Source organism: Rhipicephalus microplus, chromosome 6 (genome assembly GCF_043290135.1).
Source record: "Rhipicephalus microplus isolate Deutch F79 chromosome 6, USDA_Rmic, whole genome shotgun sequence".
Lineage (NCBI taxonomy): Eukaryota > Metazoa > Arthropoda > Arachnida > Ixodida > Ixodidae > Rhipicephalus > Rhipicephalus microplus.
In genome coordinates, this window is record NC_134705.1 from 49,516,086 (window position 1) to 49,660,264 (window position 144,179).

Here is a 144,179-nt window from a genome sequence, read left to right on the forward strand (position 1 = left end):
ATATCAATGATGCAAATGTATGAAGTACTGCTGATGCAGTACTAGACCATCTCATAAGTATACTGCGGTGACTCTATTATGCCATCTTATTAATAAGTATACGATGGTGACCGGAAACTCATAACGTTCGAAGTAGACGAATGTTTGCTGGGATCAATGATGTAAATGTATCTAGTGCTGCTGATGCCAACGACGATGATAAAAATGAACGCACGGTTAACAAGTCAGTCACTTTGACAGCTGTCCAATAAATCGCAGGGAGTGTTCGAAGAGCTAGCATAACAGCCATTATTTCCGCTTCAGATATGGGTGTAAATCCTGGAGGCGTAATGAAAGGGACCAGGATAATGTGAGAGAAGTTACACCCACACCTGCTTCCTCGTCTTTCATATATGCATGCGTTGTAATTACAATATTAGAAACTATTTGAGACAGTTGTTCTTCTAATGAGCCAAACAAATACTTAGAGAGCAAACGTTTAGCATTATTGGGAAGATATCATCAAGTTCTATTCGTACATAGCCTATTGGTTTTTCTGATGGTATGGTCTGAAATATGTTAACATTTAAAGCTTCTAGAAGTGTTTGAACAAACAGCACTCCAGGTTTACATACACAGGTCAAATTCTCATTGAAAAAAATACCAGGCATGGCAAAGAATACGAGCTCCTGCCTTCGTCAGAGGGATTAAGAAATTTTAAATGTATTTTCAGTGTTAAAATACGGAACCTGCAAGCAAGATAGGGTATTCAAAATTCTTCATACAGAACAATGTTAGCTGTGAATTTAGGCACACATAAGCAACTTCGAAGAGCTTTCCGCTCTAAGAGAATCAATGGGTTCGTTTTGTATGCTGGTCAACCAAAGATTGGAACTCATCCAATTTCAAGAATTGGGCGAAAATACGTGCCGTATATTATGATCAGCGTATCTCTGAAAAGACGGAATGGAGCTAGCTAAGTCTACCTATCATACCAACAGCGCGTGTAGCCTTAATCCTATTATATAGGTTATTACACCAACTCAGTTTTTTGTTCAAACACAGATATTTATAACACTAAACTTGTGCAATATTTCTTGATGGTACTGAAAAAAAATATTACTGGAAGTTTAATGAAAAAAAACTATCAAAACACTTTCATAACATTCAAATTAATATGAATATTCTAAAAGAAATTTTCCAATGATGTCATGTATAACTGTAAAGTTGAGTGTTGTGAATGAATTTTGTAGTCAGATGCAAAAAACGCAGTGTCGTGTGCATATTCGTATACTTGTACCTTATGGCAGAGTGGTATTTAACTTCAAAAAATGTTAAAAAAAACTGGCGATAGAACATAGCCCTGTTTCTAATGCGTATTTCAAACAGTAAGAGCGGGAAACCTTTTCAAACTTGCTATGCACCCACCTTACGTGGGCTTAAGGAAATAGGCGCAGTAGCGTGTGTGCCTTTTGTAGTGAAGTAGCAGTTTGCAACCACGGAGCTAATATGAAAATCACATATTCTTACGCCTTTTGGCAATGGACGCCTAAGCACGCACCATTACTGCAATGTTTCATGTTCCAGTGCGAAAAATGTATACAGGATGCATATGTTTTTGAAGATTTAAAGCTGCTTTCACTTCAATTCCAAGCAGAGGAAGTTTTAAAGACAATAGTATTTCTTGGGGACCTTCGACGGAAAAATTTTGGTCTGTCTGTCTGTCTGTACATTTGTCCGTTTGTTTGCCATAATGATACCTCAAACGCCACTAATTAGCCAACCCCATTCGCAGCGCTCAGCAATATTGCTCAAGCTTTAGCGTTCATAGTTGTGCGATTGTCAATTATTAAGCAATCATTGCGCATATCAGAGGCGCCATAACAACACTTCGAAGTTTTGTATGTATGCCTTTATACTAGAAGAGGCACACAGGTAACTCGAAGGAATGTAGCGTTCATCGCACTGCGCTGACAGTGCAACGCGATGCTTACAAAGGTGTCTCCAACTATTTGCTACGACGTCATGGAGGTGGCACCTGCCCGTCGCTTTGCGTTCTACATCTTATCACCTTCGAGACTGGCGCGCATCTTTATCCGCGGGCTGCGCGCCTTCGGTTTTGAAGATAACTGCCAGATGGCGCTGGTGTCTAATGTGCCTCGATGCGCTCGTTCGCCTCCGCTACACGCTCGAGGCACTCTCTTTTTCCCTTATTTCACAAGCAGACGCGTGGCCGTGTGGTAGAACGTCCAGTTTTGATGCAAACAAAGTTGAATTGATCCCCACTGGCACCAAATAAACCTTGTTTCAATGCCCCACTCATCTCTAGGATTGATTATCAATTATTTATTTTATTTGCATTCTGGTGAATTTTTTGGGCACACATGCGATGATTTCTCGCTCAAAACCAAGTATGCTAGCACCGACACCGGAATTTTGGTGAAACAACCTCTTTACGCTATTGTGTTAAAATTGGATAGCCATCACTGCATTCCCAACTGGCGCTTCCCGAACATTATGGTCTATTTGAAAAGCATACGTGATACATGAGTGGCTTTGTGGTGAATGCTTAGTCAACACGCAGAATGCTGGCCTTCGACTCCTGCAACAACTTTTTTTTTACGTTAGCCTGGTCAGCTAAGTTGATTTCAGCTTTTCCTTAACACTCACGCATTAAAATTACGCATTTGTGTTTTCGCCGTTCCTGGGTAGTTGAAGTGTCAATCACCTATGGCGCATCCCCGCTTACCATTGGCACACACCATCCAGCGGGTTTGTGCCAGTGCATGGCGGAAAGTGTTTGACGAGGCACGCGACCGGAATGTGACAATCGGGAGGTTTGGAATAGCGCACAGCACGCGCTTGTGGTAAGTTCTTCAGGTGTGGTTGCTGCTACTGCGCATGCGTCGTAACGCGAGCCACCGTTCACGTTCGCGGCCCGCCCGCAAAAATTTAGAAATAGCGCGTGGCGATCGCAGCCTGAGAGCCCCCGAGGCCTGCTAAGTGGTGTGTGTAGCTTCGTCCATTTGGATTTGCGATCGGGGCAAATGTCCCTTGACTTTTTCCAAGGGGGAGCAAACGGTATTCCAAGACTCATATGGTTCCCGCAACTAAAGCAACGCGCGCAACGCCTGCGAACGCAATTCTCAACCTCCCTATTATATGTAACATGACCAGCGAGTCGTCCTTGTAAAACCATCCTTGCCTCCCATACTATTTTGGTTTACCCCAAGTTAAGGGGATGATAAGGAGAGCACCCAGACGTAGCATAGATACGTAGATAGATACTAGAACGCAGAACTTAGTCTGTGTGCCTACGTGTGTCTGGGTCTGTCTTTCTGATTCGGTCACCTGACCCGATATATTATATGGCGAAAGTGTGATAAGATTAGTTTGCCGTTCCGGCGCCCGGGGGCGTCGATGTTGCAAGGAAATAAATACGGCGCACATGACGAGCCAGTTAGTGTGGAACTCGCCAACGTACGTGTGTGTTATTCGGTCCAGCGACCGGCATGGCCCAGGACTATCCGGTTATCACAAGTGGCGACGAGGGTGGCACTGACAAACCGGACGGTCACAGCACAATCACACGTCGTCATGCCTGTCGTCGGGAAGCTGGATGCGTTCGACCCCAGTACATAGGAGTGGGCGGAATACCGTGAGCGGGCCGAGCTTTACTTCATCGCGAACGACATCCCGAGCGACAAGCCGACAGCCGTATTTTTGACATGCTGCGGTCCAGAGACTTATTCTCTGCTACGAGGCCTCCTAGCACCAAGCAGGCCTGCCCAAGCAGGACTGACCAAAATTTTTACCACACTTGGCAAGCACTACGCCCCTCGCGTATCAGAAGTAGTGGCAAATTTCAAGTTTTTCTCAAGACATTGAAAAGAGGGGGATACCGTAAGTGACTACATTGCCTCGTTGAAGAAATTAGCTGAAGACTGTAATTTCGCAACATTTCGAGAGCACATGTTGCACGACCAGATAGTCAGCGGAATCAATGACGTAACCATGCAAACACGGCTGCTGGAAACGACGTGTTTAACCTTCGAAACTGCAAAGGACACCGTCGTAGCTATGGAGGCTGCGCGAAAAGATTCACGCACATTGAGCTGTCAGCAAGCACAGCTACTATTTCACGAAGCTCCGGAGCAAGTGAACGTTGTCACCTCGGGGAAAAATGATAGCTCTTGCTTCCGTTGCGGGGGAGGTCATTCTGCGCGTCGGTGTAAGCACGGCAGCACGATCTGTCACAACTGCCGCCAAAAAGCGCACCTTGCAAGAGTTTGCAGAGTTCAGCCGGGAAGTAGAAATTTCGACCGGAGCCAGTCTAGTCGCGTGAAAAACCTGGGCGACCTGCCTGTCTCTGCTGAAGAGCCCGAAGTTTTCGACTTGTGGACGCTTCACACAGCTAGTTCGGAGCCAATGCGCATAGCAGTTGAAGTTAATGGCATAATGCTTGATATTGCCACATGGTTTGCTTGGGTGAGATCGAAGAGTGAGAGAAGACAAAGACGATCTCTCTGAGCCGCTGCTTGAGTAGTCGACTAAACGAGCCCATTTTTATCACGTTTGTCGAGAGTAACGTGACAAGACTGGTGGAGTCGCTGGGTACAACGTCTCGCAATTCACCCGATGCGCAAGACCCCGTCCAGCAGCCGGAACACAAGCCCTGCATCCGTGGACACTCCTGTTCATAGAGTAAGCCGCCGCCAACGAGGCCTACCGCCTGAGACACCAACCACTGACGCAGCGACTATGACTTCGACACAAGATCCCATGCAAGCTCCGACACCTTGCACGCCGATCTACTGCACCGTCCAGAACCCGCTCATGCCTAGCCCCTTTCACGGAGAGCAGCATGAAGATGTTGACGACTGGCTGGGTGAGTTCGAACGTGTCGCAGCGATCAATTACTGGGATGATGCCGCGAAGCTCCGGAACGTGTACACGTGCCTAAAAGACGGTGCCAAGACGTGGTTTTTGAACAGGGATGATGTTCTGACATCTTGGCGCGAGTTCCAGCGTCGCCTCCTGAAGACCTACAGGAGTCCCGACCGCCGCGAACGGGCGGAGCGTGCACTGCAATCACGCATCCAGATCCCCAACGAGACCGTCTCGATGTACGTCGAGGACATGACACGACTTTTCAAGCGAGCGGATCCTGCTATGGCAGAAGAAAAAAAGTTGCGCCACCTCATGCGTGGTGTGAAGGAACAACTTTTTGCTGGTTTGGTGCGTAGTCCCCCCAAAAGTGTTGCTGAGTTCCTTACTGAAGCGGCAACAATGGAGCGAGTACTGCACCAACGGTCTGCCCAGTTTGACCGTCAAGTGAATGCTGCCTCAACTCCCGAAATTTTCGCCACCCCTGGGAGCAAGAGCCCCGAATGGATTCGCGAGATCATTCGATCTGTCGTCCGGGAAGAAATGGAAAAGATGTACGGTACAAGGCAAATCGATGTTGGTTCTATCACCAGTGTCATCCGCGACGAGGTCCTGCAGGTGCTGCACGCCCATCGTTTTCCGCCCTCGTCGGTTGATCCGGAAACGGCTCCTGTGTCTACTGACAGGCGCCGTCGTACGTACGCAGAAGCCTTGCGATCTGCCACTCCTCTTTCGGGTCAAGGAGTCCCGATCCAGCCAGTGCCGCACGTCCCGATCCAGACAATGCCATACGTCCCGATCCAGACAATGATGCCGTCAGTCGCGATTCAGTCAGCGCACGCTGATTTGGACATCGATAGTCGCCGTACATCGACGCGCAAGTCTGATCTCTGGCGTACGCCAGACAGACGACCCTTCTGCTATCATTGCGGTGAGGCTGGTCACATTTACCGCGAATGCCCGTACCGGCAACTTGGACTGCGCGGATTTTCCGTCAATTCCCCTCGTCCCCGAATTGGTCAAAGGCCAAAAGATATCGAAGAGTATCTCGCGCAACAGCGTGCACCCTTTACATGACGGCAATCGCGATCACCATCTCCGAGGAGACCCGCAGCCACTGGGCCACGTTTCGGGGTGACGGCACGGGAACGCTCCCCGAGCCCTCGTCGGGAAAACTGAAGGCAGCGGCCTTCGGGGGCAAGGTCGCTGGGACTCAAAGTGCGGAAGACCTCCCATCGATGCTTGCACGCAACGCCGAAGGCATTTCGTCAGAGAATAATCGCAGTGCCGAAGAAACGCCGACATCCGCATCTCAACCTAGTGACCGCGTGTCACTCGACATACCTGTGCTGGTTGACGGTCTTCAGGTCAGTGCATTGGTAGACACTGGTGCAGACTATTCGATCATCAGCGGGAGGCTAGCGAAAGATCTCAGGAAAGTGATCACGCCGTGGAATGGAACGCGAGTTCAAACAGCTGGAGGACACGTTGTAACACCACTGGGTCGCTGTACCGCAAGAGTGAAAATTCGTGCGTCAACGTTTGTGCTCAGCTGCCTCGTTCTTCCCGACTGTTCGCGTCAGCTGATTATCGGCATGGACGTCCTTCGGGAATACGGTGCCATCATAAATCTCCGTGAGCGCATCGTGACCTTCTCGACTCAAGGCGCAACAGATCGAGACGCTGACAACTGCCGTAGACTTGCGCTGCGTGTTGCTGACGACAGTGTGACGCTGCCACCTCGAGCAACTGTTCCCATCGAAGTCACTTGTGAAGACTTCCAAGACGGCGACGTGGTGGCTGAAAGCAACTTATCACTTCTGCTGCTCCAAGGTGTATGCGCCGCCCGAAGTGTTGTGCGCGTCCGTGACGGACAGTCAACGATACTAGCTACGAACTTCAATTACGAGCACCGGCATCTTTTCCGTGGAACCACCCAGCTTATGGAGAACCTGTTGCCGACGTCACGGAGTGCTTCGCGTCCGAGGAAACGCATGAGGATGAGGAATTTCTAGACCACATCGACATTAATTCGACGCTGTCAGACGAGAGAAAGGCTGCACTTCACGACCTTTTAAGGGAGTTTAGATCTTGCTTCGCCTCTTCTTCTAAAGTCCGTCAAACACACCTCCCGAAGCATCGAATTATTACCAACGATGACGTCCGCCCCATCCGGCAGCAGCCTTATCGCGTTTCTGCCAAAGAACGCGAGGCTATTCAGACACAAGTAAAAGAGATGCTCGATGACGGGATTATTCAACCATCCAGTAGCGCTTGGTCCTCGCCAGTCGTTCTAGTAAAGAAAAAAGACGGAACGCTGCGATTCTGTATTGACTACAGGAAGCTTAATAGCGTCACAAAAAAGGACGTCTACCCGCTTCCACGGGTCGACGACTCCCTCGACAGGTTACGACGTGCGAAGTATTTTTCGTCGATCGATCTAAAGAGTGGCTATTGGCAAATCGAAGTGGATGAACGAGACCGAGAAAAAACCGCGTTTGTGACTCCAGACGGACTTTACGAATTCCGAGTTCTTCCCTTCGGCCTCTGTTCTGCACCAGCCACTTTTCAGAGGATGATGGACACAGTTCTCGCTGGCTTGAAGTGGCAAAGCTGCCTTGTCTACCTCGATGATGTGGTCATCTTTTCCGAGAGCTTTGAAGAACATCTGAAGCGTCTGAGAAAGGTTCTGGAAGCCATTCGCACAGCTGAACTCATGCTGAAACCCCAAAAATGCCATTTCGGCTATGAAGAGCTGAAATTTCTGGGACATGTCATTAGTGCAGATGGAGTGCGACCTGATCCAGACAAAACTGCTGCTGTCGCCGCCTTCCCTGTCCCATCAGATAAAAGAGCAGTACGCCGTTTCCTCGGCTTGTGCGCGTATTATCGCCGATTTATCGCCAACTTCTCTAAGATAGCTGAACCTCTTACGCGACTCACCCGAGATGACGTACCCTTTACTTGGGGCGCAGAACAAGATACAGCGTTCACAGAGCTACGACAGAGAATGCAAACAGCCCCTGTTCTTGCCCATTTTGATGAGGACGCTGCTACAGAAATTCATACAGATGCCAGCAACGTCGGACTTGGCGCTGTCCTTGTACAACGACACGGCGGCGTTGAGCATGTGATAGCTTACGCCAGTCGTACTCTTTCTCGAGCTGAGACCAACTATTCTACGTCAGAAAAAGAATGCCTCGCAGTCGTGTGGGCAACGACCAAATTTCGGCCTTACCTCTACGGTCGTCCCTTCAAAGTGGTGACTGACCACCACTCGCTCTGCTGGCTGGCAAATCTCAGAGCTCCATCCGGCCGTCTCGCACGGTGGAGTTTGCGTTTGCAGGAGTTTGATATTACGATTGTGTACAGGTCAGGGCGCAAACACGAAGACGCCGACGCGCTTTCTCGAGCACCTGTGGGGAACGCTGTCAGGGGCTCCGAAGATGAAGATGCCTTTCTCGGAGAAGTTAGTGACTCCGAATTTATGTCAAAGCAGCGGGCAGACGATGAATTACACCCAGTCATTGATTCCCTGGAAAGCCGCAACTCTCAGGTCCCTCAACACATTGCTCGCGAACTGTCCTCTTTTTGTCTAAGAAGAGGCATTCTTTACAAGAAAAACGCCCGTGGTAGCGACAAAGCCTTCCTACTCGTTGTTCCTACCGACATGCGTGATGAAATCCTCCTGGCTTGCCACGACGAACCCACGTCAGGACATTTGGGCTATTCGCGAACTCTCGCCCGAGTACGCCAACAGTATTACTGGCCGCGACTATCAACTAGTGTACATCGATATGTGAAAGGCTGCCGTGAGTGCCAGCGCCGCAAGACTCCGCCTGTGAGACCCGCGGGCCTGCTCCAGCCGATCGCACCACCACGGACACCGTTTGACCTCGTGGGAATGGACCTTCTCGGGCTCTTCCCTTTGTCGTCCTCTGGGAACAAATGGATTATAGTTGCGACAGATTATCTTACGCGTTACGCGGAAACAAAAGCGTTACCCCGTGGCACGGCCTCTGAAGTCGCGCAGTTCTTCGTGCACCAAATCGTCCTACGGCATGGTGCCCCGTCATGCGTGATTACGGACAGAGGGACGTCGTTTACAGCACGAATGATGGAGGACATTTTTAAACTGAGCTGCACAAGTCATCGAAAAACAACGGCTTATCATCCGCAATCCAATGGACTGACAGAGAGGCTTAACAAGACCATAGCGGACATGCTGTCAATGTACGTGGACGTACAACATAAAACCTGGGACGAGATTCTTCCATACATCACGTTTGCTTATAATACGGCAACGCAAGAAACAACGCGATTTCCGCCTTTCGACTTGTTTACGGACGCAACGTGCGAACCATGCTCGATGCTATGCTTCCGTGCGACCAAAGCAATGAACTTGCTCAAGATGCTGAGCAATACACTCAATACGCCGAAGAAGCTCGTCAGCTAGCTCGCATAAACACCAGTCACCAACAAGATGCAGACGCACGACGTTACAACCTCCGCCATCGAAATGTCACCTACCACCCTGGGGACCGAGTGTGGGTGTGGATCCCTGTCCGGCGACCAGGCTTATCCGAAAAACTCCTAAGCCGTTATTTTGGACCGTACAAGGTTCTTAGACGAATCACAGATCTTACCTACGAGGTATTTCCGGACGGCGCAGCGTCTTCTCGTCGACAGCTTCGGCCCGAAACCGTACATGTCGTTCGGCTGAAGCCCTACTTCACACAGTAGCCCTTGTGGTTTCACGTGCTACGACATGCCGTGACATTGCGTTGCTGCTGCTGTTTGTGTTCTCCTGTGTTTTTATGCCTTTTCTTTTTGCACTTGGCGGAAGCGTTGGCGAAACTTCCTCATTTGCGCTGCGAGTAGTGGCACTCTCCCTCTTTTGGTTCTCTATATCTGCGTGTGTATACCCTCATTTTTTTTTATTTACGAGCATCGAGTCGATGCTTTCAAAGGGGGGGGGGACTATTGCCACATGGTTTGCTTGGGTGAGATCGAAGAGTGAGAGAAGACAAAGACGATCTCTCTGAGCCGCTGCTTGAGTAGTCGACTAAACGAGCCCATTTTTATCAAGTTTGTCGAGAGTAACGTGACAATATGGAGTTGGACACCGGCGGTAGTGTGTCGACCATTGATGATGGCAAGTTTGCCGAGCTTTTTCCGTCGGTGCCGTTGGAGCCATCGAGTGTGCAACTGAGAACTTTTTTCGGCGACATGAAACGCGTCCAGGGAAAGCTGGAAGCAATGGTCAAACTTGGCGACAAGGAGCGCCAGCTACCACTATTTGTCGTGAAAGGGGCGTGTCCTACGCTGTTTGGACGAAGCTGGATGAAGGCCTTCAAGCTAGGCATCGCTCAGACGAAGGGAGTCAACGTCGTGAAGTCTACGGAAGACCTGGTCAGCCAATATCACGAAGTTTTTTCGGAGCAGCTTGGCACGTTTCACGGCGTTACAGCGTCTATATCCGTACAAAAGGGTGCGAAGCCACGTTTTGTCAAGGCGCGTCCGATACCATTTGCTTGGCGCGATAGGGTTTCTGAAGAACTACAGAGGATGCAACAAGAAGGCGTTATCAAACCGGTGAAAACTTCTCAGTGGGCCGCGCCCATCGTTCCTGTATTGAAGCGCGACGGCCGGGTTCGGGTCTGCGGCGATTTTAAGACTACCATAAACCCGGTGACATTCGTCGAGTCCTACCCTATTCCTAGGATTGAGGAACTTTTTGCGCGACTTACAGGGGGCAAGAAGTTCACAAAGCTTGACTCGCAAGATGCCTACCAGCAGGTTCCACTCGACGAGGAGTGCCAAGAGCTAGTCACCGTTAACACTCCGAAGGGGTTATTCCAATTCACAAGGCTGCCGTTCATAGTTTCATCAGCTCCGGCTATATTTTAGCGAGAGATGCAAAATCTGTTGCACGACCTTTACCATGTCGTAGTGTACTTTGATGATATTCTGCTCACAGGAACCAGTGACAAAGAACATTGGGAAAATTTGGGCCGAGTGTTGGATCGCCTGAAGACCACAGGACTGCGACTGAAGTTATCCAAATGCGAATTCATGAAACCAGAAGTCCAGTACTTGGGCCATATCATTAGTGCGGCTGGGCTGCGTCCAAACCCGGCTAAGACTGAAGCAGTGCTGGAAGCCCCCGCACCCCGAGCGGTCAAGGAACTTTAGAGTTACCTCGGTTGGTTAATTTTTACAGAAGGTTTTTGCCGAACCTTTCTGCTGTATTACAGCCACTCAATAGTTTGTTGGCGTCGGAGACACCATGGCGCTGAAAAAATGATGAAAAGCAGGCATTTCGGAGAAGCAATGAGCTATTGGCCTCTGCTGCTATATTGGCACACTTTGACCCAGGAAAGCCAACTGTGCTTGTCACAGATGCATCTCCCTTCGGGATTGGAGCAGTACTGGCGCAACGACAGTCATCTAGAGAAGAGCGCCCCATTGGGTTTGCCTCCCGCAGCCAGGCAACCGCGGAGGAAAACTACAGCCAAATAGATAACGCGACATTGAGCCTTGTATTTGGCGTTACAAAGTTCAGGCAGTACTTATGGGGCCGGCAATTGGAAGCCATCACAGATCACAAACCGCTGCTCGGCCTGCTCGCAGCAGACAAACCAGTTCCCGAATCCTCTTCTCCGAGAGTGCTAAGGTGGGCCTTGCTGTTGTCGGGGTACAGTTACGACCTGAAGTATAGGCCGGGTTCACAAATTGCACATGCCGATGGGTTAAGCCGGCTACCTCTGCCAACTGCCGAATTTGTTGTTGACTGCCCTGCCGAAGTGTTAATGCTGGAAGGAGTATACCCAGGGGTGCTGTCGTCAAATGCTGTTGTGGCAGCCACCTCCAGGGACCCAGTGCTGTCACAAGTAAGAGCAGCGTTGTGGTCAGGCTGCCAGATAAACCTAGGTTCAGAAGGAAGAACCTACGAGACGCGCTTTCATGAGATGAGCGTGCAAGGGAACTGTCTATTGTGGGGCAACAAATTCATTGTTCCGAAATCTATGCAAAAGGAAGTCCTCCAGCTGCTGCATGAGAGCCATCCAGGACTGTCCAAAATGAAGGCAGTTGCGCGTAGCCATGTGTGGTGGCCTAGCCTGGATAACAATATAGCGATGACCATTCAAAGGTGCCGTATTTGCCAGGAGCATCAAAGACTGTCACGACCAGTGCCTGTCATGTCCTGGCCGTTCCCGGAGGAACCGTGGTCACGGCTGCATGTGGACTATGCCGGTCCTTACAGGAACACCTATTTTTTTATCGCAGTCGATGCGTTTTCGAAGTGGATTGAAGTGTTCCCGGTCTCTACACCCACGGCTGCAGCAACTATTTCGTGCATGCGCATTATGTTCGCAAACCAAGGCCTTCCAGATGTGGTCTTGTTGGATAATGGGCCACCATTTACCAGTGAGCTTTACTCTACATTCCTCAAGAAAAACGGGGTGAGGCGAATGCTGGTGCCGCCGTATCATCCAGCGTCAAACGGTGCTGCAGAGCGGGCCGTGCAGACTGTCAAAAACAAGTTGCGGAAGGCTGGCCCTGGAGATATTCGCACTCAAATTGCCCGCATGCTCCTGACATACAGGTCACCGCCTCACAAGGTCACGGGTTGCTGCCCGTCGGAGCTGTTGTTGGGGCGGAAGCTGAGGATTGCGTTGGACCTGCTACACCCAGACCTCAGGACCAAGGTGCTACAGAAGCAACTTAAGCAGAAAATCAGATGCGACCAAGGAACAAGCTCCAGGGCTTTGGGCCACCCGGGTGACCAGGTGTTCGCAAGAAACTTCCGTCCAGGACCTGCGTGGCTCCCTGCAGTCATCACCGAAGAACACATTTCGTCGATGGATGTTCTACTGGAAGACGGACGACGGTTAACTCGACATCTGCATCACATCCGCCAGGCCCCTGAGGAACTGAATGCAGACCACCAAAAGTCAGGCGCCCAGTATCTCCAAGCTTGGACGGTCTTGCTCCAAGCTTGGACGTGGGTCAGACGCAGCTAACTGGTCTTGCTCCAGGCTTGGACGTAGGTCAGAGGCAGCTATCTCCGGATCGTCTTCACGACACAGAGTCTAGGCAAGATCCCAGGGAAGACGTGGCGAGGGAACCGGAACTTGCGGTCACAGCACCCAGTACTCCTGTTCTGCGTCGAAGTACCAGAATTCGACGACCAGTATCGCGCTACGCACCTTAAACAATGATTTGCAACCATTAATAAAGGGGGAGGGATGTGATAAGATTAGTTTACCGTTCCGGCGCCCGGGGGCGTCGATGTTGCAAGGAAATAAATACGGCGCACATGACCAGCCAGTCAGTGTGGAACCCGCCAACGTACGTGTGTGAGATTCGGTCCAGCGACCGGCATGGCCCAGGACTATCCGGTTATCACACTTGAACCGCTTCGAAAGTGACCAGCCATTTTAATCTCGTATTTGGTTTCACACATGCTAATATTGTCAATAAAAAACAAATAATACGCATATATCAGCACAGCATCAGTACAGCGTCAATCAGTAGTGTGTGACTTTATTTCTGAAATACATATGCACCTAAATATACATATATATGGGAATATACATATATATGGAACACCCTTCGTCGATCAGTGACAACCTTAAGCAAGTCGCCAGCAAAAACAGAGGGTGACATCACCGCGTACCTAGAGTTGCTAACCAGGCACGTTGCCGAACATATGCGCTACTCTGCTCCCGTAGGAAGCATATACAGTTACTCTGGTGCTGCCACCTACCAGTGACCGTATGTTCTAGTGAAACTTAGTTTTTTCAATCACTACTACTTGCCCCCATATCTCACGCAGCGCCTACTCGATGATTTTCTCGCGCAGATTGTCAAATAAATGTTTTATTCTCTCTCTCAAAAGAAAAAGTATATCATCTTTAGTTGACATACGCCTACAAATTACACAGATAGGCCGCCAATTTTTATGACCGGTTGTGTCACGTTACCTAAAGCAAACTTCGGTTTCGATGTCTTCTGTATCCAATATTACCGAAGAAATTGAACAAGGAACAGTGACTTCGTAATAGTTTCGTTTTTGAAATCAGACAGAATGTTTTGTTTCAATATATCGCAATAGTCTGGGCAACGATTTGTTGGATCCTAAATGCCACGGTGAGTTCTACGAATAGCTGCACAGAAGCTGAAACAAACATTATGATATCATAAGAAGCAATAGTGGCTCAAAGGAATGCCATATTCTAAGAGTTACGACCGGGGAAGTAAAGAAAGCTCTAGACGGGATGCAAAGAGGAAAATCAGCTTATATGAGGAGCGATGGTATCACTACCAAAATTCCTATCGCACAACACGACTGCATGAACAGAGTAATTGACTGCTAATAACATGAAAATCATGAAATGTGTGTAATTTCATGGTCTTAATGTTCTTGCGGTGGTTTTGTTCACTTGACATGTAGCACAACTGGTATGCTATGACATGACTCCATGGCAAAGACAAGCGACAGACCCTAAAGTGGAAATAGTGACATGCATGTTCTGTAAGTTATGATTACATCTACGCTCATGGTGCACTCGTGGTCGTTTCGCTAACTTTAAATTTCGCTAATTTAGTATTGCGGGAGCTGAATGATGACAAACGTATGTGTCTGGTTCAAACACGATAATTACGAGATGCGTGTCATGAAACAACATGACTTCATGCCACACTCATCATGCGGCCACGAACTTTTTGCTAGCTTCCCTTATACCACAGTTGGTGTTATGTGACGTCAATGTACGACTATGGTAAATGACAGGCGCATACATGAGATTCATAAGATGCGTGTCATGCAACAACATTACTACATGCCACTCTCATGATACACTCACGGCCATTTCGCTAGCTTCTCATATACCCAGTCCCGTATTACGTGACACGAATGAACAACGGAGGTAGATGACACGTCCAAACTCGATAATCATGACATGCGTGTCGTGTAACAGGATGACCACATAGCAACTAATGATGCGCTCACTAACTTCAGGCTAGCTTCACATATAACAAATTAATATTACGGAACGTGAATTGACGACGAAAGTAAATGTCAGGTTCAGATATGATAATCATGACGTGCGCGTCATATAACAATATGACTACGTGCCACATTCATGATGCGCTCGCGGTCGTTTAGCTAGCTTGGCAAACTGAAAATTTCGCCTTGCGGGACGTAAATGGATGACAAAGGTATGTGACTATTGCAAGCTTGATAATCGGGAGATGCGTGTCATGTAAGACGTGACTACATGCAACGCTCATAGTGCGCTCGAGGTCGTTTCAGGCGCTTCACACAAACAAATTTTAGTGTTACGTGACGTCAATTGATGACGAAGGCATATGACTAGTGCAAACATGATAGTCATGACGTGCATTTTATGTGAGAACTTGACAACATGCCACGCTGATGATGCGATGCACTCACGGCCGTTTCGCAGCGAATTTCATACCGGTGGTTTTCGGCTATGCTATGAAATCCTATGGTTTAACATTTTTAATGCAATTTGTATTGTGTGATGGAAGTAATACTGATCATTCGCATGATCACGATGACATGCGGAAAGGCAGGGCGGGCCCCGCAGTGAAATTCTCGGCAAACATTAGTTTTTTTTACACACACCGACATCTGTTTAACAAACAAAAGCCGGGGCGGCAGCTAAACTGACATCGAAAAAACAATGAGACTGGTTTCATACCAGATATTTTCTTCCAAGCACATTACACACTGCATACATCAACACTCCTTTGTCGATGTATTTTCTCCTCCCTGAATCAGGGTCAGCCCCAAGTCCGACCTTTGTCCACTTTTTGTGATATAGTCCTCGAGCACAAAACTCCCCTTTTCTCTTACTCTCTGCTTTGAATACCTTCTGTCTCGTCTAAGGCCACCATGTGGGTTCAGTTCTTTACGATGCTCCACCAATGAAGCTAAAGAAAACTTTCTTTTGCCAGTGGTGTGTCTCCATTTTTACGTCCTCACACTTTGCTACCCTCATCCTGCAGGAAATCCACCACAAAAGCAAGCAGTCGTTACGTCAAGGAACAGCTGAGATATACCGCCGCAGATTCCACATACCTGTTCTACACAGCCGGTCGCCTGTCCTGAGTTTGTATGAGGAAAGGCGTCACCACTTCTCCAAAATTACTGTCAAGCACACTTTCTGTCGAGAGAGGGGTCCCGACTGGGACCACTTGATTGTCAGTCAGGCTCTCCGTGAAAACCCTTCCGCCACACAGGCGCTTTTCCGGTACGAAGAGTGGTGAACAAAATCTTGCACGGTTTGGCGACAAAGGCGAGTGCACGGGCCAATCGTTTAATGGCCTGTATCAGAAAGAGCATTTGATAATGTTTCCATTTTGTCAGGCACCGGCTATCGACCAGCCATCGTTCGCCAGCCCCGAGCATAACTACTGCCAAACTTCTACACCTATATTGCGTAACGCCAAGAAGGGTCACACACGCCCACTTATCCGGTTTATTTCAACACGAAAGTCTTTTACGTCGGGGTCCACTACAGCTCCGTTTACTTACTTCCATCATGGACGTGACGGTGCAAAATGTGAAATTATACATCGCGATGAAATAAACCAGAAGAAAAGCATCTGCAAAAAGGATTCTAACCAGCAACCTGCAACTGGAAACTCAAACCAATAACGTGGCGCTAACGACTACGCCACAGAACGTAGGTTGTGTGCGACGCTAACGCTGAGCCATATATACACCATACACCGTTTGGCAGTCCTCAGAGCTTCCTAACTTTAGTGCATTTTTGATATCAGTGACAGGATGGCGTGACAGGTTCAAGTTGCGCATGCTCGCAAGGTCCATGAAGTGCCCCCTCCACTGAGCGTAGTCTTTCCTGCGCGCGCTCTTATCAGACTCAAACTTCGACAGAGGGCGAAGGTCACTTCACACGCTGCGACGGCCGCCTTTAGAAAAGCAGTGTCCTGCTAACACACGACGCTAGAACAATTGCGACAGTTGTTTGCGCTTGTCCTGTGTGCACTTGTGTGCTCATTTCGTGCGTCTTGCTATTTGAACAGCGTGCTTCAGGATACGAGCTGTTTCAGTTGTTGGTCCGGGTTCGTTCTTTGTATGCCAGTTTCTTGCATGCTTTCTGCTTGAGGTGTTTGAAAGTTTCGAGCTGCTTGCCGTTCCTAACGTGACTGTAACTTGTTGCTGTTGCTAAAACAATGCACAATAAACGCTCGACTACCTTTCTAAGGACACGTTTCACTTTCGTGGTATACCGCTTTTTATATACAAAGGGATCACCACGGTTTTTTTTGGTACATAAAGGCGGCTCTTGCAGCCCAGCATGTATCGTGCGCTTGCGCGTTCTCGGCAGATGTCGTTTGCTTCCGATACTAATAGATACTGCCACATCCCACGGTAAGTGTTCGGCCATACTGGTGGGAAAAATAAAGATTGCAAGAATGTCCACGCAATAGAGCACATGAAGAGACAAAAAGTAGGGACAAAGTTTCCAATACACACAGCACGAATTCGTTTACCGGTGTAGCCCGGGGAGAAGAGAAAGGAAATTTTCGTCTGCTGTCAATTTTTTTTCAATTTTACAGGTCTATATTGGACGCACAGATGCATGCGCACGCACAAAGACACATGAAGCATGTTAGAATCAGTCCGAAAAAAAATTGCACCTACGCTATTGAACAAGACCCCCCCCCCCCCGCTTTGCACAGAATAAAACAAGTTCCTCTGAGATCCAATGCTAGTTTTTCAATAAAAGTTTTCCCGATTGTTTGAAGAGTTGTTGCAAGACAAAATCAGCAGTTTTTGACGGGAGGTTGTTGGCAGCTAAAAAAAAAGGCTAGATTCTGCTCTCTGAAGTGCTGGGAGCCGAGCGGGAATGTAGTCCGACAGTAGTGCGGAAACACATTATGTATAATATTGATGTGTACCTCTTTTATATCATAGCACTATTTAGTTGTGAATGTGCTACCAGTTAAGGGCAAATTAATTTTAACTGGGGCGTCTCAAAAGAGCGAAATGCCACAAAAAGGTATTGAATCAGGGAAATTTTCAGCGAAAGAATAATTTATAGAAAAACATAGTATAGAAAATATAGTTTTGTTCAATAAGATACGAGCGTAAAAAGAAAATTAACCTAAATGTTGTTTGGATCAAAGGGACCTAAAAAATGAGCCAAGAATATTTAGGGAAAAATATGAAAACTGACATTTACTCAAAAGAGTTCACTCTGGTTGTCGCTGTCACTCCCAATCAAAATTTAATTTCTAAATTATTGCTTATCCACCCATGTCTCTGCCAATTGCTCCAGTGGGTAGGTGTCTATAATATCACAAGTATCATCATTATCATCATACGTTGTTGCTATTGGGAGGTTACACGGTGTCCCGAAAAATATTATAGAGGGGGCGTTAAGAAAAAGAAATAAAATTGCAACAAAGTACCTCACAACAAGAAAAGCAGCTCATGGAGGTCAAGGAAAATCTCGCAGTGTTTGATTTTTAGGATGTTGTAGAGAACCACAGCTCCAACTTCTCGTGAGATTTACTTGGCACCGTATGGTAAATGGCGAGTGCTCAAGACTCCGCCAGTCGCACAAAGTGAGTTCCAGGTCTTTTGCCTGCAAAAGGTACTATTCACACTTTTTTATGTTTTTCTCGCCTCGCTTCATTTTGCGAGGCGAGAAAAACAAAACTTTGCACATTAAGCAAGTTTTTTTCATTACTGATTTACTTTTGCTAACGTTAGAGCAGCTGGAAAATAGGTAATTTCGTGTACCACGTGTTTTGTATCCATATTTTATGGCACCCAAATAAATTCAGAAGTATTCACGGCTTGTGAATCAAATTTCCGCTAGATCTAGTCCGTCTTAATCAAGAGTATTTTTTTAATTACACGAACAACCTTTCTTTGCGTACGCTGAAAGGGCCTGCAGTATGCAAAGAAATGCTTGGCATTAGATCCTTCTGCGGGACGAGACGTTGAGCTGACATGTAGAAATGCAAATATCATGAAACCACATACTTAGTAAAATATTGATAATAGACACTGGTTTCAGTGTACGAAGCTTGCACATTTTACGCGACAGAGTTCAAGACGGTGAGAAGACTAAACCTGAAAGACGCCATGCTGATGCCATCAAAATATATTTTCAATATGGATCGGCATCTTATGCATCGTATCCTGACTTCCTCTGATTTATGTACCTGTCCTGGAATACTACTCAGAGAGACATAAAAAAAACATGAAGGCAAAACTGAAAGAAACCAGAAAAGGCTACTCACTATCAAGCGCGGAAACGGTAGCAGGAAGCATACGCGAGGTATGTGGGGTCTCAGGAGTGACCTGCCACAAATCTCAGTCCGTTCGTGCTCCTAGCGTTTATATCGGAGGGCGAATGCAGCAGGCAGGCAGCAACGACGCTGGTGTTTGAAATGATACCGGATTCCTGACAAACCAACGTAAATTATGGCATCTGTATTATGGCGGATGTGAGTGGGTTAAAGTTTTCATTGTAATTAGATAGGGTTTATGATCACGTGTCAAGAACGAATGGGCCACGTTTAGTTATTTGCGGCGCTTCTATGCATGTTCTTAGCCCGTTCACTACGCTTAGGAATGCGCAGTTTTCAACAAGCATTTTTTGTTCTAGGAAGGCACTTGGTTGTTTTGTTCTCAGAACGGCGCTAAGATAAATCATTGGATGCACAAAAGAAAATGGTGGTTGTAAGGGGGGAAAAGAGTGATATAGAAACGCCTACGCACAACTACTCAGCTCGTTATTCACATTTTAACGGTGCGAACTGAAAATTCCGGCAAATTCTGCCTATTCTGATAATATACTTCTAGAGAAAATGTCAACCATTACGGGTAGATTTGATGTTTTTGCTATATTTCCTAGTAATACGAGTATCATAGGCTTGCGAGCCATATGGAGTGCAGTCGCTTGTAAAGGGCACCGTTCGACGTAGGGCTGACCCACATTTCATTGTGGTTTAGGCTTATCAAAACAAAATGCAGTCATAAGTTGCATGTCAGATGTATTATTTGTCGGCATATTCGAGCAACGCTTGATTGTAGCCGGAGAAGGCCTTGTTTATTTTGTGTAAAAGCATATCGCGAGCACGGCGACAGTAAAGTAGGGACTTTTTAGAAGTGTTTTCACTCATTTCCCAACTCTGACTCGCGGCAGTATTGTCACCCTCTATTAGGAGGCTATGGAAACGAATACGAGAGAGCCCAAACTTAGCCTGCTGATAGATAGATAGGTAGATAGATAGATAGATAGACAGACAGACAGACAGACAGACAGATAGATAGATAGATAGATAGATAGATAGATAGATAGATAGATAGATAGATAGATAGATAGATAGATAGATAGATAGATAGATAGATAGATAGATAGATAGATAGATAGATTGTGCTCCTAGAAGGACTCGCGATAAATAAAAAAAAAAGGTTTGTCCAACTTAATGCTCGGTTCCTCTGATGCCGTAATTGTCTGTCTTGCGGCTGCTTAAACACGCACAGGCGTGTTTCGCCCTCCTTGCTCCGCGACTGAACCTCGCTTGAAACGTTCATTTTTTTATGTGAACCATTTCTTAGTGAGTTTCGGCGACCTTTAGCATATCTATCCAGCTATTTAGCCGCTTACGTTTGGGTGCTCTCTTGGTCTCCCCCTCAACTTGACCTGAACTAAAATTAGCCTGCGAGGAAAAGAGGGTTTCACGAATATGACGTGCTGACCTTCCAACCGCGTCAGAAAACGCTGCTCAGCCCGTGAAATTGCGATGCGCAGTGACTGATCAGTTGAGTACGAGGGTGTCTGTATTGTTTACTCGAGTAGATTGCAATTGTCCTCCTCATAACAGGTAAATGGTACTGAACGACCTAACGGAGTGTGATGTTAAGGTGAACTGTGTAAGACAGGACACTACAGCGAAGCAATACTGATGATGGAGCCAGAGTATTTGTATCAAAGTTCTAGTGGTAGTGCTAACGCCACGTAGCGCGCAATGAAGAAACAGAATGGCCTGGCTAGAGAGCCGCGAATGACTAACGCTGGGTTGCTTGTTGAGCAGGGTGGTTCCAATGTCGCGCTCTCGCTGCAGAAGGTACTATGGAGAACAGCGAGGGGCTTGGTCGATTCAATGTAAATCCTCCTGCAGGAAAACAAAAGGAGATGAGCCACTGGCCCATGTGCAGCGTCAGGTGAAAGAGGATGGCGCGTCAAAGTGGCTGACGGACAGTTACTCTATCATAGGGAGTAAGTAATTAGACTGGGAACAGCGCTTCCAGTGAGTAGTTGAAAAGTCGTGTGGAAGCAAAGTGTTTGCGCATGACAACTCTCGCGGTGACAACTTCTCAGAAACGAAAAAGGGAAAGCGCGTTAAAAAGTGGCTAGTATTGGGGTTCATCGGTGAAGCAAGTTCTTTCTAAGTTTTGTGTATTTTTCATCCAAAGGAAAAGTCGTCCAAACAGGACCTTCACGTGCGTGATCCAAGTGCGAAGTGGAGCCATAAGCTTTTTGGAGAATCCTGCTACCAGATTTTCTGATGTTATTTTGTTTTGAGTTATTGATCTTAAGTATTCGCAGATTTTTTTTACGTGATCACTGCAACAAGGAGATATTCTAGTAACTAGTTCTGTGAGGTTTTGTTTTGTGTTTAAGAACTGCGTGTTACCGACAGGTGGTTACGTTGTGTCCCCAGTTGCCAGCACCAGATCCCAGCAAATCGTTTTGTTTTGCTATGAACGCATCAAAAACGACAATTGGAGCATGCCTCTCCAAAACGATAGGTGAACATGAATGACTGGTCACCTCTCTCAATAGCAGGCTGAGCCAGTCGCAACGAAGGGCGTCCACGGTTGAATGAAAGCCGAATGCGACACTAAGATTGTTCGTAATAAATGCGCACTAAACAAGCCTGCTGATGCTTCTTCGCGTGTCGAATGATCATCGGGCTGTATGGTTGTAACGATTTAGTAGCAATATCATGTTTTGGCTGTGTCGCAGGTTTTCGTTGTTGTTGTTGTTGTTGTTGTTGTTGTTGTTGTTGTTGTTGTTGTTGTTGTTGTTGTTGTTGTTGTTGTTGTTGTTGTTGTTGTTGTTGTTTTTGAGCCACTGAAGTATTTTCCGTGAAAGGAATGACCGTGCAGGAGTTTGCGTCGCACGTTCTGGTGGGTGCTGTGCGTGATGTTAATTTATTCGAAGAGACTATATTTTCTGCTTGCTGGTAAAAGATTCTCTTTATCGTATCGAGCATTTTTATTGTTGTTTATGTTCTGGAGTTTGCAATACGAACATGTTCCAAAATCATAGCACTATTTTTAGGTGTATCAGATGAGTCTGTAGCTATAGGTTCGTGGATGAAATAATTTGGGTAGCGTATAAAAGTTGGGTTCATTAAAAACATATTCTTGGAGCTTGATGCGATCATTTTAAACTAAGATATACATAGTGCTTGGCCTGTCGCTCCCTTCCAGTGTGTTATGCAAATCCTGCAGGGTGCATGGAGTAGGATTCACGTGTTGTAACAATGATACTGTGGTGTGTTGAGTTTAGGAGAATATGACGCAGGACTGTGCATGGTACGCGTTCTCTGTCTGAGGCTATTGTGAACCTATTAAACCGATTATTTCATACAGAGTTGCTCTTCATTGTTGCGCATTGCGAGATTGTTTTTTTTTTCGGGGGACAATTTTGAGTAATATATACATAAGTTTCTGTGTATATTTTGCAGTAGGACTCCAAAGTTCTCACTTTGATATTGAGGTGAAAATCAGTTAACTAATGTGCGCGCACCGAGAGTGAGCTACTTATTTTGAGTGATTTTTTTTTGTTGCACCGCGTGACTGAACACCGAGTGTCCACTAACACTCCCGAGGGTAAGGAGTTATAAGGTATGCCCACCGGAGGCTTGGCCTTGGACTCAGGCAGACGCCTGCGTGCTGCAATAAGGCGTCTCTATATTGGACTACGGCTCTTCACGCAGCCACCGAGCACTCGAATCACGGAGGGGCACTCCTTCCAAACCTCAAGCACCTCCCCTTCACAGCTAGTGTAGAAGCAGGCCGAGGATAGGAAAAGAAACCGGCATGCACTGAGAACCGAAGCAGGATAGCATTTCAGAGGGCGAGGTGCGCGAGACGCGATTACTCCATCACGATCTGCTCTTGAAGGCCAAGCTCAAGCGTCTTGCGGTGCATTATTTTTTTATATATAGTTTGAAGAACTGACATAGCCCAGTAGCAAAAGCTCTGCTCGCCAGGCTGCCCAACTGAGCTTCGAACTAAAGCACTTTATTTATTTAGATCTTCGTTGATTTTCCACTAGACACAACGCTAACTCTTCGCTTACAACGGCACTGATGCCAAAGGCTGTCAAACAAGATCTTTAAGAACCTCGCCTTGAAGTGAATGCGATACCTAAACAAGGGTAGAGTTGTCGCTAAGTCACAGACTGTGCGTTCTCTGTTTCATGAGCATAACCGTTATGTAAGCATCAAGCTTTCATTTTCTTCCTGGCTCGTGAGCGAACGGCCGGCTTCACAAAGCTTCCGAGGGAAGCTTCTAGTTGATATCACCATCTTTCCCTCCATAAAATCAAAACACACACAGCAGAAAAGCATCAAATAATTCAACCTCTACAGCGGATACTTATGCTAGTTGGAAACTCAGTTTTAGTTTATGCCATAAGAACATTGCTTGCGCAAGCAATAATGCAGCAACACACCTTCATGGCGCTGAACATTTGACGGCTGCGTAAAAAAACACTCACACAATGATATAGGCACATATCAGCAGCTCAAGGCTGTCCTAAAAAGACTGTTTCTTATAAGCAAAAAAATAACAAAGTGCTGCATCTATTTTTCAGTACAGCGACAGATAAAAGGGACATTACCTAAACAGCCCCGTTACGTCGCCTCTCCATGTTTTCTAAGTATACGGTAGGTTGTGTATTATAGCTAGCTGCTTGTATTGCGTCGCGCGCTTTGCATTGCACATTTGCGTTCTAGTCTGCTCTCCAAATGAAGGTGCGCAAGCTAGAAGCTCAGATGTTGTTGCGTCATAGTCACTATACGTCACGCGCACTGAGCGAGTATGTACGTATTAAGGGCTACTGCATGTCTGCACGTACTCGTACGTGAATTGTTCTCGTGCGTCACCATAGTGCCGAGAAGTTGGCACGAATATATCTGGGTGTACGTATTTACCGGTTACTTTATCCCACTCTCGATAGAGGCATTACATATTGCAACAGCATTCATGCCGCTTAACTGCTTTATAAAACTTCGCAACAAATATTTCTTTGCGACGTGACTACATGACTAGGACAGAGCAAAAAGGTAATCTAGAGGCACACATATCAATGCTCCTTACTTTATCATTTGCCTCTGTCCTTCTTTGCATTTGTGCTCATTGCTGTCACGCAAATCCTTGAAATGTTCAAGCACACCCAATACGCCCAAATGTCAGTTCATTCTGAAACGTTTCACATTGCCCTATTTAAAGCAAATGGAGCCAGCTGTTTAATGAGCCGTAGTTACGTTAGGTTAGTCAAAGCTGAGAAGTATTTTATAGAGGAACAATGAGCCAAGGTAGTGCTCACCAAAGCCTGCATGTAGGTATTATGTGCGTAGCAGGGATGGTGTATACCGAGCTGTCGATCACTCGCTGTTGCTTAATGAGCAATTATCTCCACCTTTACACATTCCTCTAGCATTGTGCTTACGTCAATATCTACCACAGCTGAGATAAAACTTGCGGATTTCCAATTACTGTAGTTACTTTACCGCTGAAGTGATCCAAAGTGGCATTTTACAGCACAGGCTGTACTTTGCCATCCAGCGGCGAACTTCGAAAGGCATATTTACAAGGAGCAAACTTTGACGAACGTACAAGTTCCAAACGTTTGTGTCAATCTTTTCAAGGAAACCAGCAAGTGGTCCAGAACAATCGACGCTTCAATGATGCAAAGCCCGATTTCTCGAAATATAGAAAACAGTGTAGTCATACCGAAGGTTTGACTTCGATGCTCTAAATAGCGTTGCATTATTAAAAAAAAGATTTTCTAATGCATGTGGCCCCTGAAACTTTATGCCCCCGTTTCATCTATTTCAGTATGTGTTCTAAAATGGTTGTAAAATAAATTTGATCACACAAATTGTATAACAACCGTTGTATTATTCTTGTGTATCCATACAGGAGGCGCATGTATTTACATAGCCATGTTGCTGAAGTTTGTGAACGCTGTGGGTAAAAGCATTTTCTAAATCATTTGCTTACTGTTAAGTCCACTTTCATTCCGGTGGTTTTCGCAATTACCACTGGTCGGTAAAATATGACTGTTTTACCTACCAGTGGTGTTTATATGCAAAAGCTGTTTTGAACAACAACACAAACTCCGTTTCACAGTATCCTCTTGCCAACCTGATATAGCTTCACCATTCGTCACTGACTGTAATGAGCTTAGAAAATCTGAAAGAGAAACCTTCACGCTTACGACGACGTGTTGACTGGACAGGAGTGAAACTGGCAATAACGTTACTGCCTAAAAAATAAGTAAATGGTGATACTGGAGCGAAGAGACGTTGTCAATTCCATAGTGTCGACGCTGAAGTCACCAACTAGTATAAACGACGCACAGCTGGCAAACACAAGGATGAACGGTTGGACGGGCACATGCACGAATGAACGTAAGGATGGATGGATTGAGGCACAGACACTCGGATGGGCAGATGAACGGACGGACAGATCGACGGATGGTCACACGGATGGACAGATACACGAACGGTGAGACACGTGGTTGAAAGGACAGAGTACAGTGTTTTAATTTATATGCATGCTATATGAGCGCTCCATGTACACTATTTGAAACCGTACATGTAGCGCTTATATCTGAGATATGTAACGCATGTGTTTCAGCCTGACGGGAAGCTACATTGACGCAGCTTCCCGTTTTAGGTGCTTTGTTCCTAAAAAATAGGTTCATTCATCCATCAAAGAAATCTGTAAAACACGAAAGTAAAACATGCTCTAACAAAACTGGTTTTAGTGTTTACCGCACATTGATATAAAAGATCTTCAGCAAATGGCCTATTGGTGGTTTAAGGCTATAACATTGGTTAACGTGGATGCATCCCCGTTGACGCTAAGTCATCCATCTCCATCCCGATGACTCACGTCCATTATTATAGATCCAACATACCTTCGTGGTTATAGTGATAGGCGGCTAGGTGTCTTGGCGTGCGACAGCACTTGACTCCGTCTCCGTACAACGTCAGCGATAATTGCCAATCGCTAATATCTCGAGTGTCCTCAGTATCAGAGAACGCCTTCGTCGAGGTGAGTGCTGTCTACTGACACCGCTTGAGGTTGTGGTGGCATTTTGTTTTCGCTTCCTTTTATTGTTATGCATAAGTACGATGTGAATGGCCTGATAATTTGTGCGGTAGCTTGGCTCAACGCAATTATCGCTGGCACTGATGTGGCTTCAAACGAATTGGTGAGAATTCCCTTTCTTCTCATTGAGGTAACCAGAATCATAAGTTTAGTTTGTGCTCCAGACTGATCTTGTACTATACGGACATTCAATAAATGAACACTGCAGGAAAATGACGTGGCGAGATGCCTGTCAGGACGTTAACTCTTCCGCAAAGCAGGTGTTTGTATGGTGATTAATATGCGATATGAATTCAGAGTGATAAATAACTACAATTATATCACCTTACGTGTATCACAACTGTTCCTCACTGCTCCAGAAGATAATTTGAGGTGGCAAAGAACCGTCTTCAACGAGTCCTACAATAGTGTGCGACGTTGTCATATAGTTATTTTCTTCCAAGCGATGAAACAAAAACCACGTTGTTACTGTTGTATTGCAGCTTTGATGTGCGAATGGCAGTAAGAATGTCAGAGCCTCCCATCTGGTTGACTAAATTATCAAAATGTAATAATGAAGACGAATGAACCTCGATGCTGATCCTAAATTCTAGCACGAGCCTCGCTGGTATAAGCGTCTTCACACTCTGTCCGCCGAAAAGCAATCAAATTTTGCAACTTTTTAAAAACCAATAAAAAGTAGAAAGAAAAAGGAAAAACAAACGGGCAGGCTTATAAACATGGAAATGATTTATATATACCAGCACCTCCCTGTAAACAACTGTAATTTCTTTCACACCTTAGAGTAATAATCTAGCAGCGAAGAATAAACGGTTTCTTCAAAGTCGATAAAAATTAACATAGACAACAGTTTGTGAGCAAGGAAAAGATTCTGTCCTTACCACTGAATTGAAGCTTCGCTCTCAAGCTGACCGTGAATGAAACAAAAAACAAAAAAAATTGAGTAAAAAGTTTTGTTGTGTTCACGGAAGGTATCAGTCTTTGATTAGCGTGGTAAGCAACGAATAAACATGTTTGTGTGTTTTCGCAACCGAAATACTGTGCATAAATTATGTGGCGTGGATCATTTGCGACCCGTAACGCCCTCCGCCCTCTAAAAGCATCATCAATCCTCAACAGATCCAACATCCTCAGCACCTCTGAAAGACTCGGTTTTGTTAGCTGGACGGCATCACTTGATGCGACTTGCAGTGCGTCAGAATGAAAAAGCCGACAGCAACTGCTGCCGTACAGACGTGCCATACAGACGTGTAGCTTCGCACAAACCAGTGGGTTGCGAGACCTGAGACGGCGTCACCCGATATAGGTAATGTGGCGACTCCCATGAAGAAGAAAGGTGTATATTCTCGGTTAATAAAGTATGGTAAACTTTAACAAAAGTGCCAATAGCGATGGCTAGTCAATTTTCACAGTTTATAAGATGCTGTGTAAGCAAGACCAAGGGACAAGTCTCGCTAAGTTACTTTTGGTTGTTAATAAGTGTTAGAACAATAAAAAAGTTACAAAGGAGATGCGCCAAAGAAGCTTCTACATAATTTGATTATCTTCTAATTTATTGTGTCACTTGAAACAACGTGCAACATCTATTGATAAATAGTAGCAAGTTTCAATGACAACTGAACCACAGGAGCTCTTCTGTGTTGAAAGTCGGGAAAGGAAGACAGGTTGAACAGCTATTCCGGGCGCTAACAAAACTCAATTTTAAACTGCGTGCTTGAAAAGGTATCACTGACATCTTATCAAATAATCTGCTCAGTGCATTCGCCAGGGTTTTGTCAATTGACGCAATGCTTTTTTCGAAATAATATGCGAATAATGAAGAACTTATTCAATAAAGAGCTACCTATTATCAAAATGCTCAAGAAGAGAAAAATTGTATTAATTTTTTGCTTTCGGATTTTGCTATTGGACAACATATTGTCGTGCTCAAGCGGTATAAAACTGTATGTGTATTGTTATGTAGTCAAAATGACAAAGGCGCATTTTTCACCAAGACAAACACATCACATTTAACATAAACCACAACACAAAAAAGTGAAAATGACGCCTCAGATCTTGGCCCTAAACAAAGAAGATACGGCATATTTCATTTTAAATTTTTTCCCAGTATATATATATTGCCCCGGGCTAAACAACGCGATGTCACGCGCACAACACATGCTCTCTTTTGTTTCTACAGTGGAGTGTGAACAAGAGGCTTATGAGTGTCCTATTCCACGCTAGGGGCATCTCACGGACCAGAAACGAGAAAGTCGAATGAATATTTTCATTTGCAATATAACAGAATTCCACCATTGCCAGAAGCTGCAAAACATAACGCGGTCCAAAAGGTCGTTTCGTAGAAGCCGCAGTGGCATTTACTGCACAGAAACTATGCTTTATCTCAGGGTCGCATAGGTTTTGTGTCCGTAGCCTCACGTCAAGACTCACTGGAGCATGGCGCATTCACACTATACCTGATGTACTCCAGACGTAGTCCACACTGCAGTGATGCAGGAGTATGGTCCGCCAGAATTCACGCCTTACGAAAGCTGTGATAGAATTATTCCGTTTGAGAGAGGCTATGGCGATGCGCTTACTTGAGCAGTGGTGCTGTGATGGAGAAAAATAACTTGAATGCCTTGAAAAAGACATGTAACATGAGTATGCAAAAAGAAAGCAGTTTCGCGATCCGAAGAAACTAGCTCGGAAACTGGTGGCTGCACTTTTCGTCGCATCATGTGTGGTCGTACTGAGTGGCAGGGAAATTAGCGCAGTGACTGTGCTTCCCTCGCCTGGTTGTCCTATTGACCATTGTCTTTCTTTTCTGATGGCGTTTGTGTTCTAGATGAGCACATATGAATTGAGGTTGTTCATCAGGGTCTTGAATTCATTGTCCATAATGGCAGGCCTCGAGACCATTGACACCATCTTTTAATTCGCTGACAGTATTTTCTTCGGGACAAGTAAAGTCGGCTTCTTCAAACACACACACCGACTACTACACGTCGAGAACTGAACAGCACGTGATAAGAAACGTATGTGCACGTACACGGACAGTTGGTTTCGTTCTCAGTGTTGACAGTGGTTCTTCCTCTTCTTTACTTTCTTTCTTTTCTTTTTTTTCTTTTTTTCTCCCCTCCCATTTTTTTAATTCCCTCTCACTTTCGCAAACATGTTTCAAGGCGAGAGGGACGCGGCAGCAACGAAGTTTGGAAATTCATGTCAGTATAACTCATCCCCTGATGAAGGGAGGACCCCTCCCGAAACTGTTGGGAAATAAATATATTTATCCTTGTTGACAACGCTCCCGTTGTGCCATATCCCATACCTTCACAAAGACTAACTGACCCATTGAGTTATTACTCTCACTATATATATATATATATATATATATATATATATATATATATATATATATATATATATATATATATATATATATATATATATATGTATATATATATATATATATATATATATCACCACATTCCATACCACACATTTTACCTTAAGACCTCACGATGTCCGCCGTCTCCCGTCTGTCCGTAACACCATGTAACCTTCAACTTTAAGCAAGAGAGGGCGTTGGTGGTAACTGTTTTGCATGCAACCTTCAACTTATAAACAACAGAGGGAACTGTGGTTAATTGTACATGTGATGGCGCTGCTGTCAACGCTATATTTATATAACCACGTTCCACACCACAAATTATCTTCTCTCATATGGACGAATACGAACGCCAGAAAGCGCGACGTGTTGAGTACCAGCGTCGCCGTCGACGGGAAGCTACCGCGGAGACAAAAGAGAAGGAAGTGGATACAAAGCGGTGACGGCGACAACAAAGTTCTACACCACAGACTAGGGCTAAGGAAGCAAAGGCTAAGCGGCAGAAACACCAAGCTGACGCGCAGTTGAGACAACTTGAAGCGGATGCAAAGCGGCACTACCGACAAGAAAATTCTACACCAGAGACGATAGCTAATGTAGCTGTGATCATGAAGTCAAAGCGTAACCCGGAACTCGGAACCTCATATCAGCTATAAAGAAGAATCACCGCTATATCACAATCGGTCTCAGCACTATCTCATTGATTAAAAAATATATAAGTATTACAACCACAATCAGTCTTAGTACTATCTCAACTTTAATCGCAATAATCACCTCCGAAAGCTTCGCCCATAATCATCTTGAAGCAGCTTGAAATGCAGTAATTTTTTTTGTCGTAAAGGACCGCTCGGAAAACACTACAGGACGTCGAGCCTGGTCGGTGCACTTTACATGAGCATAAGCGATTTAACTAATCGAAAAATCGTATTTCGTGACCTCCTTTTACGAGCTAACAAGCGAGTGCACTTTGAATAGAGAAATAGTCACAATGGTTGTGGCACAACCTATTAGCCTTCTGCTCGCTTCGCTGACATAGCAGCCGCAAAGCCCCTCATCTCGCCCAAAAAAAACATCTGCTTAACACCAATTTTTCCCACCCAACAGATGAACGCTATTTCGCTTTATGGGAAGCTCTGCGCACAGAGTTCACTACAAAAGTTGGCTTCTTTCTTTTTCTCACGCACACACGTCTTTGAAAGTTCAATGCTTTGGTATTGCAGATTTTACTAAAATAGCTATAACTATTCACTTTTTGTTGTTCTTTTAGTTTTACAAAGTGTATACCTGCAGAGCTGCTGCGGGGTTGATATAAGCTGTAACACAAAGCCCCCCCCAGGCAGATGGAAGAGCCAACATGCGCGTCCTCATTCAGCTTGCTGGGTACATCAGAGGAGTAGAGAGAAAGTGTGTGACAATTTAATAAACAGCAGATAGGTCGGCGTAAGCTTGTGTAATCTAGCCTGCCACCAAGGGTGATGAGGGGGACAGGAAGAGGTGGTTCATATGTACCGCAGCTACTTGGCGCAATACTCTAAGCAGAACAGTAGGTCACGAAATAAGCAACCGGCGGCTAACCAAAAATAGCAGTCATAGAATTGGCTGGGTTTGCATCAATGCAAAGTCATTCTGCCAGTGGGGCACGGTGAAATTCACAGCTTTTAGTGGACGCATTCTCCATAGACCCGATTAAGAATAATATTCACGACAAGATGGAAGTTATCTGAGAGTGCAGCAACAGCGCCTCCACTAACACTTTCGCAAGAGCCCGATATACATCTAGGGCCATGAAAAAAAGCATATTTATAAACTCCCCGCAGGGGCGTCTGCGCAATTAGGCGTTTGGTGCGTAGCGACACCACAGACCCGAGCTAACGGGGGAGTTTTGTCTCCCTCCCACGAGTAGCTGTGCGTGGCTTTGCCTTGTTCGTGAAAAAGGAGATCCTGGGGGTTAAGCCGACGCTGGGTGATTGGACCTTTAAGGCCCCCCGGCAGAAGCAACACACTTCTTTGGCCCAAGCTTGAGGTAGATGGCACCCCTTGGCTGACCCACCCTGGAGAAATTAGCTGTCGCCTTTTCCTATCTCTCTCCCCTAGAACTTCATCTTTATCTCTCACTAGCCTGTCCTGTTTACTTGTCTGTTCTGTTCTTCCGAATTGGCGGCAAGTGTTAACCTTGCGCAAATAGCCAACCTTGGCGTAGGCGCATTGGGTTAAGGCAGTGTTGTACGGCTGACGCCTGCAAGCTTTCAGCACACGCAAACTTGCAGCGTGCCCTTGTTGGGCTCCTTGGTGGGTAGCCGCCAACGCTGCTGAACAAAAAATAAGACTGGCATGCATAGAGCATTCGCCCTACTTACTAATCGTACCGGCTTAATGCTGGTACGCACGGACAACATAAATTTTTTCAACTAGCCAACACAAACATTTTCTCACTTCTATGTCATTCACTGTGAGAAAACAGGAAAACAAGCCAGGACAGTATCTCCTTCGTAGTTGGCAGGTGTCTTACCGAAACTCTCGGGGCTGGATAAAAGGTAACCAAAATGGCTAGCGGAGACCTCCTCCTTGAAATTAGCGACAAAGAACAATTTGAAAAGCTAGACAGCTAATCATGTTTTGGTGACGTACTGATTACCATAACACCACACAGATCAATGAACATAACTCGCGGAGTAGCATCTGACACAGACCTACTTGACCTGACTGAAACTAAACTTTTGGAGGGGTAGAAGACCCAAAATGCGACTAATGTACAGAGAATTATCATCAGAAGAGATAACAAGGAAACGCCTACAAAACACCTAATACTCAAGTTTGCTTCCAGTAAACGGTCGGAGTCCATTCAAACAGGGTACACGAAGACCTCTCTCAGGCCGTACATACCGAAGCCTCATCGTTACTTCCAATGCAAGAGGTATGGCCATGGCTCTAAAAGCTGCCATCGTCGCCAGACATGTGCACAATGTGGAGTACTAGGCCACGTGTCTGAGAACTACAAACAACCGCCACACTGTGTAGACTGCGAAGAAAACCATGCCGCATATTCACGTTCCTGCACATACTGGAAGAAAGAAAAAGAGATAATTACTTTGAAGTTTAAGGAGAACATTTCATTTAGGGAAACAAGGAAGCCCCGCCGTGGTGGCCTAGGGGCTAAGGTACTCGGCTGCTGACCGGCAGGTCGCGGGCTCAAGTTCCGGCTGCGGCGGCTGCGTTTCCGATGGAGGCGGAATTGTTGTAGGCCCGTGTGCTCAGATTTGGGTGCACGTTAAAGAACCCCAGGTGGTCGAAATTTCCGGAGCCCTCCACTACGGCGTCTCTCATAATCATATGGTGGTTTTGGGACGTTAAATCCCACATATCAATCAATCGAAGCAAGCAAAAGGGTCTCACCATTTTATGGTCCAACATATGCTGATGCAGCGCGTCACGGGGCACCACCTTACCAGCCCTCGCCACTCCTTCGGCCCGCGCACACCGAGCCAGCGGTTGTGGCACCTGCCCCCAAGGTGGCTATGGTCCAGACTACATCGCCTACTCCCGAACAGAGATCGGAGACTCCAGGGTCCTCAGGTCTGAAGGCCTCATCTCACCAGGCGAGGCCCAATATTCGAACTACTAGCTCGCACGTGCAGGCATCGAGTGCCTCTGAAGAAGAAATGGATACATCGGTACCCTTGGTGCTGAAAGAGCGGCGTGGCTTCTTGGAGCGCGCCAAGAAAACAAAAAAAACAGGGCCTGGTGACGGCCCTGTTAGATGAACTCAAACTCCCCGCCTAAACAGCCACTCACTTTTCGTACACACAGCATTACATTACTCTCACCATGAACAGTCAAATTATACAATAAAACGTCAGGGGCCTTATCAGAAACCTTGAAGACATCCAAGAGCTTTTACACGAACACTCACCAAAAGCGCTGTGTGTACAAGAAACACACCTTAATTCAAAACACACCAACTTTCTTCGTAAATACGTTATTTTCCGAAAGTACCGTCATGATGGCACGACATCATCCGGAGATGTTGCCATTATAGTGAATCAAGAGATTGCATGCAAACACTTACAACTACAAACATTCCATAAGGCAGTGGCTGTTCAAGCTGTTCTTTTTGATAAACTGATCACAATTTGCACTATTTACATTCCTCCTAGCTATTAGCTGCAAAAACGTAGTTTACACTGTTTAATTGATGAAATTACGGAGCGTTATGCTCTAATTAGAGACTTTATTGCACATAGCAGGCTACGGGGCGATTCTCATTGCCACGCGTGAGGTTGACTGATTGAACAGTTTCTTTTCTCGTCGAGCGCGTGTCTCCAAAATCGAAAAGAACCAACCTATTTTAATCTCGCTAATAATACCTACTCCTCCATAGAACTAAGCATAGTATCGCTGTCTCTTGTGCCTCTACTCGAGTGTAAAGTCGCCAGTAACCTGTACGCAAGTGACCACTTCTCCGTAGTTTTGAGCACAGCTACAGCAACTCAGAGTCCACCTTGTGTTCCCAAATGGCTCATAAACACAGCCGACTGGGAACAGTTTTACACCATCGCTCGTTTAGGTTGGAGTGACATGTATTTTGAGCATTGATGTTGCTGTCAACTACTTCAGAGCGTTTTTGATTGATGCTGCAACAAAATACATCCCGCAAGTAGATGGACACCCTGGAAAACGGCGTGTGCCATTGTGGAACTCTGAATGCCGAAACGCACGCAAACAGCAAAAAAGAGCATGAAGGTTGCTTCGGAACTCACCGACAGCGGAAAATCTTGACACCTTCAAGAAAATAAAGTCTCAAGGCAGGAAAACAGGTCGGCAGGCCAGAAGAAAAAGCTGGCAGAAAATTTCGTCAGGGATCAATTTATACACACAGGAGGCGAAAGTCTGGAACATGGTTGGCAGAGTAGCAGGAAAACAAGTACACACACTTCCACTCGTAAACACACAGGGTGATACCTTGGAAGATAAGGCGAACGTCCTCGGTGCACACTTCGAACGGGTGTCCAGCTTGTCACGCTATATTGACACTTTCAAAAATACAGAACAAAAATAGAAAAGCAGAAACTCGAGCACAAATCCACTAGATACGAGGCATGTAACCAAGCTTTCAGTTTAGCTGAGCTCGAAACATGTCTAAACTCCTGCACACTTCTGCGCCAGGTTCTGACCGTGTGGTGTATGAAATGTTAAAAAAACCTACTAATCAAAACACAAAAACCTTATTTTGTTTGTACAATGTTATCTGGTTTTCTGGCGCTATCCCTATACTTCTTGGAAAAAGGCTATTATTATTCCCATTTTGAAAGAGGACAAGGACCCTTCAGTTTCGAACTATAGGCCTATTGCACTTACAAGCTGCTTGTGCAAAGCCTTCGAAAAATGATAAACCGCCGACTTGTACATTTCCTTAAAACAAACAATTTACTCGACCCATTTCAGTTCGGGTTTCGAGAGGGTAGATTCACCACAGACCACCTTGTTCGTATTGAGGCACAGATCAGAGACGCTTTTGTCTATAAACAATATTTTCTCTCTGTGTTCCTCGGTATAGAAAAGGCTTACGATACCACATTGCGCTTTCGAATATTAGGAGACCTGTCCCATCTTGGCGTGCGTGGAAGAATGTTTAACATAATCAAAAGCTAGTTGTCAAATCGAACATTCGGAGTTTGAGTAGGCAGCATTCTTTCCCAAACATTTGTCCGAGAAACAGGCGTGCCGCAAGGTGGTGTACTTATTTGCACATTTTTATTGTAAAAAGGAATTTTTTACGCTTGTATTTCATTCAAAATATCTTTTACTCCACATATGTCGAAGACGTACAGTTCGGTTTTAAGTCTTGTAATTTGACCATGTGTGAGCGGCAGGTTCAGCTTGGTTTGAACAAAGTCTACAATTAGGCTTACCAAAATGGGTTCCGGCTGAATGCACAGAAGAGCACGTGTGTCTTGTTTTCCAGGAAGAGAGGTATTCATCCCAAACCCGATATTCAACTGCATGGGCAACGCCTTTCCGTTAATACCGAACACAAATTGTTAGGCCTAATCTTGGACACCAAGCTAAATTTCATACCACACATCAAATATTTAAAAAACAATTGCATAAAAACTATGAATGTTCTAAAAGTGTTGTCTCGCACTACGTGGAGAAGCGACGAGAAGTGTTCAATGAATTCGTATAAAAGCCTCGTTCGTACTCGCCTAGACTATGGTGTATTAGTATATCAATCTGCGACAGCTACTGCCCTTAAAATGCTTGATCCTGTTCATCATCTAGACATAGGTCTCTCTACGGGTGCTTTTCGCGCTAGCCCTGTAGAAAGCCTGTACGTGGAATCGAATGAAAGGTCGCTCCATCTACAGAGATGTTACACGTCTTTTAAATATTATCCTAATGTAAACGCAGACAAGAATCATCCATCACATTTCACAAGTAATGACATGTAAAGCCTTGCTGTGTTTGAAAAACGGTTTTCTACGAGACAGCCCTACTCACTCCGTGTGAGGGCCTAGCGAAGGAAACCGGTGTGCCACTCGAACACCACTTGATGGATCCCGCAGTATGCCTGCCACCATGGCAGTGGCAGGCAATAGATTGCAACATGTCTTTCTTGGAGGTTACAAAGCATGCACCAATCACACATATCTAGACATACTTCTTTTAACTACAACATAAATACGTATGTCCTGAGTTCTTTACGGATGCTTCATAGTCTAACACTGCGGTCTCGTACACAGCCGTTGGCCCATCCTTTTCGGAAGCCGACGTTCTGCACTATGATACAAGCATTTTTCACCTGCGAAGTTTATGCCATACTTGCGGTCGTTAAACTCAATAAACAAATAAAACTACAGAAGACAATAATATAAACAGATTCCCTAAGCGTAGTAAAAACTCTGGAAACACCTGAAAAGCACAAAAACCCTGTCCTTGTCTCGCTTTATTCACTCCTACGCACTGTGTACTTATTCAAGCAGCGTGTTGTAGTCTGCTGGGTGCCTGGACCCCACGAAATGCAAGGCAACGTTCTGGTGGACCAGCTAGCTGGATCTGCCAACAAAACGGCTAGCACTAGATTGATACCAGTACCTGCATTCTACTTGAAAGCCTGCACCCGACGAACGCTCAGGGATTATTGGCGGAGCACATGGGACATACACACAGGTAATAAATTGCATATCATCAAGCCGCAACTTGGTCATTGGCCGCCAGTATCAAAATCACGCCACACAGAAGTAATACTCACAAGGTTGAGAACAGGAAATACATAACTCTACACATTCACTTATTTTGTCTGGTGGCGATCCACCTTTGTGTGAAAAATGTGGTGAAGCGCTCACCGTACTTTCTATAATCCTACTGACAGCAGATACCCCTTCACCCTGCAATATTCGTCAGTAGGGAACCACTTTTTACACATAATTCATTGCTAGCGTTTTTAAAAGAGGTTCATACTTTTCATATTATATACCCGGGCATTCCTTAGCATGACGTCTCCCGAAAAGTCTCCGCTGCGGTTGCTACACTCCACAAAACACTTGCCTCACGGCCCTTGGACGCAAGGATGTGAATGATGGAGGCACTTGTGCGAATTCCATACATGTCTATCATCATTTTTATTATCACAAACTTTGGATATCCATTAACGACACACACTTTTCACGGTATGGTCATGTCTTTATTACTTCTATATTTTACCCGCCTTAGAGCGAGGAATTTTATGGCCCATACACAGCCGCTTACCACCATGATTGTCCATATCTCTTGTAACATGAACTGGCACTCTTTGGTCATGAAATGGCTCTTGAGCCACAAAACATCAAACATCATCATCACATTTGTAAACTATCACCACGGCCGTGATATTACCAGTGCTGTTGTTGTTGTTGTTTCTCTTTGCAAATGGATCGTACTCAAAGGATGGGATTGGCCGATTATAAGGTGAATTTGCCCTATACTGTCAGCATTGCGTCATTCCTACAAAACTTTTGTAACCTAATTTTGATTTGAAATGCCAAGTTTGCAGAAAAAAAAATGAAAGAAATAGTGAGACCGCAATTTAGCATGAAAATCGTTTAGTCGCAGTGATGTATTCCTGAACGGCGAATAAAACATCCCTGTGGCTGAAACCCAGTGTAGAGGCTCCAAATGAAAGAAGATCAGGTTGTGATAATTGCAAGCCCAGTATTTGAAGAGATGGTGCTAATATGCTTTGCCTGAATAAATCGAAACGGCGACAATGTAATAAAAAATGACTGATCGTTTCCTCTTGATTACAGTAAATGCACATAGGGGAATTCAATATACCTGATCTGTGCAAGTAACAATTGAGGGAGGTAACGCGGCAACGAAATTTCTTGATGACAACTTCCATCATCTTTGAATTAGACATTTCACTGTGCCAATGAAATAACAAGTGTTTGTGCTCTGGAGAAGCCGTCAGTGCAGGGTCTCATAAATTTTGCCTGATTTTAAGCGTGCGAAATCGCGCCACCGTAATGTATATTGTATGAGGGAAAATAAGAATAATTGGTTTTGAAAGCGCTGCCTTCGCAAAAGAATCAGTTGTTTCGTTTAACAACAAACCTTTGTGTCCTGGTGTCAAAATTAAATGAATACTTCGGAGATGACAGGGAACCAATGATTTGCAAAGTTTCAGTATGGGTGAGCGACCAGATGTGGACAAAGAAGAGCACCCTGATAATGAAGCAGTCATGACTGCTACGACTGGAATGTAAATATTTATCTTTCGCAAAGCTAACATTATTGGCATGAATTCAGCCACAAAGACAGGAAGCAAATCCGGTAAGTGAAGTGAAAATGGCCACTCAAGTACGGGGCAATATATTCCAACGCCTGATTTTTCATGTGATTCAGATGCGTCCGTTGCTATAATGACATTTGTTGGCAGAGTACTTAAATGGTCCTGCAATAAACCTTTTAAAATGCCTTTAGGTAATAGCTTAGCGTCAGTTGGGAAGATATCATGGTAAACGATTTCTGGAGAATTTCGTTGCTCAGTTAAAGGAATTAGATCACGAGCTTGTACATTTAGAGGCTCAAGTAACGATTGAACAAATACTATTTGTGGTTTGTGAAATCTGGACCAATGCACGGAGAAGAATAGGTGGGTATTGGAAATAAAAATACTTTGTTCAGGGTTGAACGGTGCTTCATATAGTCGTAAAAAGGTCTGCACAGTAAGAATGTTAAAGCGACATAATGAGGTTGGTATTCGTGCTTCAAGGTATAACACTGCATTTGCAGTATACTTTGGAAGTCCTAAGCAGAGCTGTAAAGCCTCTCTTTCCAGTAGAATGAGCAGCCAAAGTTTGTAGGCTGGCGCACCAGAAAATAGAAGCAGTGCTATGTGCTGGCCATCGCTGTAGCAGCATTGAATACGACCCCCTGCTACCGACATCTTTGGGCAAAGCTCCTTAGGGCGTAGGCTAGCCACACGCTAGTACTCGGAGTGCTAACTACATGGTGCTGCGGTTCGCTTCTATAAACAGCTCATTCGCATGGTAACAACTTGAGAGTCGCGGTAGCTAGCAGTCAGACTGCTCACATAGCTGTCGCTGCAGCGCTCGCTTTCTTCAAAAGTTCGTTCACGCAGCAGCAACTCGAGAGTGGTGGGCGTGACTTTATGGACAAAGCGCTCAACCGATACCTGGCGTTCATGCGGTGCGTGCCCAACACGGTAAAATACTGGCAAGAACGCCCCAAGGAGCTCTTTGCCATAATTCGCCAGCTGGGGTAACCGCACGAGTTCCTCCCGCTATCTCTCGTGGACATACACTGGAAATTCTTCTTGAATCCATGGGAGTAAGATTCATGGTGTACCGATGTACATCCGGTGCTTCGCTCACTCATCATCATTCATTCTGCAGATGTGCTGTGGTTTTTTACTTCAGGCTTTGTTTCAGTAACATCGAAATAACAAGAAAATGTATCCACTTCATCATTCGTCTTGTGCTTTTAACAGCTCATCGTCATCATTATCATCTGCATAATAACGACAGCGCCCACTGTCGGGAAGGTATTTGAAGTCAACCCGCCTTGCTGTGCTCGATGCGTCCATGTCATACCCACACACGTAATTGCATCTGCCCTCCGATCATTCAATGTTACCTCGCATGTTGGCCGTCCATTAGGAGCCAGTCTGTTAGGATACTCGTAATAACTAGTGGTTCTCTCGATTGCGGGCTACTTCTGCAACTCGTGACCGTTTATTATTTTCCATTAGGCCACTTTTGAAACCCGTTTATTCACACACCCACTTTCTCTTCTTGTTTTTTTCTTGAGATCACAGCTATCATTTTATAGGAAGGGTGTCAAACTCGCCTCCACCGCTGTTGCGTACTTTTATCTCATAAGGGCCGAGACTGGGAAAAAATAGAAGCAATCTTGGGGAGAGGGAGGTGGAATTCTTAAGACGCCTCACAAAAATAAAATTTTGAACCGCTCAGGCATTCAACCTGACCAGTATACTTACGAAGAAACAAAATGAAAAAAAAAACTGGATGGGGAAAGTTATGTGCGGACTCCGGGTTTTAGACCTATGTTTATCGCTAGACAGTGAGCATACTTATTGTTGAACTTACACTTTAATTCCAGAGAGATTGTATGTGCACACATTTCTGCCTGCGAGGTTCACTTCAAATTTAGCAATGCATCATAACTCTTCCTCATCCCTTTCAAGGACACACTGCACGTCCATTGGTACAGCCTCCGCCTCGTCATCAGCTAGCCCGGCATGACTCGGCTGCACCCTGCACTACGTCTTCAATAACACACAACGCCACTGTAGCGTCACCCGTGGCCTGATCACCAGCCATGTCTACAATAGCAGGCTGCCACGCCGTGGTGGTCTAGTGGGTAAGGTACTCGCCTGCTGACCCGCAGGTCGCGGGTTGAAATTCCGGCGGCAGTGGCTGCATTTCTGATGGAGGCGGAAATACTGTAGGCACGTGTGCTCAGATTTGTGTGCACGTTAAAGAACCCCAGGTGGTCGAAATTTCCGGAGCCCTCCACTACGGCGTCTCTCGTAATCATATGGTGGTTTTGGGACGTTAAACCCCACATATACCAAACAACAAGATAATTGTTCCGCTACCTCCAACAATCGAATCCTTGTTGGATGCCTCTGCTAGTTGAATAAATAGTTCTTATGTCTTTCTGCTGGGATTCATCGTTCCGTCGACTTAACAGCTGATACGCATAGAACCCTTATCGCCATTTACAAATTGGCCTTTCTATGCCTAGCTTTTGTCCACTTTTCTAATGTATGACGATATTACAACGGTGAAGCATTAATTTCAACAAAGTGCGTAAGTACTCACACTAGGCAACGACTGGTCAGAAACCAAACGTACTAGCCAAGCTAGTAAAACACGCAATACCCAAAGCAATCACGGGCATCCGTCCTCGATAAGCTGATCCTTGGTGTAACGGGTCGGCTTTATTATATTCTTTATTGTACTTACCGCACTTATTGCTCATGCTTGCGTAAGTTTCATATTTTATACACGGCTTGTAGTGTAGCAAAGGCAATAGACGAGAATCGCCGACCACGTTATACAGTGTTCCAATACACTTAGAAATGACTTCCGTTCACTGGTACACGTCCAAGAGTTTTGCCAGATATTATCAACATCATGCTCACTACGCCAATATAGCACAGGGCAAAGCAAAGCCTTCTTACAGGTACCGCTAATCAAGCTGGTCTCGTGCTTTCTGTTGCCACGTTATACTTGCGAACTTCTCAATCTCACTTGCCCAACTGACATTGCGTCTGCCCCTGAAATGTTTACTTTCTTTTTATTCCAGTCGGTTATACGTATTGGCCAGTCGTTTTCCTGCTCACGCGCCACGTGCAAAGCCAATGTCCACTTTTCTTCTTAATTTTAACTATGATAGCCTTAACCCCGGTTTGGTTCCTGACCCACTGTGCTCTCTTCTTGTCTTATAAGGTTACACCTATCATTTTCCTTTCCATCGCTTGCTGCTTCGCCCTAAATATAACCTGGGTCTTCTTTGTAAGTATTCAGGATTCTGCTACGTAGGTAAGTACAGGTAAGTTGCAGCTGTTATATAGCTACCTTTTCAGACACAGCGGCAGACTGCAATTCATTATTTGAGATTGCTTGCCGAAGGAGGTCCACCCCACCCTTATTCTTCTAGTTATTTCACTTTCATGCTTCAGCTCTATGGTCCCAAGTAGACACATTCCTTCACACTTCCACTGTCTCACCACTTAACGCAAAGCAGGCTCTGTTGAGGCACCTGCAAGTTATAGTTTTGGGCGTACTAGAATAGGTTCAAAAAGAATAGGTTGTAAATTATGCCCGGATTTACTCTTCAGTGCAATGTCACAGGCGAATCACGGGTTGCAAATGCAAAGCACATGTTAGGGAACTTCGGCGACTTTGGGCGTATCTATCTATCTATCTATCTATCTATCTATCTATCTATCTATCTATCTATCTATCTATCTATCTATCTATCTATCTATCTATCTATCTATCCACCTAACAGTATTGATACCAAACTTAGTATGGCGTAACATGACTGTATGAAGAACATATTTGACTAGTCATGACATGAAAATCATGACATGTATGCAATGAATGTCATGATTTGGATTTCATATTACTGGAGTTCTTGTGGTGGTTCCGTTCACATGGCATGTTGCAAAACTGGTATGGTATAGGATAATTCCAAGGTGAACACAAGCAACAAACCCTAACATGAAAATCATGGTATGCGTTTCATGCAACAGCATGATTACATACCACCCTCATGATGCGCTCGCGGCCGTTTTGCTAGCGTCACATATTTTAATTATTTATTTGTACAATACTGCGAACCTTGAGAGGTCCAAGCAGGAGAGGGATGTACACATCCAAAAGACATGCGTACGGATGCAAGATCGACACATGAATGTGAGGGTACATAATCAACAGGTGAGTATACAATCATTATACATTGGATGACAGCAAGGGTGAACACTCTGGCAAAACATTCCAATCGGAAACAGTTCTGGGAAAAAATGAATATTTGTATTGGTCTGTATGGGCAAAGAACGGTGTAATACTTCGGCTATGTTTGTGACGAGACGCTCGACTAGGGTTATTAGCTATGTAATCTTGTGGCTGGATTCCCAATTTATTAAAATATAGCTGGTGTAGAAAGTTTAGACGGGCACTTTTACGTCGGTTAGCCAATGGCTCTAGGTGTGCGAGCTCCAGCATAGCTGAAGGGGAGTTGCGACGTCTAAAACGTTTATTAATAAAGCGAGCTGCCAATCTCTGAATTTTTTCAAGCTTTTCTTAATTAGTGATAGTATGGGGGTCCCATACAATGCTTCCATATTCCAGGGTGGGTATTACAATGGATTTGTATGCAATGAGTCTAAGCGACGAGGGGGCATCACCTAATTTATGCTTCAGAAATCCTAACTTCTTTCTCGCGGAGGAACATATGTTATTTATATGTGTTGACCAGTTAAGTCTGGACGTCAAGGTTAACCCCAGGTACTTATGTTCTTCCACTTGTTTAATCTGATAATTGCCAAGACTATACATGAAGTGAGATTTATCTTTATTGGAGATGCACATGTGAACTGTCTTGTCGAGATTTATAAGCATATCCCATTTATTGCACCATTCCGTTATTGCATGCAAAGCATGGTTAAGAGCGTGCTGGTCAGCGGCAGACACTACGTGGCTAAATATGATGCAATCGTCTGCAAACAGCTTAAGGCGTAGAGGGGGCTTTACAATTTGGCCAAGATCATTAATATAAATGTTAAATAGAACCGGTGCCAAGACCGAACCCTGTGGGACGCCAGAGAAAACTTCAAGAAAACGAGAACAGGCACCGTCAATTTCAACATACTGTTTGCGGCCAGTTAGGTATGAAATGACCCAATTGACGACTTGTGATGGAATGCCTAAGTTTTTCATTTTTGTTATTAGTTTCGAGTGTGGAACTCTATCGAACGCTTTCGAGAAGTCTATTAGAACTGCGTCAATCTGTCCGCCCTCGTCAAGTACCTGTGCCATCTCATGAACGGTAACTACTAATTGAGTTGCAGTTGAAAAACCTCTTCGAAAACCATGCTGTACGTTAGTAAGAAGATTATTGTTGTCAAGAAAATTATTTAGGTGTTTAGCAATTACGTGTTCGAGAACTTTACAAACTGTGCAAGTGAGAGATATGGGTCGGTAATTACAATAATCGGTGACAGAGCCTTTTTAAAAATTGGTTTCACTCGGGCAACCAACCATTCAAGTGGGAGGCAAGAAGTTTCAAGAGACTTAGAATACAACTGTACCAAGAATCTAGCTAGGAGCTCTGCATATCTTTTGAGAAATGCGATGGGAATGTTATCAGGTCCTGCGGATTTTTTAGGGTCTAATCGTAAGAGCAGCTCAGTAACACCTTCGACAGTAATATGGATATATTGGTTGCTATCGTTGACGTAAGGCGTATTACCCAGCGTGGCTGGCCTTGGGAATACGCTCTGGAAATAGGAATTAAACGTTTCAGCAATTTCTTTTTTATCTGTAACAATGCGAGCACCAACAGCTATTTGATCTGCGCTTCTTGAGTCTTTGTTTGATAAAAATTGCCAGAATTTGTGAGGGGATTCGGTAGCAAAGCGCCCAAGAGTGGTTGAATAGAAGCGCTCTTTAGCTTCTCGTAGTTTAGATTTCAACTTAGAACTTAGCTTAAAAAGGAGGGCGGCATCCCTGTTCTTCCTTTTTCGGTACCGTTTTAGTTTACGTTTTAAATGTATAATTTCTCTGGATATCCAAGGATTGCCTTTGTTGATTTTTTTCATTTTATCTGGAATAAACTTATTGACTAAACTTATAAACTAAGTAAAATAAACTTATATACTAAGTTCGGTATTACTGTACGGGAATGAATTACGAAGGTATATGACTGGTGCAAACTTAATAATCATAAGATGCGTGACATGAAATAACGTGACTATATGCCACACTCATAATGAGCTGGCAGCCGTTTCGCTTGTTTCACTTATACCAAATTTGGTATTATGGGACGTGAATGGATGACGAAGGTATGATACTGGTGCAAACATGATAAACATGAGATGCGTGTCATGCAAAAACACGACTACAAGCTACTCTCATGATTCACTCGCGGCAGCTTAGCTAGCTGCACATGTACCAAACTCAATATGATGTGACGCGAATGGACGATATGGGTAAAAGATCATTCCAAACACCTTAATGATGACATGTGTCATGTAACAACATGACTACATGCCACACTGATGATGCGCTCGCGGCCGTTTAGCAAAGTTCACATATGCAAAATTTGTTATTACGTGACCACAATGGATGACGAAGGTATGCGACTGGTGCGAACATGATAACTATGATATGCGATATGCGTGTCACGTGAGAGCATGACACTACTTGCCACAGTCAAGGCGCCAAAACAATTCGACATGACGCGGTGATCGTGCTCGCTGGCGTTGGTTTCGTCGCGTCACGCCGGCGTTGCCACGCCATGCGCCAGTGTTGCCACGTGCTGCGCTGCGTTGCTTTGACGCATGCGCGTTTCAGCGTGCCGGGCATCCCTCCGTCACAAAAAGAGGGAGACGCAGTGTTGTCTGGGTATCGCATGGACGCTAAATGCAGCATATCGCTTTTCGCACCGGTTTCCGTCAAGCCGCTCCGACAGACGCTGATCGCGCCTGGCGTCAGACTATAAATTGCTCGTGTTTTGCTAAGGTAGCGTCGCTGCGCCCAGCATGCACGCACTTCAACGCCACATTGGAGTATATTGGGTCCTTCATGGTGCGCTCGTGGCTGTTTCGCTAACTTTAAATATACCAAATTTGGTGTTACGTGACTTCAGTCGATCAAGAAATATATGACGGGTGCAAACATGATACTCCCGACACGCGTGTCATGTAAGAATATGACAACATACCACGCTAATTGCGTGCTCGCGGCCGTTTCACTAGCTCCACACATACTAACTTTGGTATCACGTGACTTGAATAGATGACGAAGGTAAACGACACATCCAAACATGATAAATATGACACGGAAGTCATGTACGGCATCACTTACCTCCATCTTGTAACGTTGTGCTGATTTTAAAATGACATATTAGCAGTTTTCATTCGTGCTTCACATATCATCGATTCTCACTGTACGTGGAATCTGCCTATTTTTGCTAACTCTTTTCAGCATAAGGCGTGGAAAATCTGCTGTAAACGCACAGTCAATGTCACTGGCGACATCATGTCTCCCTGCCTTACGCACTTGTGTATTGGTATTCTGACGCTTCAGTTATGGAGGACCATGGACACTGACTGCAAAGTTGATTTCTTTCAGTATGTTTAAGCTTCGTCAATGACCCAGTTTGGTAGTGCCAGCATGACTGCTGATATCAAGAAGTTATCGAATGCCTTCCTCCTATTTATGAAGGCTATATAGGTACAGAGTTTGTTGCATTCTGCACATTTCTTTATCGCCTATTTGATAGTAAGATTATGATATTCAGGTGATTGGGCTGCAAGATTTTATAGAGATTTTCCGAATAAAGTCCAATACCATTGAAATGAAAAGTCAGGTTCGTTTTCATGTTTAGGGTAGTGCGTTTAAATACGTGTCGCCTGTCTCCAACCCCCCACCACACAGTTTTATTTGAGGCACGTTGTGACCTATCAAACCTTTATTTTTGACGTTGATGTTTTTTATGACCCACTGTTCTTTTAGCCATCTTGCAACAAATTCTCGAACTAACACGTATGACGCATATTGCCCAGAAAAGCTGTTTGTCTGCTAGTGAATTAAGGCCGACGACATCGTCTTGCCTGTATTAAGTGGATAATTCGAATCAAATACCATCTCCACCTAACTCTTCACTTGGGCATCGTTGAACATACATACATACATACATACATACATACATACATACAAAAAAGCTTTACCGAAAGATCAGAGTGACTTCTTAAACGATGTTGAAGAACCCATGAACCAGTCCGCGGGCCCACTCAGGTCGGCCCCGAAAGGTGAAGACCCGCCACGACTGCTCGGGCCCTCTCGACAGCCAGTAGTCACAGACCCAGGTCCGCAGTCTGTAAGGTCCGCCGCCACGACCTCTTCTCAGAAAAATCCACTTCATTATTTGTGTGGTACTGCTAGATCATATGATGCAGTGAACTCGTGGCTGATCAAATATTCTTTATTGTTATTCAACAAGAAAGATAAATGCTTATTGTTCCACGCATTTTGCTAATTTTGCCAATTTTGGTGTTTAGTAAGTTTTTAAGTTTTAGTTATTCTGGCGAAAATCCTTAGTATATGCGATCATGTTAGGGAAAGAAGATAACTATAAAATCACGAATCTCACTACAAGTTGTTTTTGTCTAAACTATTTATTCTGAGCCTTATACACATATAAGTGGAGTGTCAAGGGTAAGTACAAATATGGTGCCTAAAAAGAAGAAGTCCACGTTTGTGTGCCTTGGGCGGTGTTCTCTCTTTCGTCAAGGCTATCGAACGTCTGAATCAAGCCTCTCTCACGAGGTTGCGAAATAAAAACACGGAGCATATATGTACCTAGGTAAAAACTCAGCAAAAATATTCAGCAGATGGCCATCTGGCAAAAAACAATCTTTTTTTCCCGACTACTGTTTCCAAGAACACGAAAATACAAAAAAAACTGCTTGGTTAGACAATGTTGACCCGCTCATGCCGCAAGGTAATCTACCCCGGCCTACCGTATGCAAACATTTCAACTATGCTTCCTTTATATCTCTTTTTCTTACCGGAGACTTCATGGAAGCCTCCGCTCCCTTACTTTCTTTCGGCAGTCAACCGAAACGAAAATTCGTTTTGTGCCGAGAGGTTCTAATAGTGAGAACATTGTAAGCGAGTAGATTCATGCAAATGATTTAAGTACGTCGACCTTGGTTTTTCATAGCCGGTGCACTGAACTAGATTTCTCTTTACAACCTAGATCTTCGAGGCTAAAAACACTGATGTGATAATTAGTTTTAGTGTTTACGTGAAATATCCACGATATGCTATTGTGGCGCGCTGTAGTTGAGGACAACGGGTAAACCTGCATAACCTTAACGCTCTCGAATTTAAAAACAAATATTTATTACCACGGTTCCTTGGCTGATACAAACTCTAAATTACTTTGGATGCATTGCGCTCAAGTAAAGTTGGGCTTAAAGTGACGTGATGGCTGTATTGTAGGAGTACATATGTAATGTTTAAAAAAATAAGGGGACCCTAACATTTTATTTGTAGGGGTTGAACGTGATAGCGACATTCTCGCTTGTTTGCTTCCTTGATCCTCTCGCGTGGCTCTTACCCACTAAGGGGAAACGGGGAAGAAGCCCGTGGTCAATATAAGTGAACAATTCAGCATTACGCAGACTAAAGAAAGATGTTTACTTCGTTTCAACAAAGGGGATATTTTTTGGCACAAAGTGATAAAGGTGAAAGATGAGAAATAAAAGTATTTCTTGAATAACTGAGGCATAATCATAATACATAAATTTTCAGTAGGTCAAGTCAATGCTGTGTTATTGTGAAGTACTAAGTTTAAGCTTAATTAGTAAAAATTCCAAACTGACCAATGACTCTGCAAGGCAATCTTCTTGTGTCACATAGGAATTCGCGGAGGACGCGGTAAATGTTTCTGTCACTGAATTCTAATAAATCAGCCCCAAAGGACAAAATATCCGGAGTACTAAGTGAATTTTTCAGTTTTATAACATTTTTCATTTTATTTATTTTTTGAAATGGCGTCTTGTTTTAATAAGTTAGTCTGTATTATCACGTTTGTTACATCTAAAGCACAGAGGGCATGGTACCAGACCAGACTTGTGTATGTAGAAATTAAAGGGTGGTAAACGGTAACGTAATTTTGTTACGGAGACTTCCAATTTACCCATGGAATGCTATTTATCATTCCGTTCGAATCGTAGCTCTGAAAATTTGGATTCGGTATCGTAATCTCTGATTTGATCTCAGGAGCGGAAAGTTTTCTGTACCTCGCTGCTGTTACATAGGCTGTAAGAGGAATCACTTGCACCATCGAAAGATCAAGGGGTGCTCGCGCAAGTGAGTCGGCCACCTCATATATATGTATACCACAGTGACCTGCAACACATGTCAATCGCACTCGACGACTGTTTGTTGATATCGATGATGTAAATGTATCTAGTACTGCTGATGCTGTACTAGGCCATCTCATAAATATACTGCGGTGACTCTATTATGCCGTCATATTTGTAAGTATACCATGGTGACTGGAAACTCATAACAATCGCAGTAGACGAATGTTTGCCGGGATCAATGATGTAAATGTATCTAGTGGTGCTGATGCCAACGACGATGATAAAAATGAACGCACAGTTAACAAGTCATTCACTATCACACCTGTTTAATAAGTAGCAGGGAGTGTTCGAAGAGCTAGCATAACAGCCGTTGTTTCCGCTTCAAATATGAGTGTAAATCTGGAAGGCGTAATGAAAAGAACCAGGATAATGAGAAAGAAATTACACCCACACCTGCTTCCTTGTCTTTCATATATGCATGCGTTGTAATTACAATATTAGAAACTATTTGAGACGGTTGTTCTTCTAATGAGCCAAACAAATACTTAGAGAGCAAACGTTTAGCATTCATTGGGAAGATATCATCAAGTTCTATTCGTACATAGCCCATTGGTTTTTCTGATGGTATGATCTGAAATATGTTAACATTTAAAGCATCTAGAAGTGTTTGAACAAACAGCACTTCAGGTTTACATACATGGAAGCAATGCTCATTGAAAAAGATACCAGCCTTGGCAAAAAATACAAGCTCCTGCTTTCATAAAGAAGATTCTTAAAATATAAGTGTGTTTTCAGTGTTAAAATACGGAACCTGAAAGCGAGATAGGGTATCCGAGATTCTTCATACAGAACAATTATAGCTGTGAATTGTGGCACACATAAGCAACTTCGAAGAGGTTTCCGCTCTAAGAAAATCAATAGGTTTCTTTTGTATGCTGGTCCACCAAAGATTAGCACGCATCCGAATTCAAGAATTGGACGAAAATACATGCAGTATATCATAATCAGCGTATCTCTGAAAAGATAGATTAGAGCTGGCCAAGTTTACCTATCATACCAACAGCACGTGCAGCCTTAATTTTAATATATAAGTTATTAGGCCAATTCAGTTTTTGTTCGTACCCAGATATTTATAACAATAATTTTGGGCAAGAATTTCTTGGTAGTACTGAAAAGAAATAGTACTGGCACGTCCAATGAAAAAACTATTAAAGCACTTTTATTAACTATAAGATTCATATGAATATTCTAAAACCAGGTTTTCAATATTGCTAAGTATTACTGTAAAGTTGAATGTTGTAAATGAATATCAAAGTCAGATGCAAAAAAAATGCAGTGTCATCTGCACATTCGTATACCTGTGCCTTATGGCACAGTGGTATTTAACCTCACAAAATGTTAAATTAAACTGGCGAGAGAACAGAGCCCCTGTTCTCAATGCGTGTTTCAAACACTAAGAGCGGGAAACCTTTTAAACTTTGCTATGCACCCACCATACGTGATCTTAAGGAAATAGGCGCAGTAGCGTATGTGCCTTTTATAGTAAAGTAGCGGTTTGCAACCACGGAGCCAATATGAAAATCACATTTTCTGACGCCCATTGGCAATGGTGGCCTTAGCACGCGCCATTACTGCAATGTTTCATGTTCCAGTGTGAAGCATGTATACAGGATGCATATGTTTGTAACGATTGAAAGCTGCTTTCACTGCGAATCCAAGCAGAGGAAGTTTTTTCCACCTATTTCACAAGCAGACGTGTGGCAGTGTGGTAGAACGTCCACTTTCGACGCAAACGAAGTGGGCTCGATCCCCACTAGGACCCAATCAACTCTGGTGCGATTGCCCACTCAGCTTCAGGATTTATTGTTAATCATTTATTTCATTTGCATTCTTGTCAATTTTTTGGGCACACATGCGATGACTTTTCGCTCAAAACCAAGTATGCTGACGCCGACACCGGAATTTCTGCGAAATGAGCTCTTTACGCTATCGCGTTAAAGTTGGATAGCTAACACTGAATTACCAACTGATGCTTCCCGCACAATACGGTATATTTGAAAAGCATACGTGATACCAGGCGTGGCTCTGTGGTGAATACTTAGTCAACATGCAGAGTTCTGGCCTTCGACTCCTACAACAACATTTCTTCGTACATTCGCCGGGTCAGGCGAGGTGATTTCAGCCTTTTCCTTAACACACACGCATTGAAATTACGCATTTGTCTTCTCGCCAATTATGGGTAGTTGTAGTGTATATCCCCTCTGGCGCATCCCCGCATACCAGTGGTGCACACCATACTTGTGGGTACGTGCCTCTGCATGGCGGAAAGTGTTTGTCGACGCACGCGACCGGAATGTGACCATGGGGAGCTTTAGTATAGCGCACAGCGCGCCCTTGTGGCAAGGTCTTGCGGTGCGGTCGCTGCTATTGCGCATGCGTCGTAACGCGAGCCGCCGTTCGCGTTCGTGGCCAGCACTAAGAAATTCTAAAATAGCGTGCGGCGATCGCAGCCGGAGAGGCCCCCGAGGCCTGCAAAGTGCTGTGTGTAGCTTCCGCCCATCTGGGTTTGCGATTGGGGCAAATGTTCTTAGACTTTTCTCTAGGGAAAGCAAATGTTATTCATATAGTACCCGCAACTAAAGCAACGCGCGCAACGCTTGCGAACGTTATTCTAAACCTCCCTATTATACGTGTCATGACCAGTGAGTCGTACTTGTAAAACCTTCCCAGCCTCCCGTACTTTTTTAGTTTGCCCTAAGTTACGGGGGTGATAAGGAGATCATCCAGACGTACCATAGATAGATAGATAGATGCTAGAACGCAGAAGTTAGTCTGTGTGCCTTTATGTATTTGTTTCTATCATTTTGATTTGGCCACCCGACCCCATATCTTCTATGAACCACTTCGAAAGTGACCAGCCACTTTAATCTCGTATTTGGGTTCACATATGCTGATATTGTCAAACAAAAACAAACATTATGCACATTTCAGCACAGCAGCAGTACGGCGTCAATAGATAGTGTGTGACTTTATTTCTAAAATACATATACACCTAATTATACATAGTGTTGCGCACATGCACGACGACAACGAAGCGTATACAGGGAACGCACTTGCAACCCGGAGTGAGAAAGGAAGAAGAGGATCAGGAGGATCTCTAACCAGTCGGCCACTTCTGAGCTGCCCCTGACGACCTGAGAAACGGCCCCTTTCAACCTCTACCGGTCTCTTTCAAACATAACAGAGTGGTGGAGGTGCTGGGTAAGCACTCCACCTACGAAACGATCACTGCCACAGCTTCGATGAAGCCGTCGACTTGCCTGTCTCCCACCATCTGCCGTGAGTGACTTTGACATGCTCGAAGAGGCAGGCGTTCCCAGGTCAGCACCGTCTGGTCCGCTTCCGTGCTACCGAGTTCCACCGCCCTTTGAGATAAAAGCCGAAGAAGATGTCGACGCCTGGCTCACTAAGTACAAACGTGTGGGCAAGTCCAATGGTTGGGATGCAGCTGCTACGCTAGCCAACGTAGTGTTTTCCCTGACGGACACCACACTGGTAGGGTACGAGAACCACGAAGATGCGCTCACGACGTGGGACCTTTTTGTTGAAGAGCTCAGGACGTGTTTCAGCGACACGGTTGCTAGAAAGAAGCGGGCTGAGCAAACACTGTCACAACGGGCACAGCTATCAGGTGAGACATGCACCACTTAGCTAGAAGAAGTGTTGAGGCTGTGCAATCTGGTCTGTGCTACTATGTCGGAAGAGGACAAAGTTCGTTATCTGCTCAAAGGGGTTGCTGAGGACGTGTATAATTTTCTAATTGGAAAAGAAAGCCTCAGTTTTGTGTCCGACGTCATTCAGCATTGCCGAACGTTCGAAACGCTCAAGATGCGTCGAATTGCGCCCATGTTTGGTTGGCTGGCTCACGTTACAACTGTTGCCAGTGTGGACACGAATCCTGGTCTCGACCTATTTTCTCCCATTCAACAAATTGTTCGCGAGGAACTGTCCCACCGAGAAATGTCGTGTTTGACAGCTGACCATCCTGAGTTGTGTCTACCACGTGAGGCTATGGATGTGCCTCCTTTGACCCCATGGCAACCGATGATGATTCCGGCAGTCCGGCAACTCTCACAGCCCGAGAGACAAGCCCCACTGTCAAGGATGACAATCTGATTTCCCCCGTCGCGGCATGACCGACGCTCTTGGCGCATGCCTCCTCGACACCCGACGTCTCGTTACGACGTACGCGACCATTAAATCCGTTACACAAGAACAAATGATGACGCTCGATTCATCGACGAGCGACCAACGTTTCGACCTTGGCCGCTGTGCTATTCATGCGGTGTGCCAGGCCGCATATCGTGGTTTCGCAACCGTCAGGTGACTCCTTGGAAAAACAATTAGTTTTTTCACGGCCCTTCGAACAGTCTCATGGTGTCCGGCAGCCGGCCCACATACTACCTGATGACACCTATTGACCCAGAAGTTTCTGCAACCATTTCCTCGCATTTTATAGGAGTTTAAGGCCCCCACCGCGACCCCGTGCTCATCGTTGTCCTTCACCGCTGCGTCGCAAAGCGTCCTCATCGCCACCGGAAAACTAGCCAGCGCGGCCAATGGAGGTGAGGTCGCTGGAAACGTGCTACTGAAAGAAATACCTCCTGTGTGTATGTTTAAAACAAAGTGCGTGTTTTTGTGGATTATGTGCCTCCTGTGTGTATGTTTGAAAACAAAGTGCGTGTTGTTGTGGATTATGTGCCCGTGATGGCCTTGGTGGACACAGGTGCAATGATTTTCGTGATGAATGTTTTCTTTAGAGACGTGTTAGGGCGGAAGTTGTTTTTACCTGGGATGAAACTCCGACGTTCTGTGGAGTGAGTGTGGAGCCGTTGCTCTCCATTGGTGTGTGTAGGGCTGAAGTATTTTTGGGAAGCCTTATCGTAACGACAGAGTTTGTGATTATTTCTCGGTCGACACATGACGTCATTCTCCGCATGGACCTCTTGCGAGAATGTGGTGCCACTGAAGACTGTCGCACGGGGAAAGTCTTTGTGGGTGGCCAGATGCCGTCAGAACTTCTGGAAACTGCAGTGGACGACCAAACTACGCTGTGTGTCTGTGCCGATACGTTCATATCTTTGTTGGCTACCGTACGTGTTCTTGTTGTTAGTCGCAGCGCAAACTCTGATAGCTTCGGTGCAAGCGTAGAACCAATGCACTAAATTTGCGTGAGGAAGAATGTGTTGGTTCCTCACTGTGTGGTGTCGATCGATGGCGGTCGAACTGGCCTATGGACTGTACACTGTTCCACTAGCCCATGACACTAATCAATGGTTTGAAATTAGCTTCTGTCAGCAAAGAACACGCAACCTTATCAGTGGTCGAGCTCACAGACGTGCCGGAAGAACGTGACAGAACTGGTTGTCACAATTTGGATGGGGCAATTATGACAACAATAAATAAGTGACTTCTCTCGAGTGAGCGCCCGACTCTATTGAATGTACTGTTGAAACACGTTTCGGTATTTGACTTTGCGAAGAAGGACAAAGTAATCTCAATCCCCCTGTCTCGAACGCGCCATACCATCAACACTGGCGAGGAAAGTCCGATTCGCCAAAAACTATATCGTGTTTTTCCGTCAGAAAGACACATTATCAACGACCAAGCGCAGGAAATGATGCAAAAGGGAGTGGTACAAGAGTCAGCCAGTCCGTGGGCAGCAACGATAATCCTTGTTAAGAAGAAAGAAGGATCTTGGAGATTCTGCGTCGACTATCGCCGACTGAATGTCGTGACTAAAAGGGGCGTATGCCCCTTCTCCGTATAGAGGACGCAATCGACTGCTTACATTCGGCCTCTTATTTTGCCTCCGTAGACTTACGATTCGGCTATTAGCAAATTCTGATGCACCCAGAGGACAAGCAAAACACTGCCTTTGTAACACCTAATTGGCTCTTTTAATTCAACGTGATGTCATTTGTATTATGCAATGCACCGGCAATGTTCGAGAGGTTTATGGACACCATTCTGCGTGGCTTGAAATGGAACGTCTGCATGTGCTACCTCGACGACGTCGTTATCTTTGGCCGCACGTTCAGTGAACACAACTCTCGTCTGGATACTGTCTTGAGCTGCATCCGAGACACTGGCGTAGTTTCAAACTCGAAGAAATGCCACTTCGGAGACCGCCAGACGTATGTGCTCGGGCATCTCGTTGACAAGGAAGGCATCCGCCTTGACCCTCAAAAGAGAGCCGCAGTGAGGCATTCAATACGCCGCGTTCCGTCAAGAAGCTTCGTAGTCTCCGGTAGCTTTGCTCGTACTTCCATCGCTTTATTCCGATGTTTGCCGACGTTGCGTATTCTCTCACATGCCTCTTACGAGAGGACAATTTCTTTGAATAGACTCTGGAGTGCGATTCTTCATTCCATCAATTGAAGTTTATGCTGACGTCACGACCCCTCCTTCAGCACTTCAGTCCCTCTGCTTCGACAGTGCTTCATACGGAGGCTAGCGGCATAGATGTTGTACAGCGTTACGGTGACCGCGAAAACGTCATCGTTACGTACAGCGTTACGGTGACCGCGAAAACGTCATCGCATACGCAAGTCGCTCCCCAAGCAGGCCGGAACGAAATCATTCTGTCACTGAACAAGATTGCTGGGCGGTAATATTTGCCATTCAGCGATTTAGGTATTACCTGTACGGACGCCCATTCGAAGTCGTAACTTACAACCACTCGTTGTGTTGGCTTGTCAACCTTCGTGACCCTTGTGGCCTTGCGCGCTGGGCACTCCGGCTACAAGAATACAGTTTCACCATAGCTTACAAAAGTGGTCGTCGACATGCTGACGCGGACTGTCTTTCAGCTATGCCACTCAGCACCACGGAGTGAATTCGAAGACCTTGACCAGCGTGTAGTGTCTGTGTCAACTACATTTCCGGACTACCCCAGTTTCAGAGCAGAACAGCGGAAGGACGCTAAACTAGCACCACTATTCACCGCTGCATCCGCTTGCACTACTGCACGCCGTTTCTGTATGCGTGATGGACTGTTGTTCAAAAGGAACCTCTCCAGCAGTGGCGCGCGTTTCCGTTTAGCGGTCCCGGAGAGCCTGCAATTAGTTAATATGAGTCTCGTGCACGACGACCTTAAAACTGGGCATTTAGGTTTGGCGCGGACGCTCCACCGGCCTAAAGAGCGCCTTTATTGGCCTGGTATTCAGAAGTCCGTTGAGAGTTATGTGGCAAGCTGAATGCGAGGTCAGCGTCACAAAAGTCCATCATCTGGTCCATCTAGTTTTTTACAGCCGATGCCAACTCCAAGCGCACCTTTCGAGAAGTGGGGATTGACTTTCTGGGCCCCTTTCCAAAATGGGCTAAGCGCAACCGATGGATAATTGTTTGCGTCGACTACCACACACGCTACTACGAGACGGCGGCCAGCCCCGCCGCAGTGGTCTAGTGGCTAAGGTACTCGGCTGCTGATCCGCAGGTCGCGGGTTCATATCCTGGCTGCGGCGGCTGCATTTCCGATGGAGGCGGAAATGTCGAGGCCCGTGTGCTCAGATTTGGGTGCACGTTAAAGAACCCCAGGAGGTCAAAATATCCGGAGCCCTCCACTACGGCGTTTCTCATAATCATATGGTGGTTTTGGGACGTTAAACCCCACAAATCAATCAATCAGACGGCGGCCATCCCCTCCGCAACTGCCAGTGACGTCTCGTCGTTTTTGCTACGGTACGTCACCATCCGACACGGCGCACCTTGCTGATTATCAGCGATCGTGGGCAACAATTCACAGCGGATGTCGTGGAGGAGCTACTTTTTTGTAGGAATCCCGCCTGCGTCACTCGACACCATACCACCCCCCCAAACTAATAGGCTGATGGAGCGTAATAACCGCACCATTATCAACATGTCAATGCATGTCTCATACGACCAGAAAAATTGGGATGACGTACTCCCGTTCATTACTAACGCGGTCAACACCGCGAAGCATAAAATTACAGGTTGTTGCCCTTTCTTTTTGCTTTATGCATGTTCGCCCCGGCACACAATCGACACAATCTTACTTTTCTGGGATCACAACAATGTCACTGTCACCGAGACTCTCTGCCTCGCCGAAGAGGCGCATCGCATAGCTCGACTACGCACATTGGCATCGCAAGACAAAGCTAAAGCACGCTATCACATTCACCATCGACCAGTGCTTTATCGCCGTTGCAATCTGGTGTGGTTGTGGACTCCAATGCGCAAGCGCGGTTGATGCCAAAAGTTTTTGGCCACTTCCGATGGACCTTTTGTCATTGTCAACTAACTTACAGGGGTCAACTATGTAATAGCTCGTTTCGCGGCGAGTGGTCGATGACCTGTCAAAACTCAAGTGATTCATGTTGCCCGCCTGAAACCGTACACGCCACGAGAACTTGACTGACTCGCCCGGTGGCGTTCGTCTGCGCGGAGAGGAGTATTGCGCACATGCACGAAAACAACGAAGCGTATACGGTGAACGCACTTGTCACCGGGAGCGAGAAAGGAAGAAGAGGATCAGGAGGATCTCTAACCATTCGCGGATTTTGATCGTGCTAACGATACTTCGATCTTGGATGGCCTTGCTGATGCTTTTTCTCTGTTCGAATCCATGAGCAGCAACTGTGACGTAGATACTCTTGTGTCGTATTTTGAAAACACTGTAAAATCGTGCATTCATCGCTTTGTTTCAATAAAAACTAAAAAAACGAATAACAAACTTCCTTGGTTGAATAGAGATATTTTTCACCTATTTCGTCGTGTACGCAGGCTGAGGCGTAGAATGAACCCTGATATACCTAATAGCACGAATGAGTTCCTGAAAGCTAAAAAACAGCTTGCCGCAATGATGGCTTTTGCAAAGAATTTTTTCTTTGGCACACAATTACACTCTTTACTCAAAAATAATCCTCGCAAATTCTGGACATCAGTTCTGCCAAGTAGCTGCTCTTCCTCCTCATTCTTGATTAACGGTGAAACTATTACTGATGACCAGAAAATCTCCCATGCGTTTAATACTTACTTCCACTCTGTATTTTCTGTCGATAATCATGTTGCCCCTGCCTTTAATTCCCCTTCCGATATAGGCTCAATTACTGATGTAACTATCAGTCATGCTGGTGTGTTGAATCTTATTCTGAATCTAGACGCAAAAAAGGTAGACGGTCCTGATGGTATTCCAAATTCTTTTCAATTTGGTATGCGTTATGGACATCTCGTTACCTTACCATCGTACTTCAGAAGTGTTTATCCCCGGGTGTTTTTCCTAGTGCCTGGAAACTGGCCAAGTTTGGCCGATTTATAAGTCTGGTGATAAGCAGCTTTTGCCAATCTATCGTCCCATCTCGCTGACACCACATTCCGGCAAGCTGTTGGAGCACATCATTTATAAACTTATAATCGACTTTCTTGGGACTAACAACGTCTTATCTAATCTGCAGCATGGCTTTCGTAGGGGATTCAGCACTTTAACCCAATTGACAGAATTTACCCATGACATTTCTGCAAGTCTTGACTGCGGCCACCAGGTCGACGTAATAATATTGATTTCGCAAAAGCTTTCGACACTGTTTCGCATTCTAAGTTGCTCAAAAAACTCGGTGCCATCCTAAAAAATTCCAGTCTAGTAGACCTAATTGCCAATTTTCTGTTTAATTGCTCCCAATACGTTAGCTTTAACTCTGGCAATTCATCTCAAATCAAAGTCACATCAAAAGTACCACAAGGGTCCGTTCTTGGTCCTTTATTATTTTTGATTTTATTAATGACTTACCACAATCTATTACCTGTAAATTACGTCTCTACACCAATGATTGCGTTCTATATAACACCATTAACTCCGTTCAAGATCACTATCTTCTCAATGATTCATATAGTACCTTTTGCTCTTGGTGTTACACATGGCAAATGAATATCAATTCCCGTAAAACTGTCTCTATGTCGTTCACTACCAAAACGCGGACTTCCGTTTTCAACTACTCTTTCAATGACCTAATGCTCCAAAGGGTTTAAGATTATAAATACCTCGGCGTGATTTTCACCACTAACCTCTCCTGGTCTAAACATATCAATTCAGTCTACTCCAAATCTCTTAAAAAACTAGGCTACCTAAGACGTACCCTCAGAACTTCCCCACATGAAACTAAATTAATAATGTACAAAACACTAATTCGTCCAGTTCTTGATTATGCTTCTATTGTTTGGTGTCCGTAAAAAAAACGAAATAAAACAAATCGAATCTGTGCAAAAAAAAAGCAAATCATTTCATTTGTCGACGCTATGACCACCATTTTTCGCCTACATCCGCCATTACTACTTTAAATCTAACCTTACTCTCTACTCGACGCGATATCGAGTCGCTCAAATTCTTGCATGCCATCGTTCACTCAGTTAACCGTCTCTTCGATAACAGCTATCTTACGTATGCTATGCCAACCGTTACCCGAAATAATTATGCCCTAAACCTCGCCCCTTTTCACGCACACACCAATCTATTCAAATTTAGCTTTTTTTCTAGAACGATAGAACAATGAAATTTACTGCCGAGTGAGATTTGGAGTGCATCGATAAATCAATTTCTGCCTTCTCTTGGAAGTCGTATCTAACCAATAGTTCCTTGCTTTGTTCTGTTAATATGTACGCCCCGCAGTGCCCATTCATTGGATGTTTATTTTTGTACTGAATGAAATTGCCATTTATATTGTATTTTGTTCGTGTGTTATATTGTAGTGTGTTCCCGGAAGTGGTACTTTTGTGATTCACTGCTCTGTTCTTTTTCACCCACTCCTGCTATAGCCCTTAATGGGCTGCAGTATGTGAATAAAAAAAACCAGTCGGCCGCCTCTGAGCTACCGCTCACGACCTAATAAACGGCCCCTTTCAACCTCTACCGGTTCGTTTGAAACATAACAATACATGTGAAAATATACATATATATGGGACACGCTTCGTCGATCGGCTACAACCTTAAGCAAGTCGCCAGCAAAAACAGAGGCTAACATCACCGCGTAACTTGGGTTGCTAACCAGGCACGTTGCCGGACATACGTGCTACTCTGCTCCCGTAGGAATCATATATAATTACTCTGGTGCTGCCACCTACCAATGAATTATAATCTAGTAAAACTTAGTTTCTTTAATTACTGCTAGTTCGCACCCACATGTCATGCAGCACCTACTCGCTGATTTGTTCGCGCAGAACGTTAAATAAATGTTTTATTCTCTCTCTCAAGAGAAAAGTCTATCATCTTTAGTTGACATTTGCCTACTAAGTACACAGATACGCCGCCAATTTTTATGACCAATCGTGTGACGTTACCTTAAGCAAACTTCGATTCTGATGTCATATGTATCTAATATTACCGAAGAACTTCAACAAGGAACAGTGAATTCGTTATAATTTCATTTTAGAATCAGACAGAAAGTTCCATTTCAATATATCGCACTAGTCTGGGCAACAAGTTTGTCAGCTCCTAAACACCACGGTGAATTCTACGAAGACGTGTACAGAAGCTGAACAATTTATTATTATATCATATGAAACAAGAGTAACCCAAAAGAATGCCATATTATACAAGTTACTACCGGGGACGTAAAGAAAACCCTAAACGGGATGCAAAGAGTAAAATCAGCTTATATGAGGAGTGATGGTATCACAACCGAAATTCCTATCGCGCAATACGACAGTATGAACAGAATAATTGACTACTAATAACATGAAAATCATGAAATGCGTGTTATGAATGAAATAATCTATATTTATTCGTCTTAATGCTCTTGCGGTGATTTAGTTCACATGACATGTTGAAAAACTGGTATGATATGACTTGGCTCCATGGCAAAGACAAGCGACAGACCCTAGCGTGGAAATCGTGACATGCATGTTCTGTAAGTTATGACTACATCTAAGCTCTTGGTGCGCTCGTGGTGGTTTCGCTAGCTTCAAATATCGCACATTTAGTATTGAGAGACATGATGATGACAAAGGCATGTGACTGGTGCAAACATCATAATCACGAGATGCGTGTCATGAAACAACATGACTTCATGCCACGCTCATCATTCGGCCACGAACGTTTTGGTAGCTTAACATACACCTGATTTGGCGTCAAATGACGCCAATGTACGACGATGGTATATGGCTTGTGCATACATGATAATCATAAGATTCGTGTCATGTAACAACATGACTACATGCCACACTCATAATGCGCTCATGGCCATTTCGCTAGCTTCTCATATACCCGATTCCACATTACGTGACACGAACGGCCAACGGAGGTAAATGACATGTCCAAACTTGATAAACATGACATGCGTATCATCTAGCAGCCTGACCACATGGCAAACTCATGATGCGCTCACGGCCTTTTGGCTAGCTTTACATATAACAAATTGGTATTACGGGACGTGAATGGACAAAGAAAGTAAATGACAGGTTCAAATATGATAAACATGACGTGCGTGTCATATAACAACATGACTACGTGCCAGAATCATGATGCGCTCGCGGTATTTTCGCTATCTTTGCCGGACGTAAATGGATGACAAAGGTATGTGACTGATGCAAACCTGATAATCGTGAGATGAGTGTCATTGAAGAGATGACTACATGCAACGCTCATAGTGCACTCGAAGTCGTTTTACGCCCTTCACACAAACGAATTTTGGTGTTACCTGACGTCAATTGATGACTAAGGTATATAACTGGTGCAAACATGAAAGTCACGTCATGCATTCCATGTAAAACTTTGACAACATACCACGCTGACGGTGCGCTTACAGCCGTTTCGCAGCCAATACGATACCGGTGGTTTTCGGCTATGCTATGAGTTCTTTTGGTATTTTTACAATTTTAAATGCAATTAAGATTGTGTGATGGAAGTGATACTGATCGTTCGGATGATCACGACGACACGCTGAAAGACAGGGTGCCTTGGGCTGTGAAATGTTTGGCAAACAGTTTTTTTTACACACACTGACATCTGTTAACAAACGGAAGTCGGGGCAGCAACTAAACCAATATCGCGATAACAACTAGGCTGGTTTTATAGCAGACATTTTCTTCCAAGCCCATAACACACTGCATGCATCAGCACTCCTTCCCCAATGTATTTTCTCCTTCTTGAATCACGGTCGGCCCCAAGCCCGACTTATGTCCCCTTTTCGGGATATACTCCTCGAAAACCAAACTTCCTATTTTTCTTAGTCTCTCTTTTGAATACCTCCTGCCTCGTCTAAGGCCACCATGTGGGATGAGTTACTTTCGGTGCTCCACCAATAAAGCAAAAACAAAACTTTCTTTTGTCAGAGGCGTGTCTCCACTTTTACGTTCTCACACATTTCTACCCTCATCCTGCTGGAAATCCACCACAGAAGCAAGCAGTTGTTACGTCAAGGAACAGCTGAGATATACCACCGCAGACCCAACATGCCTGTTCTACATAGCCGGTCGCCTGTCCCGAATTTTTATGAAGAAAGGTGTCACCACTTCTCCCAAATTACTGTCAAGCACACTTTCTGTCAAGAGAGGGGTCCCGACTCGGAGAACGTGATTGTCAGTCGGGCTCTCCGTGAAAAGGCTTCCGCCACACATGCGCTTTACCGGTATGAAGAGTGGTGAACAAATTCTTGCAGGGTTTGGCGACAAAGGCGAGTGCACGGGCCAATCGTTTAATGGCCTGTATCAGAGAGAGCTTTTGATAGTGTTTCCATTTCGTCAGGCACCGGCTATCGAACAGCCATCGTTCGCCGCCCCCGAGCATAACTAATTCCAAACTCCTACACCTAAAATGTGTGACACCAAGCAGGGTCACACACGCCATTTTATCCGGTTTATTTTAACACGAAAGTCTTTTACGTCGGGGTCCACTACAGCTCCGCTTACGTACTTCCATCATGGACGTGACGGTGCAAAAATGTGAAATTATACATCGCAAAGAAAGAAACCAGAAGACAAGCGTCTGCAAAACGGACTCGAACCAGCAACCTGCAACTAGACACTCGAACCAATAACGTGGCACTGACGACTACGCGACAGAACGTAGGTTGCGTGCCACGCTAACGATGAGCCATTTATATACACCATACACCGTTTGGCAGTCCTCAGAGTTTCCTAACTTTAGCGCATTTTTGTTATCAGTGGTGGAATGGCGTGACAAGATAAAGGTGGGCATGCTCGCAAGGTCCATGAAGTGCCACCTCCACTGAGCGTAGTCTTTCTTGCGCGCTCTGATCAGACTCAAACTTCGCCAGCAGACGAAAGTCACTTCACACGCTGCGACGGCCGCCTTTCGAAAAGCATTGCGCTGCTAACACACGACGCTAGAACAATTGTGACAGTTCGTGCTCGTCCTGTTCGTACTTGTGCGCTCGTTTCATGCGTCTTGCTATTAAAGACGATAGTTTGTCTTGGGTACCTTCCACGCAAAACCTTTGGTCTGTCTGTCTGTCTGTCTGTCTGTCTGTCTGTCTGTCTGTCTGTCTGTCTGCCTGTCTGTCTGTGTGTCTGCCTGTCTGTCTGTCTGTCTGTCTGTCTGTCTATCTGTCTGTCTGTCTGTCCACCGTTACCGGGATATTGGAACTCGCAACAGCACCGAACGATACCCCGAACGACCAACCCCATCCGCAGCCCCCATCAATGTTGCTCAAGGATCAGCGTTCATACGTGTGCGATTGTCAATTAGAAATCAATTATTGCACATATCTGAGGCACCATTACAACACTTATATATTCTGTATGTTCGTCGTTTACTAAAAAATGCGTACTTAAGTAATTCTAAGGAACGTAGCGCTTATCACGCTGCGCTGACCATGCAACGCTTGCACGAAGAAGCGAGTGTTTCCAACGCTTTGCTAAGACGCGATGGCAGTGGCACCTACCCGTCGCCTTGCGTTCTACACCTTATCATCTCTGAGACAGGCGCGCACGCCCATCTCAGGACCACGCACTTTGTTTACCAAAAAGAACTGCCAGATGGCGCTCATGTCTCACATGTGGCGTGACTTGATGCGCTCGTTCGCCTCCGCTGCATGCTCGAGGCACTCTTACGCAGTGCCTCCAGAATACCATTCACCCATTTTCTCGCGAATAACACCAAATAAAGGTCTTGTTCACTCTCTCCACACGCAAGACTTTCGTCTTTCGACGACATTTGCAGATTACATGCAGATACGGGGCCAATTTTTGAACAGCGCGGTTTAGGGTACGAGCTGTTTCAGTTGTTGGTCCGGGCTCGTCCTTTGTATGCTAATTTTGTGCGTGCTTTTTGCTTGACGTGTGCGCAAATTTCGAGCTGCTTGCCGTTCCTAACGTGACTGTTACTAGTTACTGTTGCTGAAACAGAGCGCAATAAACACTCGGCTATCTTTGTAAAGACACGTTTCACTTTCTCTGGTATACCGATTTTTATATAAAAAGGAATCTGGCACGTTTATTTTTTGCCACATAAAGGAGGCTCTTGCAGACCAGCATGTGTCGTGCGCTTGCGCGTTGTCGGCAGATTTCGTTCGCTCTCGATACTAATAGATGCTACCACATCCCAGGGTAAGTGTCAGGCTATACTGTTGCAAAAAATAAAGATTGCAAGAATGTTCACGCAATAGAATATATGGAGAGATAAAGAGTAGGGAGAGAGTTTCCAATACACACAGCCTAAATGCGTTCACTGGTGTACCTTGGGGAGAAGGGGATAGAAATTTTCGTCCGCTGTCAATTTTTTTTTTAAATTTTCAGGTCTCTATTGCACGATGAGATGCATGCGCACGCACGAACACACAAGAAGCATGTTTGAATCACTCCAATAAAAATATTCACCTACGCAATTGAACAAGACCTCAGAAGAATGGTAAGTTGGGCTAGTTGGTACTGATCCATAAGGTATGTAACTGCGCAAAAAACTGACGGAAACAAGAAGGAGAGAAAAATTAATTCTTTAAAAGGCCACTCCGGCCTTCATCTGGCAGCCCACTGTAAGAAATGCGGCTGCGCTCCGCTGTTCGGTGATACTTCTGTGTTGTTCCGGCATAAGAACCAAAGAGTGCGCGAACTTATTGAGGCTGCGCATATTCACAAGAAATCTGTGTCTTGTGTTAGTGTTCCCTCTGTGGCCATACATGATAAGGAGTTAAGCTATCTTGGTTTTGTATGACGGGTGTGCTATGCTTGATGTGCCTAAGTTTGGTGATTTGGTCCCTCGTGTTTTTTTCTCCTCCCCCTTTGCCCCCTCTTGCTTTTTTCTGCCTATTATATATATTGCCTCGTTCTTGCAATAAAGCGTCAGTTGATAGTCTGCGCTTGTCTGTCCTTTTTCTCTCCTTCTTGTTTCCGTCAGTTTTTTGCGCAGTTACATACCTTATGAACAAGACCCCCAGGCTTTCCACACACACAAAAAAGTTCCGCTGTGATCCGCTGCTAGTTCTTCAATGAAAATTTTCTTGATATTTTGAAGAGTTGTTGCAAGACAAAATCAACAGTTTTTGTCGGGAGGTTGTTTCAAGCAAAAAAAAGCTAGATTCTGCTGCCTGAAATGTTGGGAGCCGAGCGGGAATGTAGTCCGACAGTAGTGCGGAAACACAATATTTATATTATTCATCTGTATCTTTTCTAAATCATGGTATATTGTGTTGTGAAAGTTTTATGAGTTAAGGGGAAAATTATTTTAATTGGGGCGTCTCAAAAGGGCGAAATGCCACAAAAAGGTATTGAATAAGGGCAATTTTCAGCGAAAGAATAATTTTGTTACTCACATAGTATAAAGAATATGTTTTTATTCAATAAAATACGAGCGTAAAAATGAAAATAACCTAAATTTTGTTTGGATCAAAGGAACCTAGAAATCGAGCCAGAATAAATTTAGTGAAAAACATTAAAACTGACATTTACACAAAAGAGTTCACTCTAATTGTCGCTGTCACTTGCAATCAAAATTTAATTTCTAAATTATTGCATATTCACCCATGCTTTTGCCAAACGCTCCAGTGGGTAGGTGTCTATATAATAACGGGAATCAACATCATCATACGTTGTTGCTATTGGGAGGTTGCACGGTGTCCCGAAAAATATTATTGAGGGGGGCGTTAAGCAAAAGAAATATATTGCAACAAAGTACCTCACAACAAGAAAAATAACTCATGGAGGTCAAGGAAAATCTCGCAGTGTTTGATCTATAGGATGTTGTGGAGAACCACAGCTCCAACTTCTCGTGAGATTTACTGGGCACCGTATAGTAAATGGCGCGTGCTCAAGGCTCCGCCAAGGGTCACAAAGTGAGTTCCAGGTCTTTTTCTGGCAAAAAGTACTATTAACACTTTTTCATGTTTTTCTCTCCTCACTTCATTTTGCTACAATCAGCACGTTAGGCTATTTTTTCCATTATTCATTTACTTTTGCTAACATTAAAGCAGCTGAAAAATAGCTTTTCTTGTGTACCACATGCCTTGTATACATATTTAATTGGCGAAGCCTGGTTATCATCACCTGTGGACGATCGCTGCTGCATCGAGGAAACAACGCCCCTTCTCATCTTAGCGTCCACGTGGAATCAACGCCGAGTGACGTCGGTTCCCGTGATCGCTTCGGAGCCTTTAAATCTACGGGCAGTCTCATACCATGGCAGTGGGCTTGTCAGCAGCAGAGAAGGCAACATGCTCAGTAATCCGCTTTGCCTTGCAATACAGGTCTTGGCGATTCTTCTTGGTGAAGGCCCTGCGGTATGCACCGTCTTTCCGGGGCTGGCTCGGGATGATGACGTCACCTCGTCTGGCTGGCCTGGCGAAGCCTGGTTATCATCACCTGTGGACGATCGCTGCTGCATCGAGGAAACAACGCCCCTTCTCATCTTAGCGTCCACGTGGAATCAACGCCGAGTGACGTCGGTTCCCGTGATCGCTTCGGAGCCTTTAAATCTACGGGCAGTCTCATACCATGGCAGTGGGCTTGTCAGCAGCAGAGAAGGCAACATGCTCAGTAATCCGCTTTGCCTTGCAATACAGGTCTTGGCGATTCTTCTTGGTGAAGGCCCTGCGGTATGCACCGTCTTTCCGGGGCTGGCTCGGGATGATGACGTCACCTCGTCTGGCTGGCCTGGCGAAGCCTGGTTATCATCACCTGTGGACGATCGCTGCTGCATCGAGGAAACAACGCCCCTTCTCATCTTAGCGTCCACGTGGAATCAACGCCGAGTGACGTCGGTTCCCGTGATCGCTTCGGAGCCTTTAAATCTACGGGCAGTCTCATACCATGGCAGTGGGCTTGTCAGCAGCAGAGAAGGCAACATGCTCAGTAATCCGCTTTGCCTTGCAATACAGGTCTTGGCGATTCTTCTTGGTGAAGGCCCTGCGGTATGCACCGTCTTTCCGGGGCTGGCTCGGGATGATGACGTCACCTCGTCTGGCTGGCCTGGCGAAGCCTGGTTATCATCACCTGTGGACGATCGCTGCTGCATCGAGGAAACAACGCCCCTTCTCATCTTAGCGTCCACGTGGAATCAACGCCGAGTGACGTCGGTTCCCGTGATCGCTTCGGAGCCTTTAAATCTACGGGCAGTCTCATACCATGGCAGTGGGCTTGTCAGCAGCAGAGAAGGCAACATGCTCAGTAATCCGCTTTGCCTTGCAATACAGGTTAGTAGGTACTTTCCTGCCCCCTGTTATCGAAGTGATAACCGATTCCTGCTGCTGCTGCCTTGCCCACTGTGTCTTAAACTTCTTTTTGCTTGCGTCACACCTATACCTGTTGATCTGTTGGTTTGCGGTGACGTTGAAGCTAATCCTGGTCCCCTTACGGAAAAGGAAATGCTATCTCAGCTTCTCGCTGGCCAAAAAACAATGAAAGCAGCTATTGAGAACGTACAGGCCAACCAGAAAGATTTAGTTGAAAAATTTGGCACGCTAACAGAACGAGTGGATGCCATTGAGCGTCACATGAATAAATTTTCTGCATTGCCTCAACAAGTGAAAGTACTTGAGGATACTATGACTCAAATGCAGCAAAAATTAGCATTCCTTGAAGGTAAAGTTGATGATTTTGAAAATCGGAGCCGTAGAAATAACCTAATCATTTATGGACTAAAGGAATCCCCTAGGGAAACACCTCAGATGCTCCAAGATAATGTCGAGGAAATCCTCGAAAATACATTAGGTATAAAGGCAATTACTGTTGAAAGATGCCACAGGCTTGGACGCATAGTTGAAAACAAAGACAGACCAGTTATTCTAAAGTTTATTGATTATCGTGAGAAGATGTCTGTTTTGAAGGTTAGGCACAAGTTAAAGGGCTCTGTATTGTCCTTTTCTGAAGATTTTTCATACAGGGTTCGTGAGGCACGCAGAAATCTGTGGAAAAGTTCCGAAAAAGAGAGAGAAAACGGTGCTAAAGTTAAGCTACTCTACAATCGACTGAGTGTGGATGGGAACTTGTTCAGTTGGGATGAATCGAAAAATGCACGTGTTAAGCTAAAGAAGAATGAAAAATGACGGGATATGTGCAGTGTACCGTCGCTGAAAATACTAAATTTAAACTGTAGAAGTGTTATTAGCAAAACCACAGAATTAGAAGGAACCCTCCTGGCCTATAGTCCCCATATTGCTATCCTAACCGAAACATGGTTGCACGATAACATACTTGATAGTGAATTTGTTCCGCGGGGCTACCGTGTGTACCGTAAAGATCGTGGGAGTAGAGGTGGTGGAGTGGCGATCCTGTTTAGACAGTCATTGCAAATTACAAAAATGCATGACATACGTAACGTCGAGGGCATATTTTGCAAAGCATATTACGGAAAGACCAGGTACGTTATTGGGGCTATTTATCGCCCACCCAATTCCTCCATGGATGTTCTGGATGAACTACACAACTACCTCGCCGCCCATGTGAAACCTGAGGATCGGATTATTCTAGCTGGAGATTTTAATTTGCCTCATGTTAGTTGGTCATCTTTCTCTTTGCAACAACCTAACTATAAAATTGGTGAAAGAATGATCGATATAGCGTTTTCTTTTGACTTGATGCAAATCGTTGACAAATGCACTCGAATACACGCGAGTTCTTGTTCAATTCTAGACCTTTTTTTCATTAGTGGCTCAATCTCTGCCCAAGCTAGCTGTTCTGTTCTCCCTGGAATATCTGATCATCAGGCTGTGATACTTACGCTTACTAATGTTGTTTTAAAGAAAAATTGCAAGGTGGTCTCGTTCCCAAACTTTTCACGTGCTGATGACACCTCAATATTGGATTTACTAGCATTTGAATTTGATTCTTTTTCGAGTTGCACTGCTGATATTCATTATCTGTGGAAGCGTTTCAAAGACCTTATAAATGAGTGTATTGATAGATTTGTTCCTCGTATTGTAAAAAAATCGAAAGGAAAGAACCCCTGGATTTCTCGGGAAACGTTGCAGTTGCGAAGACGGCTCAAACGTTTAAAAAATCAAAGACGGTGCTCTAAAGACGTAGGTATCCTCCAGCAAAAAATTTCTGAACTCGCTTCTCAAGTGAAAGCAAATGTTGTGTCTGATAAGGAACGCTATTATGGCCAACAACTTCCGAGTCTCATGTCTTCGTCTCCCGAGAGGTTCTGGAGTTTAATTTCGCCTAATACTGTGACTACTGATGTTTTTGTAATTGATGGTGTTGAAACTAGTGATTCATTTGTTATTTCTAACGCTTTCAATGATCATTTTAAATCTGTTTTTACGAGGGATAACGGTGTCCTGGAAACATTTGATGTGGCAAGCCCACCCCTTCCGGATATCATCATAAGTGAAGAGGGAGTTCTTAATCTGCTTTTAAAACTGGATGTTAAGAAATCTTCAGGTCCGGATGGAATACCGAATGAGTTCTTAAAGCGCTACGCACAATGGGTTTCAAAGTACCTAACAATTCTCTTTTCTAAATCTCTGAAAGATGGTCAAGTTCCGGATGACTGGGTAACTGCTAAAGTCAAGCCCTTACATAAGAGTGGAGATCCCCATTCTGTTACTAACTATCGGCCGATCTCATTAATTTCAACTTCCTGTAAACTCATTGAGCATATAATACATAAACACATTTCAGACTTCCTAGATAAGCACAATATTTTGTCAGATTCACAACACGGATTCAGGAAAGGATTTTCTACTTGTACTCAGCTGGTAACAACAGTACATGATTTTGCGCTATCTATAAATTCCGGAAAACAGGTAGATGCAATTTTTATGGATTTTGCTAAAGCTTTCGATACGGTCTCACACAATAAATTACTCTTCAAACTTGATTTAATTCTTAAAAATACCCAGCTTCTAAACTGGATTTCTGGTTATCTTTTGAATCGAAAACAATACGTCTCTTTCAATGAACATTGTTCTCGTACAGTACCGGTTGACTCGGGAGTGCCCCAAGGCTCCGTGCTTGGGCCGCTCTTCTTTTTGTTGTTTATAAATGACATATCACATGATATACCTGTAAAAGTCAAGTTATATGCGGATGACTGCATTCTATACTCGGAAGTTGAAAACCATACCGACCAAATTCATTTAAACGACGCATTTCAAAAGGTCATTCGTTGGTGTGATAAATGGCAGATGTCAGTTAATTTTAAAAAGACTGTTTTCATGAAAATTTCCCACAAACGTACCCCTCTTCATTTTGCATATTCAGCCAATAATGTTTTTTTGCAGGAGGTACAACACTACAAGTACCTTGGTCTTTGGATTTCGAATGACCTAAACTGGACAAGACATATTAATACTGTAATAAGCTCGTGCAATTACAAGCTATTTTATCTTAGACGAGCTCTCAAGCTTTCAACCCCCGCCGTTCGCCTTATTGCTTTTAATACAATTGTTCAACCTTCTTTAGATTATGCTTCCATAATCTGGTACCCTCACACCAGAAAAAACATTAGCGAAATGGAAAAAATTCAAAAGAGAGCTGTTAGATTTATTTATAACAGTTTCGGCCGCACTTCAATAACACGTTTATTATCAAAAGCCAATCTTTCAACACCTACTCAAAGGAATAAAGTATTAAGATTGAAATTTTTCTTTCAGTTAGTTAAAGGTTATTATAAGTTAGACTTATCACACATACTTAATTTCTCCACGGGATATGCCACAAGACAGAGGCATTCCCTTACAATAACCCCATTCTCCACCCGTAATAACACGTTCAAATATTCATTTTTTCCGAGGACAATCATCGAATGGAATAACCTTAGTAATGAAGTTGTTTCCCAGTCTTCCTTGAATCTTTTTGCTGCGCAGCTCCAGCAGTGTGTGTCTGATATGTGATCCTGCTTTTTATTTCTATCACTGTAGCAATTCCCCACTCGTGACCAACTTGAATATAGCGCTGATTTCATTATATGCCCTTATGACTGTTCATTGCAAACCATTGTCTTTTTGTGTACATACCTCACCTGTTTTATATTTACTTGTTTGCCGATTTGTTAATTTAGCAAATGTGTATCCACCCTGCTAAAACCCTATGTTAGGGTTGCAGTATTCATAAATAAATAAAATAAATAAATAATGGCGCCCAAATAAATTCAGAAGTATTCACTGCTTGTGTATCAAATTTCCACAAGATTTAGTCCGTCTTCATTAAAAGTATTTTTTTAATTACACGAACAGCCTTTTTTTGCGTACGCTGAAAGAGCCTGCAGTATGCAAAGAAATCATTCTCATTTAGAGCCTTCTGCGGGACAAGACGTTGAGCTGACATGTAGAAGTGTAAATGTCATGAGACCACATACTTAGTAAAATTTTGATAATATGCACTGGTTCCAGTGGACGAAGCTTGCACATTTTATGCGACAGAGTTCAAGACGGTGAGAAGGCTAAAGCTGAAAGACGGCATGCTGATGCCATCAAAATATCTTTTCAATTTGAATCGGCTTCTTATGCATTGTATCCTGACCTCTGATTCATGTACCTGTCCTGAAATACTACTCAGGGAGACATAAAAAAACATGAAGGCGAAACTGAAAGAAACCAGAAAAGGCTGCTCAGTATAAAGCACGGAAACGGTAGCAGGAAGCATACACGAGATATGTGGGGTCTCGTGAGTGACCTGCCTCAAATCTCAGTTCGTTCGTGCTCCTGGCATTTATATCGGGGGGTGAATGCAGCAGGCAGGCAGCAACAACGCTGGTGTTCGAAATAAGGCCGGATTCCTGACAAACCAACGTAAATTATGGCATCTGTATTATGGCGGATGTGAGTGGGTGAAAGTTTTCATTGTAATTAGATAAGGTTTATGACCACGTGTCAGGAACGAATGGGCCAGGTTTAGTCATTTCTTCTACGCATGTTTGTAGCCCGTTCACTACGCTTCGGAATGTGCAGTTTTCAACAAGAATTTTCGGATCTAGAAAGGCTGATTGATTGATATGTGGCGTTTAACGTCCCAAAATTACCATATGAATATGAGAGACGCCGTAGTGAAAGGCTCCGGAGATTTTGACCACGTGGTGTTCCTTAACGTTCACCGAAATCTGAGCACACGGGCCTACAACATTTCCGCCTCCATCGGCAATTCAGCCGCCGCAGCCGGGATCAGAACCCGCGACCTGCGGGTAAGTAGCCGAGTACCTTAGCCACTAGACCACCGCGGCGGAGCTTCTGGAAAGCCACTTGACCGTTTTGTTTTCAGAACGGCGCTAAGATAAATTATTGGATGTACAAAAGAAAATTATGGTTGTGAGGGGGGAAAAAAGTGATATAGAAACCCCTACACACAACTACTCAGCTCATCATTCACTTTTGAACGGTGTGAACTGAAAATTCCGGCAAATTCTGCCTATTGTGAGGATATCCTTCTAGAGAAAATGTCAACCATTACGAGAAGAATTGATGTTTTTGCTATATTTTCCAGTAATACGCGTATCATAGGCTTGCGAGCCATATGGAGTGCAGTGGCGTGTATAGGGCACCGTTCGACGTAGGGCTGACCCACATTTCAATGTGGTTTAGGCTTATCAAAACAAAATGCAGTCATGCCGTGCATGTCAGTTGTATTATTTGTAGGCATATTCGAGCAACGCTTGATTGTAGCCGGAAAAAGTCTTGTTTATTTTGTGTAAAAGCACATCGCGAGCACGGCGACAGTACAGTAGGGACTTTTTAGAAGTAATTTCACTCATTTCCCAACTCTGACTCGCGGCAGTTGTGTCACCCTCTATTAGCAAGCTATGCAGACGAATACGAGAGAGCCCAAACTTAGCCTGCTGATAGGTAAATAGATAGACAGATAGATAGTTAGAAAGATACATATATAGATAAATAGTTGATATATATATATATATATATATATATATATATATATATATATATATATATATATAGATAGATAGATAGATAGATAGATAGATAGATAGATAGATAGATAGATAGATAGATAGATAGATAGATAGATGGCTTGTGCTGCTAGGATGATTCGCGATAAATGAAAAAAAAACGTTTGTCCAACCTAATCTTCTGTTCATGTGATACCACATTGGACTGTCTTGCTGCTGCTTAAACACGCACAGGCGTGTTTCCTTCTCCTTGCTCCGTGACTGAACCTCGCTTGAAACATTCGTTTTTTTTATGTGAACCATTTCTTAGTGAGTTTCGGCGACTTTTAGCGTTTCTATCTAGCTATCTAGCCGCTTACGTTTGGGTGCTCTCTTGGTCTCTCCTCAACTTGGCGTGAACTAAAATTAGCCTGGGAGGGTAAGAGGGTTTCACGAATAAGACGAGCTGACCTTCCAACCGCTTTAGAAATTGCTGCTCAGCCCGTAAAATTGCGAAGCGCAGTGACTGATCAGTTGAGTACGAATGCGTCTGTATTGGTTACTCGAGTAGATTGCAATTGTTTTCCTCATAACCAGAAAATGGTGCTGAACTACCTAACGGAGTGCGATGCTATGGTGAAGCGTTTAAGACAGGACACTACACCGAAGCAATACGGATTATAGAGCCAAAGTATGTGTATCAAAGTTTCAGTGGTAGCGCTAACGCCACGCAGCGCGCAATGGAGAAACAAAATTGCCTGGCAAGAGAGCCGCGAATGACTAACGCTGCGTTGCTTGTTGAACAGGGCAGTTCCAAAGTCACGCTCTCGCCGCAGAAGGTACTATGGAGGACAGCGAGTGACTTGGTTGATTCAATGTAAATCCTCCTGCAGAAACACAAAAAGGAGATGAGCCACTGGCTAATGTGCAGCGTCAGGTAAAAAAGGATCGCGCTTCAAAGTGGGTGACGGACAGTTACTCTATCATGGGGAGTAATTAGACAGGGAACAGTGCTTCCAGTGACTAGTTGAAAAGTCGCGTGGAAGCAAAGTGTTTCCGCATTACAATTCTTGCGGTGGCAACTTCTCAGGAACGAAAACGAGAAAGCGCTTTAAATAGTCGCTAGCATTGGGGTTCAGCGGTAAAGCAAGTGTTTTCCAAGTCTTGCGTATAATTCATTCAAAATAAAAAGTCGTCAAAATGGGACCATCAAGTGCGTGACCCAAGTGCGAAGTGGAGCCGTAAGCTCTTTGGAGATTCTAGATAAGAGATTTTCTGAGGTTAATTTTGTTTTGAGTTGTTGATCTTATGTGTTCATGGATTTTTTTAACGTGATCGCTTCAACGAGGAGTTATTCTAGTAAATAATTTTGTGAGGTTTTTTTAGTGCCTAATAACTGCATGTTACCGACGATTGGTTACGTTGGGTCCCCGGTTGGCAGCACCGGACACCAGCAAATCGTTTTGTTTTGCTATGAATGCGTTGAAAACGGCAATCGGAGCTTGCCTCTCCAAAATGATAGGTGAACATGAATGACTGGTCACATCCATTAGTAAGAAGCTGAGCCAGTCACAACGAAGGGCGTTCACAGTTGAATGAAAGCCGATTGTGACACTAAGATTGTTCGTAATAAATGGGCGCCGAAAAAGCCTGCTGATGCTCCTTGGCGTGTCTAATGATCATCGGGCTGTATGGTTGTAACTGTTTAGTACCAACAGCATGTTTTGGCTGAAGCATTATTTTATGTACCATAGGTTTGCGTTTTTTGTTGTTGTTGTTGCTGTTGTTGTTGTTGTTGTCGTTGTTGTTGTTGTTGTTGTTATTGTGGTCGTCGTCGTTGTTGTTGTTGTTGTTGTTGTTGTGCAGGAGTTTGCGTCGCACATTCAGATGAGTGTTGTGCATTGTGTCAAGTTATTCGAAGAGACTAATAGTTTCTGCATAATTTGAAAAGGTCCTGTTTATAGTATCGAAAATTTTTGTTTTTGTTGATGTTCTGGTGTTTACAATAGAACCTGTTCCACAGTCATATAACTATTTTAGGTGCATTAAATTGGTCTGTATCAATAGGTTTGAGGTTAAAATAATTAGGGTAACGTTTGTGTGTTGGGTTCATTATAATGATTTTCTTGGAGCTTGATGCGATCTTTTTAAACTAAGATATACATAGCGCTGGATCTGTCGCTCCTTTTCAGTGTGTTTTGCAGAGCCTGAAGGGTGCATGGAGTGGGTTTCAAGTGTTGGGACAATGACGGTGTGGTGTGATGACTTTAAGAGAATATGCCGCAGGACTCAGCACGGTATGCATGCCCTGTCTGAGGCTATTGCGAACCTATTAGCACCGATGATTTAATACAGAGTTCCTGTCTATTGCCGCGCATTGCGAGATTGTTTCCTTTCGGGGGACCATTTTGAGTAATATTGCCACGTTCCATTTCCCAAGTTTTCGTTATCGTCCCAAAACACCACACGATTCTCAGCGCAAACAGCGCCTGCAGTTTTCCAGAAGGTTCCGGACTGTAGTAGATCATTTCCATAAGATCACGCCCACTGTGCGAACGGTACAGATTGTTCTGGAACCTACGCCACCGCCAGCGAGAACGCTAGAACATTCGATGGCAAGAGTATAAATGCCGACGCGCTTCGCTGCTTGTCAGTAGTTGTTGATCGAAGGCCGACGCTGCGTTCGCCGCTATCAGTCCGAGACTGCTATCTGTGCAAGACTGCTGCTGTAATAAGACTTTCCCTTTACCGGGCACAGGTTCGCCCAAATAAACAGTTAAATCCCAACACGAAGTTTCCTGTCTTTGGCCACGTCACGACCCCGTGACATCTGGTGGAGGTGCTGCTTCGTTCATGTACCGGACGCCCCCGTCAATCCGTGAACCCAGCCCCCTTCGCGGAGAAGACACCGACGCCAACCAAGAGCAGCGAACGAGCCGCCGACAGCAAGGTCTCCCACCGGAGTACAGCCTGCTACAAGACAAGGCGCGGAAGACCAAGACCATGACCTCGACTGCAGCGACAATGACAACCGGAACGTCCCAGCCCGCGATCGTCATTCATCAACCCAGGGAACCACCAACGTTCCATGGCTCATCGTTTGAAGACCCGGAAACCTGGCTAGAAACATACGACCGTGTGGCCGCCCTCAACCACTGGGACAACGAAGAAAAGCTCCGTCGTGTGTACTTCTACCTGGAAGACACCGCAAGGACCTGGCTAGAGAATCGGGAGTCCACGCTCCGTACGTGGGATGTCTTCTGCGGCGCATTTCTTCAAACGTTCGCAAGCGTCGCTCGCAAAGAGAGGGCCGCTGCTCTCCTCGAGACCCGGGTTCAGCTACCAAATGAAAAGGTTGGAATTTTCACAGAGGAGATGACCCGCCTTTTCCGTCACGCTGACCCAGACATGCCTGAGGAAAAGAAAGTTCGTTTCCTCATGCGAGGGGTCAAACAGGAGCTCTTCGCGGGACTAATGAGGAATCCACCGAACACCGTCCAAGAATTTGTATCCGAGGCGACCACCATCGAAAAAACGCTGGACATGCGCACCAGACAGTATAATCGTCGCCTGACTCCAGAATGCGCTGCTGCTCAAGCCAGTGACTCCGACGACCTGCGTGAAACGATCCGAGCGATCGTGCGGGAAGAGCTGCGCAAACTGTTGCCTTCGGCGCAGCCTCAAGTGGATTCGATCGCCGACATCGTGCGAGAAGAAGTCCGGCAATCGCTTCGAATTCCCGAAACACCGCCGCCAGAGCCAGAAACTATGAGCTACGCCGCTGCAGTGCGCCACAACGCTCCTCCCCGTCTACGCCAAAACGCCGCCCCGTCACACTTCCGTCGCCAGACGCCACCGCCGCCACCACCCCAACCGACGTCCTACCGTTCCCCAGCGGGCCAGCGCAGTGCACCGAGGAAGACTGACGTCTGGCGCACCCCTGACCATCGCCCGCTCTGCTACCACTGCGGCGAGGCCGGACACACATACCGCCGTTGCCAGTACCGACAGATGGGACTGCGTGGCTTCGCCGTCAATGCACCGCGTCCACAGCCAGGAGAACGACCACGTGACATCGTCGACTACCTGACAGGAACTCGGTGGACACCACGAAGCCCTTCGCGTTCGCCGTCGCCCAGCCGCCGCACGTCACCGCACCACCGGCAGTACTCTGGCCCAACGCGGGGCCGGTCTCCTAGCCCGTATCCGGGAAACTAAGGGCAGCAACCGGTGGAGGTGCGGTTGCTGTGCGACGAACTACCGAAGATCCTCCGACGACGACGACGCCGCGACGGAGCTTTCCGAACACAACGCCAGCCAGGCAAAGCCCTGACGGCGAAAGCTCATTTACCGAAGGTGGACTGACGACGCACCATGGAAGCAGCGAAACAAGCCGACGCAGCCGTGACCCGACGCCACGCCCTAACTGTAATGCGAGACGGCGAACTAGCGACCTCGACGTTCTTATCGACGGCCACAGTGTGACTGCTCTCGTCGATACTGGAGCCGACTATTCTGTCATCAGTGGGTCGTTCGCCGCGAAGTTAAAGAAAGTTAGGACACCTTGGAAAGGCCCTGAAATCCGCACAGCCGGAGGTCATCTCGTAACGCCTGCAGGAATCTGCACAGCGAGAGTCACCATTAACGGCCGTATTTATCCTACAGACTTCGTAGTCCTACAGCGTTGCTCGAGAGATGTCATCCTTGGCATGGACTTCTTATGCCTCCATGGTGCTGTCATCAACCTAAAAACAAGGTCGATAACGTTATCCACAGAAGAAGCACTACCGCCGCGCACGCCGTCAGGACACCATGCCTTGAATGTGCTGGAAGAACAAGTCACCATTCCGCCTCGCTCAAGCGTCATTATTTCAGTCGGCGCTCCTAAATCACCTGACTTGGAAGGCGTCGTTGAAGGCAGTCAGCATCTGTTGGTCACCCGAAATATTTGCGTCGCAAGAGGAATTGCAGAGCTGCGGGGAGGCAAAGCAACGGTTATGCTCACGAATTTCAGCAATGAGTACAAACATGTGAACAAAGGAACAACGGTCGCATACATCGAAGAAATTGTCGAAGCCACCAGTGCTTTCGCCCTCGCCGATTCTGCGGAACCTGCTCAGAGGAACCAAGCCCCTCCCATAGCTTTCGACGTCAATCCCAGACTTCCGAACGATAAGCAGGAACAGCTCAAGGCCCTGCTCCTGCAATACGAAGATTGCTTTTCGTCGTCATCGAAAATTCGGCAGACCCCAATCACGAAACATCGAATCATAACCGAAGAAAATGCCAGACCACTCCGTCAGAGTCCGTACAGGGTTTCGACGCGAGAACGTGAGGCAATGAAGAGACAAGTTGATGAAATGCTGCGAGATGACATTATCCAGCCGTCCAAGAGTCCGTGGGCATCCCCCGTGGTGTTAGTGAAGAAAAAGGATGGGACCCTACGCTTCTGCGTCGATTATCGCCGCCTGAACAAAATCACAAGAAAGGACGTGTATCCTCTCCCACGAATAGACGACGCCCTTGATCGGCTCCATAACGCCAAGTACTTCTCGTCAATGGACCTCAAGACTGGCTATTGGCAAATCGAAGTCGACGAAAGAGACCGAGAGAAGACGGCGTTTATAACACTGGACGGCCTCTTCGAGTTTAAGGTGATGCCCTTCGGTCTTTGCTCAGCGCCTGCAACTTTTCAACGCGTTATGGATACAGTACTGGCAGGATTGAAGTGGCAGACGTGCCTTGTGTACTTGGACGACGTCGTCGTGTTTTCCTCGAGTTTCGACGAGCATCTTCGGCGCCTTGAAGCTGTACTTCAAGCCATCAAGACGTCCGGACTCACACTGAAGCCAGAAAAGTGCAGATTTGCGTATGAGGAGCTCTTGTTTCTGGGGCACGTTATCAGCAAGTCTGGAGTTCGTCCCGATCCACGGAAAACAGCCGCTATCGCCGACTTCCCGCCGCCCACTGACAAGAAAGCCGTGCGCCGATTTCTGGGTCTGTGTGCCTATTATAGGCGGTTCGTGAAAAACTTCGCCCGCATCGCCGATCCTCTCACTAACCTTACCAAGGCCGACGTGGAGTTTAAGTGGGAAACGCCGCAGGAACACGCTTTCCAGGAGCTTAAACATCGCCTCCAGATGCCTCCGTTACTTGCCCATTTCGACGAATTCGCCGAGACAGAAATACATACTGACGCAAGCAGCGTAGGTCTTGGCGCCGTTCTTGTGCAGAGGGCTGACGGACTTGAAAGGGTTATTAGTTACGCCAGCCGATCGCTATCCAAAGCAGAAGCAAATTATTCCACAACAGAAAAGGAGTGCCTCGCCATCATCTGGGCTACGTCGAAATTTCGCCCCTACCTCTACGGCAGGCCCTTCAAAGTTGTGAGCGACCACCACGCCTTGTGTTGGCTAGCCACCTTGAAGGACCCTTCAGGTCGCCTCGCATGATGGAGCCTGAGACTTCAAGAATATGACATTACTGTCATTTACAAGTCCGGCAAAAAAAAACACTCCGACGCTGACTGTCTCTCTCGTGCGCCTGTCGACCAACCGCTACCCGACGACTCGGATGACGACTACTTCTTGGGAACGATAACTACCGACGACTTCGCTGAACGACAGCGGGCCGACCCGGAACTTAAAGCCCTAATAGAATACCTCGAAGGCAGGACCGCCGAAGTCCCGAAGGTATTCAAGCGCGCACTTGCGTCGTTCTTTCTACGAAACGGTCTTCTACAAAAGAAAAACTTTTCACCGCTTCGAGCTAAGTACCTCCTTGTGGTGCCTTCAGCTCTGCGACCAGAACTCTTGCAGGCCCTGCACGACGATCCGACGGCAGGGCACCTCGGTGTTTCCCGCACGCTCGCGAGGATACAAGAAAGGTACTACTGGCCACGTCTTACCACCGACGTCACTCGTTATGTGAGGACATGCCGGGACTGTCAGCGACGCAAGACACCGCCGACAAGGCTAGCGGGACTTCTGCAGCCAATTGATCCACCTTGCCGACCTTTCCAGCAGATTGGTATGGACCTACTGGGGCCGTTCCCGACGTCGGCTTTCGGAAACAAGTGGATCGTGGTAGCTACCGACTACCTCACCCGCTACGCCGAGACAAAAGCCCTGCCAAAAGGCAGTGCATCCGAGGTAGCTAAGTTCTTCGTCGAAAATATCGTCCTACGTCACGGCGCCCCGGAGGTCCTTATCACCGACAGAGGAACGGCATTCACTGCCGACTTAACTCAAGCGATCTTGGCATACAGCCAAACAAACCACCGCCGGACGACAGCGTACCACCCACAGACCAACGGCCTCACCGAGCGGCTTAACAAGACGATCGCCGACATGCTGTCAATGTACGTCGATGTCGAACACAAGACGTGGGACGCCATTCTTCCGTATGTGACCTTCGCATACAACACGGCGGTGCAGGAGACGACGCAGATATCTCCATACAAATTGGTCTACGGAAGGAGCCCGGCAACGACGCTCGATGCCATGTTACCCAACGTCACCGACGAAGAAAGCCTCGATGTGAGCGAGTACCTTCAACGTGCCGAAGAAGCCCGACAACTTGCGCGTCTCCGTATCAAGAATCAACAGACGACAGACAGCCACCGTTACAACCTTTGACGACGTTTCGTGGAATACCAGCCCGGTGAACGTGTTTGGGTGTGGACGCCGATACGCCGACGTGGACTAAGTGAAAAGCTTCTGCGACGCTACTTCGGACCATACAGGGTGGTTCGACGTCTCGGCCCACTTGATTATGAGGTTGTCCCCGATGGCATCACGAACTCTCAACGACGCCGATCGCGACCTGAAGTCGTGCATGTCGCGCGCCTCAAGCCGTTTCATGCGCGTTAACAAACTGAAACAGTGTTTTTTTATTATTGTTTCATCGTAATTTATTCATTGTACTTTCTTGCATTATTATTGTACCTTCATCTTTAGTTAAAGCATCGGGACGATGCCTTTTTTTCAGAGGGGGGCAATGCCACGTTCCATTTCCCAAGTTTTCGTTATCGTCCCAAAACACCACACGATTCTCAGCGCAAACAGCGCCTGCAGTTTTCCAGAAGGTTCCGGACTGTAGTAGATCATTTCGATAAGATCACGCCCACTGTGCGAACGGTACAGATTGTTCTGGAACCTACGCCACCGCCAGCGAGAACGCTAGAACATTCGATGGCAAGAGTATAAATGCCGACGCGCTTCGCCGCTTGTCAGTAGTTGTTGATCGAAGGCCGACGCTGCGTTCGCCGCTATCAGTCCGAGACTGCTATCTGTGCAAGACTGCTGCTGTAATAAGACTTTCCCTTTACCGGGCACAGGTTCGCCCAAATAAACAGTTAAATCCCAACACGAAGTTTCCTGTCTTTGGCCACGTCACGACCCCGTGACAATATATACAAATTTTTCCGTGTATACTTTGCAGTAGGACTCAAAAGTTCTTCCTTTGTTATTGAGCTGAAAATTTGTTAACTAATGTGCGCGCACCGAGAGTGAGTCACTTATTTTGAGTGATGTTTTTGTTGTAACGTGTCACTGAACACCGAGTGTCCAGTAACACTCCTAAGGGTAAGGAGTTATCATAAGGAATGCCTACCGGAGGCTCAGCCTTGGCCTCGGGCAGACGCCTGAGTGCTGCAATAAGGCGTCTCTACTTTGGACTACGGCTCTTACTTCACGCAGCCACCGAGCACTCGAATTATAGAGGGGCACTCGTTTCAAACCTCAAACACCTCCCCTCAATAGCCAGTGTAGAAGCTGGCCAAGGAGAAGGACAAGAAACCGGCATGCACCGAGAACCGAAGCAGGGTAGCATTTCAGAGGGCGAGGCGTGCGACGCCCGGTTACGCTATCACGATCTGCTCTTGAAGGCGAAGGTCAAGGATATTCCGGGTACATTGTTTTTTTTTTTGCGATAGTTTCAAAAACTGACATAGCTCAGTAGCAAAAGCTCTGCCCGCTAGGCTGACCAACTGAGTTTCAAACTAAAGCACTTTATTTATTTGGATGTTCGTTGACTTTCTGCTCAAAACAACGCTAACTCTTCGCTTACAACGGCACTGATGCCAAAGGCTGTCAAACAAAATCTTTAAGAACCTCGCCTTGAAGTGAATGCGATACCTAAACAAGGGTAGAGTTGCCGCTAAGTCACAGACTGTGCGTTCTCTGTTTCATGAACATAACCGTTATGTAAGCATCAAGATTTTATTTTCTTCCTGGCTTGTGAGCGAACGGCCTGCTTCACAAAGCTTCCGAGAAAAGCTTCTAGTTGATATCACCGTCTTTCTCTCCATAGAATCAAAACACACACACCAGAAAAGCAGCAAATAATTCAACCTCTACAGCGGATGCTTATGCTAAATGGAAACTCCGTTTTAGTTTATTTCATAAGAAATTGCTTGTGCATGCAGCAAAGCATCAACCTACCTTTTTGCCGCTGAACGTTTGACGGCCCCGTAAAAAAAAACACACACACAATGATATAGGCATATATAAGGAGCTCATGGCTGTCCCAAACAAGGCTGTTTCTTGGAAGCAAAAAAAAAATAAAATGTGCAGCATCGCCTTTTTTAGGTAACGTTCCCTTAAAATCGAGAAACAAGTAACATAGACAATAGTTTGTGAGCATGGAAAAGATTCTGTCCTTACCACTGAATTAAAACTTCGCTCTCAAGCTAACCCTGAATGAAACAAAAAACTAACAAAAAATTGGATAAAAGTTTTGTTGTGTTTCTTGAAGTTGTCAGTCCTTGATTAGCATGCTAAATAACGAACCAACATGTTCGCGCGCTTTTCCAACCGAAATATAGTGCATAAAATATGTGACGTGGACCACTTGCGACCCAAAACGCCCTCCGCCCTATAAAAGCATCATCAATCCTCAACAGATCCAACATCCTCAGCACCTCTGACAGACTCGTTTTTGTTAGATGGACGGCATCATTTGATGCGACGTGCAGCGCGTCAAAATAGAAAAGCCGACAGCAACTGCTGCCGTACAGACGTGCCATACAGACGTGTAGCTTCGCACAAACCAGTGGGTTGCGAGACACGAGATGGCGTCACCCGATAAAGGTAATGTGGTGACTCCCATGAAAAAAAAAAGTGTATATTCTCGGTTACCAAAGTATGGCAAATTTTAACTAAGGTGCCAATAGTGATGACAAGTCAATTTTTACAGTTTATATGATGCTGTGTAAGCAAGACCAAGGAACAGCTTTAGCTAAGTTACTTTTGGATTTTAATATGTAAGAGAACATTAAAAAACTTATAAAAGAGCTGCGCCAAAGGAGCTTCGACGATTTCGATTATTCTCAAATTTATTATGCCCTTTGATCCAACGTAGAACATTTATTGATAAATAATAGCATGTTTCAATGATAAATGAACCGCAGGAGCTCTTCTGTGTTGAAATTTAGGAAACAAAGAGAGGTTGAACAGCAACTCCGCGCGCTAACGAAACTGAAGTTTAAACTGCGTGCCTTAAAAAAGTTTGACTGACATCTTATCAAATTATCTTCCCAGTGCATTTACCAGGGTCTAGTCATTTGATGCAATTCTTTTTTCCGGTTGATATGTGAATAATGAAGAAATTTTTCAAAAAAAGGCTAACATAATAATGCTTGCAAAGAGAAAAGTTGCATTGGATTTTGGCTTTCGGTTTTCGCTATTGGACAACATATTATCGTGCTCAAGCGGTATAAAACAGCAAGTGTATTGTTATGTGGTCAAAATTAGAAAGGCGCATTTTCCCCAAAGACATACACATCACATTCAACATAAACCACACCACAAAGGAAGGGAAAATGACGCTTGAGATAATAGATAATAGCCCTAAATAAAGAAGATAAGGCATATATTTTTAATTTTTACCCCATTATATATATATATATATATATATATATATATATATATATATATATATATATATATATATAGCCCGGGGCTCGACAAGGCGATGTCACGCGCACAACACACGCTATCTTCTGTTTATACAGTGGATCGTGAATAAGAGGCTTATGAGTGTCCTCTTCTACGCTAGGGGCATCTCATGAACCATAAACGAAAAAGTCGAATGTATAATGTCATTTGCAACATAACAGCTTTCAGCCATTGCCGGAAGCTGCGAATCATCTCGCGGACCAAAAGGTCGTTTTGTAGAAGCCGCAGCGGCATTTACTGCACAGAAACTACGCTTTATCTTGGGGTCGCATAGGTTTTGTGTCCGCAGCCTCATGCCAAGACTTACTGGAGCATGGTACATTCATACTATGCGTGATGCACCCCAGACGTAGTCCACACTGCAGTGATGTAGGAGTATGGTCCGCTAGAATTCACGCCTTCTTAAAGCTCTGATTGAATTATTCTGTTTGAGAGAGACTGCGGCGATGCGCTTTCTTGAGCAGTGGTGTTGTTATGAAGAAAAATAACTTCAATGTCTTGGAAAAGACATTGGTATGCAAAATGAAAGCAAGCTCGCAATCCGAAGAAACTAGCTCGGTGACTGTTGGCTGCTCATTTCGTCACCTCGTGTTTGGTCAGACTGAATAGGAGGGAGATTAGTGCAGTGAGCGTGGTTCGCTCGGTTCTCTTATTGACCATTGTATTTCTTCTCTAACGAAGTTGCAGTCTTCTGGATGAGCGCTTATAAAATGAGGTGGTTCAGCAGAGTCCCCATTTCATTCTCCCTAATGACAGGCCTCGAGACCCTTGACACCATCTTTTTTTCGCAGTCAGTATTTTCTTCGCGACGAGCAAAGTCGACTTCTTTAAACTTACACACCAACTACTGCTGTTGCCTTGTAATACACTGCCGCGCATTTCTTGCGGAAACTTGTTTTCAGCGCATTTACAATGACGACATAATAACATAGCATGCGCGGTTATTAGAACGTTTTTATCGTAAAGGACCACTCTGAAAACACCGGAGGACGTCGAACATGGTGGCGTGCTTTTGTCACAACGATAAACAAGTTGACTAAGCAAAGAATTGTTTTTCGTCATCTACCTTTAGGGTTAACACGCGAGTGTACTTTGAATGGAGGAATAATCCCAACGGGTCTCACAATAGGCGAAACTATTACTACGACCTATAAGTATTCTTTTCACTTTGCTGCCATAGCGGCCGCAAAGCCTCTCACCGCGCGTTATAAAAAAAGAAAAAAACATCTAGCAAACACCAATTTTTTCACGCAATAGCTGAACGCCTTTTCGCTTTACGGGAGGCTCTGCGCTGGGTTCACTAGAAAAGTTGGCTTCGTCCTTTTTCTCATGCGCATGCGTCCTTAGAAAGTGCAGTGCTCTAGTATTGCTGATTTTCTTAAAACAAAGGACTTTAGCTATTTTAATTTATTTGACAAAGTGTTATACCCACAGAGCTGTTGCGTGGTTGGTATAACCTGTAGCACCAAAATCATGGTGAGAAGCCAATTAGCGGCAGATGAAAGAACCAACATGCATTTCCTGACATTCGGGTCGCTGGGCACGTCTGTAGAACCACATAGAGGAAGTTCGTAAAAATTTGAGATGGCAGATAGGTCAACCTGAGTTTGAGTTTGAGTTTGAGTTTATTCAACCGCGTGACAAGTACACGAAAATACAATGTATACGTGGTTTGGTGCGAAGGGAAAAAAGCTGCATTTCACAGCTTGACTGGCCCCTTCACCCAGAAAAAAATCTAAACTACAAATTTACAAAAAATTACAAACATTACAGGCAGCGGAAAGCGACAATACAAAAAGAAACACGCATGTGGCCCATGACAGCAAATAATAGAATCACAACTAAAATACATACAAAAATATTCATAACAAAGCAATGCATGAAAGAATAAAAACTGAATAACCTATACAGAAATCACCCAACATTCATTTACAACACAATCAGCACATCCGATTTATTATTTCAGTTTTAGACAATATACGCAGATTATCAGTTGTTAGTTTCCATTTGTTCATCACACTTGGAAGGCGGTAACGTAGTGTTTCAAATCCTTAGTTTGTGCGAGGACAAGGTACGTGCCAAGTCTGCGTACAGCGAGTAACGCGACTGGCAGGATTTGGTTGCAAGGTGGCGAAGGTGCGTAAAAAGATACTTCCTCTGCGTATTTCTGATATAAAAGCTGACAGAAGCTGGTATTCGTAATAACAGGTAATTCTTAAAATTCTCTATTTTGCAAATATTGAAGCAGTGTGTGTGTTATAGGATACACCTTCAATGCGCCGCAAGGCATTTTTTTGTAACACGACCAGGTTCTTTAGAGATGCTTTAGAGCCTGTAGACCAGACCAGATGGCAATAGTGTAAATGTGAATAAAAAAGGGCATTGTACACTAAAATTTTTTGTTTCACAGGTAGTATGTTCTGGCATCGACGCAACACACCTAGAACTTTACAAAGTTTGTGACTAATGTGTTCAGCATGGTAATTCTATGCCATATGTTCGTGAAAATGGACACCGAGAGTTTTAACTGTTTGGCAAAGTTTAGTTTCAACGTTATTAAGTATTAGCTTGTGAGATGTTTTAAATGACCTGACTTTCGCACGGAACAGTACAGCCTTGTTTTAGAGCAATTAATGTGTAGAGAATTTGCCACAGTCCAGGCATATATTTTATTTAGTATTTCATTAGCAGAAACAATGAGGTCATCAGCCGTTTCCCCAGAAAAAAAATATACTAGTATCGTCTGCGTAGATTACATATTCTACAGAGCTGTCAATACGCACAATATCGTTGATAAAAATGTTAAATAATAAGGGTCCGCCATTCTTAACGTTCATGGATGGTGATAGCTCCAGATTGATTGATACACAATGTTTCCTATTAGATAAATAGCTTGTTATTAAAGCTAAAACGGTACCGCGAACTCCATAACAGTGAAGGTTTTCTAGCAAAATATCATAGTTTATTCTATCGAAAGCTTTCTACAAATCTAAAAATATTCCTAGGGTAAGTTTGTTTGCTTCCATATTTCTTAAAATCAATTACTTTTGGTATAATAAGGCACTTTCGGTTTAGAGGCCTGACTGAAAACCGAACTGTGACGGCGTAATATTGTTTTGTTAATTAAAGAAATTTGATAACCAAATGAAAATAAGTTTTTCACGCCCCTTAGAGAAAACTGGTAAAATCGAAATTGGTCTGTAGTTTTCTAAATTGGTTTTGTCCCCGCCCTTATATATAACCGGTAATTTAGCGTTTTTCATTTTCTGAGGAAACAGCCCAGTGGTGAACACGAGATTATAAATATGTACTAAGTAGGCGCATATGGGATCTAAAATTTATATTATAGGTTCTAATTTTAAGCCATCTATGTCCTCGCTTTTACTCAATTTGAAATGCTGAAAAACGCTGATGACCTCTTGCGCGTCTGTAGGATTTGCAAACACAGAATAATTTAAAGCAGGAGGCAAATAACCTGATGCAGCACAATTATGACTACTGTCAACTAGTGAGGTAAAGTACTCGTTCAATTTGTTTGCTAGTATACTGCGCTCTTGTATATATTATTTTCGACCACCAGCTCACTAATATCATTAGACACTTGTTTGGTAGTTATAATAGCAATAAATTTGTTCCATAGTTGCTTAGAATTGGTGATACCGTCAAACATTTTGAAGTGATAATCGCGTTTAGCTTGTTTTTGTAGTTTAGTGAGTTTATTTCTGTATACTTTAAAAGCTTTAAATTTATCCGGGTCTCGCTTTATCAGAAACTCTTGATACAACCTATTTTTTATTTCAGTTAACATATTGAGTATTGCGGAAGAAATCCAAGGTTTGCGTACCCGTTTTGGTCTCTTTAAAGCTTTGTAAGTAAAATGTTTTTTATACACTGAACATAGAGTATCAATAAAAAAATCATAAGCAAGATCAGCAGAACAACTAGATAGAACGTTTTTCCAATTGAGAGTTCTAATTTCCTCTCTAAAAGAAGATAGCGTTCGCGGATTATTTGTTGAAAGTGAGCGGCAGGAAAGATTTGACTCCTTACACTGGTGATGTTTTCTATGACTAGGTATATGGGCAAATGATCAGTTACCGGGGCACGCAGGACGCCTGCCTGTAACGTACTGTTTGTACTACTTGTGATAAACAAGTCTAATAGAGTAGAAGTGGTATCAGTAATACGTGTTGGAATTGTAATTACGTTTGTTAAGAAAAAAGAAGCAAGAAGGTCTGAAACTCTCATCGGTTTATGTGTGTCGCTCAACATATCTATCTTAAGATCACCTCCCAGCACTAGTTTGTAATTAAACTGGTTTACAACGGAAAATAGGTTTTCTAAATATTGAATAATTGAATCAAAATTGCAACTTGGTGGCCTGTAAATTGCAACAAAAATGTAGTTGTGATACTGTAAAGTTAAAGCCTCAAGGTCATCGGTGCACAGAGACAGATCTTCACGATACTCATACGTTATTTCAGCTTATACATGCAAACATACACCACCACCAATTCTCAATTTTCTATTTTGGTACACAACATTATATCCGTCAATACAAAACACGTCTGTTTCACTACGGTACCAAGTTTCAGTCATCATAATAACGGAAAAGAAAAAATTGAACTCATCAAGAAACAAAAGAAAGTTTATTTCTTTAGAACGAGCTGACTGCATATTAATGTGAAGGAATGGCATCGGCTGCCTATGACGGCCACTTACATACGAGTTCAATTCAGAAACGCTGGAATACATTGCCATTGTTCACAGCAGAAATATGTCTATTATTAAGCTAGACTACTTTAGCCAGATCCGCCTCAGAAGTTACATTTAAAACAGGTGTCCTGTCTGCTTTCCGCATGAAGATCTTGCCATGTGATACCCATACATATTCCCATTCTCTTTCACGCCTTGCTTGCCGCGCCTTATTGAGCAGAACCTTCATTTCCATGCACAGGTGTTCACTTATATATACAGGGTTACTGTTGTGAAAACCAACACGAGTGCTATCTAGTTTAATCTTTTTTGCTGCGGACAACATCTTGTCTCGCGCTGTTCTGGTGAGAAATCTGGCGACCACATTTGATTTCTTTTTATCTTTCGATAATACACGGTGCGCGACGTCAATGTCGTTATCTGTGACATCAGTTTCTAAGCACTTGGCGATGTTTGCGACAGTTTTCTCCAAGTTTTCTTTTTCGATTAGCGGAAGACCTTGGATTTCAATATTCATATTTTGGCTGTATTGCTTCAGCTCTACAATTTCCTGTTTAGCTTCTTTCAGGTCCCTCCGCAATTCTTCGTTTTCCTTACGACACTGCGCACTCTCAGCCTTTACCACGTCAATCTCCTTGCGAAAAGCCTCCACGTCAGTCCTAAAGAGCTCAAAGCTCTCTATCATGAAAGCAATAGCATCTCGAACACTTCCAAGTTCAGTGACTATTTTAGTGTTCGAGGAAGCGACCTTAACTATTTCACATTTAACTTCAGTCGAGAACACGTCAAGTCTTCCCACCAGATAACCTAGAAATTTCACGACCTCTTTAATGCTAGTAGGCTGCCTCTCAGCAAGGGTCGCCGCAATGTTGCCCATGTCGCCCGAATTTTTTATCCCCCATGGTTTCAAGCACTTCAAGTAAAAAATTGCACGAAAATGCTCTTGTGCACACAAAGCAAGAGGCAAAGTTTGAAGATTAAAAAAAAACACTGTTGTGACTACAATGCCCAATAAAACTTCAGCAGCAGCAGCAGCGACGAAAACGACTTGCATATAATGTTCAATATGAAAGTTAACCAATCTGCAAAGAGTGCAGACAGTAGGTTTGCGTGCATCCTTTCACCGTCGCTGCTGCCTGAGTGAAGCCAGTTGCAAAGAGACAACGCCCCCAGCACAAACTTGATAACCGCCTGAAGCTGCAGAAGGCTTAGGTAGATGGCGGTTTCGGTAGCGCTATCCAGGTCCTGGTAACGCTAAAGCCACAGCAACACAATTGTATAAACGGTGTCGCACTCAGGTCTGGTGGCAGAAGACGACTCCGGATGGGATGGCTTACACTTTTCTTGACGATATGCCGGTATCTGCAAAGAGTGCGCACAGTAGGTTAGCGTGCATCCTTTCGCCGTCGCCGCTGCTGCCTGAGTTTGTGCGCTCTAGCCTGCTACTTTACACAAGGGATAAGAAACGGGGGAAAAAGAGGAATGATGGGTGATAATGGGGACAGGAAAAGGTGATGCACATGTACAGTAGTCACTTAACACAGTACCCTACTAGAGAAAAACAGTAGGCCATGGTGTAAACACCTGGCCACAAACCAATAGTAGCGCCCATAGAATTGGCCGCTGTTCGCATTGACGCGATGGCACTCTGCCGGTGCTGCATGACAAAACTCACAGTTTTTGCTAGGACGCGTTCTCCAATGGCCAGATTAAGATTATTATTTACGAGAAACTGGGTGATACCAGAAAACGCAGCAACAGCGCCTCAGCTAACACTTTCGCGCGAGCCACATGATTAATCTAGGTTCATAAAAAAACCTTGGCAAACTGGTACCACGTGATGTTGCTAGTGTTATGTTGCAGGCTATCGCTGTGGCTGCATTGCATACGTTCCCCTACTACCGACATTTAATGGGTGAAACTCCGTAGGGTGCAGGTTAGTCGCTCACCGTTGTCGTAGTCACCCGCTGGTACTCAGAGTGCTCACTACAGCGCTCGCTCCATCCCAAGCTTGTTCTCGTGGTTGCAACTCGTGAGTGGTGGGCGCTAGTATTTGGATCGCTCCCTAGAAGGCGCTGCAGCGTTTTCTCTCATCACCAGCTTGTTAATGCGGCAGCAGGTTGAGAGCGGCGGGCACAATTTTCAGGACAAAGTGCTCAAACCGAGACCTGGAGTTTATGCAAGCCGCACCCAACACGCTACAATAGTGGCAAGAACAGCGCAAGGTACTCTTTACTATGATTCGCCAGGTGGGCAAAGCGCACATGTTTCTCACGCTATTTACCATAAAAGTACACTAGGACACGCTTCTAGAAACTGCGGAAGTGGGATTCACATTCTACCCGTCTTTCTCCGGCGTTTCTCCTACTCATCATCATTATCTCCGTGGATATCGTGCGTTTTTGTATGAGTTCATATTTTGTTTCTGCTATAATAAAGCAACAGGAAAACACATCCACTTGACAATTCTTGTTGCGCTTGTCAGAGCTCATTGCTATTAACATCATCTCTATATTATTGACAACACCCACTGTCAGGCAAAGGTATTGCAAGTCAACTCGTCTTGCTGTGCTTGCTGCGGCTATGTCATGCCAGCACACGTGGTTGCATCTGCCTACCCGTCAATAAATTTCTGCCTCGCGAGTTGGCCATCTCTCGGAATCCAGTCTGTTTGGGTGTTCTTAATGAGCAGTGGTTATCTTGCTTGCGGGCTACATCCGCAATCCATGCCCGTTTATCCTCAATTTCAATGTAGCTGTTCCTTATGCCCAATTATTCACATACCTTCTTTGTTTTCTCCTTGTCTCTTGAGATAACAGCTATCATTTTAATTTAGGGGTGTCAAACTTACCTCCGCCGCAGTAGCGCGACTTTGTCTTGCAAGGGCCAGGGCTGGGAAAAAATAGAAGCAGCGATGGGGCGGGAGAGTTGGATTTCATAGAACACCTGACGAAAATAAAACTTTGAACAGGTTATACCTGTCAACCTCACTAATATACCTAAAGAAAAATGAAAAAAAAAATGCCGGATGGAGAAATCATGTGCGGGCTGCGGGTTTGGGGTGGTGTAAATGAGCACCACCTCAAAGCATAGACAGCCAACACAATTCTTGTAAAACGTACGCCTCCAGTAGCAGGACTCGTGTGTGCACAGATTTTCAATTACGAGATTGTCTTTACAGTTTAGCAATATATGATTACTCTTCGTCATCTTTTTGTGGCGACCCACTGCGCGTTAATTGGCACAGCCTCCGCCTCGTCATCAGCTAGCCCGGCATGACACGGCTGTGCCCTGGACTACATCTCCGATAACACACAACACCATCATAGCGTCACCCGTGGCATGATCACCAGCCATGTCTACAAAAGCGGGCTGCCCAACGTGGAAGAAGACTATTGCACCGCTACCTCCGACGTCAGAATTCTCGCTCGATGCTTCTGTCAGTTGAATAACGAGTTGTTACGTGTTTTTGCTGGATTCGTCCTTACGTCAACTCGGCAGCCAGGACGCCTATGGCCATTTACAAATTGACCTTCCAATGCCTAGCTTTTGACCACTTTTTTCTGGTGTGTGACGCAGTTGCAGTAGTGAATCATTCATTCTAATAAAGGCCGTAAGAACGGACACAATGCAACGACTGATCAGAAACCAAATGCACTATCCAAGCGAGTAAAACACGCAGTGCAATAATCAAGGCAACCACGGTCATCCGTCCCCGATTCTTGGTGCAACAGGTTGGCTTTATTGTGTTCTTCATGGTACATAATGCACATATTGCTAACGCTTGCGCGTCAGAACCTGTATATGGCTTTTAGTGTAGCAGAGGCATGCAATGGACAAGAATCATCGACGTTAGACTGCGTTCCAATAGCTTAAGACGTGATTTCCGCTCCTTGCTAACACGTCTAACAGTTCTGCCAGACATCATCAACAACTACCTCACTACGCCCTTATAGCCCATGGCAACGCTAAGCCCTCGCACATGTGCAGCCAATCAACCTGGTCTCATGTTTCTGTTGCTACGTTATACACACTAAACACAAATAACCTAAAATTCCACTGTCTCGCCTCCTCACGCAACGCAGACTTTGCTGAAACTGCCGCAAATTACTTTAGTTTTGTGCATATTACAATGATTTCACAGAGAACAGGTTGTAATTCATGTCCCGCTTTACTCAATAATGCAATGTCATATTTATGCGAATCGCTGATTTCTATGAAACTTCCAATTGACTCTTATTCCTAGGTCTTCTCAACATAGGGCATTGAAAATCTCTTGTAAATACGTGGTCAATATCGTTAGAGAGATCGAGTCTCCCTTCCTTACACCTTCTTTATTGGGATTGGAGCTCTTCCTTTATAGAGGACCATGGAAGTTTATGATGCACAGTAGATTTATTTCCGTATGTTTTTATATGCTTCGTCAATGACCTGGTTCTGCAGTGCCAGCATGGCTGCTGATTTCTTGACGTTGTCAAATGCCTTCTAATATATGAAGGCTGTATAGGTACATAAGTTTGTTGTACTCCGTGCATTTCTCTATCACCTAATAGATAGCATAATATTGATATTTAGTTACTGAGCCTGTAAACTTTTATAGAGGTTTTACTTGTCAAGTTCGTTACAACTGAAATGAAAAGTCCGGTACTTTTCATATTTATGGCTGTGCGTTTACATACATGCGGCCTGTCTTCATTTACGTTTTCGAATGATTTTCAGCAATCCTGAACAAGATAGCTTTAGTTGAGGCGCGTTTTTTGTGACCTATCAAACCTTTGTTTTATACATTGATGTTTTTCGATTAGCCATTGTTACTAAATGTTTAAGCCATCACGCAACAAAATCACCGACACTTACGTACGATGCATAACGCCCAGCAAAGCAGTTTATCGGCTAGCAAATTAAGGTGTAGGCCAAATTTGTTAACTCGAATGAAATGCCATCTTCACCTAACTCTCCACTTGGGAATGGTAAATGTACATACATACATACATACATACATACATACATACATACATACATACATACACACATACATACATACATACATACATACATACATACATACATACATACATACATACATACATACATACATACATACATACATACATACATACATACATACATACATACATACTGCAACGAGCGAGGTCACGTAAAAACACTGGTTATTATTCAAGAAGCGTATAGCCGGAACAAAGTGGTACAGGGAGGAACCCAGCAAGCACGAGCCACACACGGAAGTCAAGGTCTCATTTCACACTGGCACAGAGCTTGCGCCACTATGCTCCGGTACAATTACTCCCCGCGCAGAAAGGAGCCATCCTGGCGACCTAGGGAAACGACACGACAAGGGGGTCATAGCACGGTTTGAGGCGTGATACGTGTACTGTTTAACGCCCATGGCAGCGTTGGTCCGAAGGTGGATGAATGGGCTCAACTTCATATTGACAGGAGATGTTTGTCGCACCACACGGTTGGGGCCTTTGTATTTCCACGATACTTCGGGGAAAAACCGGGAGGGGTAGACGGTACCCAGAGCCAAACCAGCATTCCTGGGTTTTAGTGAACACTAGACGCCGAGGCATAGTGGTCAGTTTTCCGGCCCCATTACTCCAATTTTGTAAATGAGCGAGCGAGTTGACGACACTCTTCGGCATAAGCAGCTGCTTCTGGAACAGGCTTCGCTTCGGAAACATCAGGCCTGTAAGGGAGAATGGTGTCCATGGAGCATTGTGGCTCACGTCCATACAGGAAGAAGAAAGGAGAAAAGCTGGTAGTTGTTTGTGGCGCAGAGTTCTACGCGTACGTGAAAGAAGGGAGCACTTGGTCCCAAAAAGTGTGGTCGTCAGACGCGTACATGGAAAGCATATCCTTGAGACGTCCCCCGCTACGCCACTGATTTCCAAAGACAGGGAAGACCACTCAACCCCTTGTCTATCCGGTTCCCTCTTGGCTATGTGTCTCACTCACTTCTCACATACAGGGATTCGTGCTGGGGCCGGGAAGTAAGAGACGCTACGACCTGTTTCTGTTTACTGACTTATTTAATAACTGCAAACATCGTATAGCCGCGTACATTAACCACTACACAAAATTATAACACATGATTTACACACTCGCGACGTGTGACGCAGGATACCTAGGAAAATAACTTTGACAATACAATGATGTGACGATACAGAGTAAACGCATGACGACACAAACACGATGAAGTTATCAGTTACCGAAACCCGCAATGTCTCAACACGCCACCTCCCTTCCCGCAAAGCTAATCTAAATAAGGTGCATAAAGTCCGTCTCACGAAAGGTCCATGTTGATGGGGGCCTCTGAGCTGGCTGTTCGAGTCGGGGCTCAGGGCTTCTTCCTGCGGTCATTGTCGAATTCGTCAGCATCTTCATTGTCCTCGTCGTTGTCGCCTTCGTCGTGCCTCTCAGTGGTTTCCAACTTAGCCTTCTCTCGTAACGTTCCATTCACTCGCCTCCTATCCCTAACTTTCATTTCTCATCGTACTAACCTCCCTGTCCTTCCTCATTTATTCCTCCTCCTCCTCCTCTCATCGTACCGTCCTTGCCCCAGTCATCATCTTATCGCCTCTCATCGGTATCTCTTCGCACCGTTATCTTCCTTTTCCATTCCGTCTTTCTATCATCTCAATCTCAACGCTCCGCCTCTCTTTGACCCTCTTCGTATCGTCTCGTAGTCTCTTTTTGTAGGACCCGACTCCGCCCTACCGGGGCACCAAACCAATCGCCACTATCAACGCGGCATATTTTCTCGTCTGTCGGTGTGTATCATCTTCGACGGCCGCCCCCGCGGCCCACACCACTAGAAAACCCTCTCCCAAACAAAGCCGAGCAAGTAACAATGTACAAACTCAAGCCTCAGAGAGAGAGATGGGCGAGCTGTCCCAAGACACTTTAATTACGGGCTAAAATTGGTCCCGATGCTTCCGGTACTGGATGAGCCGATGTCCAGACCAAGTCTCAACGTTTCCATGCAGCTTGGTGTCACCCGCGAAATTCTCCGTAGCCGCCGCTTCTTCGTCATTCAACGCCGCGGGTGGCCATCCGCGCAGAACGCAGTAATGAGCAGTAGAAATAGTCCTTCCATGTACTCCACTCCGGAATGCCCATTCGTTACATCAAAGGTTTTCTTTTCCTTTTTTATGCGTGGATTTAAGAAAGGAGCGAAAACATCTTGAAAGAACCGGGGTTCAGTCCGTGTTTGCGGAGACGTCACAATCCCTTCATTTTGCAGAAGAAATTTCACAGCGGGGAAATTCAAACACGAGAAATGTGGGCGTAAAGCGCCTTCGGGTTGCGCAGCGAAATTGAGACATTGCGGCAGTGTTAGGAATACGGTATGTGAAGACAGAACACTTGTGATTCTGCCCTGGTGGCAGCGCGTCGCTGAGAGGAACCAATCTGTGGGTGTCGCTGTATCATCACCCACCACGAAGCACTTTGATTCCACGTTTCTACCGCGCACTTGAAACCTTGAGTATCACCGTAGAAACTCGTGGATGACGCTTGGACAAAACGCACTGGTCACAGCTGCTTGTCGGATGGTTTGGCACGCAACGTTCAGTCAAGTGTGCGGAAGGTTCACTACCATGCGAGCACATCACACACTTTGCCTGCAGTGTTCACTCTCGGCACAACCGAACAGAGGATACACACATTTCAATATGCTTTCGTTCGACACATGCACAAAATTTTAAGATCTTATCGAACATCTCCAACCAAACGAAAAGTAGAATGGCGGGAGAACATAGGTGTCACAGGCAGCAACACTGAATTATTCTCGCGTACCAACTCCTGTCTGGCCTCTGCTGCACCTGTCGGTGAGGGAAAGGGACCTTCAACGCGAATTGCGCGTTCGGATTGGCTGAGAAAATAGCGTATATGCTGTCCTATGCAACTGTGACATTGGGCGTTGTACATCAATACCGATCACGACGTCCCCTGCCTCCTAACGAGCTGCGACACTTCCGTGCGGGGAGACGCCGTGAAACCATTTGAATTTAAACTTCCACCTCGCCTCGTTGATACCGGGGCTGCTTCATCTCTTCCCACAAGCCAGCCCTCCCCGCCTCCTATCGGAAAGGAAATAATACTTCTAGGTACTCCACTCCGGAATGCCCATTCGTTACACCAAAGGTTTTCTTTCCCCTTTTTTTCTGCGTGGGTTTAAGAAACAAGCGAAAACATCTCGAAAGAACCGGGGTTCAGTCCGTGTTTGCGCGGACATCACATCCTCAAGGGTACGAATAAAGCGTTCTGTCATGCCATTGGTCTGAGGATCGTATGCCGAGGTTTTCCGATAAACAGTGCGACATGCCTTGAGCAGCTCGTCGACGGCGCTCGAGAGAAACACGCGTCCACGTTCACTTAGTAATTCACGAGGTGCACCATGCTGCAAAATGAGATGGTGAAGAAGAAAGGACGCTAAGTCTTTCGCAGTGGTAGCAGGCGCGCAGATGTTTCAGCGCAGTGAGTCAAGTAATCAACGGCGACAATAATCCACCGGTTGCCTCGAAGAGTGTTAGAAAGAGGACCATAAATTCCAGTTCCGACGCAGTCGAATTGTCTCGCTGGGCAGGTTACGGGTTGCAAAGGGCCAGCAGTGCTGTGATAAGGCATCTTGCGGAGTTGAAACGTGGTGCATGAGTGAACGTACTGGCGAACGTGCCGATACTTGCAGCGCCAGTAGTATCTTAGACGAAGGCGAGAGTAATCTCGAATATTCCAGCGTGGCCACACTGGGGGTCATCGTGAAAGGCAGCGCAGATGTCTGAACGAAAATGATGAGGGATGACAAGGAGCCACCTATGGCCGTCCGTCACCTAATTGTGGCGACACAACAAGCCTTCACGGACAGCAAAGTGTCTTGCTTGACAAGAGAGGGCGCGTAAAGTACGAACAGTGAGAGAGGAAGTCGAGCAAAGAATTGATTCAGGGATCCTTGCGCTACTCGGATGGCATGTCGGTGATGCTCAACGATAACGAATCGCAGGTGGCAGTTGGTAAGCAGGCAAGGTCAGGAGGCAGGGGAGAACGGGATAGGGAATCGGCGTCTGAATTTCTGCGTTCTTAGCTCTAAATAACACGGATGTCGTATTCATGAAGGCGTAAAGCCCAACGAGTGAGGCGGCCAGTGGGATCTTTCATGGACACTAGCCAGCACAAGGCATGGTGATCTGTGACAGCATTGAAGTGGCGTCCGTAAAGGTAAGTGCGAAATTTTCCTATAGCCCAAATGATACCTAAGCACTCCTTTTCCGTAACGGTATATTTGGACTGCTTACAGGAGGTTTTCAGAAGTCTAGAATGGGAACAGTTAGGGATAAGAGTCAATAGAGAATACCTTAGTAACCTGCGCTTCGCCGATGACATTGCATTGCTGAGTAACTCGGGGGATGAATTGCAACTCATGATTACGGAGTTAGACAAGGAGAGCAGAAAGGTGGGTCTTAAAAGTAATCTGCAGAAAACGAAAGTAATGTACAACAACCTCGGCCAGAAGCAGCGCTTCGAGATAGGTAATAGTGCACTTGAAGTTGTAAAAGACTATGTCTACTTAGGGCAGGTAATAACCGCAGAGCCGAACCACGAGATTGAAGTAACTAGAAGAATAGGAATGGGGTGGAGCACATTCGGCAAGCACTCTCAAATTATGACAGGTAGATTGCCACTATCCCTCAAGAGGAAGGTATATAACAGCTGTGTCTTGCCGGTACTTAGCTACGGAGCAGAAACCTGGAGACTTACAAAGAGGGTTCAGCTTAAATTGAGGACGACGCAGCGAGCGATGGAAAGAAAAATGGTAGGTGTAACCTTAAGAGACAAGAAGAGAGCAGAGTGGATTAGGGAACAAACGGGGGTTAAGGATATCATAGCTGAAATAAAAAAAAGAAATGGACATGGGCAGGGCATGTAGCGCGTAGACAGGATAACCGCTGGTCGTTAAGGGTAACTGACTGGATTCCCAGAGAAGGGAAGCGGGTTAGGGGGAGACAGAAGGTTAGGTGGGCAGATGAGATTAAGAAGTTTGCGGGTATAAATTGGCAGCAGCAAGCACAGGACCGGGTTAACCGGCGGAACATGGGAGAGGCCTTTGTCCTGCAGTGGACGTAGTCAGGCTGATGATGATGATGATGATATTTGGACTCTGCCTTTGTTAGGGTACGGCTGACATAGGCGACAACGTACTCGTCGCAGCCATCCTTGCGTTGAGCGAGAATGGCACTGAGGCTGACACCGCTAGCATCCGTGTGAATTTCAGTGGGTGCATTGGGATCGAAGTGGTGGAGAACTTGCGGAGACGTGAGTAGCCGGCGCAGCGCCGTGAATGCGTCATCGCTGTGGGAATTCCAGCCAGAGAGGTCCGCGCTGCTGGAGAGAAGCTGAGTCAGGGGGACAATTTTGGAGGCAAAATTGCGAATTAAACGCCGAAAATGGGAACACAAGCCTACGAAATTAAGGAGGTCCTTTAGGGTAGTACGATTGGGGTACTCGGTAATGGCACGCAGTTTGGCAGGGTCTAGTGATGTTCCTTTTTTTTAGACAATGTGGCCGAGAATTGCGAATTTGCGGGCGCCAAAAGGACAATTCTCGAAGTTTAGTTGCAACCCGGCTACCGTAAGGCACTGGAGAACTTGTTCCAGACAAGAAAGATGAGTTTCAAAATTTGCCGATAATACAACTATGTCATCTAAATAGCAAAAACAGAGGTGCCGGTTAAGTCCCCTTAGGACACTGTCCACCATCCTTTAAAGTCGCAGGCGCATTGTAAAGACCGAAGCGCATTACATTAAATTCATAAGCCGTCAGGGGTCACAAACGCCGTTTTTGACAGTCTGGTTCGGCCATAGGCACTTGTCAATATCCAGAGCGCAGAACCAGTGAAGAGAAAAACTCCGCACCTTGAAGGCAATCCAAGGCGTCATCAATGCGTGGCAGGGGATAAACATCGTTGCGTGTGATCTTCTTTAGTCGGCAATAATTTACGCAAAACCTGGTGGAGCCATCCTTTTTTTGCACAAGGACCACCAGCGATGCCCAAGGACTGTGTGAGTGTTGAATAACACCACGTTGCAGCATCTCGTCGACGTGTGGAGTGATGACATCACGCTCAGCCTGCAAGACGCGGTAGGGGTGCTGACGAAGTGGATTATGATGACCGGTGTCTTTATAGTGAGCGACAACTGACGTGCGTCCCAACGGAGGTTGTCCGGGGTCGAAAGAGGCGCCGAAACGGTCAAGTAGTTGAATGAGCTGACTGCGCTGGTCTTGTGTAATCCCATGTCTACGCTGCGCAACAGAACGTCTTCGTCAGGTAGTGAGGGCGCGGCGGCAGCTGTGACAGCGTCCACGGACATCGGCGTCGTATCAGAAGGAGCATCGAAAGGAAAGATGTCGTCATAGGTGTCAAGACGGCCAATACATTTGCCATGCACTAAGGTAGCGGGACAAGGGAACAGATTGCACACGTACATCGCACTGGAGCCATCGGCAAGTGTTATGGCGGCAAACAGGACGACAAGGTTCCGGCGACGAGCGCATTCTTGCGACGGCATAAAGAGGGCAGTTGAATCGGGGTGGAGTTGCACAAAAGAGATACCGCGGCGACCGAAAAAGCAGAGATGACGACGTCAGCGGTGGCGATCACCTTTTTGGGTGAGCAAGGGAGATATATGAATGTCGTGCTGAATGGAAACAAAACGAGTTGAGCAAGAGCGCAGTCGACAGCCACATGATCAGCGGAAAGAAAGTTCCGTCCCAGGATGAGTTCATGAGACGCATGCGGAAGGACGACAAATACAAAAATGTAAAGCACTCCTTGAATTAAAACGCAAGCCGCGCATGTGGCGTAAGGTTGGACGTGCTGCGAACTCACTGTTCGTAAAGTAATTTCAACCAGTGGAGTTGTCACTTGTTCAGTTTGCGGCATAACACTTTACTGATTACACAAATAGCGGCGCCTGTGTCGACAAGAGCAGTTGTGGCCAAATGGTCCACAAACACGGCAATCTTGTTAGGGGGCGAAGGATGAGGCCTTGGAAATTTCACCGGTGGCGCAGCTCTTGTCTCAGGAACTGCGACTGTTAGTTTTCCTCTTGGACATGGTTGGAACGGTGAAGCATGAGGGAAGGAGGCCAAGGATGGGTGAAGGAGATTGACGTCGGCTGAAGTCTGGTCGACGTGAGCGGGGGTCAGGTGCATCAGGTGTCACATGCGATTCTGATTACCGAGGTATGTTGCCTGAGGGCTGAGCATCATTAAAGAAATAATCCACAGCGACGACAGTAGCGCGCGACATGTCCTGGAATACCGCAGTTGTACTAGACCAGCCGGTTATCCCAAGTACGCCAAGAGTTTACAGGTACTCGAGGTGGTGGAAAGGACCGATGTACCGGATAAACCGAAACCGGTGACGTGTAGTAGTGTGTGGCTGGACTGTATGGAGGGAGCGGTGATTGGGCAGAAGGTCGGTGTACGGCTTCTGCATAAGCCAGCGGTGCTGCAACTGATATTGGGGATGCGGGCGAAGGAAGAGCCTCGGCAACTTGCGTCTGAATAGCGTGGCGAAGTGAGCGCTCCAGTGATGTGGGAGTCTCGTTGATGATGGCCACAAGAGAGAGCTGTCGAGCAACTTCCTCCCGGATGTACCTTTGAATTTGAGGCATTAACATGCTGTAGTCAGGGCCACTGCTTTTGCACTCCAAAGCTGAAATATCCTCTGCGTATTAGCGCGACGTGTAGTGATTCGCTGCTTGCGCCGCTCATCGAAATTTCGACATAGCTGAATAACGGCCGTGAGGGTCTCTGGGGATTTGCCACAAGCATATAAAAAGCGTCATCATCAATGCCTTTCAATCTATTCTTCAATCTGTGCATCAACTCACCTGCAGAGGCTGATCACATCCTCAATGTTGCTCATGAAGCTCTCGCCACTTCGCTCTTACCATTTCGCAGGCCAAGTTCAGCGCGAAGCTTGCGCATGGCTGGACGAACGAGGTCACGGTGTCTTTGAAAACCGACCAGGTGGGGATGTCGCCTTGGTGGTTGGTGAACCATAGGCAGGCTAAATCTGTCAGGTAGAAGATGACGTGAGTAAGCTTCGAAGGGTCATCCCATTTGTTAATCGCGCTGGCACGTTCGTACTCTGCCAGCCAGTCCTCGACATCATGATCTTGAGTGCCGTTGTATACTGGTGGGTCACGCAGACGAAGTACACCAGGGCACATGGCAGGTGGTGGTGTCGAAGCGGCTTGTGGGGAATCGACGCGCTCGGTCATCGCGGAATCAGATAGTAACTTACGGCTGCGGAGCTCTAGGACGTTACCCAGCACGTTTCCACAAAATGCGACGAGCGAGGTCACGTAAAAGACCGGCTATTATTGAAGAAGCGTTAGCCGCAACAAGCTGGTACAGACAGGAACCCGGCAAGCACGAGCCACACACGGACTTCAACGTCTTCTTTCACGTTGGCACAGAGCTGGCGCCCCTATGCTCCGTTACAATACATACATACATACAAAAAAATTTTTATTGAAATACCAGCGTGATTTTCTAAACGATGTTAAACCGATCAGCCAGTCGGCGGCTCCACTCAAGTCGGCCCTCTTAGGTGAAGACCCTCCACGACTGCCCGGGCCCTCTCGACCATCGGTAGTCATAGAATCAGGTCAGGAGTCTCTAAGGTCCACCGCCATGAGCTCTTCTCAGATAAATCCACTTCCACATTCGTACCGCACTGCTAGATAAAGGGAGCGAGTGACCTCGTGGCGGAGCAAATATTTTTATTGTTAATCAACAACAAAAACAAATGCTGATTGTTCCACGCATTTCACTTATTTTTCCAATGTTGGTGTTTGTGTAAGCTTTAGTTATTCTTGTAAACATCTTCAGTACATGCGATCAAGCTATCAAAAAAAGACAACTATAAAATCATAAATCTCACTACAAGTTGTTTTTGTTCAAAATTTTTATTCTGAGCATTGTACACATAAAAGTGCAGTGTTACGGGTAGGTACAAATATGGTGCCTAAATAGAAGTCCACGTTTGTGTGCCTTGGGCGGTGTTGTCCCTTTCGTCATTTCTATCGAACGTCTGAATCAAGCCTCCCTGACGTGGTTGCGAAAAAAAGAAAACACCGATCATATATGTACAAAGGTAAAAACACAGCAATATTCAGCAGATGGCCATATGGCAAAGAACAATCTTTTTTTCCAACTGCTGTTGCCAAGAGCAGCAAAATATAAAAAAACCCGCTGTTCAGACATTGTTGACTCGTTTGTGCCGCAAGGTAATCAATCCCGGCTTAGCGTGTGCAAACATATCAACGGTGCTTTCTTTATAATTTTTTTACTAACAGGAGACTTTTTGGAAGCCTCCGCTCTCTTGCCTTCTTTCGGCAGTCGACCGAAACGAAAACATGTTTTGTGCTGGGAGGCTCTACGAGTGAGGATATTGTAATCAGGTTGGTTCTTGCAATGTATGTAAGCATGTCGACCTTAGTTTATTCATAGCCGGTGCACTGATCTAGATTTCTCTTTACAGCCCACATTTTTGAGGCTAAAAACACTGATGCGATAATCAGTTTTAGTGATTACGTGACATATTCACGATATGATATCATGGCACACTGTTGTTGAGGACTCCGGGTAAATCTGCATTACGTTAACGCTCTCGAATTTATATTACCAATTCACGCGGTTGCTTGGTTGATTTCCTTGAAGGCATTGCGTTCAAGTATAATTGGGCTTAACGTGAAATGATGGCTGTATCGTAGGGGTACTTATGTAATGTTTTTTAAAAAAATAAGGGGACCCTAAGAATTCGTTCGTAGGGTTTGAACGTCATAGCGACATCCTTGATTGCTCGCTTTTCTGATCCTCTCCTGTGGCTCTTACCCACTAAGGGGAACCGGGGAAGAGCCGGTGGTCAATGTGAGTGAACAATTTAGCATTAGGCATAGTGAAGAAAGATGATTACTTTGTTTCAACAAGACGGCATATTTTTTTGCACGAAGTGAGAAAGGGGAAAGAAGACAAATAATAGTATTTCTTGAATAACTGAGGCATAGTCATAATACATAATTTTTCAGTAGGTTACGTCAGTGCTGTGTAATCGCGAAATACTAAATTGAAGTTTATATGTAAAAATTGAGAGCTGATCAATCACTCAGCAAGGTTATCTTTTTGTTCACATAGGAATTCGCAGAAGGCCCCACAGACATTCCCTTCACTAAATTTTATTGAATACAAAATATCCATTGCTATAAGTGAAATTTGTGGTTTTTTCAATAGGATTTGGAAATTTTTTTTATTTGTGAAACGGCGTCATGTTAGAAGAAAATAGTCGATATATTTGGGTTTGTTACAGCTAGTGCACAGAGCGCATGGCACCAGACCAGACTTGTTTAGGTGTAAATTGAGAGGTTGTACATAGCATCGTAAATTTGTTAAGGAGACTCCAAATTTACGCGTGGGATACCAACAATTACTTAATGCGACGTGCAGGAAAAAAATCTGCATTCGGTATCGTAATCTTTGATGAGTTCTTGAGAAGGGAAAGTTTTCTAAACCTCGCTGCTGTTACATTCCTGTAAGGGGCCTGACTGGTACAATCGGACCATCAAGGAATGCTCACGCCAGTGAATCAACCATCTAATTAATAATTATACCACGGGGACCTGGCACCCATATCAATCGCAGTAGATGAATGTTTGCTGAGATCAATTATGCAAACGTATCTAGCAATGCTGATGCCAACGACGATGACAAAAATGAACACGCAGATAACGAGTCCATCACTATCACAGCTGTCGAATGAGTTGGAGAAAGTCTTCGACGAGCTAGTATAAGAGCCTTGAATCCGCTCAAATAGGGGTGTATAATCGTGAGGCATAATAAATATACCAGGATATTGAGAGAGAAAAAATACCCATACCTACTTTCTCGTCTCTCATAAATGCATCCGTTGCAATTACAATATTAGTACCTACTGGGGACAGTTGTTCTTCTAATACGTCAATCAAAAACTTAGAGGGCAATTGTTTACCATTCGTTGGAAAGATATCAAGTACTATTTGCACATGACCGATGTGTTTGTCTGATGGTATGATTTCGAATATATTGTTACGGAAATGTAGTAAAGGAAGACGAAGGGCAGAAGGGCTGACAGGTGTGCAAGTATGGAAATCAGCCATTGTGAGTCTTGCCTGTGGTTTTCCTCTACTAACGCACCTTGTACAGAAGTCACCATCCCCGTAACATATTGGTGAGAGGTGCTGGGTAACCATCAAGCAACGGAGCTCCGCAGCGGACGTCGCATCGCTATTCCAGCCTGGGGAATGCTGAGCGCTCCGTGTTGATGTCAACTTCTCCAATGAACACGGCGCCACAACCATACGTTTTAACGCTACTTAGGGATCCTGGTGCATTCTGTGGCGCCGATGGCGTCGACGTTGACGATTGGTTGGCCATGTTCGAATGGGTGAGTGTGCTGAACAGATATGATCTCACACGTCATTTGGCTAATGTGCTGTCTTTGAAATGAACGGCCAAGTTATAGTCTGAAAACAACGAGGAAATCACAAGCTGGGACCAATGCAAAGAAAAGATGCGAGAGGTGTTTGACAAAACCGCCAGTCGTAAGATCCCCGCCAAAAAGCAATTGGCCTGCCGTGCCCTATCCCCAATGGAATCATACCCTACATACATTCAAGACGTGCTGGCCTTCTGCTGAAAGGCCGAAAGTGGCATGACAGAAGGTGGCAAGGTCAGGCATGTCCTGAAATGGATTGCCGACGACGAGGTCAATCTCCTGATGTGCAAAGGCTCTTCCACCGTGCGTGCGATCATCAAAGAGTGTCGTCAGTTCGAGCAAGTGAAAAGGCCCTGCATTCTGCAAACATTCGCCCGACTTCCAAACACCACTGCAACATCGACTTGCGAGGATTAGTCCACACCACAACATCCATCGCTGCCGGGAGACCTTACACGCATTGTTCTTCGCGAACTGAAAGGAATGGCGCCCTCAGCGTTCTGTTCGCGCAGCATCCATTCCACTCCTGTTACTGTTCCTCTTGTTCGAGCCACCGTGCGCCAGGAGCCTAAAAACATTGGAGTACATTGCGTGAGCCATGTCACCGCTTCCAGAGTCAGCGAACGCCCTTTCGCAATGTCTTCCTCCAACCGACGGTTTTCTCCACGTACTCGCAACGCGACTGAGTGGCGAACTGCAGATTACCGCCCTATACGTTTCAACTACCACTGTATTAGACATATTGCTCACTACTGCCGCAACACATGGTCCTGGCCACCTCGTGCAACGACCAATATGTCCCGTTTCGATGGAACCACCCCCACCTTTCCACCTGCCCATAAGTCCAATGCCGTTGACCAATCTCGGAACTTTAGGTACAGCCGCTCGCCTTCACCACGTAGCCACCAGTTTCGTTTGCCGCAAATACATCGCCCATCATCCCGTTTGCCACAGCCGCGACGCTTCTCATCCCCCTTGGCTTCCAGTCGCACCCTCTCGGAAAACTGAGAAAGGCAGCTCCCGGAGCTGGTGTTTCATTGACTACTTCCACAGGAAATACTCTCTTCGTGCTCACCAGACAAAATGTAATAGACGTCGAAGTACACGGTGTACCTGTAAAAGCACTTGTCGACACTGCCGCAAGCATTTCGGTCATGAGTTCAAGCCTACGCACACGTTTAAGGAAAGTTCTGACACTCAGCGGCTGCACAATTACTGTGCGTGGCCGATGGTGGCACAATGATGGCTCTCGGTCTGTGCACTGCCCGCTTAAGTATAAATGACCACACTAATTCTGTCAATTTAGTCGTGATTGTCCACTGCCCTTATGACGTTATCTTAGGCCTAAACTTGTCGAATCATTCTCGTCTTATCCATTGTGCCACCGGCGTCCTTCAGCTAGAGCTGCCTCACATAGTCGCTGAACCGCAGACTGCCCCGCCGCGCCTTTGCTCTCTTCAGGATGCGCATTTGTAACCTCAGGATGCCACCTACGTTGCTTTGACCGCAAAGCCACTGTTCCCGATGGTCAATACATCCTCCTTCCTTGCGTTGACGTCCTTTTGAGCCGCAGCATCGCCAGTCCCCATACGATTGTGACTGTCACTAACAACTGTACCTCGCTCGCACTTCTCAATTTTATCTTATGCCATCAAGTGCTTCCTCGTCGCATGTTTTTGGCCAATATATCTAATGTTGAACTGCCTGCTCGGTGCTACATACTTCTCGTCTATTGATCTTCTGTCCGGCTACTGGCAGATTTCTGTCGATGAAATAGACCGTGAGAATACCGTCTTCATTACATCGGAAGGTTTATACCAGTTTAAAATCATGCCTTTTGAACTAATTAATGCCCCTGCGACATTCGAAGGATGATGGACTCTCTCCTGCACGGTTATAAGTGTACTACTTGTCTCTGTTACCTAGACTACGTGATAGTCTTTGAAGTCCCCTCTATTTTTAATTGAAGTCTCCACTGATCCAATTGAAGTTCTCTTTGAACCACTTTATCGTGCGGGACTCTATCTTATTGGCTCTTTTCTACCACCGACACTGGAAAATAAATAGATCGCCTCCGCCACAGATTATGTGACCCGTTACGCGGTAACAAAGGTCATGCCCATCAGTTGCGTCACCAAAAGCGCGGATTTTTTAGGGGCGAAGCTCCTTATAGCGGCACCCGTTCGTCCCTCGTAGCCGTTGTAGTATGTAACAAGTATAACATTTTGTCCTCCAAGGTGGTGCCGGTGAGAGATTTCTTCTGTGCGTTGTTGAACAATGAAAAAAAATTGGCAGAATATCCACGGAGTGCATGATGGAGAGTGGGGCGAAGCATTCGTCCGTTCATTCATTCTTGCTTCCGTCCATCAATGCGCCCGTCTGTGTGACCGTCCATGCATCCATCCGCCCGTCCGAGCGTGCGTCTGTTCGTGCGTCCGTCCTTGCGTTCGTTCATGCATCCGCCCCAGCGTCCGTTCATGCGTCCATCCATGCATCTGTCTGTGTGTCCGTTCGTCCATCTATTCAACACTTCAAGTACCACCATATCGCATCTTTTTATCATATATTCCGCATATAAAAGTACCGCCATCCTGCGGACATTCCAAGGACTAAACGAGAGGTGGCACACGCACACTTTCTTACGGCTTGCGCTTCGGGTCTACTTCGCACCTTTAACCACCTCGAGTTCATGGTATATACTACTTCACTGTATTCATGGCACTGCGGCCCAACGTTTGCTAAACCTTTCTAAAACGAAAGAGGTTACGCCCAGCGAGTATAACGTACCAACCTTTTCCCGTCAGATAGTGCTCAATGTACATACCAATGGCTACTAATGGGAAATGAAGGACAGGAGAATTCGGCTTTTACTTTCTTACGGCTTGAACTTCGTATCAACTTCCCACCTTTAACCACCTCGAGTTTATTCATAGTATATACTAGTTCATTGTATTCATGGCACTTCGGCTCAACGCTCGCTAAATCTTTCTAAAACTAAGGAGCTTGCACCCAGCGAGTATAACGTAGCAACCCTTTCTTGTCAGATAGTGCTCAATGTACATGCCAATGGCTGCTAATGGAGATCACAGCGTGCGCGTTAACTAAAAGCCAAATGCTCCTGTCTCTCATTCCTTGTTAACAGTCATCGGTATGTACATTGAGCACTGTTTTTTATTGTTCAACAACGCACAGAAGAAATTTCTCACCGGCACCACCTTGGAGGTCAAAATGTTATACTTGTTACATACTACAACGGCTACGAAGGACGAACAAGTGACGCTATAAGGAGTTTCACCCCTAAAAATAGTGCTCAGGAGTGTAACACCAGCAAGGGGGTGATGAAGAGAGCACCCAAACGAAGGCGGATAGATAGATAGATACTAACTAGGACGCACAATTTACAGTATGTCTTCCTATCTGTGTCTGTTTTCTGATTTGGTCACTTAATTTTTAATATGGCGAAGTAACCACTTCGAAAGCGACCAGCCACATTCTTCTCGTTGTTCTGTTCACACCTACTGACACTGGCAATCAAGAAACAACAAATACGCATATTTTGCACAGCATCAGTACGAGTTCATTAGTAGGTGTGCGAGTTTATGTCTATAATGCATATAAACCTAAATATGAAAGACAGCAGCACTTAATATGCTGCGCTAGCAATGACAAAGAATGCGTTTTTTAATGCTTAACTATAACTAGATTAACTTTTAGGTAGCAGAATAGCGCATTTGATTTCAGACGCCTTTAGAAACTGTGCGCTCTGGAGAAGCTCGTGCACACGCCACACCACCGAAAGCAGCTGCCGTCCACCTGAAATCTATCAAGTGACCATCGTGCGCTCTGTAGCTCATTAGCTACAAACTGGTGTATTTATTTGCTCTGGATTCATGTTCTGAAGCTCCGACAGCAAACTATTTGCGTGGATTTGGATCCGTTTTTGAAAAGCATGCTGAAATAGTCATAGCTGTAGGCTTAGTGGGGTGCTTCATGAATTTAGGAAGAGCTTTTGTGTGTCTGAGTTCCTGCGTAGCTTCCATAGATGGCCGCACTTGAGTAAGAGCCAGTGGCGTTGCATGTTATTAAGCACTACGCTACGCCTTTGCGCTTTGAGTTACGAGACATGCTGAATACGCTTTTGAACTTCTGTGACACCGTTCTGAAAACAGTGTTTTGTTTCCTCTTCACCGGGCTTTGACACGCCAGGCATGTCGACTGGCGATCTGCGACATGCTTCGTTGTTCGGCGACAACCTCAAGAGAGTCGCCAGCAAAAACAGAGGGTGACATCCCCGCGTAACTATGGTTGCTAACCAGGCACGTTGCCGGACCTATGTACTCTTAAAAAAATGGAGTGATGTTCTCTTCATTTAGGCAGAAACGGCGATGTCCCAAATGTTGGTATTCAAATGGAGAAACGTTGCTCCCTTTGCCATGAAGAAACGTGTTTCTGCCAATGAGAATCAAGATGGCTGACCCCGGGTTAGCGAAGCGAGTAGGCTTGGCGAATGCATCGATTCTCGACTAGAAGAAGTACAGGGCTGTGGCAATCGCAAAAAGAAAACGGTCCCGCTGAGCTTGCTATCGAACGAAATGATTGAGAAAGCAAGCAGACAAACCTGGGGCAATGAAAACATTGTCAAACAGAACGGCGGAGCTGGTAGGTTTCGTTCGGCCAGCGAGACGACGTTCACTTTGAAAGAGACGGATACAATGGCGTTCTCACCTGGTAAGTACCTGCTACGCTTTCTGTATTTATTTTTCGCAGAATCTCATAGTGTAGCGACGTTAACCACGCAATTACAGGGCCGCCGGCCACGAGATATGCCTCCAAACCATAGACTCGATCGCAGCGAAACCATTCCAGCTCAGCAGTGCAGTTTCGATAGATAGATGGTCAACGTTATATGAGTAGCTGGAGGTGTAAGAACGTCACAGCCGTGAAGTAGGCGGTAGCTGGTGCCATGTGAAGGGACTGAACGATATTGAAAAAAAAACGTTGCCTCGCACCCGACGGTGTTCTTTCGTGAGTGATGGCTGTGGCTCTTGGCATCGCAGCAGCTGGATTACTTGAATGGACAAACTAGTGTTACAGTGCACGAATTTTCTATAACATTATAGCATGATGTGCCTATATACTTCTCACCTTCAGATGTGTCTCTTGGTTTACCTTGCGTGCCAACTTGTGGCCATTGTTAGTGCCACAATTGTGTTAGCGTGTGACTGTGGTGGTTACCATTATTTTGGATTTGGAATACTCGTTTCACAAATGTGAGTCAGAGTGTTAGTACTTACCTTCTGTGTACAGCTGTTACTAGAAGTGCATTTTTTGTTGAGTTTCACACGACAAATGAGAATCATGTCGACGCGACAAACATACTGCTCGCGTGTATGATTCCGTCCTAACTCTCAGACCTCGCCTTGGCAATTCAAAACACATGCGACTAAGATTTTGGTTTATTTGACAAAAGTAGTTGGTATACTTTTCAGAAAAGTGTAGTTATGATGATGTTTAAAACGTTTCTGATGATTGTGACCCAGTCTGGCAAATGAATGCTCAGTGAAACTTTGCAGCCCGTTTTCCTTTGTGCTTTCACCTGCCGTAGTCATAGCCTCATTGGATGTCGTGTTAGTATGCTTAAGGGTGCAGGTTCGACTCCCGGCCAAGGTGGCCGTGTTTAGATGGGGAGTATATGCGAAGAACACCCATGTGCTTATGCTTGAATTCATGGCAAAAAACTTCATTGGGCACACGCAGACCCCCAACGGCGTGCCTGATAATCGTATGGTGGTAGCGGCACGTATAACTCCAGCAATTATATTTGATCGTGCTTTCACACATGGACTTTGCAGTGGTCTCACGTTTCTTAGAGTGTTGAAACATTAGGTGTCATGTTTTCTAGATTGTTGAAAAATTAACTGCGACACTTTTTTGCGGCGCCCTGTTGAATTGATGGGTGCCATTGGTACCGTGCAAAACTACAAGCTCGTATTTTTACCAATTATATCGACACCAAAAAAATGCATTATTTGTGTACAGTCTGAAGAAAGCAATAAAGCAAGACCGTTAAGGCCAGCAGAGCTCCTTGTATTTGTGACAAATAGGTAGTAAAAAACACGAGACACACATGGAAGTGTGGGGAGCATCGTGCACGTGCCAGGCGATGAAAATTAAGGCTTTTACTCTGCACCAATAAAACAAAAGTATAAACGTCACTCCTGCATTGTTTGCATCAATCGTAGGTAAAAGTCATCGCACGCGACTGGCCGCAGCTGGCCAGGCTCGGCGTGCGCATGAGCACGTGCAAGATCCCCGTAGTTGAAAAGAATTACTGAAGGGGAAACGTTGTTCATTTAGTCCTTCCCGTGAGAAGGCACGACGGGAGAGTTGCCCCAAAGGGAGAAAGTCAGAGCGCCGAAGGAAAAATAGTGCCCGTTTCATCATTCTCGCTCCCCTTTTTTAGAGTGCGCGCTACTATGCTCTCGTAATAAGCATATACGATTCATCTGATGCTGCCACCTACCAGTGGGCTTGTGTTCTAGTAAAACTTCGTTTCTTCAAATCACTGCTAGTTGGCGTCCACACCTCAAGCAGCGTAGCGTGTCTAGATGCAGTGCCTCCCGCTACCGCCTTGGCGGGTGCAGACATTGAGGAAGGAAAAATATAGGAGAGGCCATGACGCCATATTTGTGAAGCCGCCGCACCGCAAACTCCCACACTACCTACTAGTGGAGAAGCAGATAAACATTTAGTGATTTCTGGCGAGCAACCGCCGCAGCGACCTTGCAAGCGGTGTTCTCTGCCGGTAGCGATTCAATCCACGAGTGCTGCTTCTTTTCGGGCTTTTTTAGAAAAGCTATGAGATGCCCAGCTGTAGTGTATACTCGGTGCCAATTGCGTGCACCACCGGATGTACCTGGTGGCACTTTTCACGTATGTTCGCTTCACTGTTGAGGGCATTTGCATGCGGAGCCCTCAGCTGTACGCTCCGTTGGTTCTTACTGTTTGTGTCAACTGAGAACACACGCGAACTTTCGTTTTTAGTGTTGTAGGCATCGTGTCGCGTCTTTAGAAGTTGTGTCGTTCATATGGAAGGACAATAAACTTTTCTTGTTACCGGACTAAGTGTGTATGCATTTTATGAGGTGCACTCGCTGCGTGTTAGTTGTGTGCGCACTAGAAATACACACTTTACGCACACGATCACGTATACGATACGGCTGCGCCTTCTCACCGAAGTGAAGTACGTCAAGTACTAGGCTAGCATTGCACGGAATAGCTTCGAAGCAAGCTCTCGAAATAGTGTACTGCCACACTGACACTACAAACGAGCAAAAAAAAAACTGCTAATCGGTTCGTAGATCAGGAAATCTAGCTAAGAGGGTGATAGAGAGAAAAAAAGGCCTTGCGTTGACCAGAACGCGCAAGACACTGCCGGGTGAGTTCGAATACGATGTTGGAGGGACTGAATGATTTTCATTACAACACGTACCAGTGCTTTCTGTACTGTTGCACAAAACCACTCCACGAAGTTTTTCAGCACGCCGTGCTCGCCCCTGCCATGCACGAACAGTCTGGCAAAGGTGTGCTCGCAACATTTTACTGCATGCAAATCGTACAATACGCGTTAAGGTAACTCCGGGACTATAGAAGCGAAACAGCGCTAAGAGCACGCAGCGCAGTGTCTTGGCTGTTTTGTTTGCCTCATACCGGTTCGTTTGCCCCATACATTTGACGTCTCTTCTGCCACACTTCTCGCAATGCATTGGGATACGATAGGGCCTCTCCTTAGTTCTTCCTTCCTCCATGGGTGAAGACAACCACTTCGCCTGTTACGCATTCCGCCATTACGATACCTTCCCCGCTAGCCGCGTATACAGCAACGATGGCAAGCCAACGAGTGTTCCGCGGCTGCATACAATGTTTGTTCCGCGGCTGCATACAAAAAAATGGTTTCCCGTTTGCCAGCTGGTTGAAAAAAAGAATAAAAATACGTGCTGCCATGAGAAAAATCGCAAGATACCCATGCAGTGAATGATAAGGGGGCGAAGCACCCTTCCGTGCTTCCGTCCATGCGTCCGTCTATAATTCCGTCCGCACGTCTGTTCATGCGTTCGTCCGTGAGTCCGTGAGTCTATACGTGCGTCCAAACCGTGCGTCCATCCGTCCAGCATATCCACGTAGTGGAGCTTAGCACAAACAGACGAATGCTTTGCCCCGCTATGCATCATTCATGATGAGTTGGGCGAAGCGTACGTCTGTTCTTGCTTCCGTCCGTCCATTCGTGTTTGCTTGCGTCCGTCCATCCGTGCGTCTGCCTTTCCGTCCGTCTGGGTGTCACTCACACGAGCGCCACATGCTGAGTGAGTCATACAGCTAGGTGGTTACGAACCGGTCACAGACAAACCCACGGCTTCAGAAGGTTCGCCCTTAAAACTGTGTTTCCGTGCCTTATTTTCATATATTGTTTTTGAATTTTTCATTAGCTACCTTATTTACAGATCACACCCTGCAACGCAGAGTATATCGTATTTTATTTTATTTTCATCTCTTTTACCTTACTGCAAACAGAACATTGAAAAATATTTTTACGAATATATAGCACTATTCGGTGATCTACATGTAGGTTTTAGGGAAAAAATCATGGCTAGCACGCAGACATTGACTCTCAAATCAGGCTTAGCGTGTTTTATAGGAATATATTGTAAATTAGCAGCGTTTTAAAGAGTTCATTATTATTGTTAAAATAAAGACCGCATGGCTTCACAACAATGAGCAAGCAAATTACATTTAAGAAACGGCAATTTCAGATGCCACAGGTTTCTTTGGACGACACTTTAGTATAATTCAAAAACAAGCGCTATACCTAACTGCAAATTGCTCTTTACGTAAAAGAACCGTATTAGCGACACTCGTGCGCAGATCCCTGTTGTGCACCTTTGCCGATGCACTTATACTTCTTGTGTGTCGTGTTCCTGCTGTCCTCTGTGCACAGTACATATACAATGCTTAGAATCGGCCAAGTATTGGGTCATTTTTTTCATCGTTTCTGCGCTCTATAATCTCTGCGTACCAGTTACTTAATAGTTTCTATCAAATGATCAGTGAAAATTCAAAAGCAAAGCAGGAAGGGAAAGATGGAAGCTTGTGATAAGCAATTAGAAAACAGCGGGTGGGTGCTGGATCCAGTGTTTGGAAAAGCGAACTTGTGTCTTTTAAGGCTGCATGTGATTTCGTCAAATCTTGTGTGTGTCAAGTCTTGTGTGTAAAACTGAAAAAAATGGCAAACCTAAAAGGGAAGGGTCTCAACAAGATGCATTTAATACCTCTGCGACTATGACAGGCACTTCGTAAAATATTTTGTGCGCATTTCCGAGCTCCTCATAAACCTTACCAGGAACAAAGTAAAGTTCAAGTGGGAAAAGCAGCAGGCAAAGGCATTTCAGGAACTGAAACGACGCCTACAGATGGCTCTGCTATTTGCCCGTTTCGACAAACTCGCAGAGACAGAAATACACACCGACGTGAGCAGTGTAAAACTCAGCAATATCTAAGGCCATAGTAAATTATTCAGCAACATCAAAGGGGCCCTTGCCAACATCTTGGCTACGTCGAAGTTTCACCACAACCTCAACGGCAGGATCTTCGAAGTTGTAAGTGACCATTTTACCTTGTGTTGGCTAGCTACCTTGGAAGACCTTTCAGGTCGCTTCGCACATTGGAGGCTGAGATTTTAAGGCTATAACCTTACCGTCATTTAAAATTGCGACAGAAAACACTTCGATGCCGACTGATTTTTTTGCCCACCTCGGCCCACCCCTGCCCGGTGATTCGGATGACGACTGACGGATCTTTCTTGAGAATGACCACAGCTGAGGACTTCGATAAACGACAGCAAGCCAACACGGAACTGAGGGTCTTAATAGACTACCTTGAGGGTATAGCCACCGTTGTTCGGATATATTCAAGCGGACACTTGCGTAGTTTTTGCTGCGAAACGGGCTTCTCAGAAAGAACAACTTCTCCTCATTTCGAGCTGAGTACTTTTTGTGGTGTCTTCACCTCTGTGTATTGAACACCTCCAGGCCCTGCACGACGATCCGACAGCAGAACATCTTGTTGCTTACCACGCGATCATGAGGACACAGGAAAGGTACTACTGACCCAGCTGTAACCTTGACGTCACTTGCTACATGAGGACATGCCGGGACTGTCAGCGACGGGAGACACAGCCCACGAGACCTCAGGCTTCCTCCAGCCCATCGGTACTCCCCAGTGACCGTTCCAGCATATCAGAATGGACCTCCCAAGGCCGTTACCAACGTCGATTTGCGAAAATAAGTGAAATGTCGTAGCAACTGACTGCATCACCCGCTACGCCAAAACAGAAGCCCTAACCAGAGGTATTGCCGCTGAGGTAGCCAAGCTCTTCGTAGAGAACATTGCTTTTTGACGTAGGTTCTCATCACCCATAGAGGTACAGGCGATTTTGAGCCATAGCCAGACAAGTCCCTGCCGCACCACCACCTACTACCCACAGATAAATGGTCTCATTGAACGTCTTATTAAGACCATCGTCTACATGTTTGCCATGTGCATCGACGTTCAACACAAGACGTGGGACACCATCCTTCCGTAGGTGACCTTCGCGTACAACATGACCGTGCACAGACGAAGTCAATGACTCCATACAATTTGGCATGGAAGAAACCTGACGACGACGCTCGACGCCATGTTTCCAAGCGTCGCAGACGAAGAGAACCTCGAGGTCATCATCTATTTGCAGCGTGCTAAAGAAGCTCGTCAACTCACCCGCCTACGCATCAAGAATCAACAGACGACCGATAGCCACCGTTGCATTGTTCGATGAAGCTTCACGGCATACCAGCCCGGTGACCATGCCTTGGTGTGGAGGCCGTTACGCCGACGTGGACTCAGTGAAAGGTTTCTGAGACGTTACTCCGGACCTAAAATAATATTTAGACCTCTCGGCGCACTTGATAATCGGGTTGTACCCGACTGCAAGAATAACTTTTATCGACGCCGTGCACGACCTGACTAAAACAAACACCGTCGTCATAGGGCTCCTCATAATTCATTCTGTTTGGATGAGGAATTAGTCTTCTTTCCAGCGGTGTCTGCCTCTGCATCTTGCTTTTGTCCCGTGAGTTTGCTGGCTTCACTATCATATTAGCAAACTAGACGAATTTCGACTCTTTTTAGTCTTCCTGTTTACTGATTTGAAGACACCAAGTGACGCAGCGTATTGTGATACGCAATTGGATTATATTCAGTAAATGTCAAGCAACCCAGCTCAGTGTAAATTGTCAAAAGATGAATAATATGGCTATCCAAATCCTAAAAAAGCAATATTTGAGCGAGAAGCACTCCGTAGCATATCAATCCATCTTCGTGTTTTACGTGCCATTACTACAACATGTTTATGAAGCATGCAGCAGAAGAGGACTCTGAGTTAACTTTGACAAAATGAGCGTATAATTAACATGCAAGGAAAATGAATCACATAAATATGCTCTGCAATTTCCTGTAATCAAAACTGGGTGTTTATATCCGCCAATCAAGCCAATGCCCTCGAGCTTACAACTTACGTGGCAGGCTACCTCAGTGGCCTAACGAAAGACTAAATGCATAACTATAGCATCCTATGGCACATGGCCTTTGAAAAAAGCTATCACGCTCACGAATGTATGAATAGTTAAAAAGTTGTCTCATTGTCATTTAGGGATGAACTGTGTTCGCAACAACGTTTATTGAGACCATTTCTTTTGCACCCACACCCTGCATCGGCCGCGCAAACTGACAACAACAACACAGATCGTGCCACACCGCAGTGGTCAAGTGACTAAGGTACGCGGCTGCTGACCTGCAGGTAACGGGATCGAATCCCGGCTGTGGCTGCTGCATTTCCATTGGAGGCAGAAATGTTGTAGGCCCATGTGCTCAGAATTCGGTGCAGGTTGAAGAACCCAAGGTGGTCTAAATTTCCGGAGCCCTCCACTACGGCGTTTCTCATAATCATATCGTCGTTTTTGGACGTTAAACCTCAAAAATCAATCAAACAACACAGATCATGCAGCTAAAGACCGGTTCGCTAGAAATTTTAGTTGAATGTTCGAGCTTTCTATGCTTCAGAGAGCAATATCACTTCACTAAGTTGACAACCCAACGCAAAAGAAACATCTGACATGTCGTGCATCCACCTTTTTTTTATCTAAGCAAGAAGCTTAGATCAAACAGTCCAGACTTTTCGTCGTCATGGTAATCGCATTATGCGTCGTTGCCCGTTTCTGGGAAACACAGTAGTGGTAATCAGAGAGGGTCCCTTCTGACCTCATGAACAAAGAAGATGGGCGTCAACCCGAGCATAGGCAACTTCGCAATCAAAGGACACTCTAAATCAGTGTGCCACGCTATACATATAGAAGGTCGTGATGTTGCGCGAAGAGCTTCATTTCACAGCTATGGCAAACATTCCGTCAATGCACAGCCGCTAAATTGCTAGAGATGGTACCGCCGTGACAGCTCGAAATTTCATTCCACTAGCTAGGGTTTGAAGTGACATGAAAGTTTATCGCTGTTTGTTGTTTGGTTGTAGCGCACTGTGGTCCGAAAAGTTGTATGCTTGTATAGCGGCACCGCATTACTTTCACCCAGGTATAAGAGCATCCGATACATGCACCTCTTGCTTTCCAGCTTACTGGTATCTTTTTTTTCCTCGCTACTGAATAACGTTGTTTTTTTCGAAACTGTTGAGAAATATTATTGCATTGCGCTGCCAGGAGAAAAAGAAACTTCCGATGCAAACTATCACGTTGCATGTTCTCCACTTTGCTGCTTTCATGCTCGATCAGCATGTACTTTGGTAGCATACGTTTTTGTTTTCGTTATAACTTGCTTTGACAGCCGACAGCATCCGTACCACTCATACAGCGTTATTGAAAATAATACGGGAGTCACACTGAAGCAACGTGGAAGCGAACTAAATAGAATTTTATGTACTGGTTTGCCCTACGACAAGAAAACGATGGATTTGATTGAATGCGCCAAAACAGAAATTTATTATTTCCACAATCTTCTCAGCTCGTGCTAACACAAACGATGCGGCCACGCTCAATTTTGTCGTCATCGTCACTAATTTCATATTATTTCACGCAGTTCACTATATATTTGAGAAACCCTTCAATTGTCACCTATAAGACATACACCCCTCTACGTTCGGTGCAGCTTTGCTAAACAGTGAGGTGGGTTTATTGTTCTAGCTCATGCGTCGTTCACGATCATATCGTGATTTTGGAATGTAATATCGCAGCAAGTAAAATTTTTGATATTGTTATTATTATAATAACATTAATATTCTTGATAATAGGATTAGTAGTAAAAGTAGTAGTAGTATAGCAGTAGCTTCCTTACAATAATAATATTTCATTTTTATACTTGTAGAAAGCGTTCGAACCTGTGAACCATACCAATTTGTTAGAAAAGCTATTCCGTTCGGGCTGCAGAGGGCCTTTTTATGATGTGCTCTATAAATTATTACAATACAGGTCACAGAGCTAGTTGGTCAGGGATGCAGGGAAGTAATTAGCAATAGAAGATATATTACAGCCAGTGTGCCATAGGGATCGGTGGTGTCACCGTTGGTATTTAATTTATTTATGAATGACTTTCTCCCAGGAGCTTGTAAAGCCAATGTGAACCAGTATGCAGATAACACAGTGCTATTATTACATAACATACGTTATGAACGAGCGCTTTTCAAAGAGCAAATTATAATCCAATCCTAAGGTTTGAAGAAAACTCCTTAATTCTAAACCAAACGAAAAGCAGACTTATCTGCTTTTGATGTCTTCTGGAAAGCACCGCCGCAGTGTTCTAGTGGCTAAGGTACTCGACTGCTCACCCGCAGGTCGCGGAAACAAATCCCGGCATCGGTGGCTGCATTTCCGATGGAGGCGGAAATATATGCCCGTGTGCTCAGATTTGCGTGCAGATTGAAGAACCCTAGGTGGTCGAAATTTCCGGAGTCCTCTACCACAGCGTCTCTCATAATCAAATGATGGTTTCGAGGCGTTAAACGCCACATGTTAATCAAAGTCTTCTAAACACAAAAATTCGTTATACTAACTTTTGTTCACATCGAGTAATGCAATCCATGCAATTGTTCTGCAGTGAAAAGTGTTGAGACATTAAGATAATTAGACGTAACTTTTCATAGTGGTTTTTCTTGGCAGCATCACTAGGCACTTATATGTTTCAAACTGCGAAGTCGGGCATGTCTGCTTTTCAACATAAAATGTTTGGTGCTTCACCAGTTAAAAAGTGATAGTTCGTTTGCTACCATATAGTGCGGTGAGACATGGTATTACATTTTTCGCATTTTGCCCAGAGCACTCGAAAACGTGCAAGTTTGTTTGCTTTCAAATATTCTAAAAAGTGTTGCTTACGATTGTAATTTAGATGCCAGTAATATTTTTCGTGATTTTCATTTTTGTGTGTTTCTGGATTTGTTTACAAAAACAGTTGTTTGGAGATACAACTGGCGTGATGTCTTTAAAGTGCCATATAATATCCATCATCCCTTGAGAGAAAAAAAAGCGCCTTATGGTACCACAGTTTTCTACCAGATACGGAGACGTGCGTAGAAGTGTCTGAATTCCAAAAAATTTCAATGAACTACCTGAAGAGTTTTTCAGCTGGTTCAAAAAAAGCAATTAAAGAAATTACTCTCTGAGTTGTAAAATGACACGGCTATGGTCTACTTCTATGTCAGGTGTGCTCTGGGCCCTTCCTTTGTTCTTCTTTGATTTATTTACTGCCTATAAAAAAACAATGATTTCAATCAAGATTTCGTTCGTTGGCAAAAAAAGCAAAGATAGTTTTTGTAACCTAGTAATCACATTGCTGTAACCGGCTCTCCTCGGCCCAGTCGCACAAGTTCTGGGGACTTAGGCCCGTTTCATTGTATATCTTAAGGAGGGGTACAATAAAAAATTATTAATAGGTTTACTAATATTACTATCAATAGGCTGTAATTGGCCATCAGTATGGGTTTCAGAAGAACAAACATATGAAAAAGACCCCTATTATATTATAAAAATAATATAATTGATAATTTTGTGCAAGAACATCACATATTTGATTGATTTCTTTATTTAAAGAACGGGTTTGATTCCTTTACGCACAAAACTTTTTCACAGAACCCTAATGAATACAGAATAAGAGGCTCATCACCTAACTCATTATTTGGTTACCTAACCAAGGGGTTTCACTATACTGATATGAAACACCAAGTGCCATATGGCAAAAATGAATTATGGCGTCCCACAGGACTGCATACTCGGGCCACTTGTGTACTCTATCCACGCGACACTAACGTAATGTTTTCTGGTCAGGATTTGTCCAGTCTAAAAAAACAAGCAAACATTTGGCCAAAAATTTGTCTTTTAAAAATTAAAAGAATACAATATCTTTTAACCTCAGAATTGTTGTCTTCTGCATAATACGCAGCTCTTATTCAGAGGATGTGTGACATAGCAGGTTCAGGCTCAAAAGTTCTAGGTGTAATTTTTCACGACATGATAAACTGTTATAATCACATGAATAAACTTCGTGCCCCGGTATCACGGCCCATTGCTACATTCAATTAGAAAAATAAGATGATTACTTCCTCTTTGGGTGAAAAAGCAGATTTACTAAACTTTAGTTTGTTCGCGTATACATTATAGCGTGTTAATTTGGAAATGAACCACAAAAAATAAAATTGATATGCAAACACCACAAAAAGAGAACTTTGCGCATATTCCGAATTGCTCCACATCGAACGCCTTCCACCCCAGAATTTCATAGGCATTCTATTGTAATATTTGAAAATATCTTAAATAAAAAGCTGGTGGCATTCTTTCACAATCAAACGAAATCGAACGCCGATACGTTTAACGATGCTTACCTCAGCAAACAACAAACATACTGCTTCAGGAAAACCACCTGATACAGTGAGAGTGTTAGGACTAGCTAAAGAAGACAAAAGCTAGCACACCTCATTTTTTCGTTTTTAAATTCAAACAGCATAACCATCAGCATAATGAACGAATGTCGATCATCAGCAATTTTCAAAAATAAGCATACTTCATTATCTATTGATGCCTTAAAAATGACACATCTATTTTCTTCTATTTTTCTATGAACCTTGCGCATCTCATGTACTTCACCATAATTCACGTGTCCCAATTCTTTGAAGCCATGCATTATCCTGATCACTTACTCGCAAATTATCACTTGTTTCTCGTGATCGATTGATATGTGAGTTTTAACGTCCCAAAAGCACCACATAATTATGAGAGACGCGGTAGTGGAGAGCTCCGGAATTTCCACAACCTGGAATTCTTTAACGAGCCCCCAAATCTGAACATACCAGCCAACATTATTTTTGCCTCCTTATAAAATTGAGCCGCCGCAGCCGGGATATTTGATCCCGCCACCTGCAGGTCAGCAGCCGAGCATACTCGGCTGAGGCCTACCTTAGCCACTAGACCACAACCGAGGGGGGGGGGGGGGGCACTGGTTTCACTTGTGTTCATATAAGTGGTTTTCATATTTGAATGCTTTTTGTTTGTAGAATTTTTTACGAGTGTTCAATTATTTCTTCTCCCCCCTCTTTCTTTCCTTTTTCGCTGTATATATGTGCGTAATGTATTTCTTTTTATTATATTTGTGCATTTATGCTTTAAATTGATGTAAGTGTATAGTATTTATGCTTTTACACATCACATATTTATGATCTACACAAATGTATACGTAATTACTGAGAATTGTGCGTTAATGTGGCCAGGACAGGGGTTGATGCACTCTCAGGCATTCAGTTCTCTTTTCCTCACCCCTTTCGATTCACCCACTTGATAAACGAATGTTCTAGGTTTTTGTTGATGAATAAACTTCAACCTTCAACTAATAATAATAATAATAATAATAACTATAATAATAACAGACTAACAATAAACCCCACTTATGAATTGATCAAACTTAAACCCCTTCACATAGGCACCTTTCAAAAATTGTAGGAAAGTGCTGCTATATGCTCTATCAGGGTAAGTACAGCAAAATACGACACCACAATCTGCATTTACCATCACATTATATGACATGCTTAGCGATTTCCTGGACAAGAAAAGTCTTGGAGTGACGAGCATTCCCAAAAACTGCACTGAATGGACAGAACATATAGATTTACTGTTTTGATAACGAACCTCCCGAAGTGGTAACTAACTAAAAGTATCCGGGAGTTATCATTTCTCACGATCTTAAATGAAATCACCACATTGACTACATACATAGAAAGGCAATGAAAAAACTCAGATACTTGAGGAGGCGATTGAGTAAGTCCTCTCCAGAGGTTAAAACATTAGCCTATAAAACATTTATTCGGCCACTCCTGAATTATTGTGGCGCTGTTTGGGATCCTTACATAAAAAGAAACATTTCAATATTGGAAAAAATACAGAGCAAATCAATTAGGTTCATCTCTAATCGATACAGCTGGGAGGCATCAGTAACATCTCTTCTAGAAACGGCTGAGCTGGAAAAATTATCTAATCGCCGATACCGCGAACGAATGAAACTATTTTACCTTCTTTATCATGGACACTTAGGTATCAAAAAGGATACATATCTAAAAGACTCCCACCGGCAGCCTACTTGGTCCCTTCATAATAAAAAAGTAAGCGAGTTCTCTAGTCTCACGAACATTTCCCAGTATTTTTTTTTCGAAAACAGGAACCAATTTGAATTCCCTTCCTCCGGCTGTGGTGGAATGCCCGTCGCTATGATCCTATCTACAGGCCCTTCAGTACATGTCAGGGTTTATGTAAAACATAGTTTTACATAAACCCTGACAATTTTTTTTCTATGTTTATGTATTTATTTATTTATTTATTTATTTATTTATTTATTTATTTATTTATTTAGTTAGTTACCCACAAGGCCCGAGGGCATTACAGAGGGGAGTGGGTACATACATACATGTTCAGCATACAAAGCGAAATACAACAGAAAAATTGCAATCATCACTTGCTACAGGGTTGAACTGAGGCTACGTACAAATAAAATTAGTGACGGCAATTTTAAATAAAGCGGCATCTTTTATACCAACAATATCACAAGGAAGATGATTCCAACATACAGATGTTTTTGGCACAAATGAATCATGAAAACACTTGGTGTGCGCTAAAGGAAGTCCTACTTTATGGCGATGATCAATGCGAAAGGAAACGTAAGTTGGTTGGGCCAATAATCTAATCATGTTTTCACTAGTTATTTAAAAATCTTCTTTTGCTGTTGGGCACGGAACGCACGGAACGCCCAATTCCTAAAAAAGCTCGGCATGCAGCGTGCCATTCGAAGTCTTGAGTTGGTCAAAGTTTTCACAGCTTTGAAAGCTTTGAATGCTGGCAGACCCTATAGCGGCACAGTGCGTGACTGGATAACGTGTAGGCACTGGCAGCTTGTTTTCTCTTAGGATCATAAGCCCTTGATGGTGCCTAAATTTCAAACTATGAAGAGCAAATACGTCTTGAAAAATAAGTAGATTCACACTGGCAAGTTCTTTATTTTGTACTGATCGAGACACGCAGGCATAGTTTTTAAGAAATACGAGCATGAATTTAGAACAAGATAGAACTAGGCAGTCTTTAAGTGAGTGTACAAAGTGATTGTGTAACTATTTGAAAAATGCAGAACAGCTGTTTTCTGGCATGCGCATGGTGGACATTTTAAAAATATTTCCGTGTGAACCCTCCCTCGTGTCTATCCTTACAAACTATGCCTTTTTTCCACGAAATAGAATCTGCTCACAAACAATCTTTATAGCACACTACCATATTCATGGGCGTCGGCTGAGCGTGCTAAAGAGGCATTAGCCCCCCTCAACGCACACAATAATTTGCACCCACTTGAGCTCTATGAACCCTTCTCCCTTCCGCAGATGCGATGCAACACTGTTTTGTATCCCTAAGACAAAATCCTGCAGAGGCTTAAAATATTACCAACACAACAAAGGAAATGCGTAACAGGCACTCCTATTGAATGGCAGTGCAGACATTCGAGCTCAGGCTTACGGTGATGCAGAAATATTGCAGGTACGCAGCAACACGTCAATAAAAATGAAATGTCCATCTCGAAAAAAAACACAGTAATTACTTCTTTGTCCATTGCAATACGACAAGGCACGACACACTCATACGAGTCTTCCAACACATCACTTGTAGAGCCACGCGCAGTACTCTTATGCGAGTCGAACTTGAAGAGACACCTCCACTAATACGGACTGATCTCACACCAACACATGGAAAGTAAATCTCTTTCCGTGTATGCGTTCTCTCCGTATCAGATAAGTGTTGCTGGACGATTGGAGATGAGGGAAAGTCATGCATAAACGACTTGACAACAGCATTGGGTCAACTTTGCTTTGGTGGCTAAGATGAACCTCCCAGTGGCTTTACATTCTTTCCCTTAACACAGCTGGAGTGCCTGAAAGTATTCGCCCTAAAATTTCGAAAATAAGCAAGTCCCGCGACCCGAAATATTCTTCGTAAATACGAGCTTATGACTGGTATGACTATCACACCAAAACGAAAGTCACGAGCACGATTTAAAAAAAGCACAGTTTCTTACCCTGACTGCAGGCATGGCAGTAATGGGAATGCTCGGCACTCGTTGAAATGCGGCTCACCGAATATCTCAAATCTTCACTCACAGAGTCGAACACAGACTGCCACCGCTCGCTTTGGCTAAGTGCTCACGCTGGAAAGCTGATTTGCACTAAGCAGGCTCACACATAAAATCGGCACTCAGAACCATAATCAAGGTTGATAGCGTTGTTTATTAACAAAATCAACGGTATTTTCGAAACAAAGCTCAACTTTACAAGGTTAAAAATGTGTAAATGCTTCCACGTTTTAGATGTCTTGAAAACGTAACGCACGTAATTAAAATGTGACGTCGATATTCTCGATAACGACGATGAGCTCACGCTGCTGATGGGGCGTATAAGAATCAATTTATCCAAGCGATATAAGGAATATCATATCTAGAACCTCAAAGGCGTTGCTAACTCCATTCATCAGTTGAAAAAAAATGCCAACTAACTGTCGCGTTGCGATGAGAAATGAGTTTTATTGAAATTTTATGTTTACGGTTTTTTTATTGAACACGACAGTCATCGCTCGTTTGATGTGTCGTTTGGCACTTTCGCGTTAGCAGCGAAAAAATGTTCAAAACATCAATGAGTGTTTTGAGAGGAATGATCGCTTTTCTCAAAAGTGTCGAAACAGACGTATCGCACGCATGTCTGGTCAAAATATCTGAATGATGTCTCAGAAGAGACGTCTTGAACTTGGTTATCATAACGGGCTCTATGACCAATAGTAGAGCAAGTCGAAAGTCTGGGGACACATTATTCTAGACGCCAAACAGACGTGATTTCAAAAACAATTAATTTGCGTATTCTCGAAGACCGAGGCATATATAGCCATTTTTACCAGTTTTAAGACATTCTGTAGAGGTTTTATGTTTCGTGGGCGTTATAGCCTTAGCTCCGGTGTGACGACGAAAGGAGAATGTTTTAGCTGTCGTGGCGTCGAGGTTGACCTCACGAGCGTAATCAGTGCAGTTGTGCGTGAAGTCTTTTTCTCCGTCGGCGTCTTCAAGCTGGTGGGCTGTATGGATGCCTCCTTGAACGCCAGCTTCGCCTTCTTGCACAGCTGACCCGAGAGGAAAGAGTCACGGAGGCCGATGCGAACCAGTGACGTACGAGCCTTTCCTCAACTATGGCTGAGGCATATTTGCAGCGTATCGCCATCCTGCACAGTTCCACGTAATACGCGTTGGCGCTTTCGCCGGGTAGCTGAATACACCTGTGGAACCACGATGACTCGCACAGTTCGTCGACCGGGTGCACGACGTGCTCAGTGAAGCAGGCGGCAACAACTTGGTACAAGGTGAGTGCCTGGGCGTCGAGCGAGAACGTCTCGACGAGTGGACGTGCCTCCGGGCCCATGCAGTACTGTAGCAAGCGTACCTGCACGTCTTCCGACGCTTTTGTCAATCCTGAAACCACTGCGAATTCTTCGTAGCGGCCGAGCTATGTCCACCATGCCGGGTTCACGAAGTCAAGCCGAGCTAGTGGCTGAAGGTTGCCGCCGTACATTTTCGATGGCTCACCAGTCTTGAGGGTCGTCACACTGGCGTTTCGACGTGGCGAGTCCTATAGGGCGGGGAGGGGGGGGGGATCATTAGTATGCTCTGTACTCCCTGTCATGCGATGTCAATCCTGCCACTTCTGACACCATGTCGTGTGGTTAGTGCCGCAGGGCACGCACGCGCAGAGACTGAGGCGTGCACGCAGCTGCCACGGACGAAAGTTGTCCCCACTCTTTATTAGACACGAACACATATAGGATGCAAGAGACAAGGTGCGCCACGTTCCAGTGGCGTACTAACAAAAAGGCTGAATTTTTGCCACCTCTACAATATTACTTTAGCATTATCAATATTATATTCTAATTAGTATTATATTATAAAATATTATTATTACTATTATTATCAAGTTTTTGTTGATGTTGTTCGAGCTCTGACAATTTAAAACATCTTCAAGTTGATGAAAAGTGGCGTTGCTGATGCCAACCAAGAAGAAATACTGAAAAACACGGTTACGCCAGATATAAGGGGGGAAATCGGCAGTTGCCACTCAGCATTGGAATTGATGCAGAGAAACCGTGATTTATGCGTTAAACTTTAGCCGAGATAAACATAAATAAATGAAGTTAGCAAATGTACAAATGGTATGCGCACAGATATGTGTGTAAAACAGTCGCATATATTTTATATTACTTGTTTACTATTGACTGGCGATGCCAAAAGCAACATGGGTATTAGCAAAACATCAAGCGGTAAGCTCAAACGTTGAACTTTGGCTTGCGAAGATGTAATTCTTGGCTATTGCTACGTAGAGAAAGTTTAGTGAATAGCGCTTAAGTATCAATTTGACGTTAACCCGATGTGACGGCTGTATCACAGTAGTAATATGTAAGTGATCCAAGCAACACTGTTATGACCATAAAAGTTTTACCAACACTAAGCCTGCATACTTTTTTTTACAGAACAGTCTGAATACTTGACATTGCTGTGTGGTAGAATACCTCAGTGTCAGGCTGAATGCTTGGTTTAGGTCGTGCTGGGAACTTTACATTTGATACTCATATTGGTCAGATGAACGCTGCCGATGTCAGTTTCTCGGAACCCTGTGGAGTTTCAGTTACCAATGTCTGTTCTTGCCGTTCTTCTGAATACATAAATTGTCAATCACCTGTGGCGCTATACCCGCATACTGCGCCCCTTGCTTGGCATACGAGTGTGTGCCTTATGTGTCTCGAAATAATAGATAGATAGATACATAGATAGATAGAACGACAGACAGATAGATAGATAGATAGATAGATAGTTAGATAGATAGAGAGATAGATAGATAGATACATAGATAGATAGATAGATAGATAGATAGATAGATAGATAGATAGATAGATAGATAGATAGATAGATAGATAGATAGATAGATAGATAGAAAAGTTCAGGGCGCCTGCAATTCGATAAGAAGTATTTTGCATTCAAAGGACAACACAATAACAGGGACACACGCACAAACACATATACATGGGCGATTTTGTGCACAATATTGCAGTATCGTAACCACTTAAGTAGCCTTCTAAATAAATATGAGCCACCCACAAAAAAGCCTGGGGTCTTTAACTTAACATGCTTGCTAAGCTAACTTCTAGCATCGTTTCGGACATGCATAATGCCATGAAAGCCCTATTGAGGCCTCAAGGCGACCGGATTTCACGAGTGCCTAGGAACTACCAGTGCGAGTTAGTGTAGTGTGCGGTCTAACTCTTCATTTCATTTTGTTTTCTGATCACTGATCCCCATATCAAATGCATTCTGACATTTAGGATGTGTAAAGTCACAGACTATGTGTAAGCGTAAAAGTTGTGTAGTTAGCATAGAGTTACGGCTGACACGAGATGACAATTTTTGGTCTTCATGGTTCTCAGAAGAGAAGAAATGTGATCACCACTAATGCCACTTGAATGCCTTTCGATCCAAAGGCCATAGCGTAGGTTTTTCCTTTGTATACACCTTGCCCAGCAGCAACATTTTTGGAGAGGTCGCACTATAGATTTCTTATAAAGGAAACTGGTTACAGTATTCAGCATCGCATTATAAACTATTAATAAAATACCTATCAGATAGCCTTGAGGCTAATGGAATATTTTGTGTTTTGTTTCATAAGTAATCTCAATGTTTGTACCTGTCACACTCAAGGCAACATATGAGTTAATCTATATCCGGCAAACGACATCACCAGGTGTCTGTCATCGGTCCTTTAATAGTGCGGATACCTTGAGAAGGTCCAGTGTTATTTCACGCTGGCTTAAGCAGCGTACAATGATCCCCATCGGAGGTGACAGCGTGTGATATTGACGGCAGGCTCATTTCACGCTTCAGATGACTTAATGTCCGAGTATGGCGCCTGCGTCTTTTCGGGTCTTGCAAAGAAGCCGAGAACCATCTCTCCAGGCTCTGTGACCCTGCGATATTGGCCCTCGTTGGTGCTGATGCGAGGGCATCAGTAGAAGTGGCCCCCTCGACCATATTTTCTTGGCGTATCCCACGAGAAAGCCGTTTATTTAATCATGTCGTACAGAGACACCTGAAGAGTATTGCCTCAAGCTAGCCTCAAAGCAAAAAAAAAAAAACAAAGTCGCACCAGCGTTCTAACGCGTTATTGGCGACAAAAGTAATTATGAGCATTCGTTCCATCTATTATGTTGTCTGCCACAAAGTGGAAGTACGGGCGTTGAATGAAAATAAGTAGGGGAACAACTTGTTCACCCGACGCAATGCTTTCGTGTAATTGTATTTTATTTGCTTCTCGGCAAGTTTGGGCACGTTTTGCCAATGTGAAAATCAACACGCAAGCAGTATATGCCATTCGTAAAGTACAATTTGAAAATTACTATTTTTCTTAGACCATTTATCTAATGCTCATTCAAGCACAGCGTTTCACATTACAGTACACTATAAAAGCCCCTGCATATGTAGTGTTTTGTGCTCCTACTGATCCAATGTGTAGAACCTATACCATGCATCCACTGTTTTTAGTTTATGTTTATCTGATGTTTGACATCCCTTCGTGATGCCCTTCAAAACACTGCTCTAACAGATACTGTGAACACAAATAAAGAGTCACAATATTACCTACATGATGAACGACTCACAGGCTTTAGGCAATAATATCAAATCTAGAGAACAAATGTCTTTGCCGCAACTTAGAAATCTAATGTTACAAACAAAAACTAGCTCTATATCTGGTAAAATCAGTCGGTGAAGGATCAAGAAGTAGTTTACGGTTCTTTTTGCGCAGTTTCAAAGCAATTTCGTACTAACTTCCTACAAGGCCAGCTCCATAAAACTTCCGCTCTTGTAAAGAAGAAATCTTTGCTCTCTCACACATATACAATGTTTAATGTTTTCAATACTTGATGCTGCTGAAGATTGCGTAACTTGATACATATAGTAACTTTGTGGTCTCACTACCCCTCTCTAAATGCACTGCAACTTTGATCATGTAGTTACACGCACAAAAGAACCATTAAACAGGTGCTAGGCATGCCGTGCAATCGCAACTATATGTTAAGTGAATTAATCAGAAGGTGTTGAAGACTTTTCAAAGCTAAGCGTCGCATTTAGCCATTGTTTTATTTTCTGACCTGCAACAACACTCGAGTGACTCGACCATTGCGAATGCCCATGGTCACATTAGCACGTATACATATTGTGTAGGTCTTCATACAAGATAAGATGACAAATGTATAATAAGCACAGAATAGCACGCGGTGCCACGTCTAGACTTGACACTGCCAACATGAACTACATTATGGTGTGTTCGTGATCCCTGCCAAACTTTTAGATGCGGAGCATCTAATACTCGAGGCTTGTAGTGCGGCGCCGTCCGCAAGCTTCCTCCTCCTTCTTCCACCATCTGTGCATCCCTTCCTCCTCAACACACCGCGCGCGCTTCACTCCTCCACCATCTGTGCACCCTTCCTCCTCTACACACCACGTGCGCTTCTCCTCTTCACCAAAGTGTTGGCGGAACCGCAACCAAGTCGTCGTCCGAGGACAAGGCAGCGCGGAGAAGAGCTCGCGACGCCGAACGTAAACGTTGGCGTCGAGCGGAAGATTCTCAACTTAGAGAACGTGAAGCCGCTGAGAGACGTCAGCGTCGAGCAGCAGCACCGGATTCGGCCGCTTTGAAACGTAAGCGTCGACAAGAGGACCCGGACTTTCGAAAACGGAAAGCCGAGTGCAAGCGTCGGCGACGAGAGGCCGATCCCGTTAACCCCGTTAACCAATTATATGCTCCGCATCCTCCTCAGTGTTCCCCCGAGGGAAGCTGCGGGCAATTTTTTTCGCATGGTGGTGATGGTGACCGGCATGGCTGTGCAAAGCGCTTTTCATCGATTCAATTTCTTCTTTGAAATACCAGTGACGAAGGCAAAACTACTACACTATAGTGCGATGGTGCCTATGTGCCCATCTCGATTCACGGGCTTCTGTGTATATAGTAATGATTATACGGTGAGCTGTACTATTGTTAAAGCTTAGGCTGCCACTCTTCGCGCTTCATTCGAGTCCGATACAACTTCAAATTTAAGCAGCATCACGCGTTTTTTGAGGCAGTAAGTGTTGATGGCGTTCCCCCGAAGAGGTTCTAGCTGCGCATCTGTTGCCAGTGAAGCTGATCCAAAGCATTAGCCGGAACAGATTTTAACGTGATAGCGTTAAAGAGTTCATATTGTAACGAATATAGCAGCCTCACAACAAGGATGTTCTATTTACACGGATTATAAGGGCGAACTTCTTCCCAAAGTGAACGACGCACAGCAATCAAGAAGATCCGAAGGTCGGTAGTTCTCGAGAGCCTCTGCCTCGAGCACCCACGTTCTCTTTTTCTTCACGCACGTTGGCTGTTCGGTGGAGTACCACGCGTATGCAGGGCCAGCTCGTGCATTGCCGCTGGCTTCTGCGCTCGTAGTCATGCCGTTAGCATTTCTCTGGTTCCCGACGTCCGCGTTGCGCGGATCGAAGGTAGTTTCCTGTGGCAATATCACAGAAAACTCTCCACCGGCGTCGGCCCCATTGGTTGTGAGCGAAAAATTGTCTGTGCGTCTGTGACCGGTAAATCAAGTTACTGAGAAAGCCACGAGAGGCCGCTACTTGTCCACGCGTGCGCGCGTGATCACACAGAAAAAGCCACGCATTCGAGGAAAAAAAAGTGCTCAAGGTCACGATGCACGATAGTTTCTTTGCCCTGCCACCCCTCCCTTCTCAACTTCCAGTGCTTTCGGCGAGACGAGAGAAGAGATAATGCAATCGCAGCTTGGAACAAACCTTTGTAACTCTAATCGCACTGGATGGATTCTTAAAATATTTGCAGTGTTAAATTCATGAGCCAAAGAGCTCTTCTAATGAATTCAATCCGGGGTTACTTGAAAAAGGTTTTCAGGGCTCCTTTATCGCATTTTGTTCAACAGGTGTCACGACAAAACGAGCCCATTTGGCGATAATAGCGCGCTCTGGTCGAATCTACTGCGTGCGTGTTTGTGTGCATGCGTGTGTATGTAACAAAACTAATGAATAAGTATGCATTTAGTGGTTGAAGGGTGCGCTAGGGGCGGATTTCGCAAACGCATTCAACTCCTTATGGCGAAGCCTACGGGTCCCCCATTTTTCGCGAGCTGTTTTCAGCATAGGGGTTCATAGTAAGGTTTTTTATTTCGTAATACTGAAGTGGAGGTTCTAGAAGCAGCCATGTGGTACTCTGTCAGGCAATGAACTGGAGCTCTATTGTATATATGTTGTGCAATATATGTAGCAGGTACAAAACAACAAAAAAAGAATGGTTGATCCCTGTAACGTAGGAATAGGTGTAAAGGGAAACTGAAACTTGTCCTTTCAAAAGTACTTGAATGTTTACTGCAAAGTGCTTGAAGGGTACTGAACAGCATAGGACTCAAGTTAACGAACTCAAGTTAACAATTTATAAGAGATCTTTATTATGACAACTAACGTCCATGATCAATGATTACGCAAACTCTTGTTGTCATAGATGCTTATGGTATTGGTAATAGTTAGCGGTGGGAGCGGGCCTAATGAAGCCGTTGGACAGACAAGAAAGTCTTCACTGAATGGACGCCGAACCCATGCTAAAGTCACCTTCACCGGACAAGCAGGTTTGGAGGTCAGTGGCATGTTCGAGTATTACACGCCACTGACCTACTGGAGAGAAACGCACCAGGCGTCATATCCAGGCTGTTGGCCAGCCACAATTTTTCGTAAGACGAGCCTAAAACTTGGAGGTACAGCGAGGCGACGCAGAGCTATTTCGGTATGAATATATGCTATGGGAGAGGTCGACGCTAGAAGTAATGATGCCATGAGTGTTCTGTTAGAGGATAAAAAGATGCAGTTCTACGGACAACTCGCCGAACGGGATGGAAGCGTAGACACGATGCGCTGACGAACCGATCTAGGATGCCATGGTCATGATGCATTACTTCACTTTACCAACAGCACAGTGAAACTGTAGCATTAGATGTAAAACGTTGTAAGGTATCTGGTCTAGGCGCATTGGGTAGCGTGCCAGGCCCGTCTATAGCCGGGAACAAAAGAGCATTGGTTGGACTCCCGTCGGCGGTATTTTTTTTATTTGTTTACAGATTATGCGTACTCTCAACATCATTTTCGGTATGGGAAAACGTCACAGAAGTGTTGGTGCACCCTAGCCTAAAATACATTCGTGTTAACAATTCAGTTCTGAGCCAGCATGTCCGTTGTGTTTCTTTTCTCCGTCTTCAAGCCGATGAAAAAATTACGTAGTGCCGTTAAAATGCAGTAGTTTTGATCGTTCTGTAAATGCCTCCTCGAAGCCTTTTCGCCTTTTCACGTTTCAAGATTGAAATCAGAAGCACGTGATACCTCTTAACAAACATCAGAGGACCTCAATCAGCAGTCTTTAAGGAAAAGGAAAAACTCTGTATTACTTCCACATAACAAGATAGGCCTAATGTTAGGAGCTAAGTCTTTTATGGCAGTGTGTAGCTCTGTAGAAAACACATTTGAAGTATTGAGCCTGTCACAGTAAAAAAGTAGTTCAAAATTAGAGGGCTACCTGCTGTGAATGTTGCGCCCCATCAATGCTACGAGGCTGCACCAGCGCACAAAATAGAAAGCCGCCCAAGACCTGAGTTTGTATATTTTAAACAGCGGGTTTTCCTATTGCGGCTATCACAATAAAGAACACCGCACCCTTCAGCGCTCCAATTCTTTTGTCTTGCTCTAGTGTTCTACATTTCGAATGAAGCACACGCTACGAGGTGTACAAAGTACACGTTGTTGTGACTGGCGCCCGAGCTGACAAAGGAGCGGCGCTCTTAGCATTTCCAAACAAGTAGCCGACAGACCGGCTACTTACGACCACCAGGCATTTTCCCTTCTATGGTCTAGGTGGACCCGCCTCGGTCCACTAAGAACAGAGGGTGGCCAATGGGCGGGGACCCAGGCGTCTTCCCGAAGCAGGCCTTTTCACGAGAGAACGAGCCAACCTGCTGCGGTTGCGGACCGGATGCGTGTGGACCGCGGCCCGCCACTACTTCAAGGGATGCTGCGCCTCCCAAGCTTGCAGTCGCTGCGGCGACCCCGAGACCCTCGAGCACCTCCTCTGTGCCTGCCCTGCCTTGAACCAGAAACACTCTAGGGTCCCCGCAGCCTGTCGGAGACATGACCTTCGTGCCACCACCCTAGAGCACTTGCTGATCCCATCTCGTCCCCATCTACCAGTGCTCCGGAGCCTGGTGGAGTTCCTGGACGAGACGGGAGTCATGGCTTACCGCTGAGGACGGGCCCCTTGCCACGCCTACCCTTGCTTCTGGACTGCTGTTTGTGCTAATGACGACCGTGACACTGCTCACATAATCTTTTTCTCTTCTTTCGTCTTTTCTCCCTTTTCCCTTCCCCGCAGGCACTGTGCCTTGCTCCAGACCGGGTTGCAGAAATTAGGTGCCTTTTGTCACCTTCTAACCACTACCACTACCGCCACTTGAATCGCGTGCGTCTGAGCGGCCGGAGAGTGAATCTTGCATGCAGGGTCCAGGCAGAATTCGACCCGCTAGGCAAGAACACCAGCTTCGGACGAGCAGAGTGTACAGAAGATGTGAGCGAGAGGCTCAAAAATGACCCTTAAGAAGAAGCGTAGACGGAAGCGGCGTCGTAAAGCAAAGGTTACGACAAAGAGCACAGCCCGCTTGAAGAAAGTTGGTAAACATTCGAGGGAAGTTTACAGAATCAGGCACTTGTTGTCGGCGCCGGAGTTGCTTTGCATGCGTCTGAGCCGCCGGACAAAAAGAAAAGGTAAAAGCAGGTTTGGTAAAAAGGCAAACGGAAGGAAAGGGACAGTCAGCCTCTCGTCACTCTATTGACAGCATGCTTGATGGGCCGCGGTAGTGCGAGGTCCGTGGCTCGCTAATTGTGACTGCGCGAGAGTAAGAGCTCTGGTTGTCAGCGAAGACCTTTGCGGGGGTCGGAGGCGAGGCGAATGTGTTTTTACATTGTTCCATTTTACGTTCGCAAAGCAACACTCACAGGACGCGACACCGCGCGTTTGTCTGAAAAGGGAGTAGACAGCCATAAGCTTTTGACGAGGTTCACTAGTGCATTCGTTTTGTTTTGAAGTTTGAGCTTGACAATGTAAGTTTGTTTTGGGCTTCAGAAGTACTTTTTAAGTATGTCAGCTACTAGACAGTGTCTAGGTAACCCATCATCGGTTTTGTCCATTTCTTGGGTGTTGTAAGTTTTTCTAAGATAAGCGTTGTGTGATTGCATAAACGACATGCATAGAAGTCTGCGTCATGGCAGATACGTGTAAATGAGCAGGGGCGACGTTATGATCTAAGTACAACTAAGTGCGGAGACGCAAAAATATTCCATGTGAGTTTTTCAGGGCCTATGCGAAAGATTCTTTATTTCTTTAATGTTTTCTTCGCATGTGTCCGGTGTGGACATCAGTAAGGAAAGATAGTTCGAGAGTTATTGTGTGGCTTTTATAAATATAGTAACAGCAAGGCAGAATTAGTAGTTCATCCAGGCAGGGACATTGTGACGTGCATTTACGGATGTGTATGTTCCTGATGCAGGTGCAGCATCACAGTTGTCTCTTCGTCAGCTCTGAGGGAATTGACGACTTGTTAAGCGGCACAAATTTTTGGGAACTAAAGGATAGCATGAAGCAAATGGCTTTATTTTATGAGTATGAGGCCTGGTGGGTTACAGCGGATTGCTCACGCTAGCACACAGGTATGCCACTTTGAGCGCCTCTCTTGACAGCTAGCTTTCTCGAAAGTAGTTAATGTGAAGATTATTCTCGTATCGGGATGGGGAGTTTTGGTGAAAGCTCGGAGGGACGTTCCAGTTGCATCTTTGGTGATAATACCAACGGAAGGTTGTTTTGGAGAAATTGTAGGACTCGATGTGTCTCAGGGTGGGCAGAGCGCTTTCCCATGCCTGTGTTGGTGTGTATAAATGCTTTTGCCAGAAGAGAGCCACAAGGAACGAGCGGGAAAGAGTCCTTGGCTGGACGTCATCAGTAGTGGCCTGGAAAATGGCACCACGCTACGACACTTCAGCCAATCTGTGCAGCTGGTCACCCTAAGGTGGAATCTCCCGCCAGTGAACGAGATGTTGTGACTGGTGCCGGAGCTGACGAGGGAGCGGCGCTCTTTAAATATTCAAACAAGTAGCCGACAAGCTTGCTGCCTATGACCGCCAGGCATTGTCTTTCCTAGCCGGAGGGTGAGACGTCGTTTCGCCTCGACGCCATAAGTGGTTCGAGAGAGGACAACAAGTACAGCTACTTCCTTGGAAGAGACTGCGGTGGCCACCGCAAATTGCCCCGCTAAATAAGCAAGCAGCTCGCTGGACCCTTTGAAGTATACTGTCTTGAGCTTGGGACCCCAGTACCAGCGGCACACACACGACGACGAAGAGTCCCGCTGGCGCCACCTTAGACTGCAGAGTCACGCCTCAATATTGGACGTTCACGTGGGCCGTGCATGCTCGTCCCCCTTGCAAGTTGTGTGTGATCTGTGTCTGGACAGTACCATCTGCACGTGTTCCTTGATCTAGGGGTCTGGGGAGCACGTGCCCTTTATAATGAGCCACCCGACTCATTCGAAGCAGCGCCATGTAGAGGAACGCCAGATTCGAAAGCTCGCCATGTAAGAAAGAGCTCCTCATGTACGAGAGCTCACCTTGTATATAATGTAAGTAAACCCTCTTCAAGTCTCTCTTCCTCCTGTCTCGACAACTTCATCCCGGACCTCTGGTGCCCGAAAACCGCGGTCATAACAACGTAAACGTGCGTTGGTAAAAGTTAGTCATGTTACTATACCTTCGTGCTATTTCCAAAAAGATATAGATACACTTGCAGAGTATTTACTCATGATGTAAGCCCTAGTTATAGGAATAAATGGAATAAGACGGATTTTAAGCGGTTAATTTCTCTTTGTTACAATGTTAGTATTGAGAAAGAACAGGTAATAAAGCCAAAGAAAGTATAACCAATAATGTGTGTAGTATCACGTAAATAGAAATAAAAATTTGCACGAACAGATAACTTGGCACTGGCAGATCCAAATCTACGCCCATGTACGCGTAGGATGAATACAGCTGTAGCTCTGTTGGTAGCTCATAGGATGCTTTATTCCAAGGTCACGTGTTTGGTCCCTGCCAGCCGCAAGTTATATTTTCATCCACTTTTTCTTTCTTCATATTTACGTTCTACTGGCTACCTGTGATTCACTTAGAATATCTTCAGCTGTTTTATCGGAAGAGAGAAATTGATAAGTGGAAGAGACAGTGAGGTTAACCTTCTCTGCAATTTCTAATATGTGCTGTAGTAATAAGTAATTGACAAAAGACACCAGTTTATGAACATTTTGCGCCTAAAAGGCCAACAGGATACCCTAATTATACATTTGTTTGGTGGACCTTCAGATTTTCCGGTTAATCGGTATGAAATCCCGTCGCTCACTTTGTAAGCTAACAAGTTCATACTTTGTCTTTGTCTCACACACTCCATTTAAAGCCTTATTCCTATAGCACATGTTGCTAGGCTGATATAAGAACAGTTATAGGGTCCATAGAAACGTCACCCTTAAGCGACTAATGAGTGAAAAGGTCACTACACGAAAGCTCTTTAGCACACATTTCTGCTTTCTAGGCGTAGCTTTTTGCTGCAGAGTCTGATGGGGAAATTATTCAGAGCTGAAGGCCGAGAGCCAAGCCTTCTTTCGAAACCGATGCGTTCCATTCGACCCATAAGTGCGTCCACTGGACACAGGTGTCTTCGAGTTCACATGCTATTAGGTTCAGTGAATATCTACCACAGTTCCCTCCGCTTAAGTACATAGACTAATTTGTTGTGTCCTTTGGTATGATGACAGTGGGTAAGCATTTCCGCTGTACCCTGGGTACCCAATAGGTAAACACTTTTCGGGTGTACAATACTTACTTGTAACATAACCGTTTTCATGAAATCGTCATTCAGAGCAAGTCGTGCACCAGCTTCAACTCAATTGTACGCATTCTAGGCCTGAGAATATTACGGCAAATAGTTTAGATTATCGCATAGCCCACGGGAGGTTCACAATGCATATCTAAACAAGTATATCATCGTGCCAGCCACTTACATGCGTTGTTAACACTAAAAAATCGACTGAAGAAAATTGTTTTCAAGCAACACAAAATGCACCTAGTACTTTATCATGTATTAATTCTTTGTTTTCTCTCGTCCTATTCTACATAATCAAGTGTCATTTAATTTTGTGCGGCAGCTAATAATGAAAACATGGTTGATTCCTCTGTCATTGAAATCGGTACACCACTAAAGTTAAACATGTCCTTACAGAAGTAGTTGCATGTTCACTGGATATTGGTGTAATAGACTTCACACAATGTCTTTGGGTGTATTGAAGTTATAGCCCTGTTTAACATGGATTTATACACGTTGACGCACGGCGGTACAATTGTATCCCAACACATATATAGAATCCATGATCAATGATCAAACAACCCGTTGTCATAGATGCTTGTGGTAGCAGTTGCGGTGAGAGCTGATACAGAGAAAGCGGCGTGTCAGCCGGAAAGTTGCCACTGATTGGAAGCCGTACTTTCGCTAGCGTCGCCTACTGAACACCGCCGCCCGACCGGAGGGAACCTAATAATATTACCGGGAGTTTAGAGGCCTAAAATCACGATCTGATTATTCAGAGACGCCGTCGTGGACGGTTACCGAAAGTATGACCATCCGGTATTCTTCAACGCGCACTGACATCGCACAGTGGACGAACCTCTACTATTTCACCTCATAGGAAACGCGACTCCACGGCCGTAATGAAACCTGTGACGTGTAGAGTCAGCAGCCTAGCCACTGTTCTGCCGAGGCGGTCCAGGGGGAAACTCAACGCGTGTTCTGCCTTCCTTGTTGTCGGGCTATAATTTTTTGTGGGTGAGCATAACATGGAAACACGGAGTTAAGGTAACGCTATAGTAAACTCCAGCCATGCGCTACATTCGTGTGTGACTTACCTGTTTTTTTTGTGTTTTTTTTGCATGGATGTTATGAGAGTGTGTCAGGTAACCATTTGGCTACGTGTTAGTGTGTCGAGAAAAGTGCAGCACTATTCGAAACGCGTCGAATGGAACATATACGTAAGATAACCACAATGAAAAAGTAATTGGAGATTTCATAGCCATGGTGCAATATTCTACATTAGTTAGATACGTTTGAGAAAAAACTGGTAAAATTAGGGCACGTTCGTTAAGTCTACAGCGCATGGGACCTTCGCACAGCCAATAAAAAAAACGTGGTGATCCTTTTTTCTTGGAATCAGTATACCCGAAAGGTAAACGTTTTTTTTTTCAGAGAGGTATTTGAGCGTTTATTGTGCACTGCTTCGCCACAAGGTGAAGAAATAAATGCTATAGCAAGAAGTTACGAAGTCATGCGAAGAACGGCAACCAGCTCGAAACATTAATCGTCACATAAAGCGCATGAAATCACGCATGAAGTGAACGTACACAGGACGACTGCGGACTAACAACTGCCACAGCTGAACACTTGCTCTGTTAGAACAGAAAGACACCCAAAACGAACGCACAAATGTACGCAACACAAGAGCAAAGAAGTGTCAAGATTCCTACTTCTTCGTCTGTGAGCAGCATGGTTATTTTGAAAACGCGGCTGCGGTACCAAGAAAAAGTGAATTTTGTGCTTGCTCGAGTCATGAGTGTTACAAGAGCGCGCAGGAGAGACTGCGCTCCGGGGAGGGGGCACTCATCGAAACACGATAGGCGACTACCAGTTTCGCCCACCGCGAATTGGTCGCGTCATCTTGCTATTGAGACGAAAACTCTCTAAAGTTGTGGAGCTCTTAGGGCTGATAAGCGGTGTATGTCGTTATATAAATGGTTTACCGTGACAACTTCCGACAACGTTTGCTTCGTGGCCTAGTGGCCTGCGCCGCGCGCTACGGACGAATAAGGCGCTGGTTCGGCGCCTTGCTGCAAAACTTTTATTTTTCGTTTGTTTCTTTGTAATCCGTTAGGACAATGTTCACAACGCTACGCCTGTGATGCAAATACTTCAGCGCAGTTGTGGTGAACCCAAGCGTAAAACACTTCCGCATTAATAAAAGTTACCATAGTATAGTGGTAATTGTTCCCGGCATCACTTTTCGTGCAACGTCAAGTTGGAAGTTCGACTCCTTTTGACAGAGGCTATTTGTTTCATGAGCATGTGTATTTTGACATGTTTCTTGTGACAAAATACGTCACTGAAGTCATAGTGGACCTGGACGTAAAGCACTTTCATTATAAAAATTACCTGCAACTACATCAATGAAGCATAGAGGGAACAGAAGCGTGTTCAGTTCAGTTCAGACTAACAAACGCTAGTGAGGGCTTGTAGCTTTTGGCTGCACTATAAAACCTACAGAACAAGATTCGTACAGCATCTTGTCCCGCGGAATTAGTAGTTGCGCTGTTTCGGCCCATCTGTCCCTGTGTTCACGAGCATCAAAAAGTGGAACACTTTTGACTAATTGTTCTATTTCCCAAAAGCATAACTTTCAATGCACAATGACGCAAAACTAAGAAAGCTAGAACATCCTATTCTTACATTTTTCCAGAGGGCACATGCCGTATGGTCATTATTTTTTTAAGCCCCATTCTCGCTTTACCAACAAGAGGAGTCGACCGATGTACTGTTTATGATAACTCATACTTTTTTTAGATTTAGCTGTTCTCTATATAGTTGATCATTCTTGTTGAGAATGAAACAAAATAATGCCAAAAATTGTGTTATAGCTTGCTTATTCGTATATATCCCCTTTCTCCACAATAGCACAAATTTTTACGAAAAAATCACGGCATATCTACGGAGGGAATGATGATGAGTGTGGTGAAGCGCTGGATGGCTTTATCGCCAAGCCATGAACAATGCGTGAAGATTGCCCAACACATCATCAAGGACGTGATATTGTATATATTTGTACAAGACATTTTGTTATAGGTAAGTGGTATATTTGTGTTGCTTCCGTTCCCTCTTCATTATAACTGCTTTATGGCCGGTGAAATAGTGGATCAGTGATGAGGCGTAGTAGGATGTTTGCAAAGACGAAGTAAGGGGGAGTTTCCAAAGGTGGAATTGTAGGCGGTCACGTAGAAACAAGGAATGGACACAGTGGGAGAATCTGTGGTTCTTTAACGTGAACTTGGATGCAAGTACACGACCATCTTGCATTTGATATCGGCAACGTTTCAGCAGTATTTGCTTTATGGTCGTTGAAGTGGCGGATCAGTGATCAGGCGTGCTGGGATGTTAGCAAGAACGAAGTAGTGGACAGTTGGCAAAGAAGGAACTATTGGCGTTCACGTACATACATATATAGATACATACATACATACATACATACATACATACATACATACATACATACATACATACATACATACATACATACATACATACATACATACATACATAAATACATACATACAAGGGATGGACAAACCCACGCCTTTAGGAGCTTCGCCCCTAAAAAGTGTTTCATTGAATGAAAAAGGTGAGGGTTGCTTTAATCATTTCGCTCAAGCACCTATAGGAGTTCTCTAAACGATGTCTAATGCTTCGTTTAGAGTAATGCGAATAAAAAAAGACAGGCGCCGTGAAAAAAACTGAACCATCTCCTGCAATGGTAACCATGTGTAAATGCGAAGCAGCGGGTGCTCACGCTCATATTAGTAGCGAGGTTGACGCTGCCGCTCATCGCGGCCTTTCGCAGTTTCACTTTGCTTTGCTATCCCAGATACATGGCGCGCACCAACTTTGAGGGATTGGCCAAGAACGCAAAGTAGAGATTGTTAAAGAGTATTTTAAGTACGCAATTAAATTTAAAAAAAAGGTAAATAAATGAATTGGCAATTTTACGTAAAATATTCAATTTAACTACAAGTACTGTGCTCTTGAGGCTGTATTCCAGACTGCCATAATAACCTGATCGGTATAATTTTGAAAACTTGAGTTTTAACCTAACGAAATGACGACGAATTTTAAACACCAGAATAAAATAGCACTCATTGAGGATCTTAATGAAATTACACACGGCATCAAAGGCGTGCTTGTGGCAGTATCGCAAGCTTGAGGCACCGAAGCCTAAAACAATTTCCTCCGATAATGTAAAGCCTAATTTTGTAAAAGGAATAATTAAATACTGAGTTCTAGTACAAGAATATCTTGCACATGACAAAAAGAAATGTGCGATATTTTCCCGTTCTCCGAAAAATTGGCAGAGGGGTGATACCGTCAAACCAGCCCTGTACCCGTGAATGTTTTGATGGGGGGAGACAACATCAAAATCTGGTGTTCATCACTTCCAATTTTTGATAAAGGCTCCACTGCGATTTCTATAAATATTTTAAATAATTATATTCCGTCCACGTGATTATTGTTTCCATCATATCTGTAGAGATAGCTGATCTTCTAAACCTGAGTGCGGTGTAGTAATCTACCACCGGGAAATCCTGAAGTATTGGTAGATCTAGCGATGAGCGGGCTAAGGCTTTGGCCATTTCATTTAATGTTTAGATACCTGGGGAGGTCCGAAACACGCAGCTACGAACCAATGTTTCCTACTGAAACATGCCAATCGCAGCTAATGGGTAAAGAGAGACAAAAGACTAAGAATAGACACAGAGACCGGCATTCCGCTTTTAGTTAAAGCGCACTCTGCGAATTTTACTTTTGCAATTGCAATTATATAGACACTCTCGGCTGACTTTTACAATCACCGTCCCCGTCATGTCCGGTATATATATTTATTAAAAGCACAGAGAAAGTTATATTAGACGCATAAAAACTTTAACGAGCCTATCGACACCTCGCTCCACAGCGCTCTTCACTTACCAACTGGGCGATGCCACTTCTACTGTCCGTCTCACTGACGGCGTGTGATGTATATACGACATTTATAGCTAGGTTACTGACAATGAACGTAAACGAAACATTCTTGAATTAAGCGTGTAGTTTTTTTTTTTGACAAGCCATACACGCTTCCCCTAAATATTGACGTGTCCAATGGCTTGATTAATGGAGGGCTGGGTCCACTGATGCACATAGAGTCGAGATGAAGGAGCATTTGAAAAAGCTTGTGATGCACTTTCACTCTGAAGCAACAGGAAAAAGTAGCTTGCATGTAGTTCAGGAAATTGTTGGTCCTGTCTTGCATGAGAATTCTGATCACATCAAAATCCGAACCACCACTTTCACTTAGACGAGTAAACTCGCATCGCTTCTCAGATGCGTTGTGGGCGCAACACTGCACAGCTTCGACATCACAACAATGTGCATTTCACCAGGAACCTCGAGCACTGACGTCATGAACTTCTCGCTCCACAACTTCCGTGTGGTGCGCCTATAGGATGCACTGGTGCTACGTCACTAGAGAGTTCAAGGTTAATGTACATCGACGTGAAAACCAATGGCTTGTCGCGTTGCTCTTTGCTGAACTTCGAGTTCCCCTCCTGTCGGACATTATTCACGACAACCCCCTTTCGATGTTGGGGTTACTTTATTACTGCATACTTCAGCCCAATCAGCTATGTTTAGTTCACTTCGTATGTTTACTAAATCTTGCATAACTTTCTATAACTGACCGATGTGTCGCTATCACAATAATTGCTTTGGCGTTGTGCCGAAAATGTTACTTTTGTTGAACAACGCACAAAAGAACGCTTAAACTGGCGCTATCATGTAGGTCAAGATCCCGCGCCTATATATAAGGGGTGGCCAGTGGATAATCTGTAGAGCAAGCGGTCAGTTTTTTTTAAACAAAATAACAGACGCTGCCTGCGTTGGCGTTGCGAGGAGGGAGAGGAGGAATCATAGGAGAGAATGAAGAGAAGGGGGCCCTCATGCGCAATATATATGTAAATGCCTAGGGGGAGAGATGTCTAGGGGAGAGTATGGTGGTAGAATCCGGGGGGGGGGGAAGTGAGCGTAGGCTAGCAGACGCGGCCTGCGTTGGCATTGCGAGGTGACGCGCAACGCCAAAGACAGATTGGGACAGGAGGAGAGAAGAAAGAGGAATAAGGGACGCGCATGCGCCCA